Source organism: Alosa sapidissima, chromosome 3 (genome assembly GCF_018492685.1).
Source record: "Alosa sapidissima isolate fAloSap1 chromosome 3, fAloSap1.pri, whole genome shotgun sequence".
NCBI classification, from domain to species: Eukaryota; Metazoa; Chordata; class Actinopteri; order Clupeiformes; family Clupeidae; genus Alosa; species Alosa sapidissima.
This window is the reverse complement of record NC_055959.1, coordinates 31905827-32036622: the sequence shown is the minus strand read 5'-3', so window position 1 is coordinate 32036622 and position 130796 is coordinate 31905827. Positions and strand designations below refer to the sequence as shown.

The following is a 130796-nucleotide window of genomic DNA, read 5'->3' as shown; positions in this document are numbered from 1 at the left end:
ACTTACTTACTGTACATACTTGCTTTCTTACTTTATGAGGCTCTTGTAGGGGGAAAAATGCTTCTGTGATTTAAGGACTGCAAGCACATCTTGCCAGGCCTCCCTCCACTAGATCGAAGGCATATGGGAAACATGCTCATGTTTTTGCTCAAGGGATTTATGAATTTAACATTCAATTAGAGGACTGGAAATAGGTCCAGTGCATGTTTTAACTGAGTTTACTCACAGCAGACCTCAGGCCCCTGGTGCTGACAGCGTCCAGTCGAGTCCCAGCAGCCGGGTGTGCTGGAGCCAGTGGCCTGGACCAGATGAACACTCAAACAGACACACACACACACACACACACACACACACACACACACACACACGCACACACACACACATACACGCACACACACACTGAGAACTGTGTCAGACCTCCTCCACCATCTACTGCCACCTGCAGGTGAGTTCTGTGAGAGCATTGAAAGCTGAGTAAAATGTCTCTGGTGATCTGGCAGTGTGCTGGTTGATCAGATGGTGCCACCTCTTGGCAGAAAAGGAACAGGTGGCAACAGTAATGGTTCTCTCAGGCTGTGTGTGCGTTCGTCTGTGTGTCTAGAGCGTGTCTGTGCGCATGTGTGTGTGTGTCTGTCTCTCTTTTTTTTCTTGTACAGTGATAGGGATCTGCTCACATGATGTTGATTTAGCTTTTTAATCAAGAAGCTGTGTCATTTATGTATTTAAAATAGCCCTCTAGCCTACAGTATTTCATGAGTCTGTATAAATGCATTGGGTTCCTCAAAATTCCACGGCACACCAGTATTGAGAACCACTGCTCGATGCAGCACAAATTATTCATGTATATCCCTTGTGTGATGACGTGACACGTGAATGTAGAGTATATTATGTCAAATATTTGTCCGTTGGATTTGTGGACTTTAGATTTAATGTGCAACAACCAAAGAGGATCAATATGACAAATCTAGGTTTCACACAGATCTGTCGCTTATACTGTACATGTGCAAATCTTATTTGCCAAATGAACTTGGCCACGATGTAAAAATTTTCATTTAACCTTTAGCTGGAGGGGACCTCTTACAGTAAGATGGTTAAGTGTTTATTATTCTGGAGTTTTAGCCAAGATAATAATGGTAGGACTAGTCATCAAAATGTGGCATTGAACAGAGTACAGATGTTCTGGAAATGTGCCTTATACAGTAAGAGTATATAAATTCCATTTACAATGAGCCGTCTCCTGATATGTTAGTCTTTTATAACATTCAGATATGTAAAGTAACTAAGTAGGAATACTTAAGTACAGTTCTTAAGTATGAATGGGGAGTATTTGTACTTTACATGAGTTTATTTTTCCTGATATGTTAGTCTTTTATAACATTCAGATATGTAAAGTAACTAAGTAGGAATACTTAAGTACAGTTCTTAAGTATGAATGGGGAGTATTTGTACTTTACATGAGTTTATTTTTCCTGATATGTTAGTCTTTTATAACATTCAGATATGTAAAGTAACTAAGTAGGAATACTTAAGTACAGTTCTTAAGTATGAATGGGGAGTATTTGTACTTTACATGAGTTTATTTTTCCTGATATGTTAGTCTTTTATAACATTCAGATATGTAAAGTAACTAAGTAGGAATACTTAAGTACAGTTCTTAAGTATGAATGGGGAGTATTTGTACTTTACATGAGTTTATTTTTCCTGATATGTTAGTCTTTTATAACATTCAGATATGTAAAGTAACTAAGTAGGAATACGTAAGTACAGTTCTTAAGTATGAATGGGGAGTATTTGTACTTTACATGAGTTTATATTTCCTGATATGTTAGTCTTTTATAACATTCAGATATGTAAAGTAACTAAGTAGGAATACGTAAGTACAGTTCTTAAGTATGAATGGGGAGTATTTGTACTTTACATGAGTTTATTTCCTCCTACTTTCACTTCACTATAGCCTGGCGTAGCCATACTCAATTCTAGTCAGAATATGAGTCTGATACTGCTCCATTGGGACGTAATTATGGGGCGTGTTTCAACCGATACAGGGGGGGGGAATGCCTCTGCACTCAGCTGGATAGACCGAACCAATCAGAGCAACGAAAAAACTTACTGTGAGATGTAGGAAGAATACACAAACCATCCTTCTTCTCCACAAATGCCTTAAAGCAAAATTCCGGTTTTTAGCACTTTGAGTCCCTTTTCTGGTTTGTTTTGGATGAACTAGAGTGGTGGACACCGACATTTTGACGATTGGTCCTGTCTCGACTTTTCTGACTCGTTTTGAATCGCCTTTGACTGCTCAGAGTGGCTGCCAACAGGCATACTGTAGTAGGCTACTCAAACATGTCCTAAAACAACCCTTAACATTCGTTTTCAAAACTGTGCAACTCAGCGAGTGGTTAGTGGTGTTCGTTGATTATTAAAAGCAAATATATCGGCGCAATGTATGATTTCCAGCCATCTTATTTGCTAGGCCTATTGTGGAACTATTTATTCAGACACCTCACACAGAGCCGCCAACTCTCACGCATTGGCCGTGAGACACACACATTTGATTAGTTTCACTCGCTCACGCGCCACACCCCCGATTTCTCACGCTGAAGTGTCAACCCGGTCGGTCAGATGCCTGAAAAATGAGTTTAGCCTATCTATAGATCTACCTGTTGAGCCACTGATTGACTAGTTATGCTTTCAGAGATGGTGAGAGGGTTCAAGAGCTGTGTCTGTGGAATTTTCAAAAAATTTTCTCATTTGCGATGCTACTTCAGAAGCCATCCCAGGCGCATTTCCCCCGCATTTCCCTGGCTTCAGGTATGCTGTGAGTGTTATTGAGTATTTTTCACGCTGAAGTGTCAACCTGGTAGGTCAAATACCTGGCAGATGAGGTTCAACTAAACTAAACCTATACATATCACACATCATGTGAACGAGCGGAATCTAAGCTTTCCAATGATATTAGCGCCAAGTGATAAATGGTTCGGGAGAAAATTAACATTGAACCGACATGCAATTTAGGCTAATCATATTTGCATTTTGCACACAGTGCACACCCATTACTCTCGGTTAAATATCTCACTAACCCTTCACACAACACGTGGCAAACCCAATATCACAATAAACAGCAAACCGTAGCCTACCGAATACGAGGATATAAAGCATGCCTCTGTGCAGTAAGTGGTTCCTGAGTAATCCGGTTTTGAAATTGCAACACATTTCTACATAGCCTCATTGCGGCGAAATTATAATGTATTCTAATGTAAACTATTTGTCAGTACATACATTTTTGTAAATTGCTCAGCCATAGATTATCCCACTATCATGGTTCTTATATTCTCAGGTTCCAGCCAATCCCACTTACACAGATACATGAATATATTTCTATTGCCATGTTTCCTAGTGACATTAATGCAAAAATATGATGAAATTCAAATAATGAGACACAAATATTGATATAAAGCCTGACATCATATGCAAACATTCACATCATACGTTCCCAGATATGGGTACATCCTGAAAAAGGAAGAGCATGTAGGCTATAGGGTTTGGCCATTACAATGACCAATATATTATCTTAAATGAACTAGCTGAATGACACAGGTGACCACTGCTGCATAATTTCATGGAGTGCTGAAATGTACACACATTTTTGAACATTTCTGAACTGTGAAATGTAGCATATATGTTTTGTGGTTGTGAACTTATTGCAATATCACCATAACTATTCCACCTGTGTGTGCATGGTTATAATTCTGAAGTGCAAAATAGCTTAGGCTACAGCACAAATACACAAATAAGCAAGTCTGACTTCTGAATTTATTTTGAAAGTGCACCTGATTGATAACTTGACTCTCGCCAGATGAATTTCGTTCCGCTTAGCTCCGCCTAGCTTCACTCACATCCATCTGGGACCTCTTCCATTGAGAGTGATTTCAGCACGAGATTGTATGGTAGAGCCAATCAGGACGCAGGGCGGGAGTTTCATAGATGTGACATAGCGTAGCGACTGTGAGACTGTTATCAGCGTCACGGGTTGGCTTCGATGTGAGTGGTTGAAGAAGCGCGTCAATAGATGACGGACAAGTGGCTTATTCAATCATATGCAAGCATTTTTTGATTAGGCCCAGCCTTCTGAAGCAACACTCCAATGGATTGGTCCCAGATGGATGAGTGGAGCTAGGCAGAACGAAATTCATCTGGCGAGAGTCCGGTTACCTGATTGATGCATTTAAAAGTTAAAATATACAAACATTTCTTAAATTCTTACTAAACACCCTTAGGACGACACAGCATCAGATGAACGCAGGTTTAGGCCGAGGTCCTAGTAGTAGATCCCTTTGACACCAATGTTAATTAACCTCTGGGACCCTGGTCCCTACACCTGAGAACCACTGATGTACGTTTTTTTACTGTACTGTAATGATGCTGAATGAGCCAAACAAAAATGTCCGCAGCAAAATTTTGGTTGGCCCCACTAAATCTCACTCCAAGGTTTTTCGAAAAGTTGGCAGCCCTGCTCACAACCGCTCAATATTTCAACCTGAAGTGTAGACGGTGGCGCAGTAATATCAACGTGCAATGAGTCTTCCAACAGAAATCAATGGGTTTTTACAAAATGCCAAATAAAACATGACAGAAACTGTATTTCGCTACGCTACAGTGTACTTGTTTTGGAACATCAACAAACACCACTAACCACTCGGTGAGTTGCACAGTTTTGAAAACGAACATGTTTGAGTAGCCTACTACAGTATGCCTGTTGGCAACCACTCTGAGTAGTTAAAGGCAATTCAAAACGAGTCAGAAAGGTCGAGACAGGACCAATCGTCAAAATTTCGGTGTCCACCACTCTAGTTCATCGAAAACAAACCAGAAAAGGGACTCAAAGCGCTAAATACCGGAATTTTCCTTTAACATTGTTTTCTGGTCTTTTGTAAAAGTTATTGTGCCGTCAATATCTCCTACAACACTCATTAGCGAAATCTAAGAGATACGTAGTAGGGTAGGCTATTAGGAAAAAACTGATAGCCTATATCCACTCTGTTTTTAAAAATAACTCTGTTGAACACTGATATGCTACAAACATGTTATAAACAGCTGGGAAAGGCTGTCGCAATCCCTCGAACAGGTGGTCAATCAGAGATTTAAAACGAACGAGGGAACAACATGTCACAATGCAACATGCTGTTTTCCCTTGAGGAAAGTGAAACCATAAGTTTTCCCACATCTCAACTTTGGCTTTCAGTTTTAAGTTTTCAGAAATAATCGTTTTCAGTGATAAAACCTCATTGAAATAATATGCATTTTCCATATGGGGTCTTAGAAGCCATCTGTCTCCTACTAGCCACAGAGTTTTTGTTGCAAACATAATCAACCTAAGCATGCTCAGATGACGTGACAGACAAGGCGCTGTTGCTCACCTGTCCATCATCGTAAAAGGCCCGATTTGATTGGTCCGCTAGATTTGGGGCGAGCATAGTTTCTCCACAACGGAGCAATGCCAGACCGAACTTCCCGACCTCAAATGTTGTGGGGGGTACTAAGTTCGGCTAACACTACATTTTTAAAATTAAATGTATATATAAGTATAAGTAAGTATATATACTCTTTTGATACCGTGAGGGAAATTTGGCCTCTGCATTTATCCCAATCCATACTTTTACTCCACTACATTTTCATTAGCAGCATTAAGTAGAAAGTACTTTGCAACCCCAAGATATTCTGACCTGATGTCATTACAGGATACAGCAATGAATGAAGACATGGTGACAGAGTTGAGGCCTAGCATATATAGCTAAGATATAGCGCACCAAGGCCTAGATAGGCTGTTGTAAGGAGCTGAATTAAATTAAAATTCTAACAGCATGCTTTTCATTAATAGCATTATCTAAGCTTTTAAAGTGTGTTTATGGAGTGTGATAGCTGCCCTTCTAAACATGTTGGATTGGATAAACATCATTATAGGCTTATAAAAGGAAGCAGCTGTGAAAAATGAATGGTAGCTATACCTTTGTTTAGGCTTCGAAGACATTGTGTATGAAGTGTAGGCACCAAGTTTTAAGGTGTTCCATGAACCTAACAGCCTATCCAAAGTTCTGCATGCTTTCTTTTTCATTAAAAGCATAGCTATGAGAGGGGGTTGTCACCCCACCTGGCCTCTAAAGCTTTTACTAGTACTTTGTACTTCTACTTTAGTACTTACATGTAAGTATGTTTTATAATGGGCTACTTGTCACACTGAAGTACTAGATACTTTAAGACTTTTACTTAAGTGGTAAGTAATTTTCTGATGAAATATCTGTACTTCTGCTCAAGTGTGGGTATCAGATACTTTATACAACTCTGATAACATTACATAAATTACAACCTAGGTCTAAAGTAAATTATATATGTATACAGTATATTTTATATAATATATGTCCTAATAGTCAGAGTCTCCGCACTGAATGACAAAATGTAGTCCAAATCCCTTTAATTGTGTAAAATGTACATTCCCCTGAAACATTGTTTAATATGGAAAGTATGACCATCTACCAAAAGATCAGGGAGCACACAGCCGGCCTGGCCTTGGTCTCACTCCCCTATCACTGGGAAGATTTCATAGGTCTCCCCTGGCCTGTTACGGAAACCACGTCCTTTCCTCTGCACTTCTGCTGTTTTATCATTCTCCTTGTCCATGTTAAAATGATGAAACCTGGCCCAACTGGAGTCCTGACATACTTTTTAAGAAATAACACAGGCCCAGCCATTCTATATGCATTTAGAATTAGAGTTTCATAAAATATTATGAGACATTGGAGCAGTGAAGTTCAAATAATAAAAAAAATAAGAACCATGTTTTGCATTTTGTGAAATATGTAAGGCAGAAAATTGTTAAATACAGATTGTCTAATGCATTTAAAGAGGACCCTTTCAGGCAGCATTGCCAGTAAAATAACAAAAATGATCAAATAGGGTCTGAATTAATTTAGCTAATAGCAACCTTCAATAACTGTAAAAAAAAAAAAACACAAAAAGTATTCATCATAAACACATCATTACATCTTCAGGTACATCATGAATATTTAACACATCAACTGGACGTTCATAGCACTGTCTCAAATGTTGCCAGAAGACTATATATCAACTGTCTTGAGTTGCAGGCCAAGGGGTCACAACTGTAATACCACTTTATGATTCAGTACATCGCAATGGTGACTGTGATATAGAATTATCAATATGTTTGTTTACTGTAATAGATGAAATACCGTCCAACGTTTATAAGAACACTTGATGGAACATTTAAAACATATAACACATATAAGAACTCTTAAAAGCATGCATTTAAAACATGACAATTCTATTCATTGTTGGCCACATGGTAGTTTGTAAATGTTAAAATGGCTGACGTGGCCTGGACAGCTCAGCACAGCCCAGCACAGCCCAGCCCTAACTGAATCCGTTCCACATGGGCGCAATCCCTTTTCAAGCAATGGCAGCGAGCAGGGCTTCTTCCAAAGTAATTAAGATTCTTTTTAAATCCTGCTTTCATGACTTGCTAATCAGACACATATGTGGGTGTCCCTTTTCGAGCGTACTGGGCCCATGAGCTATTTTTCCTGTAACGGCAGGAGCTCGATTTAGAATGCAGGTCTCTGCCTCTCTGGCGTTGCCTCCTGGTATTATATTAGTGACTGAGCTCAGGCCAGGCTTCCACAGATTCCACTGGGCTTATGTCATGGGCTAGCCCTGATCTCTGACCACAGATTCATGAGAAGAAAAAAAAACCCTGCAAGACTGGCATAGTGGTATGGTTAGTGGAATTAGGACATGGTCAAATTCCTTGTGTTCTTTTTGTTTGTTGTATTGTTGTTGATTCTTTGTGTGTGAGTGTGTGTGTGTGTGTGTGGGGGGGGGGGTGTCAGTGTTTCAAGTATTTACAACAGCAGATGTTAAGTGCTTGCTTCTCATTTAAAAATTCAAATAAGTTTAACTTTGTTCTCCTAGAACACACCAACTTTCAGCTAGTTTGAACACAGTGAATAGTCATAGTCAAAAGAAGACTAAAAATGTTTACATGGACATTAATATTCTGACTATTGATCTTATTCAGAATAAGACAATATTGCGATTATGGGGTTTATACTGTATGAGTTGTTGATATAGAATATTCCATTCATATTCCCGTAAAACAGCATATTATTCCGATTATTACTAGCAAAGATGGTTGATTCTGTAAAAGTTTCTACACCGAAAGTTCTAACAGGACATTATAATGCGATTAAGATGTATACATGCGTACAACGCACCTCGATACTGTAACTAAGATCGGAATACTCCATGTCTTGATTCGATTATTGCTTATTCCGACTATGACTTTATTTGGGTTAAGGCAATCAGAAAATGCTGTTTACATGTCAGCGTCTTATTCTGAAAATGATCTTAATCGGGTTAATATCAGAATATCAATATCAATTGTAAACATACTCAGTCTCACACTATGGAGCTCAGAAACAGGGTTGACATCATTTGTGCTATGGCAATCCTGATGTCAGTCTCGTGTCAAACATCCATCTACCATCAATGGGTCAGAAGTGCCTCGAGCAAATGAAATATAACGTCAGATAGCTTTCTTTTGTAACCTGAAAATTAGCATTAAGGTCAGTTAACATTTCCCCTTGGGGATCAGTAAAGTATCTATCTATCTATCTATCTATCTATCTATCTATCTATCTAACATGTCACACTTGTTTTCAATATCAAAATGAACATATGTGTGTGTGTGTGTGTGTGTGTGGGTATGGCAGTTTAACCTCCATCTACCATCCATCAGACAAAAGTGCATGTACATGTAGGACAACTCTGTGTTCACGCAATAAGCTTGTCAGAGAGCTTTCCTTTGTAGACTGAAAATGTTCTTTAAACTGCCTTGTCAAAACTGGATAAGGTCAGTTTTATTTATCCCACTTGTTTTCAATCACAACATTAGAAGATAAAAACACAACAACAGCATGATTATTAACATAAATGTTTTATGATATAATAATGTTTCAACAATGGAAAATATTTTAAGTGGTTTGTTTAAAGGGTTTGTGTATCTGAGCTGCTTTTATAAACTCTGCTTCAATACATCTGGAATCTTGTAAGCATGTTTTTTATTTGTCATGGATGTCATGGATTCATAAAATGGTGTTCACTGATTTATTTATAGCCTGTTAAAAGAAATTGATATTCATCATTGTTTACAAGAGGACTCAAATGCATAAATAATCTTCATGACAGTGACGTGTAGACATTCTGGGGTCTGAATGAGTCACTGAGATCATCATGTTTGTCTTTGAGACTCGGGTGGATTTATTTCAAAGGGCTATTCCACAATATGCTCTGGCATAGGACAACACACCACTCCCTGACAGTGATTTTGTGCTTTTTATCTGATTGTATTTGTATGTATGATACATAATCCTGTTATTGCATTAAGTTTTTTTTAGTGTTCATTTATGTAATTTTAATATCATTATGAATGGAGAACACAGTGGTATATTGACACACTGAACAGGGATATTACCTACAGTGACGAGCCAGATTTAGCATGCAGGGGTGACACATTTGACTGTAGACAAAAGCATCTATGGACATCACCAGTATGCCAGGCGGACACAATACACCACATCAACTGTTAGCCGCTAACACAAAATCGTATTTCTTTGTGGGTAAACTTTGGGAAGTGACTTCATAAAGTTTGACCCCGTTCACGAGAGCCCTTTTTTTGTCAGCAGACCCCCAAAATACCACAGCTAAGATGAGAACACATGTGTGGCACACAAATCATAAAATTAGCGGACGGGTGTCCAGCCCAAGCTGAATGACTAAGAGACCCAGAAACCTGACCCTCGGCATCTGCCACGTCCTCGCACACAGACCAGTATAGACACTAAGGACACTAAGGAAATGGATGAGACTGACCACTCATAAACATAAACAGCATACAGACATGTGGCCTAATTTAGCCCGCTGCGCTCTTGCAGGCATGTAGCTAAGTGTCATGAAGCTTCTCCTTTTACAGGGTGACTTCAGCAGCGCAAATGTAGCAACAAGAGGGAGGGACCAGGCTCTCCCAGGAGGTGTATATAAACCTGGGAGCCCCACAGTCCACAAGTACAAATCCAAGAGGCCAGCAAGACTAGAAAGGAGAAGCCGAGAACTTTTTAAGTCTTCCTACTGGAGAAGCACAACGATACTATCAAGCCTGTACTGAAGAATAGCCTCGCAAGAGACCCTGAGTGATTTTTGACATAATTATCAGCGAGGAAAGGAGATCAGAAAAGGCAACGATGGCAATGTCCACATCTGAGAGCATTTTTAAGGATGACCCCTTCTTCAACGAGGCCAGGTTTCTGTTGCCAATGCAGCGCAGCAGCCCACTGTCCAGCAGGCTGATGCCGGACATGACGAGCCTGAGGGAGGACTTCTTCAGCCGGCGTGCCCAGCTGGTGCAGAGTCTGCGGAGCGACATGAGAAGCACCCTCCTGAACGAGCTGTGCGACGGCCTCCCCGCTGGACTCTTCCAGACCTTGGATGCCCTGCGCTCCTCCTCTTCCTCCCCATCCTCCTCTTCGTCCTCGCCCGCCTCTCTTGCTCCCTCCACCTCCTCTCCCTCACCCTCTCCAACCAGGGTGGTCTCCACCGCCGTCCAGCCAATGGCCAAACAGGACTCGCCGCTGGTCATCAACACCCGGGGCTTCTCGCCGGAGGACATCCGAGTGACCGTTTCCGGGCGCCAGCTGGAGGTGATGGCCACCAAGCGGGCGGAGGCCGCGGATTCCTCATCCACGTCGTCCCCGACCGGCCGCTGCTTGGCCTCGGCCGCTAGTGCCCGGCAACAGGGCTTCATCCAGCGGGTGCAGCTGCCTGAGGGCGTCGAGCCGTCCGATGTCACTTGCTCCATGGGGGAGGACGGCCTGCTCCGCATCGAGACCCACCAGAGCAGGAAGGAGGTTCTGGAGGAGCCCAAGGAGCCGGAGGAGAAGAGAGAGGAGGTGAAGGACGCGATGGTGGCATCAGTGGAGGAAGCCGCACCAGTCCGCTACAGGACCTCCCTGGACTTTCCCATCACCAGGAGCGCAGGCCCAGAGGTCACTTTCAACAAGTCACTCTAGGCAACGGGACATTGATCTGATGTTGTTGATGCACAATGAATTGATGTTTCTGTTGTAATTTTTGCCTGGACATTTGTATTTTGTAATAAATAATTATTGAAGAATAAAACGTCTGAAGGTCTGAATATCTCACTGAAATCTTCACTGAGACCGCTGAGATGGAGCGGCATGAGCAATTTCAATTTTAGAATAACTTTGACAGACAAATCCCTGAGTGACACACTGAAAAATAATTATTTTTGTTAAATTCAACTACTTAATGTCACAGAAGACTGCATTTGCTAAATGTGACCAACTCTGTGTAACTATTCAGTCAGAACACTATCCCCTCTAGGAGTTCCCCACAGCAGACAGATGATGGCGCTGTCGTCTCATGTGTCGACGTCACATGCCCCTCTCCCTTCTGAACCCAGACTGGAGAGGTTATGTCTGTGGTGGTAGTATCAATATATTGCTATCATAGAGGGGACAGACATAGTGGCAATTCTAATGTCCAAGCTGCTCATGTTGAAGAAGATAGGAATGTCATATGCGGAACTATCTAAGTCTGGCGAGTGAGGCTGAGCAACCTCTCCAATAGATCATAACTAAGATATCAGAAGGTGGAACTTGTAGCTTCTAGCCTCAGCATAAACACACAATTTAACTGGAATCTCAGCTGAACTGTCTGAGAAGGAACTCCTGGGAAAGTTACAACAGAGATGGAGGAAATTATATCAGTAAATGGATGCTTGTAAACTTGAACTTGTTTTGCTAGTGACTTGAGGCACTGTCTCTCTCCAATATGGATCATCTATCTTATGTCTAGATGGAATAACCGCTGAAGAACCTTTAAGCTTCTTCGGTGACTGGGGGTGGACGATACTTCTTCAAACACTTTCGCATGAGGTGCTATGTGGACCCACACGAGCGCATCACAGTCATGAACTTTACACATCATGAGCTCACAGACAGACAACTCAGTTTGTTTAAAGAAAACAACATAGACGTCGACGAACTACAAACAAACAATTTTGACGTGTTGCAGGCACCTGTCGCCGCCGCTGTGCAGCACTGTAAGTTAGTACTTCCAAATATATTTACTCATCATGAACCCACAGTAGGTACTTCCAAATATATTTGCATCATGAACCCACAGTAGGTACTTCCAAATATATTTACACATCATGAACCCACAGTAGGTACTTCCAAATATATTTACTCATCATGAACCCACAGTATGTACTTCCAAATACATTTACTCTTCATAAACACACAGTAGGTACTTCCAAAATATATTTACACATCATGAACCCACTATAGGTACTTTCATATGTCACAGAACTCTCTTTGCCTCTGCAGATTTTTTTCCCAGAATGCTTTGCTGTGCACGGATGACAGTGAATCTTTGGGAGGTGAGGGAGGTGAGAGGACAGAGTCAGAGGAAAACAGTATTTTTAGTCCGTCATCAGGGGGATTGGCCACAAAGGAAGTGGAGAGAGGAGATGAAGAGTGTTAAATGCTACCATTACATTCAATTCCCCAAAGGGCCTCAATTGGAGCCTACAAAGGTTTCTCTGACATTTTCCGCCAGAGGGCCGCCATTTGTTGTTGCTGTGAAACAGGTACAAAACACAGCAGTTAATATTTTATGAGCACAACCCCAGGCAACAAGATAGGCAAAGTGCACATGGGAAGCCACAAATGGCTCTTGCCTTATTTAAATGTCACTGAAGCGGCTATTTTAGTTATCACACACTGCCCACTACTCAGTACAGAAGAGGAATGTCAATGTTAACCTGAAATCCTGAAAAGTTCTTGAAATATAGTGACATTCATTTTTATTTGTTCCTGAAATCATGCAAGACTGCCTAATGCTTTTAGCAGAATTTAATGCAATTGTCTAAGCCTTAGTTATCCCTCAATGTGGTCAACCTCTTAAAACCTCTTTTTCAGCCATGAAAAAATCTACTTAATTTCTACACTGAAAAATAAGGGCTATTTGGGTATAAAAATAGGATGTTCTGTTTTGTGTGTATAATTAAGCAATAAGCCCGTAGGTTACACTGATTCTACAACAGCTAAGGGGCGTTGTTTGGCATGACGTGCTAGCGGAGTGCCTAAAACCCCCCTTTTCTGTTGTAGAATCAGTGTAACCTACGGACTCGAGTGGCTTATTGCTTTTCTAAAACTGTTACTATATATACACCTGGCAAAGTTTCATAAAGTAAAGGCACAGCAACTAAAAATACGAGTTATTCCTAGATAATCATTCTTCCGCCAAGAAATATATTTCCTCTATCTGAATGGTTGCCAAGCAACGTCGAGACGCAGCTACTTTAACTTTTGTATCAAGCTATGGTAGTGCAGTAATATAGAACGGAATGCGGTCAAGGTGTATGTTTGTGCTGGATTTTACAACGGCATCAAACGTGATTCAGACAATCAAAATCAAGGACCAGAACTATCAGTTTCAGAAACGGGGTTAGGGGCAATCATTGCTTTTGTAATACACATAACCACCACTGCAATATTATAACTGTTTACACCATTGAGTCCAATTTATACAGATAAGGCTTGAAAAGGCCTGAAAACTAAGCAAACGTTTGTTGATTTTTTAAAGATCTTTGTTGAAGATCTTGTTTTGACTTGCTTATCATAATCAATCAAGGCGTTCGACCAAATAATCCTGCAGGAGAAGAAGGAAACCATGGACACAATTTAGCATCACAAAGCGCTTTCAGACATACGTGTAAGACCGGAGGTTCTGCCGATGTTAAACGGTGGGGCCGTATATCTGAACGACATAACCGGTCATATGGAAGTCCGAATTTAGCCGGTTGTTCTACTACTCCCCCCCCTAGTATTTCCTCCGGACATTATGTAAATGTGCTGTGTCTGAATGAGGCGTAGAACATGCGGTTAAAATTCACACCTAGTGAGAGGGCGTGTTGGTGACGTTTATTTTGTGCGTCAATGTGGTTAGATCTGACTTAAATGCCAGTGTTATGATGGAGTGGAATAGTGCTGTCCAGAAAATCTCCGACCTGGAAAGATGCAGACATCACTGAGCTACTGTCCATGAGGGCATACAACATTTTGATAGAACACATAAAGGGAACGGCACGTTGTAGCCTACAACTGCATGGCAAGGCCAAACGAATTCAAAAGACTGCGAGTTAAGCAGAAGGCGCTGAAAAGGCAGTAGCCTACAGTGACGTCGTTGACGACAATATAGGAGTATTTAATAAATTGTTAGCCAACACGGTTTTCTGTTCATTGATAGCCTTCTCATGACCTGCTGAGCTCGCAGATATTTGTTGAGCATATATGCCTAGAGAAAATGAAAACGAAGAAAACCCAACTTTGTTCCAAGCTCCTTAGACACATGGGGAGAGGATGCTTTTGGAAAAAATATACCATGAAAAAACGAACAACTTCACTGTTATGTTAGTATTTTGTTTGTTGCTTAAAAACGTTGTATGATGGCCTTGAAGACTTGAGTTAGCCTGCTGAATTGGCTGGTAGCCTACCATAAAGTTTGTGCATGCTCTCTCTCTCCAACGCAAACCAGATTTGGGGTTCTATAGCCAAGTAATTCTGGTACATAACGTTGAAAACAGATAAATGTGTTTATTCAAAGCACACATACAAATACTGTAGGTCAATTTCAAGTGCGCACTTACGTGACTAGCCTACTCCAAGTATTAGCCTACGCACAATAGATTTCTCTTCTTTAGCCTGTAATGCATAGGCTACACTACACTACACAAAAAGCAGCTGTGACAGGCAGCGGCCGCATATATTCTGCGTCAAGCCCCCACCCCTCACTGGACAACCACACGGAGACTCAGTAATGTGCGTGTATGTCGTTCACACATACGTCCGTATAAGGTCAGTATAAGGCCCGCACGTTAGCATCATATTTGAATCATCCGAAGGGTAAGACCTCCGTTTGACAAACCCCCCCATGTACTCCGGAGGTTGTTGCTGATACAGCTTCTGACCTGGTATATAATGTTGTTCAGGTCATTTTTACCCATGAAGGAGCATAGGGCTTGTAGTTCAACCCTCCTGTGCTGATAAAAGACTGAACACAACCAGCATTAATTCCTGTAAGCAGCCCTTGTCTCACTCCATAAATAATGTAGACGCTCTGACAGAGTCTTGACCAAAGCCTTTGTTAAACAGCCTGTGGCAATTAGCTCTGTTACAGAAATGGCAGAAAGGGCTGAGAAGCCTCAAAACCAATTTGGCCAGAGCCGTCATTCATTTGGAAGAGGAAAGTCCTAAAAGACTCAATCCCATTCTGTCAGGATTGGTTCTAGGCCAATCCAGCTCTAATAAGGATTAACTGGTTGGACTGGCAGCGGAGTGGGGTAGTGGGGTAATGGGGTGCGGTGGGGTAGTGGGGTAATGGGGTAGAGGGGTAGTGGGGTAATGGGGTGCGGTGGGGTAGAGGGGTAGTGGTGCGGTGGGGTAATGGGGTGCGGTGGGGTAGAGGGGTAGTGGGGTAATGGGGTGCGGTGGGGTAGTGGGGTGCGGTGGGGTAGAGGGGTAGTGGGGTGCGGTGGGGTAGAGGGGTAGTGGGGTGCGGTGCGGTGGACTGGGGGTAAAACCACTATTGATTATAGGGGCCCAAGGGGAGAGAGGGCCCTTGAAAAGTCTGGAATATATTTTATTTTACCTGGGTTGAGGAACATGGGGGCCCATCAGGACTGCCTATGCAGGGGCCCAGGATCTTGTGCTACGCCCCTGGTGGGGTGCGGTGGGGTAGAGGGGTAGTGGGGTGTGCTGGGGTAGAGGGGTAGTGGGGTGCGGTGGGGTAGTGGGGTGCGGTGGGGTAGAGGGGTAATGGGGTGCGGTGGGGTAGAGGGGTAGTGGGGTGCGGTGGGGTAGTGGGGTGTGCTGGGGATTAGGATGGGGAAGCGGGGGGGGGGGGGGGGGGGGGGGATTCAGGGGTTTGAGTGTGTCACAGATCATGCCTGACTTCACTGTTGTGTATGCCATTGGTCTCACTCTGCCTGATTCTATACTGACCAGCAGACACACACACACACACACGCACACACACACACACACAGACACACAGAAGGGTTAGGATTATGGTTAGGGTTAGGGTTTGGATTAGGGTTAGAGGTTAGCATTCATGTGTCATGTAAGTATAAGTATATATACTCTTTTGATCCCGTGAGGGAAATTTGGTCTCTGCATTTATCCCAATCCGTGAATTAGTGAAACACACTCTCAAACACACAGTGAGGTGAAGCACACACTATGTCATGACAGTGTCTCTTATGTCGATACCGTCAAGTTAAGTGTTTGTTGCAAAGAATGTCAGTTGATTACTGCAGAAACTCTACTTTTGATTTTCACAGAAGACTGAGGCCGAGAAAATGGTAATAAAAATAGAAACACAAAGACTGCAGTGTTTTACATAAAGCACATCAGTGTGTTGCTGTTGATTTGAATGAGTAATTCAAATAGTGAATGCGTGTCTGGTTTTGTTGCAGTAATTACATTTTTAGAAAGGATTGTTGAGTTTTGATTGGAGTGTTTCATTTTGGCATAGATGTGAGCTGTTTATCTCTAAGTGCTATGTCTTATTTGGCTGTGTGTAGAGTTTTGACATAATGGGCCAAGTGTGTAAGCAATAGACAAATACTGTATTGATAATGATGCTGCTTGCTACTGCTAAGCTGGCTGCTGCCAGAAGCTGCTATTGCTGCTGTTGCTACTCTCACTGCCATAGACTGACACAAAGAATGATTAAGCTATTCTCATGCTATTATGTCCAACAGACATTGAAAAGCCCATTTTCAATATCCCCCAATTAACTTATACAAAACTACCATACTGAAACATACTCTTTCTGAAACATACTTCTTTCTCTTTCTATTTCTCTTTCACTCTCTCTAGCAAACACACACACGCACAGACACACACACACACACACACACACACACACACACACACAGAGAGAGAGCAAATGGGCTTTTGTCTGAATGACAATTCTGTCAGCCCACATTTCCCCTCCAGCCTTGTGGTGAGACACAGCAGGAGAGTAGGCAGCGTTGTCGACACAGGAAAGCCAAAGTTGACAGGCAAAGGTGACTTCCTTTATCACGCTGTCATCCCTAAGACAGCGTTATTGAGGAAAAGCAGTGATGTTGCCTCAAAGGGCGACTCCTCTTCTTGCTCCTCAAGTGTATTGTCAAGTTCCTCTTTCTTGAACAGCGTGTCTATGGCTCTGAGTTGGTAAGGGTTGAATCATCCGTTCACCGATTCATTCATTCAATTATTCATTCATTAATTTGTCCATTCATTTATTCACTCATTGATGCATGTTTATTGATCGACCCAAATGTGTATAAGATCTCAAGCAAGTGTCTAAGGCCAAACCCCAGCCATATAACAGTAAAAAAGATTTTTAAATTTAAAGTATTACATATTATAGAGTTGCCCCATATCTTTATAGATTTCAGTTGTTGTGTTGGTGTTTTTTACAACATAATGAGCAGATTACATTAGTAAATTACCTTTTCTATGAGTAAATATAATAACAAACATTACATGATTTGTCCATTAAGGGCTCTCATAAAATCCCTGATCCTTTTTAACCTGGGCAACAACCTGGGAGAATTATGCAGTGCGTTGTGGCATCTGCACTGCTCTGCTCGTGTGCACAGAGGCACTGAGGGAGAACCTAACCATGATTGGCTCGATATGCCCTGCTAGAGGGAGGTCGTCGTGAATTGGATCATTTAGCTATTTAGCTTTTATGAGAGCGGGCTGTATTGCAGTGCTATAGGTGTCATCGGGCAACATAGTGACATGTGGCCTCCGCTGTGTCAGAAACAATGAGATCGCCATGGTGACGCTTATGAACTCGCAATAAAGATACATTCCGCAGACAGGGCAAGGCGAGGTGGGGTGGGGTGGGGGGGGGGGCTGCTGCTAGGCTGATGTGATTTCACTGCCTCTTGCAGATGCCACGGGGCTGGTACCATCCCTGTGTACCTGCCCTTCATGGCCCATTGTTGATGATGGCAATAGACCAAGGACGTGTGGCAGATTGCTATCCACTGTGCTGTGTGACAATGGCTTCAATAAGCAGGTTTCTCTGATCTCTTCATTTTCCAAAAACAACGCACAAATAACTGTTCCACAATTATGATGAACAGTTGACATGTCTGAGTTGTCGGAACAGGTTATTGTTTTACTGTTTATCATCCTTAGTAGCAGGCTAATCTGGAAGCTTCAGACACTAGCCTATATGGCCTACAGAAGATGAGTTGAATGACAAACGAGAGTCCAGGGAAAGGAATTTCCCAACATTCGGGGCAAAATTTGAATTACTTACATTTCATGAGGAATCCCATCAATGAATTGCCAATTACTATTAACATTGTATGGTTATTAGTACACTGTAAACCCCAACAGGTTCAATGAACTCAAAATATTTGATGAAACTGATTACCTCAAAATATTTAGCTATGTTAAAAAATATTTTAAGTAATTTCTACTTAAAATTAGACTTTTTTTAATGCTCAAAATCTTTAAGGACAAGGATAAAATTAAAAAGAATAATGTGAGAAATAGATGTTTTACGTTATTGTTACATTAGTCAGACAAGCTTTTAAGACTCCAAATCTTTGAGAAAATGAACATTAAAACAAATAATTTCAACAAACATTTTAAGTAATTACTACTCTAAACTAGAAGTTATTTACACTCATTTTTTTAGGAAGTTGATGAACTGAAACATAATAATTTGACAAACAAACATTTTAAGTAATCACTAATAAGTTCAATGAACTTTTAAATCATTTTTTTTTTTAAAACCCATTGTTAAAACTAACAAAATTTACACTGGAAATGGAGTTGAAAAACTACTCAAGACAATTTCAATGCAGATTCCATTTATTTAAGAATTCCATTAGAATTCTAACAGAACAACATCCCCAACAATGCGGTTAATACAGAAAATTAAAGAAATAACAACCTTTTACCACTTCAACAAAAGGTAATAATACTCAAATAACAAAATAATAGGCCAACATAAATAAAAGCAAAAAGCTCCATTGCTTGCTTGAGTAACATGCTGGCAGTACCAACCATGAGATTTGGAAAACAGACTGCTTACTCATCCATCATCAGCAATTTATTTTCAAGGCTAAGCAGCAGTCTAGGAGGTAACTGCTTCAGGTCTTCCAAACCCATTATAATTTTTTGAATGAAATTAAATGTGTAGGACAATTGCTTTGGATAATCGAGATGAAGCGCATAAATTAAGCCAAATAGCAAAATTAATGTCTCTGTCAACTCTGCTATATCACACACAACAATATCTCCGTCAAGAACTATAGAATGGATAGCAGGACCAAACTTCACAAGCAGAGTATCTGCACATTTTTCAAGTGCAAATTTAAAGACTCGTAAGACCTTTTCAAGACATCTAAATGGAAAAAAATAAGACTATACCACGCCAAAAAAGATAAACATGACAACACTGTTTTATGCAATGTTTTTTTTACTAACTTTAACACCCATCCCATTTTGGATGTCTACAGAAGTTACCAAATATAGATTTTTGGGGAAAGAAAATGAAGTGTGAATCACCTTCACAGCTATAAATGGCCAATTGTAGGGTCTGGACTTGCTGCTTTTGAAGCTGGCTGTACATATCTGGTTGTGCTACTGGCTGAGGCTGACTGTTCCTCACCTGTGTCTGTAGTAGCCTAGGCTACTTGCCAAAGATCTAAACCAACCAAAGCTTGACTGAAACATTGTAAAACCATTGACTTGTTTTAAAAAAAATGCATGGGAAAAGTGAAATCCCCTATTAATTAAGAGACAGGTCCTCCTCGCATATTATTTTTATTAGAATATTATTTCTGCTGAAAAAACTGCTATGCGGTTTGCAAAGTGCTGGGAAAGGCTGACAAGCAAGCCTATTCACTTCCCTGTTGGGTAGGCTAGGCCAGCAACACACGCTGGAGAGATGTAAACAGATGAACTTTACGTGTATTTCCTCCTGATTGCGAAAACTTTCTTTTTCTGTCAGTCCGTGGTTCCTTCATAAATTGCGCAGCAGATCAGACGAGTGAAAGAAGCACCGGGCATAATTTGACCAGCAGTCTCCACTTCCATGGTTTATGAAACGCTATGCTGCTAAGGGATTGACATCATTTTCATTAAAGCAGTTATTTTAGAGTGCATCACACACACCACCATATCAACCAGTAAGCCAATTGTTTTTTTCCCCACGAAACAACTTCCAGTCAACATCTTCAACACCAAAGCATCCTCAAGCCCAAGCTTGCGGACCAAAGGCGTAATGCACTCGGCTTTAATGAAAATGTCAATCCCTTAGGTTTAGGGATATAGTGGAGGCTAAATGCAAATAAACTCAGTTTGTCCACCTTTGAAATTTGGATAAGAGACAGGCATATTTTTTCTTGCCGTTTTCACACCTTTAGTGATACACACATTAAAAACATCTTCACTCTGCAACCACTACACTTCCTCCAGTAGCCTTCTACTTCTTGATCTACAGAATGCATATGACACCCGCACAGAACAAATGCTTCCCCCAAAATGTAATTGCGGATAAACAAAATACACGAAACCGGATGGAGACATTTCACTCGCTCGGCGGTCCCATACGAAAATGTAATACCTCCCTTTTGAAAATTCAAGACATTTCAGACAATTTAAGACTTTTTTAGGTCATAAAAGCCAAAAGTTGTATTTAAGACATTTAAGAGAGTGAAAGAGGACAAACAACTTACATTCCAGGTCTTAAAAAAATCCATCTTCCCACAGGAAGATGGGAAGGGCCTGCAGAGTAATTTTCCTTCTGCTGTTGACATTGACGTCTTCCTAGAAAGAGGGATTGTGGGGTAATGGGAAGACAAATCAGCAGAATATTAATCCTATGCATATATTAAACAAGACTATAGTACAGGTGATATAAATACAAGATTAACTCCTTCATGCTCCTGATATGCAACCTTCTGCTCTGTCTTTCTATGAAATCGTAAGAGATGAATGTTCAGTGCATTAATAAACTGAAATGAGCAAATGCGTGAGTGGTGTATGCATGGTAATGGGCTGACCCTTGAAAACTGACTGATTTAACTAATAATGGCAAAGTAACTGAGCCTGTGTCTCGGAAGAGGCGTCACATGACCTGCATAGCCAACACATTTTGAAAATGCCACATAAAATAAGTCTTAAGGCGTCATCCCTTCTTTGATACAAAAACATCACTCAACCCTAGCCTTTGTGTATCCCTGTGGAGAGATGCAAAGGGATAACATTAGGCTAGGCTATTCTCATTGGTAAATAAATGCTTACAAAATATCACTATAACTTATAATAATATAGGCTACACGTTGGCTACATTGTGACACTAGTAAATGGAGGACAAGTAAGTTATCACTTACCATGGTGTGATGGTGGTTCCTTGCACAGAACTGAAAACATGTCACACAGCCATCTGGTCCTGAGGGGAAAAATATTATGAACAGTATTATTTCACTTTTTTGAACAAAAGTCAGTCAGATAGGCCTGCCTATACAGAGAGATGAAGAGACTATCAGAGTCAGACGTTGCCATTGATCATGCTTAGGCTATTGTCAGTAAGTTCAGAGCTACAACTTGGCTTCCTATCCGTGTTAACAAAACTGGAATTGACGTTAATATAAGACATATGCTATTGCTGCAGGGTTATTCTTCAACTATGGTACTCTTTGACCTGGTGACTTTTAGAAAATGTAACATCTTTCAGTAAAAATCTTTTTGCATGTTAATTATCTACTCTTTCTAGAAACTTGCCCTAATACACACTCAGTACACAGTGAACACACAGTGAGGTGAAGCACAAACTAATCCTGATGCAGTGAGCTGCCTGCTACAGCCACGCTCGGGGAGCAGTGAGGGGTTAGGTGCCTTGCTCAAGGGCGCTTCAGCCGTTCCTACTGGTCGGGGTTCGAACCAGCAACCCTCCGGTTACAAGTCCGAAGCCCTAACCAGTAGGCCACGACTGCCCAATCACACGTTTCCAAACAACAAAACGTGTGTTTTCAAGCAAAAATAACATCTACTGTTCCAAATGTATTTTATTAAATATTACACATATCAGCCAAATTATTAAATGTATTAATTTTCCAGAAATGTTGTATGTTGTATTATTTTTACACGTTTAACTTCAGAGAGAGGAGTAGTTCGCACACTGAAATAATTGACTCAAACAAAGTCTACAGAAAGAGTTTGTCCATTTAATTTTGGGAGCAAGAGCAGACTTTTCAGCCGTCCGGCTATTCTCAATGCTCACAGTGAAATCAACTGCAGACATGCAATTAACCAGTACCCAGTTGGGTTAAGGGCAATCAAGAGACAGGTGTAGTGGGAGGGGCTTTAGGCCAAACCCAGACAACAAGTATAAATGCATTTGTCTACAATTGTTGTAACAAAAACATTCATTTTAAAGAGTTAATGACAAGTTTTACAAAAAGCATGATAGATTTAAGTCTTCGTTCATCCCTTTTGGACAGAGGCTACCAAGTTCAGAAATCCAGAAACATTCTCTCTGAAGCAGTGTTTTATCCAAGTCCCCGGCTCTCCTTTTAGGCAGGATCCTTTCCACACCCAGAAATCTCAGGTCAGCAATGGAGTGTCCTGCAGACTGAAAATGTCGGGCAACAGATGACATTTCATCAGCTCTCATAATTGCACTCATATGTTCAATTACTCTTGTTCGTAAGGCCCTGGTGGTTTTACCTACATACAGCAATGGGCAAGGACAGATTAAAATATACACAACATGGGTGGATTTGCATGTGATTAACGGTTTGGTTTTATTTTTCATGTGTGTGTGGATGTGTGAAAGACTGAAGTTTCAGGTAGTGTGAACATGAAGTGCAACTTTTGCAGGGGAAAGTACCCTTGGCATTAGAGAGAGCGCTAGGGGGAGGTGGCGTGGCAGTGTCAGCATGGACCAGCCTCTCTCTGAGATTAGGGTTTCTAGAAAAGACACAGAGAGGTAAATTCTGAAAGGGACAATTCAGTTGATCATCGCTTTTAATTATATATTAATTAATTTTTATATATATATATATTTATTAAATGGGAATTAACAATGTTTCTGATGTCACTGCTCAAAGGACTATATGTCAACTTTAGAATAGAGCGGTTCTCATTTTGTTTAAAGGTCAAATTGGGTGGTTGTGTATCAGATGCACATACTTTGTCTAGTGCTCTATCAAGCCAGCTGTTGGGATATCCTCTAGAGCTAAAATTTCTCTAGAATTCTGGCTTGGGCCTCAAAGTAATTTTTGTCGGAGCAAATCCGGTGCAGTCTGATGAACTGACTGAAGGGCAGACCTCGTTTCAGAGATGTAGGTTGGGCACTTGTGGCATGAAGTAAACTATTTTTCTCTGTGTCTTTCCTGTACAAAGAGGAGACAATGTTTCCATCAATAAGTGAAATACAAGTGTCTAAAAAGTTCACACAGGTGGTGCTAGCTGAATAAGTAAACTTGATGGATGGTCTTAGGCACTTCATGTACAAGACAAACAATTAAAATTCAGGTAATGAGCCATGGAAAAACAGTCATCAATGTATCTTTTGAACAACATGATCTTCTCTAAAAAAGCATTGTTATTGAACACATACTGTTCTTCCAAGAAACCAAGATATATATTGGCATAGTCAGGGGCCATAGTGGCACTAACATCCCTCACATTGACGGTTTGACCGCTCTTAAATATTTCCTCGATCTTCGGACTGATGATGGACTAACAACTGAATTCATTGTTGGTTCAATAACAATCCTTTTTTAGAGAAGATCATGTTGTTCAAAAGATACATTGATGACTGTTTTGTGAATTTTTTTTTTTTTTTTTTTTTTCTCATGGCTCATTACCTGAATTTTAATTGTTTGTCTTGTACATGAACTGCCTAAGACCATCCATCAAGTTTACTTATTCAGCTAGCACCACCTGTGTGAACTTTTTAGACACTTGTATTTCACTTACTGATGGAAACATTGTCTCCTCTTTGTACAGGAAAGACACAGAGAAAAATAGTTTACTTCATGCCACAAGTGCCCACCCTACATCTCTGAAACGAAGTCTGCCCTTCAGTCAGTTCATCAGACTGCACCGGATTTGCTCCGACAAAAATGACTGAGGCCCAAGCCAGAATTCTATACAGAAATTTTAGCTCTAGAGGATATCCCAACAGCTAGCTTGATAAGTACGTGCATCTGATACACAACCACCCAATTTGACCTCTAAACAAAATGAGAACCGCTTTATTCTAAAGTTGACATATAGTCCTTTGAGCAGTGACCTCAGAAACATTGTTAATTCCCATTGGCATATAATTAAAAGCGATGATCAATTGAATTGTCTCTTTCAGAATTTACCTCTCTGTGTCTTTTCTAGAAACCCTAATCTCAGAGAGAGGCTGGTCCATGCTGACACTGCCACGCCACCTCCCCCTAGCGCTCTCTCTAATGCCAAGGGTACTTTCCCCTGCAAAAGTTGCACTTCATGTTCACACTACCTGAAACTTCAGTCTTTCACACATCCACACACACATGAAAAATAAAACCAAACCGTTAATCACATGCAAATCCACCCATGTTGTGTATATTTTAATCTGTCCTTGCCCATTGCTGTATGTAGGTAAAACCACCAGGGCCTTACGAACAAGAGTAATTGAACATATGAGTGCAATTATGAGAGCTGATGAAATGTCATCTGTTGCCCGACATTTTCAGTCTGCAGGACACTCCATTGCTGACCTGAGATTTCTGGGTGTGGAAAGGATCCTGCCTAAAAGGAGAGCCGGGGACTTGGATAAAACACTGCTTCAGAGAGAATGTTTCTGGATTTCTGAACTTGGTAGCCTCTGTCCAAAAGGGATGAACGAGGACTTAAGTTTTACAAAAAGCATGATAGATTTAGGTCATTAACTCTTTAAAATGAATGTCTACAATTGTTGTAACAAAAACAAATGCATTTATACTTGTTGTCTGGGTTTGGCCTAAAGCCCCTCCCTCTACACCAGTCTCGTGATTGTCCTTAACCCAACTGGGTACTTGTTAATTGCATGTCTGCAGTTGATTCACTGTGAGCATTGAGAATAGCCGGACGGCTGAAACGTTTGCTCTTGCTCCCAAAATTAAATGGACAAACTCTTTCTGTAGACTTTGTTTAAGTCAATTCTTTCAGTGTGCGAACTACTCCCCTCTCTCTCTCTCTCCTCAACTCTTGGTTTAAACGCACCTGGCTAAAACTCTAGATCATCTGAGCGCAACAATACTCCCCTGCATCTACACGTTTAACTTAAAATATGTGTTGTGATGGAAATGACAAAGTGTGGTGGAGATGACAATGACATACATAGACAAATTTAAAAGCATTACTGTAAGATTTAAAAAAAATAAAATAAAAAAAATAATGCGTCCCTGCCATATGTTATGTAATTATGATGTTTTTTTCTACTATATTTTTTAGTAGGCCTACTATGAAGCAAATAAACTGTTTTTAGGGCAATGTCATTTCCACCACGTCACCATGTCATTTCCACCAAAAACAAAAAAGTAGTAAATATTTTAGTTTTTCTTATGTCTTCCAAGGACAAGAAAAGTATCATAGTTGAAGAATTACCCTGCAGTGTTACTTTGCATTACATCTAGCAGTTAAGGCGAATCATAGCTTATGGCAGCTTATGGTAGGCTACTAATTAGGGCTGGGACAACGCGTCGACGTAATCGATGACGTTGACGCAAAAAATACGTCGACGCAAAATATGAGCGTCGATTCGTCAAGCATAACATGCTGCTAAATATTTTTAAATCGGACACCTTCAGGGTTTTCCATACGTTGACTAATCTATGGCTGGGCACCACGAAATCAAAACCGGCCACCACACATTGATGTTCTATGTTGTAGGCCTACTATTTAAATTAAAGATAAGATAAAATAATTTCATTGAGCTGCACGTTTTACTCACACAGCCTTTTCTCGCCCCGCCCGCTCTCTCTCGTAACGAGCCCGCTGCTCCTCCTCTGCATGTGCATTTAACAAAATATTCACGATTGTTGAAGGATTGTTGTTGCCACATAGAAGCACTGCAAAGAACACAGTGGGCTAAATTGTTATTAAATCCGCTTAGCATCGTGACCATGCTGCGCAAATTTGTTTAATGCTGCTGCATTGAAGTTAAAGTAAACTCTGCTAAGGTCTTATCACAACATAGTTTAGTCTCCTCAATGTACTAAGTCAACTTAAAACTTTGGTCGCCGAGAGGCTGAGTAGGGGAGACTAACGGCTCCCACACACAGCTGCGTTCCGTCAACGCATGCCAGTGGGTGTTCCCGACGGTAGCTATGCAAATGACTTGAAGTAAAACCGTAATGTGATTGGCTGGTGCAGCAACAGCTGAACTCAACGCGAGCGGCGGGAGAAACGCAACGCGACGGACACACAATTCAGTTCGGCAACAGATCACGTGAGCCCATTTAAAGTGAATGGCATGCGTCTCCAGCAACGCGATGCACGCAGCTGTGTGTGGGAGCCGTAACTTGCCCGACGCGCTGTTCAATAACTTCCAGTAGCGATAAAGTTAAGTTCCTTTATTGTAGAAAACAGTCATCTCCAGAATATCCAACACAGCTCAGTATCAGTTCATGAACGTCAATAAATTCAGTTCTTAAAATCCACAAGTTTCATGTATTCCACAACAGCTTATTCCATGGTCATCAAAATGCGGTCAGCAAAAAGTAAGGCTTCCCCCATCACCCCCTCTCTGTTAATTCACAAAAACACCTAGCAGGTAATATAATGAACCTTGCCGCCACCAACACCACGTGACCCAATTATCGTGAGCAACCACAGGTGCATAACACAGACGTCATCTGACCAACATTCCGGCCCCTAATTATTACAGTTATTACACAGTAATAATTACAATACATCACAAATTCTGCATAAGACAATATAAGAAACATTCAAGGTCCATAGTTGGTTCTTCCTTTTGTTTGCATTTTTTAACGTTATTTTTTTTAATTGGCCAGAGGTTACCAGCACATAGCCAATTATCAATGCGTCAGTAATGTCTCGTGAGTCCTGAGGTCATGTCGAATGATGTGCTCTTTGTGCAGATCCTCTGGATGAGGTTATTCATAAAACCAGCGTAATCTTGGTCTTTGGAAACCTTCGTCCCTGGTGATCCTCCTCTTCCGGTTAATTGCACGTTGTTCTGCTGTCTTACTATTATTAGACATTGTCGAATCTCTGTCTAATGGCCCACTCACCGTCCAACCAAGCACAGTCTTGATGGCATATGGACCTTTATTAACACTCTGAATGACCTCCAAAAGGTTCCAAGGCTTGGGGCATGTTCATACCTATCCAAAAGCTCAACCTCTGCTTCTATATCAGGCAGATGAACCTGCTTCAAGTGTGGCCAGTCACTCAGATCCTGCTGTCTTGAGATGTTACATCTGTTAACGGTGTGTGAAAAGATTTGGCATTTCTCAAAACAAGTTGCCATCCAATCCAGACACCTCCAAGTCTGAAACAATACAGCTGTCCACAATCTTTTCTTGTCCCATCGTACGCAAGAGAATCCTCATTATTCTCCCAGAAAGATTCAACCTATCCATGAGACCCACTGTGCAAAAGGATGCTTAACTCCCTTGGTCTAGAAAGGCGTATGTTTCGATTATTTTTTGGCTTATCTTTGACTTATCTTTACTGGGACGATGGCAAGCTTGCAGTCTTGCTCACCGGCCCCAGTAAGACCACTTGTCTGGACTGCAACAAGAGAACGATCTGCATCTTGATTAAGATCATTCCTCTCTCGGTGGATGTGGAGTATACTTGGGTGTCTTAAGTTACAGATTTTACATGAGAGGCGTTTCCTACATTCTTTACTGATGTGCCCAGGACACAAGCAGCCGAAACAGATACTATTCCTTTTAAGAAAGGCAATCTTCTCATCGTGTGGCTTGTCATCCAGTAGAGTACACAACTGAAGTATGTGTGCACCTTTGCCGTAGCGGCATTTCCCTTCAGGTAAGTATCCATTTCTAACATTTTCCTCTGTTTGACGCTCTTTCTCCACTGAGGTGACAGTCGTGGCAAAGCTACTTCCTCTAGCCTTTGGCCGAGGTGAGTGCCTTCTTCTGACACCATCTTTAGCAGTTGCTTGAGTAGGTGGAACTTCACATAAATTCCCAAAGACCGGATCTGTGGCAATTTTCACTTGACGCTCAAGGAAGACAACAAATGTCAACAAATGCAGCTCTGCGGTGATACTTCTCCTGAATATCCCATGCCACTGTTCGCCACTTATCTTTTAACTCATAAGGCAATCGTTTAATCACAGCAAGCATATTGGAGGGAGTATTTAATTCATTAAGACCTTGAACCTCGTCCATTGCATTGCAACACCAACGCAAAAAGAGACTATATGCCTGAAGAGACTTCACATCCTCTGATCTAATTAATCTCCATGAATGTATTATATCCAAGTATGCAGATGCAATGACATGCTCGTTTCCAAAATGTCCATATAACAAAAGTTTTTGCCTTCATGTATCCAGTACCATCGGCCATATGTTGACAGCTTCTAACAAGTTCATTAGGTTGCCCCCTGGTGTACTGTGCTAGGTAATGCAGGCAGTCGTCAGAGTCAGCCTTTGCCTCTATGACCTTTTCAAATAATCGCATAAAAGTATGGAAGTGCAGAGGGTCACCGTCAAATGTTTGAATTTCTCTTTTTGGGAGTTGTGAAAGACTTTGTTGATGCACCAACATACTAGTTATTTCATTTTGTTTCTCCATTAAAGACAATATATACTCATTCCCGTTAAGTGTTTGAGAGGGTCTCGGTTGAATTTCTTGAGATATAGCACTTTGGATTACCTTCCATGACTGATCTGAAGGCCCCTTGTGGAGATGTGTAAACTTACTTGTCATTGTTTGTTGCTTTGTACTTAACTTAGGTGCTGTATTTCCAATGAACATTTTTTTTCTTTCTATTATGTTCATGTGACACAAAGGTATCAGCATTAAGGGTATCAAAGGTTTTTCTTTTGGTTTGAAAATATGATTCCATTCAATTTGATCTCCGTGAAGCGGCACTTTGGACAATGGATCCAGTTCTCAGTACATTCACCTTTGCAACAGACGCAGCTATATCCTCTTCGAGTTGAAGCTGCTCCTTCCTTCTCCTCAGTTGCTCTTCCTGTTCCTCAAGAGCGTGCTTTTCTTTGAGCATGCATTGACGGACATACAAGGCGGCCACTTCAGCCTCTGCTTTGAGCAGTGCAGATGAGGTTGTAGATATGTTTGATTTTAAACCACTACCAATATTTGATATGCTGTCACATGGCAATATTTCATCCTGGATATCATATTGTGGATTTAGAACAGATTGAGGTTCCTTTTTTTATTCCATTTTGAACACCACTTTCTGCCTCTGGTGGAACTTTCTGGGGTAGCTCTACATCCTGGGTTGGTTCCAATGGCCTGCTTGGATGTTTATCTAGTTCTGAAAGCCATATTTTAACATCCTCTGTGAAATCCTGGTTGTATTTAGTGATACTGGAGAACCATGTATTTTGTTAGTCACGTTCATCAGAGGGAATTAAAGGAATCAAAGATTCATGTAATGACCTAGCATTTTCAGACAATTCCATTAATTTGTTGAGCTGTAGTTTGACCTGTGAAGCATTTATCCTTCATATGCTCTTTAAGCAAGGGTATTATACTCTTAATTTTGTCTACTTCCCTTTTACGTTCTTTCTGAATTGCTCCAATTTTTTTGATGCAAAAGAGCATTTTCTGAGAGTGTTTGGCCTTTTATTTTTATCATTTTCATTTTTGTCAACAATTGAACCAGCTGTTGATCCAGTCATTTTATACTCGGGAGACAATGAGCATCGATACCAATTTCAACAGAAAACAACAATGTCAATAGCCACAGCAATAGCTGAGCAGAGGGTTGTTTGATCAACACATGGAAGCAAAAACCCACACACACACACACACACACACACACACCAGATATTCAGTGTTCTTAAGGCAAGCGACCTCACGACACCAAGCAGCAGCAGCAGCCGCCATAGGCCTATTCAAACAGACGTCTTCTCATTGCAGTAACCGATTCAAAGTAGGCTAAACTGCGTTCCAAACCGTAAGCAGTATCCTAGTATAAAACACAGATTACATACCACCGCCTTCCGTAGGCCTGCCGCGATTCTGTCAGACTGGCCGCTTTCGTAGATGAAAGGTAGTAGCCTAATCGTGAGTGGCCTCGTGGTTTCTCAGCGTTTGTAGAAGGCTCCGTTGCCGAGTTTTTTTGCTGACAAATGTGGGCGACTCAAAACTTTGGTCGCCGAGAGGCTGAGTAGGGGAGACTAACTTGCCCGACGCGCTGTTCAATAACTTCCAGTAGCGATAAAGTTAAGTTCCTTTATTGTAGAAAACGGTCATCTCCAGAATATCCAACACAGCTCAGTAGACTATCAGTTCATGAACGTCAATAAATCCAGTTCTTAAAATCCACAAGTTTCATGTATTCCACAACAGCTTAGGCTATTCCATTCAACAGTCATCAAAATGCGGTCAGCAAAAAGTAAGGCTTCCCCCATCACCCCCTCTCTGTTCATTCACAAAAACACCTAGCAGGTAATATTATGAACCTTGCCGCCACCAACACCACGTGACCCAATTATCGTGAGCAACCACAGGTGCATAACACAGACGTCATCTGACCCCAACATACAACATGCAATCAAGCAGTATCTCAAAGCTAACGTTAGAATACTGTTTGGATGTCAAGTTTAGCATCCTTACTTGCAGCTGCTTGTATTCGTTACTCATGCAGGGCTCATTTTATTGACTGAATGTTTGCAAAATCCCGATGTAAATGGAAAAGTGTTTTCCAAGACTCAGAAGTGCTTGTCCAAAGGAGAAGAACAAACCGTTATTTGAACTAACTACGTTATGAATTGCATCCACACATCAGCAGCCTTTTGCATTAACTGTGTTAATGTTAATTGCAAGGATTCCCACACGAACGTCTTAAAATTACAGGCACTCAATTAGACATACACTACTGAACTTTATTGAATGCTACCTCTGACTAAGAATGCATTACTTTGCACTTGTAGTCTTTTATTTTGGAATCTTAAGAGCAATAAACATATATTGCAATGTTAAAGAATTAATGTTTTTTCATTCAGATATGTAAATAAACATGTATAAGTTGCTATTAGTGAATTAATGGGGAGATAATCGATAATCGAATTGAAATCGAATCAGACTGAAAAAATGAATCGTTAGATTAATCGATGCATCGAAAAAATAATCGCTAGATTAATCGTTTAAAAAATAATAGTTTATCCCAGCCCTACTACTAATAAAATGTTTAAAAGTGCGCTGCCTGTTTGTGCGTGTCATGTGTTTGATTTCCAACTTATGAACGTTGCTTTGGTGTCTAACCTGCGCGGCCAAAGTAGGCCACACCAGAAACGGATGATAAAGGATCTTTGGTAATGCTAAACCATACTGTTTGTCACTAAAGTAGTGCAACAACAGGCTGGCTGGCTGGCTGGCTGACAGCTCAGACAACAAACTTTTTAACTCACTAAAACATGCAGCTAGCCCGCAAAAGGTCTCTCTTACATAACCTACACTTTAGCTGAGGTCTGCCCGCTGGAAGACGGTACACAAATAAATAAACAAAGTACACCTACATTAAGGCGCGTTCTTACCTTTGTGTAGAGGCTATAAGGCTTGCAGCCTGATGATGATTGATGGATCATCTCACTGATTGCTTGCAGCTTGCCTGCCTACATCCGGGTGCGCAGCAGTCCTTGCAAACAATTAGTCTTAGGCCTACGATGTCAAAGTGTATCAACTTACAACTGCCACAATCGATTTTAGACTAGTTCATTCACCATTCATTGGGATTTACGATTTGCCATGCTGATATGAACCTAACCAATGAAGTTGCACGTCTTTATTACGTCAGACGTAATTTCAATCCACTCTTGAAAGAAATGAGTTTGGGGGTCAGTTCTACTCATATACTAAGAGCTAATCTTGTCAAAATAATCAATAACTGGGAAACTAGTTGTGTGAACTTGAAACGTTTGTGGTGCCTGAACAATATGGCAGCTTTGAGTACAGCTCTGCAATTTTAGTTTAGAACACTGTTGGGGAATACAGTGTAATAGGTTCCTTAAAACATGTTAAATAATGCATATAAGAATGATATTTTATACATATATCCTAATGTAATAAATGCCCATTTAGTTCCTGTCCCTGTGGTTGAAGCAACAGCATTGTGAGGAATGGGTTTGATATATTTCAGTTACACATTTAGGCCTTGGAGTCATGCCTTTGCCAGCGAGATGAACCACTGTAATTACGGTCAGAGACATTTGGCTTTGGGCTTGTTTATGCTCTTGGCTTTTCCGGCTAAAACCAGGTATGAATAAAATATCTGTGAAATCAGGTCAGAAAAGCTGTAATATATGACTCAAGCGACCATTGTCATTATTTGATTGATGTATCAAATAAACAGCGCTGTCTTCTATGTTGGACTGTAAAGAAGCTGTTGTTGGTTCATTTGCTACGCGCTACAGGGTAGAGACATTGACTTCAGGCTGGAATATATGGAACAATAGTGTTGGCCAGAATGGGAAAAGAAGGACATGGAACCTTTCACTCGTTCCCTTTCCAACAAAGATTTTAGAGCGTAGTGCTCTAGAATTTTTGCTATTTCAACTTATTCTTTTAAGAGTCAATCAGTAGAGTTGCCAATCAGTAGAGTTCTCGACAGACTGCTGAGTTGCCAATCAGTAGAGTGAGAGAGATGCCAATCAGTAGAGTTCTCGACAGACTGCTGTCATATTTGTTGGGGGGGGGCATGTAGGCCTACCTTGCCTGTCTCTTGTTTGAAATTTAATTGTTAGCTGTTTTGCAAGTGAAAATATCTGCTTTTATGATAATCAGAAAGTTGTCTTTGAAACCCATGTATTGCCTTTGTTGTTTTTCTCTCATGTCTCCCACAATCACAGCTCTCTCACTCTGCTCTTGAATCAACACTTAGACGAAACAACATAGGCGATCTCATTCCCAGCCTGAATCAATCTGTGAAATAAGCTCTATTGATCACACACACGCACAGATGCTCAAAGCACTCCCGCATTTCTGCCCAATCAAACAGAAGAGGCGATAAAAATTGATTTGCGCTGCTCTCAGGAGTGTCGTGCCAGTCTTGTCCAACGTGCGCAACAGCCGTGTCCCTCCTCACCGGCTTTCCGATACTCTTAAGCCCCTCTCAGATCTGTCTCCCGTGTGTGCAAGGCACATCATCTTGACTTTACATAAGATTCCCTTACGCAGGGCATCCACAACTCTGTTTCCGAGACACAGGCATGGATGTAAAGTGAAGGCAGAAGTCAGGTCAGGCCCCAAGTGCCCATGTGGACCCAGGCTCGAATCTGACATATATCCGATCCCACATATATCATACATATCCACTAATAAATCTGCTACTGGACAGATGATGACTGGACAACACTAATGAATCTGCTACTGGACAGTATTGAATTGAGTCCCTCTCCAGCTGCTGTGTAGAATTCACAACAAAACAGCAACTTTTAGTCAGAGGTGTAAAGCTGAAAGCCTTTCGCCTCTCTTGGCATGTCCCCCTAACTGCATTCCCGGATTATGTCCCCGTCTCTGGGCTTGGAAGAACCCCAGGGGGACCAGCAGGCACCGCTCAGCATGCAGGCCAGCTGATAACAGCTATTCAGCTCTGTGTGTGTGTGTGTATGTGTGTGTGCGTGTGTATGTGTGTCTGTGTGTGTGTGTGTGTGTGTGTGTGTGTCTGTGTGTGTGTGTGTGTGTGTGTATGTGTGTGTGTGTGTCTGTCTGAGGGAGTGTATGGTGCCCAGCCATCCAGTGGCCCTGCGCTCAGGAGGAGAAAAAGAAACACCCCCTCGCTCACTGAGCGTCTGCCAAACACAGCCTGGTCATGTAAAAAAAAAAAAAAAAGCAAAAAGAAATAAGGCTTAGCGTTATCCAGTGGCATGGAATTCATCATGCACACCATTGTTAATCTCTATCAGGTTTAAATGTCTTTTAATAACTCAGCACTGGCGCTGAGCAGCCATGGTACCTGTCAGCATGCCACTGGCTGTTATGTTGAAGACATGGCGCATTCTGAGACCTTTCATATATTCACACATTCATCATATGAACTGAAAATGGAACATTCAGGTCACTGGTTAATGACAAACACAGTCTCTGGTAATGCTCTTCACACAGTTGTTGAGGAAAATCTAATCATAATAATATTTTTTATTGTGTAGATTAGAACATCAATGTTAGGGGAAATTACATTTCATATTAACAAAGAGAAAATACAGAGCAATAGAAAGCTGGTAAGAGAATAGAATCTATGAACAGATCTAATGTGCAGAGCCCGAAAATGGCAAACACTGATGCTTTTTGATAAAGATGACATTTACTTAAAAGCTGTGGCATCAGGGCCTGTCATTTCACAAGAGTCCAGAAATACCACGGAGGATAATCATATTTCTGAGCGAATGAGTGAACCACATGTCCTAATTTCACAGCAGAATAATATAAACCACAGCCAGGAATACCAAAACTTTATTCTAGTGTAAATTCATCCGAGTGAAGAAATAATGTTATGCTGTACGACACAGAACATTGGTTTAAGAATGACATCTATCCACATAATCCGTACTATTTTTAACATGATCTGTTTATAGAAGAGAAGGAGATTCAATAATGATTAACATCACACTGCTTTGTGCACCATCTTTTAATCCAATAGCACTGCATCGGAAATATATTAATCTAATTTAGCGTTTTATGATCCCATTGGTAATGGATGCTACCAGTTAATGAACTGCGAGCTACACTGATAATAAAGTCAAACTGTATCACATTCTCCGAGGGTTTGATTTCTTATTATGTGTAATGTTTCCTGTTATTTGCTTCAGTTGCTCTTAGTTTATTACTATTGATTTCAAATACCCTCAGCAGGGGCGCTGCTAGAAAATTTGGGCCCTATGACAGACAATAATATATAGTATTATCGGGGGTTCTCTCTGGGGGCCCCCTGTCAGTGCTGGGCCCTTAGAATCGTCCTAACTCCACCCCACCCCCCCCAGCGGCGCCCCTGATCCTTAGCTCCGAACCCAGTGAATTAATCTCAAGACCGCTATCATCCATCTCTGGTGGGAGATATTAATAGGTCATATTAATAGTGGTATATTGTTAAATACAGTAGCAGTACATTATTCAATAATGTGTACTAGATTAAATGCTACTTTGGTAGAAGATCTTCTTCATATGTCCTTAAATTTGATGATGATAATCGGTGATGATTATGAAGAAGAAGAAGAAGAAGAAGAAGAAGAAGAAGAAACAGATATTGTTAGAATGAGGTTGACAAAATGTTTATAATTGTTATATATAAAACAAATGATTCATGGTTGTTGCTTGCTATTGAGAATCATGAAGTCACACGAACTTAATATGATAATGGCTTAATTGCTTTCAACCTGTTACTGCTTTGATTGCACACAGTTGGTGTAATTATATTGTAACTACCAAGGTGAGATTTTGATGTCACTATCAATGAATGTGGCCCTTGTGTAGTGTGTGTAAATATTCCCACCCTGTGCTTGTCACTCTATTACAACCTCGAACACATAAAAATAGCTCTGGGCTAGGTGTGTAATCACACATGGCCTAATACTTTCTGTTTTAATTTGTTTGGCAAAGAAACCTATTTAATCCTTTTTGTGATTGTGGGGCAACCTTTTTTCATATTCTCCCAGAAACCTCAGTCGGTGAAGCTTTTCTTTCTGAATATGTCATTCAAATTTGAATATTTGAAAGAATCGGGACCAGTGGTGACTTTTGTCATTTTATAGTGCTCATACTGATGAATCTTATCATGTACAGGGGTTGATCCTGCACATCCCTGTACATCACATACCTGTGACACAGGTCACATTTCAGGTCAACATGGATTATATGTGGTCCTCAAAACACTGCCCTTTGTGTGACAGCGCTGTAAAGGAGTTTTATTGACCAGGCTTAGTGGCTACGCTGCCGGGGGAAGGTGGCGAGCACACTGACATATCAATTCACAAGTCTAAGCTCAGCGCAAGCAGCCTTTATAGTAGCCTATGACAGGAGAGCTGCATACTTAGAGGACTAAATCTGGACTTGACTAAACTAACTAATTGCATCCTGCTCCACTTTAGTTGATGTACCTTGTGTACACATACTCTGTCTTTGATACATGATTCACCACAGAGTGTACAATATAGTGAATAACTATGGTGGTTATTCACTATAGCAGTGAATAAGCAGATGTTCCGATCAAGTTTTTTTTCTAAGAGCACTGGTGCATAGGACCTGTCATCCAGACAGTAGCTTACTCTAGAGCATGTCTGATCCTGATCCTATAGAAACCTAGCATATCTGCTTTCTTAGAAACATCTGAGTTTCACCACACAGAGACACCATTAGAGAGCCGTTTTATGGTGTGTCAAAGCTGCTTAAGCATTGAGTCAAGTCTGACCATTGGTCAATCTCATAACGGCTGGAAATCTCAAAATGTTCAATGAACTGTTCTTGTCCTGGTATAAACGTAATTTTCTTGTCTAAAGATCATGCATTTTTCAAATGGTAGGGAATTGCCTTGTACAAAGACGTCAATAGAGCAAACAGATTATGATTAGGTTTCAGACCCAGGCTAGAGGATGGTGTCAGCGTTAAAAATGTGTCATTTACATTGAGTCCCAAGGGGCTCTGCTCAACAGCTGCTTTGTTATCCTACAGCAAACACAGAGACTGGAGAGCAAGCTTTGCTGCAGTCCAGTGCACCGCTTAAGATTGGGTCACACGGCAGTGATTGATGGTAGGTACAGTATGTGACATTTTAATTGGATTTTCCAATCAATAATCAATAGTTTGGTTAAATTTAAGAAATTCAATAGTGCACCAGACCTCTGTTAACGCCGTTTTCTGAATAAAGTGTAAGCTTGCAAGATAATAAAGTAGTGCTGTACAGCAAGTCACACAAATGTATAATCTTTTATATATTCAAGTCAAGTCAAGTCAAGTCAGATTTATTTATATAGCACATTTTTGTATGCACAGAGTGCAACCCAAAGCACTCCACACACAGACATCAAGGCATAACCAGACAAAATACTTGACAAAACAGAAACAAATTATTGGACAGAGCAGTGTGATTCACCAGCGTACCCGTACACAGACATAAGACAGGATACCAACAAATGAACAATAATAAAAAGTAAAAAATAAATAAATAAATCCGTAAGTGAAATTCAATCAGTTTGTTGGTTAGGCCTAACTTTACATTGAACTGCAGCATGGTGTTCTTGAACAGTCCAAACAGCAAGCAACATTTGGCTGTAGCGTGGTGCTCCTGAACAGCCGAACCAATGCTAGGCCGTCTGGCGGGCTCCAGAATCACAGGTTAGCTGTCAGCGACTTCTCTGGGATAACAGGCAGAAGCAGACTCTGGAGAGCTAGCCCACAGACCAGCAGCTCCGTGAAGAACAGCAGCAGGTCCCAATAGTGAAACTTCGCGCGACATGCTCCATCCACACAGATGCAAAAATTAACAGCTCAGCAGACAACAGCGAGACAGGTCGCCCACAGGGCCTGTGTCCAAGTCCGACCTCTCTAACTAGGCACTGGCAGCAGAAACTCGGTAGGGTAGCACAAGGAGGTAGTGACGGATCTCACCAACCCACCCAGTCCACGCATGTAGACTGTAATCCAGCCATTAATACCATTGCTTAGGATCTAGTACTTCTACTGCTATCTAATGCTATTATGCCTATAAGCCGAGCTGGCACTTTCACTGCCATTTCAGACCCTGTTGTAGACTGTACAGAAACGTTCTGCTTCCTTTAGTTGGTGACACTTTACTTGACAGTATCAACATAAGAGTTACATGACACTGTCATGAACACATGACACTGTCATAACACATGAACCCTAACCCTAACATGTTATGACAAAAACCAAATGTCACTTAATAACAGAAGCGTTATGTCCTAAATGTTTATGACTTGTTTATGATACAATCATGAGAGTGTCATGTCACTCTTATGTCGATACTGTCAAGTAAAGTGAAACCCTTTAGGGTAATTTAAATGAATCAGAAGCCTCAAAGCCACTGATTCTTTGTTCTTTGACTCAAAGTCACGTTCAGCTCAACCCTGTGTGCTGGCCACTGGGTAGGCTAACTCAACAGACACATACTCATCACTTAGCATCGGGTTTCCCGAGACTTCACAGCTTAGGTGACCTCATCTAACGTCCTCATTAACCTAATCTAGGCCATGGGGAGGTCAGATTCAACACCAGTACATTTAGTACAGTTACAGTGGACACTGAACTTAGACAGCATAGCAGAGTTATGAAAGTGTGGGTATTTTGGGGGCTTTTTTGCCTTTGTTGTATAGGAGAGTGAAGAAGCACACAGAAAGTGAGTGGGAGAGAGAGACGTGGCAGGAGTGGGAAATGACCCGGGTTGAGGATCTCCATGGGCAGGATCTCCATGGGCACCTGGACCCGGATAAGTATACGGGCGATGTAGCTAGTTGTGTCACAGCTCCGCCCAATGTCCCAATATTTTGACTCCCCAAAGTGTTACATTCACTCTCAACAGGAGGGTAAAAGTCTTAAATGGGATCGTTAACCCCCCACAGCCCCCATCAAACCCACAGGCCTGTAATTAGCACTATATACTGTTTCCACAGCCAGACAGATGCTAAGAAGTCCAGAGGTGTGGGGCTCAGGGAGGCTGCCCCCACTCCACTCTCCTTCTCCAGGCACCAGATGAGGCCAAGGACCCAGACTCCGTACGCCTACATAGTCTGAGCGAAGACTTCCTCCTCCATGGGCGAGCTGGAAAGGTTGCGTCTGTGCTGTGCCACCTTACCTGACAGGGGGGCATTGCTCTAACCGAATGCACCGTGTGGTTAAATTCATCCCACCCCAATTCTGCTGAAGAACAATAAGATTTCTGACCTTATCAGAGGCATTTACATGACAAATAATAATAACAGTAACATTTACAAGTCATCTTCTGCACCTGAACGGTGAGAACTGTCCTTTAATATCACTTTTTCATTCAAGCTATTTTTGGTGGTGGAGGTTGAACGTAGGCTGCTGATGCATTTGTTTTGTGTCATAACATGGCAATTTGTGACATTTAAAGACTCTTTCCTTCATTTATTTCTTCAACTTTAAAATGAATGATGCCAAGCTGATCTCACGATAGATTTTTTCATTCAATGCCCTGAAAAAGTGTGCTAACTAAATCAAATCACACGACTAAACACGACTAATGTGTTTAGAAAACTAAATATATTTCCTGTCACCCACAGGGAGGTAAACCATGATTAAGCTTCAGAATCAAAGCTGCATGTAGAGTGGTTGGGGGTAAATTACTTGAGAGACCATGGTTTTAAAAATATTTGGGAGAATGGATTATTTATCAGTCCTGAATATTCCGTGTTAGTCATGTTAGATCTTTACAAGAACGAGGCTACATGCCCATTTCAGATGTTCCAGAGGTTTTCAGACATGTTCTGATGGGTTTTAGTTAAGTTCTGGAGTGTTATTAGTTATGTTCTGGAGTGTTTCAGATAAATTCTGGAGTGTTATTAGTTACGCTCTGGAGTGTTTCAGTTATGTTCTGGAGTGTTATTAGTTATGTTCTGGAGTGTTTCAGATATGTTCTGGAGTGTTTCAGATATCAGATTCACTATATCAGCTGATTTTAATTAGCACGTACAACTCTTTAGCCAGGTAGACCAGCAAATTAGCGAAATCAACTGTGTTACATATTTTCTGATGCCAAGGTGACCCACCTTTGTGTTCATGGTGTTCCTTTAAGATCTAATGTAAACATTCCTATAGTTGTCACTGTCCTCTGAAATCAACAACACTGGCCAAATTAACATAACAATGTGTTGAATTTGGCTGTCTGCCAAATGTGTCAATGTTTCCAGATTTAGAGTGTGATAAATGTGTAGTACTTAGCCATTTGAATGATTGACATACTTATACAATCACTTCCCTGTCCCTGCCTGTACCCTTTTAAGGACGTATCAGCATGAAGCTGTGACTCATCAGGTGTGTGTACACAGATGATGTAGGCTAACATACCACCTCTGTAATGTAAATGCTACTAAATGTTTATTGACTGTCCTATTTTCTTGTTACACAACTGATTTTTATCCCACGTGAGCTGTCAAAGAGGCTCGTCTGAGAGTGTTCCTTGTGTGTGTGTGCACTAGATTCCATCTGGGAGCTATGAGATAGGGAGGGGAGTTAATTAAGAAGTGACGGCGCCTGATTGTCAGTCTTTCAGTCTGTTTGACCTTCTCTCACCACCACACAAGTTTCTGACGAACCACAGCTCAAAATACAGCACATCGCAGAGCAGCACAGCAAGACATATTTCCATGACAGCAAGCAACACAATGTCTCTTGTCATGATCTCTGAATGGAGACAGATGACTGGTCCTGTCAAAATAAAGTTTGCCGACAGGAGATGGAAGGATTATTAAATATCACCTGAGCGCGGCCGATACTTTTTGCCACCGTCATATGCGTCATGTCAAACTGTTTTGACTGGTTCTATTCCGAAGCAGTCAGTCTTTTTGCGTAACTTAATTGGCAGAACATCCCGTCTTCAGGCAATATGCAAAGATTGAACATCTTTCCCAGCTTACAGTTCTAACCACTGGTCATCTCTGGACTGTGTGCTGCTCCGTCTTGTGCGTAGCTTTGGAAAGGGGAAGTGTTTTCATAGCCCAACACCTACCACACAGACCTTTCATGAGTCCTCTGGGATTTGGTTGGGTTCCAGTGTAAGCACTTACAGCAGCTGTGTATGACGTGAAGCATTTCAAATCCCTACTGGTGTTCCCCCTCTAAAGTGATGTGCAGTATCAGATTATGTCCTCACAGTTCTGCCTAAGCAATTTGTCTGCGGTTTTGTTTCTCAGGTTAAACAACCATCCAGGCTGCTTTATGAAGCCTTGTACTTTCATGCAACCATTTCATTTCTACTTGCCATTCATATCTTGGCACTCTCAAATAATCAGTGGACACCTGTGAGACGAGCAATGGTCAAGAAGAAGTAGAAAAAAGAAGGAAAGAAAGAACGCAAGCAAGCAAGAAAGAGACAGAAAGAAAGAAAATGCTGTTTCACTTCGCATTTATGACAGCTTGAGTTACGTCTTTCTTTCTTACATATCTCAATCATTGCAGTAGTTTTTATTTAATACCATGATCCTGCTGTGACACACAAGGCCTGGGTGTGCCATGATTACAACATACAAACAAACTGGTACTTGCAAGTGAAAAGTCTGATCCAAAGGATAGCAAGTCATTTTTTTCAGTGTGCAAATACCACGACCAAGAAATCCAGACAACATATTGGCGCCAGTGCTTATTTCAGACGTGGTCACCATAGGTTTCTGCACTGCCTGGCCATCCGCCACCACTACCCCTCACCCCTGCTGCATGGTTGAGTTCACCCGGCGCACGGGTATAAGAGGAGATGGATAGTGACCTGGGAGGGACCGTGGGAGTAGGTAGCAGGTGCTGGAGGAGGCTGGGGAGCAGTGGCCCTCGGTGGGGCCTGTCAGCTCCGATTAGCCCTCGCTCTGGTGCCAGGCGGGGCTCAGGGGCATCGTGACGCCATTCTCTCGGCCCGGGGGGTGGCCGAAGGGGGCCGTAGCGTGTCGTCGCTATCCGCTTGTGAGGTCTGTACCTGTAGTGAAGTGTTTGGGGGGGGGGGTCTCCAGAGAGATATGAAGTGTTATCGGAAAAACCAGAGGTGTGACACGCCAGACACCACGCTGACATGGTGACATGGAAGAGTTTTTTTCCACCAATACACAGGAAAGTACATGAAAGTATGGCTTTAAACAGCATCGAAAGATTAATGCAACTTTTAACAGCAAATTCAGTACTGCAACTAAATGACCATAAATTGTATTGAATGGCCATTTGAGAAGATAATGAGTGAAAAGTGACTTAATTCACTGCAATGTTCTTGAATGTTTATGTTGTGTGAAATTAACTGACAAGACTTTTATGAAAGGCGAGCAACATAAAGGAGGTTCAAGACGGAAATAGATATATGTTTCATATATGGACAGAATGGTTTTAACATCATAAATGTGCTGTTATAATGAGCTGCAGTGCCCTAAAAAATTGATTGTTGACAAAAAGATTGCAAAAGATTGTTTGTGGAAAAAGATTCTACAACCTCATCTTAGAATTTCTCCTCCAAACCTTTATGCCTCCAATGTATTCTCTGAGGAGAGGAATCCACATTTTCTTTAAAAGCCTGTGGAGCGCTCAACAAAGTGATAACAGAGTATGGCAATAAGCCAACTCAGAGGGGCCCAGGGTGAGCGATGATGGAGACCAGAGATTGGCCAGTGGGTCAGCCAAACGCTAGCGCCCTCCCCCCCTCAATAAACAACTCCGGCGGAAAGTGCCGGAACATTTGATCAGGCGGAATGGAGCGAGCTCCTGTCCAGTCACCCCGGAGTTCTGGTAATTGCCCTTTCAGCGGGCGCATTAGCGCAGCGTGCTGGTGTTTGAACAGAGGTGGGCAAAGAGCACGGAGGCTGATCCAAACACCCCCCCAGCTCCCGTGGCACTCCGCAGTGCTCTGCTGTTTGCTCATATATATATATATATATATATATATACCAAAGGCAGTGTTAACACCACACAGCGCACAACTGCTGCCTCAGTTCCTCTGCTTTGTAGCTGAAGTGCAAATAGATGGGGGTTCAGTTAGTCACAGTATAGGGGGAAGCGGGAGATGCTATATTTATGGCAGGGATGTTTGTTTTTTTGTTTGTTTCAGGGTCGGGGGGGAGGGGTAAATTGATTGAAAGACCATGTTTTTAAAATATTTGGGCGCATGGCTTATTAATCAGTCCTGAATATTCAGTGTTAGTCATGTTAGATCTTTACAAGGACGAGGCTACATGCCCCTGTTTCAGATGTTCCATAACGTCTCGGATATGTTGTGTTGATAGGACAGTGACGTAAATGCTTTCACAGCTAATGCGTGACAGCTGCCCGTGTTCACTGTAGTGTTTATGGCCATGTGTAAGATGGGGCCTTGATGTGATAGCAGTTGGCATTCGAGTATGTTTATCTTACTGTGTGTGTGTGTGTGTGTGTGTGTGTGTGTGTGTGTGTGTCTGCTTGAGAGGGAGAGAGAGGGAGAGGGGGAGAGAGATAAATAAAGGGAAAGCCCACTTACTTGACATTGACCTTCTTTTCTAGATCTATCTGAAAAAGTTGCCACACACTTTGAATTGCAGGTTCAGCTTTTAAGACCTCTCATAGAAACGGCTACCTCCAGAATCCGGTTGGCAAGCGGGGATCGTTTAGTAATGTCTGTGGTTGCAGGCCATGGGGTCCCTCCACTCTCTCTCCTGCGCCCACAGACTGTATCTCACCGGGTGACTGACAAAGTGCGCCTGAGCAGCGAACTCCATGACGCAGAACAAGAAGAAGCCCCCGCATAGACTCAACCCAGACCATCCAGAACACACACACACACACACACACACACACACACACACACACACACAAGAATTTAAGTATCAATCTCTCCCTGTCTCTTCTCTCTCTTCTCTCTCATACACAAACACAAAGGCTAACACAGATACACTTTAAACTGACATTCTGACACTTTAAACTGACATTCTGATCTCTTTTACGGCTGTTTCCCTCAACTATCTGCACTAAACTAATATCTCTCTCCGTCACACACACAAACACACACACACACACACACACACACACACACACACACCACTTAATATACTCAAACACGCACACTAACACTTTTTTTGGTTGATGTATTTATTTGCATTGGGAAGGCACATTTCCTGGGTATTAGACAACCAAGAACCTGTATGAAGCAGTTGGGAACAGACATTACAAAACAACGAAATAGCCCTATAACGGTGCTTTTGAGGTTTAGCGAATTAAGCCAATGTTATAACATTAAGATTATGCTAGATTCTCAAATAAATATTTTTCTTTGTGAGGGTTTTTTGTTAATGCATAAGAGTTTGCATTCTGAAATATTATAAAATTGATGTGTTATTGTAATAATCTCTTAGTGTTTTTAATACAGGAAATACAGGAATTATGGTGATCTGATAAGATCCTATTAATCACTTTCACTCTTCTTTTCAGGATGTGCTTACACCTGAGGATGATTCAATGGATAATTCAGTCAGCATATAATTGGATTTTTCTGCAGGATAATGTTTGTCTGATCATAACATCTTTGAATTTGATGCGCCTTTTTCTTTATAGGTATCATTTACTCAGAACATTTCATTTAATATTCAGTTTTATTGTGTCAGAGACTAGTAGGAAAACATCTACAGTGTCCCTGCTGCTTTGCATTACAAAAAAACTGTCTGTGTCCTGTCTTCTCCATTCCATCTCTGAATAGATGTTAAATTGAACTCAAGGTCTTTAGGTCTGTTTATAAGGCTTATCATTATTGTCAATATTGATGTTTTTTAACACGTCTGTTTCACTATGGCATCAGGTGACAGCTGTATACCATCCATACACTCTGGGCTCTATTTATCCTTCCAAGACTCTTCCTCTCTGTTTATAGGTTGGTTTAAGCATAATTATCTGTATATATGTATGTGCATAGGAACAAGGCCTTGCCAAGTGCCTGAAAGTGCCCTCTGACTGCAGGACTGTATTGTACATCTATCACAAAAGCATCCAGCCCTCTTCCCTCTGTGTCCCTTCTATGAGGCATCACCCTCCTCATTAAGCGCTTACGATAACTGCTGTGGAATCCAGCATAGTGCCAGAGGTGTAAAAAAAAAACATAAAACATCTCTGCCACCGTAATGGGGCTACAATCAGGTTAGTGAGGAGCTGCCTCAGTGGGCCGTCTGCGGAGCTGAAATTACAGAATATTACACGCAGGAATCATCGGCCTCGCCGTCCAGCCTGCTGCTGCCAGCCTGCCTGCCCGAACGCACTCAGAGAGCGAGCGCGGCAAATTGTGTTTCCTCATGGCGCCGATCCCCTGCAGAGATTAGTTAGAGGATCCCAGTGGCTGCGGATGCAATATTCTGGAAGTGACGCGAGAATGTCTGGAGGATAACACAGTCCCCGGCGAACACGCATGCGCAAAAAAGGGGGGGGGAACAGTGTTTCTGCTCCTGGCATCAGCGCCATATGCTGCTGTCACTAAAACACTCTGCAAGCAATCTGTTGAGTTTGCCAGTGGTGAATTGCACATCCTGAATTGCAGCTTATAGATGTTGTGTACTACATGTTGTGCATTCAGGATTTGAAATAGAAAGACTTCACTGTGATGATGACCTCGGCATAATAGAGACAAATGCATCAGTACCACACAAGAAGGCTTTCTTCAGTATGTCACATTGTATTTACAAAGCTGGTTGTGGTGACTGAGGTGACAGAATGTATTTGGTCAATTTACAGCTAAACAACAAGAAGGGGGTTCCGTAAATAGAACATCATATCTATGAGATGAGACCTTCTTGATCCCCCAGTGTCTGAGATTTTCCCGTAAAACCCTACACCACACCTCACGTCTCCCCCATCCATCAATACGTGTTGTGTAGACCTCCTAGGTCAGTTTTCTTTGTAAATCTCCTTTTGTGAACCGATAAGCTCTGACAGCTTTTTATCCAGCTGCATTTTCAGCCTGGCTAGCTTTAGTGCAGGGAAGAAATCTCAACAACATAGGGGGTTTATGATCTCTGCTGGCTCTCTTTGGTGAGGCTTGCTCCTGGGGAGGAGCGGAGACACTGCTTGCTTGAGTGTGCGAGGGAGGTGAGCATCTGTGTCCCTGTGCTATTTCAAAGGGATGGATGAATCAACATCCATAGCTAAACCATCGGAGAGTTTGCCAACAGTGAAGGGCTCCGGGAGTTACACTGTGGAAACATTATCTTGCTATAGAACACTGAGTAGACGATGTAAAAGTAACTAGGCAACAGGTTTTTGTTTTTTTTAAGTCGCATCTGAGGGAAGGCTGCGTAATATGTTGTTAAGTGTTTCTGAGGTCAATAGTCTATCCCTATTAAAACCACAGTGATGTCTACGCTTGTTTAATTATCCTTTAATTACAGGGCACAGCTTTAATGGGATGCTCAATAAAAGAGTGACAAAATATAAACAAATTAATGAAATCTAATCAAAACATTCCATAGTTAATTTCTCAAAGATCCTAGAGTAGCAATAAGGACAATGGCATAATTGTAGGTGTTGTAGGCAGCCGTGGCCTACTGGTTAGCACTTTGGACCTGTAACCGGAGGGTTGCCGGTTCGAACCCCGACCAGTAGGCATGGCCCTTGAGCAAGGCACCTAACCCTTCACTGCTCCCCGAGCGCCGCTGTTGATGCAGGCAGCTCACTGCGCCGGGATTAGTGTGTGCTTAACCTCACTGTGTGACCACTGTGTGCTGTGTGTGTTTCACTAATTCACGGATTGGGATAAATGTAGAGACCAAATTTCCCTCAAGGGATCAAAAGAGTATATATACTATACTTATATACTATATACTAATAAAATCTGGAAAGCAAAGGAAAGGTTAACTCGTGTTCCAAAAAATCTTCAGTTAAAGTCTACCATAGTTTATATTATATATATTATAACATTATTAGCAAATTAGCTGAGACACCATGTCCATAAGCTGTGCAGATGTTTTGTGTTTGTTTGAGGCATTTGTGCCTGGAGGTGTATCAGGCCCAGTGATTCGATCACACCCAGAGGAAGTTGGGGGGGGGGGGGTGTATGGGGGCACACACACTACGCCTCGTCACCCAGCCTGCAGTGTCCTGGGAGGAATGAGTGAGCAAAGCTGGTGACGTCTCCCACAGTACACACACTCTCTCTCTCTCCCTTTCTCTCTCTCTCTCTCTCCTTCTCTCTCTCTCACCATGTTTTTGTTTGGGGGGTCCATGTATGAGAGAGGTGAAGAGACAACGTCAGTGTCACCCTGCAGCTATTTCTAAACGTTTGACGTGGCCATGCTCGTGGGACGGCCTGAAATGGCATCGGCTAAAGCTCGATATGAGGAGAGGCCACTGACAAAAACACACTGATGACTCTGCAGCCTCCGGTGATGTGGGCTGATTGGAGAACGCTGGAACCAGGACAGGTGACAAGAGATGGGGGCTGCTATGAATCGGAAGTGGTTTACACCAATCAAAATGCATCACTCATTAAATGTATTATTGTTGTTGTTGTTGTTGTTGTTCTCGTTGCTGCTGCTGCTGTTGTTGTTAATTTATTACAGTCTGTGATGCATCTCATCTTTTATCATGTAGGCTTTGGACAAAAATCAAAAATGTCTGCCAAGGACCAAAACCATAACTATAACAATATTTTGATTTACAAAGGGACACCACTCTGAGAGTGAGGGGGGGGGGGGTATCTAAAGGAGGCATTGGCCTACTGCACTACTGAACGTCAGTGTATCCGCTCACAAACACCGAGGGTGCCTGGACAAAGGCAGCTGTTGTTTTGACAAGCAAGCACAGCCGTGACCTCTATTGTGAATGGCTATTTCACGTACGGCCGTGACCTCTATTGTGAATGGTTATTCTACGATGTCACAGAAGGTTTTTGATTGCTGACAAAGTGTCTACCCGTCTGCCAGAGTGAAGAGTGCATTGTGTGGCTTTCTTGCTTCGCAGGGGAAACTGTGCGACACACACTTTGGATGTATAAGGATCAGCAAGCACAAAAAAATTAGCACATGGCTTAAGGGTGACAATAACTACATGTTTATCTTAACCCAAATTCAATTGTTCAAGAAGTCTGAGTATTCTCAGCCACTCCTAAACATATGATTCTTTTTCTGAATAATACTGTTCAAAGGACAACATTTTTGTCTACCATGAGGATTCACACTGATACGTGTTTGACTCTAGCTTATACACTTTTCCTACATTTTGACTGACCAAGACAGTGCCTTTGGACACGCAGGTTGGAATGTCCAAATTTGGAGGAGAGTTCCTCCCACTTGTTCCTCACTTAGTATGCAGATCAATATGGCTAATGGCTAATAATAGTCATGTTTACTTTCACTTTCTCACTCACTTCTTATTTGCTTGAAGTTGCTCATTTGTATTATTTCAAATCAGTATATTTCAATCTCACTTTCAAGGACCAGCTTCACTGCCAAGTCTGCAGCTTGTTTGGTGGGCAATTCTGAGAGGTGACTGTCTGAATCGTACTAATGGACTGTCTGAATCACTGTCTGAATCATACATTGGGCTTTTTGGGGCTATTAGTTAACTTGGGTTACATACATCTTTATGCTACAGCAGTATCACGCTGTTTTCCCTTGATGACTGTGAAACCGGAGTCTTCCCACATATCCACTTTGTTTTCAGAACTAATTGTGTAATTGTTTAACTAAAGGTCAAGTCAAGTCAAGTTTATTCATATAGCGCATTTCATACACATCGGTCATTCAATGTGCTTTACATAAACAAAAGCAAACAGTAACTAGATGTACCGCAGAGCGGTACAAAATGTGACCGCTGCCCAGTCCAGCACATTTTTTCCACAAAAAGAAATCACGCTGAAAGGCCTATATGATTCTAACTGTCTCACTAAATTGCATTATCCACACTCAATTCTCACTGGTATCTGCTAGACAACAAGGACCAAAACATGATTAGTTCATAGATTTCACATGTAAAATTCATTTTATACAACCCCACCTCCATCTTGCCTGTTCATAATTCTGAGAAATTCTTGATTGTTTGTGTTATGTTATGTGTGTGTGTGTGTGTGTGTGAGTGTGTGTGTGTGTGTGTGTGTGTGTGTGTGTGTGTGTGTATCTGTTTGTGCACATGTGTGCACATGAAATGGCTTAAGACCAACATACATAAAAAAGGTGGTCCTCCTAAACCCTACGGTTTTCGAGATATTCACAGAAAACTGTGTCTGCCCTACCCTCCTTTTGGGGGGGTCCAGTCCAGCGGGGGGGCTACAGATCAAAACGAAAAACGATGGTTCCATGCTATCCATGTGGGGTTACATGCCCACCAAGTTTCGTGTACCCCGGTCTTTCAGTGTCCCGGGAATCATTGACGGAAATTTGGGCATGCGAATTTGGGCGCAGCTTTGCTGCGCGGCGGTCATAATAACAAACTAGATGTACCGCATAGCGGTACAAAATATGACCGCCGCTCAGTCCTGTACATCCGTTCCGCGAAAATAAATCACACTTCAATTTGTCTCCATATTTTACTCCATCCCCCACTCTTGAAACTTTTGTGTATGCTTGTTTGGCATGCCTGAGTGTGTGTGTGCGGCTGCACAGAAAGTAGCCTACTGGTGCTGAAAAGGTGAATAGATTGTAGAATAGCCAAAGAAGATGTAGCATTGTTATAAAACCTTTAAAATCTCTAAACAATCACAAGTAGGGCAGTTCATCACAGTTCATCCATTGCAACTGGATTGATGAAAGGTCACTTACACCTGTAGGCTACATTGTATTTGGGAAAAGCAAAAGGTATCAGCATAATGTTATTTATTTATTTATTTTTTATGTATTTATAAACAAAAACATCTCTGTCAGTTCCATGCCGTTTTCAACAGCTATCAAAAACAAAGGTCATTTTTGGATGGATGGATTTTTTGTGAATGTTTCTTCTTCTACATAAGATTTTAGTCATCTTTAGTTCATGTAATACTTTATTGTCAATGCACAAATTAAGTAACAGTAGTCTGAAACGTCATTGTTAATGCACAAATTAAGTAACAGTAGTCTGAAACGAAATGCTGTTTTACATCTAACCAGTGGTGCAAATAACTGACATGTCCAAATGGGCCTTGATGAAATGCGTCGCTAGACTGTTCATACACATTTTAACGGGCCAAAGTTGAAGAGCTTTTGTCCGTTATTGTTCGTGCAAATATAGGCTGATTCATGTTCCCTTGCATTGTGTAACTGAGGTCCATGGCTAGTCTGGCTTTCATCAGACCAAGCTCAATCTTTTAAGAAATCAAAAAATAAATAGCGGGCAGATCAGGCTGGGGGGGGGGGGATGAAATGAAATTTTTCCGTAAAAGTCTAGTGGGGCTACATACCCACCAAATTTCAGATATCCTGGTTCGGTGTCCCGGGTATCAATGACCAAAAATTCAGGAAGTAGATGACGGGAAAAATTCTTGAATTGTGTGCATGTGTGCGTGTACAAGTTTATGTTTATGTGTGTGGGTGTGTGTGTGTGTGTGTGTGTGTATGTGCATGCTTGTGTGTTTGCCTGCGTATGTGTGTTTGTGCATGTGCATGCATGCGTACATATGTCTACTGTGTGAGTATGTGTCATACGTATGATTACTGTAAATGTATGTGTGTGCGTGTGTATCTGTTTATGCACATGTGTGCACATGGAATGGGTTAACATGGCCCCTTGAGATCAACATACAAAAAAAAATGGTCCTCCTAAACCCTACGGTTTTCGAGATATTCACAGAAAACTGTGTCTGCCCTACCCTCCTTTCGGGGGGTCCAGTCCAGCGGGGGGGCTACAGATCAAAACGAAAAATGACGGTTCCATGCTATCCATGTGGGGGTACATGCCCACCAAGTTTTGTGTACCCCGGTCTTTCAGTGTCCCGGGAGTCCTTGTTGGTGTACGTCACTAAATGTACACATAAATTATTTTATTGTAAGGCCCCCCAGGAACGAAAGTACACAAAACTTGGCATGCATTCGGAGGGTGTCATAATGATCCTACACTTTTAATTTCGTGCAGTTTTGACCTTGTCAGCCAGAGATATTGTGATGAAAACACCTAATTTTTATTTTTTTTAAATTTTTAACTAGGTGGCGCTATACATGAAATAAGTGGTAATGGGATGGGTTGACATGCCCCCTTAAGACCAACATACATAAAAAAGGTGGACCTCCTAGGCCCTACGGTTCTCGAGATATTCACAGAAAACTGTCTCGGCCACCTACAGGCCAGTTGGTGTATAGTAACATAAATTAATTTATTGTGTGGCCCCCCATGAACGGAATTCCACAAAACTTGGCGTGCATACAGAGGGTGTCATAATGATCCTACACTTCCATTTCGTGCAGTTTTGACTATGTTAGGTCACAGATACCTGCGATTACAACACCTCATTTTTACTTTTTTGTGTTTAACTAGGTGGCGCTATACATGAAATGAGTGGTTATGGAATGGGTTGACATGGCCCCTTGAGATCAACAAACAAAAAAAAATGGTCCTCCTAAACCTTACGGTTCTCAAGATATTCACAGAAAACTGTGTCTGCCCTACCATCCTTTCGGGGGGTGCAGTCCAGCCCACCAAGTTTCGTGTACCCCGGTCTTTCAGTGTCCCGGGAATCATTGACGGAAATTTGGGCATGCGAAAAAGAAAAAAAAGAAAAAAAAAAAAAGAAAAAAAAAATCTGACTAAACCTATATGACCGCGGTCATAATAAAAGCATAGAAGGGCAATATAGTCAAAGAATAGTTCAAAAGGTAAAGATCATAATAAAAAAGAAAACATCAAACGCACAAGGTGAAATCATTTAAAAATAAAGAATAATTAATAAGACAAAAAAGCAAAAGTAGTAAAAAAGTAATAAAAGTAATAAAAGACAAGGTACTGTAGAATATTTTTCAAGGCAGATTCAGAATGTGTAACTCACATGAAGTGAAGTCAATTCTGTGACTTACTGGAAGCCAGTGCAGGGACTTAAGAATTGGAGTAAGAGAGCACTTGTATGAACATTTATGATTCTCCTTTTTACCATCTTAGCTGTGTTTTGAGTGTGTGGGGACATAGACACATCAAAGAACACGCAGAAATTATCAGATAAGGCCAGGTCTTTAACAGCTGTAGAGACATTGAGAACCTTTGTGATAACAAGGTCGAGGTTATGGCCGAGAGAGTGTGTTGGCCCCTGTGCAATTAATTCCTTGGTATAATTGCTTTCATGATTATCCACAAGCAAGTTTAGATCCCCTGATATAATAAGACAGTCAAAGTTTATGCAAATGACTATATGTTTATGCAAAGTTTATGCAAATGACTATATGTTCACCTAGCTCTTCAAGAAAAACGTAATGTGTGCACAGATATTCAAATGAAGTTAAGTCACCGAATGATGACTGATTGCACTGAAATGACATCTTGAAAATAGTGGCTATCCCACCACCTCTTTTATTTGCACTCAAAAAACTGAAATATGGGGGGGCTGATTCGTTGAGACTAGTACTGTAGCACTGTTTGCTAGATATAACCATGTCTCAGTTAAAAGTAAAAAATCGAGGTTGTGAGTGCAAATCAGATCATTAATTAAGAATGATTTGTTGGAAAGAGATTTGATATATAGGAGTGCTAGTTTTGCTGTAAGTGTTGGGGAAATATCTGGGTAGGAGATTTGTCTGGTTTACCCTGTAAGCTTGATGCATTTGTCTTCTTTTACTATGTAATTTCAGTGATACAACCTCCATTTTCGTGTAAATGAAAGGCCAAGCTGCATGGAAATATATGCATTTCTCCTACTGTACGTGTAAACGGGGTCTTAGAAGCCATCTGTCTAGCTTCTAGCCACAGCGATTATTGTTGCAAACAGAATCAACCGAAGCGTGCTCAGATGACGTGATAGACAAGGCACTGTTGCTCATCTGTCCATCATCGTACAAAGCCCAATCTGATTGGTCCAAACAGCTCTGGTTCAGGAATAGTTGCTCCACAACGGAACAAGTACAGACCGAACTTCCCGACTTCGAATGTTGTAGGCGGGGCTACATTCGGCTGGCACCTGGGCTAGGGTGGCAGTGCTGATGCCAGTCGGACACCTTCTATGGCATAGGGTGAGCGAATAAAAGGAGCAACAGTGGACTAGACTATCTACATGTAGATAAAAAGTTGGCATAGGTTACACTGGGGCGCAGTTGTTTTGGTCGGAATATTGTTTACATAATCAAATGGAACCATGGTAATAGCCACACAAAGGCATACCCAGAAAGCAGACCAGACGTGCAAATGTTGCATGTGAATACACAGATTTATAGTTATGGATGTAATTTGCTCAACCCTGGCATAAGATTTGAAAAACAGTATTATTAGACATTATTGTCTTCATTATTGTCAACATTTAACCCTCTATCTATGGTACGCATTATAATATCCTTGTGGAAAAAATATTGACACTATTTTTTCTGCTTAAAAAGAGACACGCTAATAATAATAATTTTTATAATTGTTTTCATTTTTATATATTTTTAAGATTTGTTGCCTCAAGGCAACATTGTACCATAATTGTAAAAGTGAAATAATTCCTATTTTTAAGATTTAAAGCTAATTTATTCATTTAAAACACCTATCTTTATAACTTTATAACACTAGAAACTACAAAAATATGTATCTGGTTTTTTAATGCATTACAAGTCTCATACTACAAAAATCTAATTTTAAATTCAGTTACCATTGCGGAATGAAAATCAATATTTTACAGACATTAACTTATAATGATTAAAACATACAAATTATCATATGAAATCATCAAAATCACTGTTATTTACTGGTTAAAAGCTCCATAAATCTCCCCAAACATTCTCAGGTATACACATACACACACAAGCACCCACACACATCCATGAGTTTGTGCACGTACACCCATGTGTACACATGTATGCGGACTGATGCACACTCATGCACACACCTGACTTTTTGAAAGTTTAGTAAGCAATTTGTCTCCAAAGAGAAACACAGGGGGTACACTGTAGCAAATAGAGGGAGCAGTCAGGCCTCAAACTTGGGGCTACGGGGTAGCAAGTCTGCAGCTTGATGGCAACACCAAAAAGTCATGGATGTTGATATGGTAGTCAGGGCACATACTGTACTCAACCATAGTGCTGGCATTCTGTAAAACTTCATGAAGCACACTAATGCACTTCACACATACAGGTGCCCCTCGTACATTCATCCATCCACTGTACATAACAGGGTGCCTCACTAGTGCATCGCCTTTCCATGGGGGCCCACATACAGGGGTCAACCTGACCTATGGGTCCCTCATACAGCTCTTACTTTGAGCACACTTCCTTTAGCATCACAGCAAGGTCTTTCACTTCTGCCATTATGTAGAAAAAGGAGAAAGCAGTCACCCCACCTGGCCTCAAACCCCAGTACAAATCCTGCACTCTGATCGCAACACAAAAAAAACAGGCTCTTCTTTATTTTTGTTGAGTATTACATATTTATAACTGTTTCTAACAAATACAGACAATACTGTACATGTGCCAGTTTACAGGTATAGGCAATATATTTTATTTTTGCCTTGCCAATTTACTTGCAAATATAATTCACTTGCTTCCCAATTTAGCATAATGGGTATGGTCATATGCGAGTCTGTTATGGTACAATGTTGCCTCACAGGCAACATGCAGTTTTTTGTAATTTCCTATGACACCTACATTGATATATTATGAAAAGTTGTTGATAATACATTTTACTTATCAATAAAGCTTGCTCATATTATGTCTTGATGATTTCCTGGAAGTAAAGTACTGAGAAAAGCAATTTCAAAATTTCAAAAATATGGCGTCGCAAGACACCTGCACAGTCCCTAAATGAGGAAGCAGAATGACTGCCTGTGAGTCATGTGACTTCTTTCTTGCAGTTGCATTGGATAGTACTGTAGTTCCCACCCCTGCTGAAGAATTATCCAATCAAATGGTTGTTTCATTTTGTTTAAACAAGCTAAATTAGGCTACCATATCATAAAGGGATAAACATATCACCCCATGTGTTCATGAATTTGTACATATAATACAATGTTGACTGCATGGCTACCTTAGGTCAGATCAGACTTGACTTTCTTTCAAGTGGTGGTGTCCACTGTAGCATATCTGGTGTAATTCTACCTTGCGTTGCAAACAGTCATGTCTCCGATCATGAATCAAATATGCTCCAGACGTCCAGATATTTCTCAGTGACTTAATTTGCCGTCTTCGGATAATCTTAATTGTATTGTGCACATTTTATTGAATTCAAGCGGTTCCAAATATTCCACGTGGAATTTATAGGATTCGGTACCATGTAACTGAACCTATACTCAATCTTGACTTCCGCCTAATAATTTATTCGCGTGCATGTCACCTGAGACGTGTCCAAATCCAAGCCAAGTAATTAATGATGCAAATGAGAGAAACCTTTAGACTACCTGATATCTCTGCAGTTCTCTTGCCAAACATGCCGGACGACTCAATGAAACGCCCATTTAGGCTTGCCATTTTACTTGTTTTTTCGGTTCACTGAAAATGACATGTGGATTAAAACTTGGTCTACATCCGATGATTGTCATCTGCATGACATTTCAAAATAATTGTCCTCATCTAAAATCTCAGTCTCACATCTGAATCATCGGGGCAATAACATATACCCACCGCTAAGATGTGGTCATCGTGCCAGCTAGCCCAGGCGGCAAGAGAAGAACAATATTTGCATGCGCCTCGGGCCCCCGTCACACAGGCCCTATTTTGTGTTTTTTATGTATCTATATATTTGTCTTGTATTACATTTATGTACGCATATCAATGTCTAATCAGACCATGTTGTGTCGTTGCAAAGTCGCTTAAATTAATCGGATGTTCAAGCTGTTGGCCTGTAATTAGCTGTCACGCTCGATTGTGAGACTTTACATAGTGCATCTAGGCACTAGCAGGTAACCTTCCACAGTAAACACTATAGGCTTCAGGACACGGGACAACCAAAGAGCATCCGTGCATGGGATATCCACCTTCACATAACATGCAATAGTTACAATGATGATCGCATTGAATGCAAACTAGATTTTTTTGGAAGCTTCCGTTACGCACAAGTGCTTGTTTATTGAAGTGTTTTCTTTAATGGGCTCTTTTTGTCTTTGGCGTTGGCTTCAGTTTGGCTTGAAGACTTGAAAGAAGTCGTTTTCATACTTGACAAAAAGGTAGCTGATTACTTCCATTCGACTTCATTGCACAGTGCACACAGGGGAAGAACATCTCCAGTAGCAAATGTGTTTATATGAGCTGAAGTCTCGTTCATTGGCGGAGCAAGGGGGTGGCTTCGGGGGCTCAAGCCCCGAATCTTTTATCAAAAGCCCCGGATCTTTTTTGTAGCCTATGTGTTTTCAATTTCCAACGTTTCTAATTTAACTTCCCCTTGGTTTCTCTATAAATGTTACAAAATGTAGGCTACTATTACTGAGCAAATAGGCTATCCCTTATTTCCAAAGCCCAATAGCCTATTGACAGATAATCTGATTTCCCACACGATGAGTTCAGGCAATCCCAGAGCCGAGATGTAGTGGTTTACGTCATAAACCTGGCAGGAAAGTTCAGAGCGGCGCAGTGAGTTTAAACAGCAAGCTGGTAAGAAAAACTATTGTCAAGACATTAGGCAATTAGGCTACTGTACCCCGGAATACAAAAATAAACTTCAGAAAGACAGAAAGTTTCTTGTAGCCTACTGTATTCATAGAGTCTCAATGACCGACTCAGTAGATTTACCTGTTGTCAGTTGAGTTTGTTCAATTTATTTATTGTAGGCTAGTAGCCTAGGCAAATATGAAATGGAGATGTGGCTACCGGCTACCGGCGGGATTTTGAACTTGCATGTTTCATGCATTTTAGGGCAAACAAGACCATGAGATTGACGTGTTCTCCGTTTGAGGAACGTAATCAATTGCGGACGTGCAGCTCAGACACAGAGCGCATAGGCCTAGGTTAGGCTACTTTCACTTTCTAGAGTGCGCATTAATTACGTAAAAGATGCTTCCTTCATACCAAAACAACGATCAAACATTATCAAATGTATCATGACGTGTTGTCACAAAGACTCACTCCAATTAGAAAATCGAAACCAAAATCAGTGTGTAAGTGTTCAGGGGCGGTGGTAGTGTAGCGGTTAAGGAACTGGGCTAGCGTGCAGTAGCTTGAAAGTTGTCGGTTCAATTCCTGGCTTCCACCGTTGTGCCCTTGAGCAAGGCACTTAACCTCAAGTTGCTCCAGGGACAATGTAATCCCTTGTAATATAGTTGACATTGGCTAAAAATGCGTCAGCCAAATGTAATGTAATGTTCTCTCATTGACGCCTGTAGGCCTATAAGGAAAATGCGATTTCAGTTTGTAAAATGTATCCCCCCCTCCCCAACTGAATTAGTTCACCTATGTGTAGCACTGAAGGGGAGAATCCCCCCCCCCCCCCCCCCATATTTTGAAAAATGAACTTTAAGCCCAGAATTAAACTTAGCTTCATGTGTTCCATTGTACATTACAACAAGTGGGTTCACAATGTGGGGCTGTGCTAAACCTGACCATAAGGCTACTTTTGCCAGAGTTCAAAGTAAAAATGTATTGAGACAAGGTAGCATCCCATCAGGGTTATCTCAGCATAGTATACTAGCCTATAATATACAAACCATAACTTATAAAAAACGCTTAATTAACTAAGTGCCTTCTGATCAGATAGGCTATGCCTATATAGCCCTCTTTAAAGACCAAAAGTACCAGTCAGATATATTACATTACATTACATTTTAGCAGACACTTCTTGACCGAAGTGACTTGAACTTTAAGCCCTCTTAAGATATACCTTGAGTCTCACATTTGTAAAGTCTCAATGTCCATTAGTTTACACAGAATTCACTAGAAGTCATTATTTAAGGGGTTATTTTTCAAAATGTTCTGCTGGGGGTGCATGCCCACGGACCCCCCTAGCCTTCCTGTGTGTGACACTGGGCTAAGCCCCCAATGTTTCAAATGTCTGGCTCCGCCCCTGGTCTCGCTTAACTTACAATGATACGTACTTATATATATATAAAAAAGAAGGAAACAAAGTACAGGCTAACTGACGGAAATCTGCGGGATTTGTGCCCTGCGCAACAAATGTCCGACAGATCGTGAAGCTCATTCTAATTGCGCTAGTGGATGATAATGCGTAAAGTGCACGTACAACCAGTTGCCGAAGTTTTGTTGCACTGTGTTGCCAGCTTCGTCACGACGCAAGAGTGGCTTCACAAAGGAAATCAATCCACAAGAGAGGCAGTGAGTCATCGTGCCGTCCAAAAGTCTGCGAAGTTACAGGTCGTCATAGGCCAAAGTGTCACGGTCCATAAAAGACCCCATCAAATTGGAATGCGATTTACTGTCAGCAAGGAAGGTTTCGTTTGTACCACCACTGACTTAATCATCAGGTGACGTGAAACTCATTTGGAGGCGGAGTTGCGTCGTCTGTGCGCACCTCTGCCACGGATAGTGGTCCCCCCAGACACTTCTGCCTATATATACCTCTTAAGCGGCAGGTGGAAGAAGACATACCAACACTTGGCAAACAAATCCAAGTTGGACAACATCCCTATAGACGAGTGGCAGAGCCGTCAGACAACCTTACCGGGGAGACAACACCTAACGCAACTTTGAACAACAACTTGAGACGCTTCATTTAGAAAAGTAAGTGATGCATGTGTTTAAAATGTGCAAATGTATGGCAACGTTGTTATGGGATTAATAACGTACGTATAATTTAACAGACATCTAGGATGACAGTAATTTACAAATATCTATTTAGCTATTTATGTCGGTTTTGTTGGTGTAATCGGACCCTTGTATCAGACAGCAGTCGGACAATCTAATTCGAGTAAAAACTGATGTCTGAATCTACCCACTGTTTAAATATACCTGACATAAGATGTTCAACTCGCTTTCTCGCTTTTACTCTTTGGAGTAAAAAGTTCAAAGTTGTGGTTGGCTGTGCGCATTCAGATTCAGCACCAAGGAGAGCGACTGTTTGGAAATGCCCCACTTTTGACGCTTTGCTATTAGATATATGTTAAACAATTTCTGTCAGTTTCTGCCTCTTCAGTCTAGTTGGTTCCAGAAAGAGAATGCAAAGTTTTGTAATTTCACAAATGTGAATTGGTATGGATAGCTTTTCCTCATCAAATCTCTTAACAAACCCAAATAGCTAAAAATGTTTAATTTCAGAATGTATGTTATCTGTCGATATGTGTTAACCATAACCTCTGAATTAACTCGCAGATGGCCATAATCCTGAAGCCCTGGACAGTCCTGGTCGCAGTTGTCCTGTGCGTATTAATCTGTCTCGGTACCTTTGTGGACGCGTATCCACCCAAGCCAGAGAACCCCGGCGAGGACGCGCCACCCGAGGAATTGGCCAAGTACTACACGGCACTGAGGCATTACATCAACCTTATCACAAGGCAACGGTAAGCGCCGGCGTTCATAATAGATTGAAGATTTCACTCACTCCATTTTTTGGAAACTGACTGACTTTTTTTGTGAAAACCATAACTTTCTTATGTGTGTCTCGTACTAAATAACTAAATAACTTGGAACTACTGTAGCAACGGCGATTTAACCAAACACTTATAACTGAAGCTTCATTCTTCCTAAAAACAATTTGAACTGTAATTAAATCAGACAAAGAGACTATAAAGACCCTCACTCACAGAATCACAAGCTCTTAAGTTAAATGCGTAAGAGGAGACTCGGACTTGTAGTGATGAAGACTCCAAAATGTGTTCTAGCCGGTGCATCCTGGGGCCCTTAGTGGGTTTGGTGAAATTTGAGTAGGACGCTCATCTTAGTTGAAATTATGTATAGTTATTTTGTGCTCTCTCCGATGTTCAAGTAAAACTACAACGGACTTCCAAATGGTAGACTAGCCTATCCGTGAAACATTTAGAGATCGCCATTTTGATACTTCAAGTGTAGGCTTTCTTGTAATTTGGTGTCTAAAATTACTTTTATAATGGAGTGGCCTCTTCAAAGACTCATATGATGATCTGTAGACATTTTGATGTCGGGTTGAGGATCTGATTCCGTTATTATTTTTAACAGAGTTATATGTCCCGAATAGTCTCGTGTGGCTGCTGAGATACCTTACAGAATGACGCATCTGTCATGAAAGCAAAAAATGAAGCAGTTTTTTTTTACCTAGAAAAGAACACTACAGCTGGGTCACAGCATGAAAGAAACAAATGAACTCATCCAGAAATATGGATTCTAAATTGACATTTACGCTCGCCGTGGAAAGTCATCAGTGAATCATGACCAGAGTAACAAAGTATGATGCTTCTATACGATGTGATACTCCCAGGTAGCAGGTGCAAGCAACGTCTTTCATCGCTATAACCGGTCAGGCGCTCAAGCGCAAACGGAAAGCCGTAAATTGTCTAGCCACTGGGAGCGCCGCATGGACACATGCGGAGTGGCGCGCCGCGCGGCGCCCTATCTAGCAAGGCAATTCCAGTAGGAGATATGGCAATTTAGGAAAGGCTAAAGGACACGAATGGAAATCTGAGTTGGTCTGTAAGTGGAGCCAGTGATCGTTGTCGGAGTGCAATGTTCTGTATTAGTTGCTGCCCCCTTTTATGCAACTACTGGTTGAGTGGTAATCGGGCTGAAAGTCAAGTGCTCACAGCGCGTTAAAGTATTTCTGAACAATTATGCACAATTTGGGTGCTGCATATATGTTCTAATTTCTACCAACCGATTGGATTAGGGGGGTATATTACACAATTACATTCTGTGGTGCTAGCTTGCTGATAGGTGCTCTAAAACCATCCAGTTTTCAAGTATTAACTTTCACTGTAATAAACACTTGTCCAATGTAACCCAAAGCACCCAACGCCTCCTCACAGGGTCCATCTTTTCATATACTAGCTGTGCACTTTTAGCTAAATATGGCTATACTGAGGCAAGAGATTTAAATCAACAGTTCCTAATGTGTTACTTGTTTTTGGGACAGAAAGAAACAGAAAAGATACAGACTACAGCAGACTGTCAGAACAGTTACGCTCATTTTATTCCAGACAGATGCATATGTTAGCAGTTCACCTTTCAAGGCATTTAACTGGCCATTGGGTCAGATAAATTAAACATGAACTTTTCTAGCATTTAAGATGCATGTCATTGACCTGTTTCGAATTTAATGTCGACAAAAAGGCTTTACTTTGCACCAAGCTGTTAAAAAGGTCAGATGTAACCACTAGCGCATTCATAATAATTTGCATTAAAAGATTACAAGAAAGAGTCCAGCGTCTGCATGCTCCACTTCCCAGTCATGGGGTCAGATGTGGCAGTGAGAAAAAGCATTTAAAATACAGAAGTGAATGCCACCCACCCAGTTAATTACACAGAATAGAGGAGAGGATTGCAAGGCTCTACAAGGCTCTGTTGACAGATGCAGCGGTATCCCACCAGGAATTATTTCTTTCAGACAAGGGTTAAGTGGAGTATGGAGCTGGCAGTTACACTTGGGGTTAATTGCAAACCCTGTGACACTAATATGTTCCTCTGGCTACAGAAATTGCCCTGGTGTTTCTTATTAATGCTGCTTAGTGAGAGTTTGCGTCCTCATTACTAACAAAACCTCTACCTGAACTAACTGTGGCACTCCACTGCAGGTCTTTTATCTGATATTATGAAACTTTTCAATCTCAACAGTAAAACTGAATTTTAGTTTTCTCTCCCTACCAGAGTTGTAATGAATTTGCCGTTGTGTGGAACAAACAGGTTTAGTATAAGTATAAGTATATACACTCTTTTGATCCCGTGAGGGAAATTTGGTCTCTGCATTTATCCCAATCCGTCAATTAGTGAAACACACATATATACACAGAGTATCTGATTTTGTAAGATATCTATTTATCTCCCAGCATCATGTGTCAGTGTCAGGGATATGTCTGTGTATTATAAAACAAAAATGTTGTGTTTGTGTGTGTGTGTGTGTGTGTGTGTGTGTGTGTGTGTGTGTGTGTGTGTGTGTGTGTGTGTGTGTGTCTTTGTCCGACACTACCCAACAAAGACATTCTGTAATAATGAAAATAATGGCATATGATTGATTGAAAGGGGGGAAATTAGTTCTAATGGGCGATTTGGCACACCCCTCTCCATGACTCATTTCCATGACAAAGCTACCTTATAGTGGCACAGGCCCCTTCCAAATTAAAGACTCTTGTATTTACCCGACTTTGAAGTTAGGAATGGCAGAACAAGCATATGAAAGACATGTGTTCCTCAGCTAAGCGAGCAGAGCAGAGGAGTGTTGTGGATCTGGTGTTGTTAGATTACCATCTATGAAGATCAGAGAACAGCCTGAGAACTGATGGGGGGGGTCTAATTTCCTTTATCCATGGCATCTGCAAGAAAAACGTGATCTGTCAAATACAAGTTACTGGATAAATAGATAATGCATATCAATAGGAGACACACACACTCTTACACACACACATACACACCCGCGCAAACACGCGCACACACGCACACACACACACACACTCAAGAAGAAGAAGGAAGGCACTCGATTAGTAAACATTTTCCTTTGAAAAACATTTTTGACCCTCTTGTGTGTTATAAGCAAAACAATCAGAAAATCACACAGCAAATGTCATGAGAGAGACATGAGTTATGTGTACAAGAAGCGTGTAATTCCTTTCCTTATCGCCCTGGTGTGCTGTGCGGCCTGCAGGTTATCTTCCCTGTCAAAGGATCCCATGTTGTCTATTTGGCATTCAAAAGCACACATAAAGGATGAAGAGAAGACTGGCAGGGTGGGGATTCTGAGAAGCCTACCAGATGGCTCGATGTGCTGCCGTTGACTTGTCAGTGAGACATGTTTATCAAAGACAGCACAGGGACGGGAAAGGAAGGGCAGGGAAGCTGGGCAAAGTCTCAGCGTGGGAATCAAACCCCATTGTTTGTCACAGTGTTGCTCACAACTTGATCTACAGATAGAGTCGCTTCAAAGAATCACAGCGCATTCCTTTGGTGTCTCCTTCTCCAGGTATGGCAAGCGGTCGACACCAGCTGAGGGCGTGCTCTCAGAGCTTCTGTTTGGAGACAGCACGGAGCACAACCAGAGATCAAGGTGAGCGGAGAAAAACTCAAACTTTAAGATGAAAACTCAAAATTGCATTTTCCTTTCAAAAATTGGTTTACATAAAAAGCAAAAAGTGTTTTGCAATAAAAATGCGGGTGTCGATGAAAATGTGTGATTGAGTTTAGACTCAGATTGTGAATGTGTTGGAGCACCCTGCTGTAATTCGTTTTGGAGAGCCAATATTTCATTATGTTGTTTATGGAAGAGGGGACAGAATAAGTGCTTAAGCATCACAATGGTAAAAACAACAACAAAGAAGTGTTGATGGAGGTTCGGTGAGAACGCAGAACTCAGAGTAACTTATTGGGAAAATCAGACACTCAAACACCCTCAAATGTCTCTTCATCGTGACATTTAAAATAATCCCACTTTTTCGACCTCCCAGCTCCCGTATTCCAAAAAAGGCACACCTACGCCTCCCACTATTTTTCCGTGCACGATTCGAGCTGGTAGGAGAACATGTCAAGTTTGCTCATTGCCAGGGGATCTGCCATACCGCTCCCTCTGTTAATGGGAAAACCAGAGTAGCTCATGAATGTTTCACACTTTCGGAGGATGCTGGGGATAGACAGCATCCCAACCTTGCTCACTTCCTGTCTGGGGAGAGATGTGTGCAGCTGGCACATGATTCATTCAGAATATCTAAACGTGCACAACATTCCACCGTCTACCTGTCCTCAGAGAGGCAGGCATATAGCCTTTTAAAAAGTTTGAGTGAAGGCATAAATAGACACCTACATTTCCATAAATCACTTGGAACTGACTTGGAGAACATGTTGAAGAAAGCATTGAAGAAAATGAAAGCACTCTAGGTGGATCTGCAAGCTAAAGGCTTACGTTCTCATTCAGCTAGAACGACAACCTTTGAACTCTACCCTCAGATCTTGTAAGATATATACAGTAGGAGAGAATCCTTAATGAGCATTCACATGGTGGAGGTTGGCCACATCCCTTGGCCATAACCCAGCTACACCTGAATGACCCATGCAAAACAGTCCAGACATTGTCCAAATCTGACTATACAGTCCCTTACTTAATTCATTCGACTGACGCTTTTACCCAAAGCGACGGACATATGTCGATCATTACCAGGGCCAGTCTCTCCAGAGCAACTCTGGGTTAAAGGTGCTCTAAACGATGCTGGGTAACGTCACTTCTGTTGACTTTCAAACAAAACAGAGACCCGTTCTGCTCCCGTGCAATTGAAACTCTCAAACACATTGTCTGTGATTTGCTGGAACAGTTTGTTATGTTTTTTATGGGCTAGGTTTGCCCAGGTTGTTTTTGTTGCCGTTTTTGGAGCCTGGGCTGTCCACAGAGATCACGTTTTTTTACAGTGTCAGGACACAGAAAGCCAGCGTTTGGTTAGGTGATGTTTGCAGTAGGTGACTTTAAGTGCCTTGCTCAAGGGCTCAATTATAGCAGCCCTGAATCGAACCTACAACTTCTCTGACTACTGTACACTCGTCCAGCTCCTTAGCCACTACCACCTGCCAAGTATAGAGCCTTTCAACAATAAAAACAAAAACAATGCTTGAACATTCTATTTGGTTCCCAATCTACTTCCTCTGCATTAAGATAACATAGGAATGTTAAAAAGGAAGTATTGTGGGGCCAACTATGATGCTGATAATGGAACTCTCTTGAAAGGGTCTATAGAGCCAGTTGATACGGCTTCTTTTTTTCAACACCTGGTTGGATGTTTGTTGTCTGTGTTCCAGATACGAAGACTCCAACATGTGGTGACTCCCCCATTCCATCGTTCTGTCGACTGATCTTCACCATGACGATGAGTGAAGTCCACCTGTGCCTCACACCGCAACCCTCCACTGCTGTCCAACAACACATGGCTGTCTGAGAACATTCGTCCTGGAGTTTTACAACAAAAACCTCTCTCTCTCTTCTCTCTCTCTCTATCTCCCTCTCCTCCTGCCCTTCCTCCTCCTTTTGTCTTTTCTATCTCTCTTGGTATCATATTCTTTAAATATCTTCATGCCATTCCATTTCATTTCTTTCACATAGAAAATTGTACATAATTTATTATTGAATATAGAGAATTAAAACAAATAATGTAACTGTATCTGTCAACATCTCTATGTCTGACATGTAATCTTTTTTGTTTGTACTGTACAAAATTACTATATTGTATGTGAATTAAAGTTTATTGGATGAGTCGAACTGGCTTAAGTTTGTACATTAGTGTTCTTTTAACACAACACCATAGCATAACATATACATATAAAATCCAACATTTTTAAAGAGAATTCTCTGTGGCTGCTAACAGTAATGGACTATTAGGGACGGTGACGGTGTTGTCTGTGACAAATGACAGAACTATACAACAAAACTAATGGGAAACACTAATAGATTGATTGCACAGTCAGATTAAAGTAATATAATATTATTGGTGTGGTGTGACAGACTAAACGGATATCACAGAGAGTGTGTCCACAGACACAAACACATTCTGCATTCCACATGTGTGCTGTATCACAATCCATACACATCTGAAAGCAAATAATTTGGACTGAAATTAAATGATGATTAAATGGATGGTTGCTGTTTCTTCTCCATTGTAATGGCCATTTTAATAGCTGAGCTTTTTATCCTGTTCTTCACACTGCAGCACTCTGCAACCCACGAGGTGTAAAGAGGTGCTATTGAACAGAAATGTAGGCTGGAGAACTGGCAATTACAGGGTCGTGATTTTATGGTTCGGGGATTGGCTTTTGCCAGATTGAGAGCTGGCTTGCTGAGGCACTCAAATATGAAAACATAACCACCTCTGTTTCTCATCTATATCTCTCTGCCTTTGAATACTTAAGAGAGATGCAACAACATTATCACATCGAACATAGGTATGGTCTTTTTCAACAACAACAAAAAAAAACATACCAAAAACAATCTTAGATCGGATCTAGCAAGAATGGAACCCCCCTGGCTCTCTTGATGCTTGTGTTGTCCTGCCTTCCCTCATCTATTCATTCTCACCTCCCCTCTTCTCCACTCTGGCTTTGCCTCCCCTGATGGGCTCATCATATTAAGTTTGTTTGAGCCTCTATTTCCTCTCATCGCCAGAAGATGGCAGTCTTGTTGCATTTGATGTCGGATGCCCATTTTAGTGTCGTAGTAGAATATCTTAATGTATGACCTAGTTGCTGTGGTCATGAAATAGAAAGAGAGGAGACAATGACTCATAGAGCCAATTAATATCTATCTATCTATCTATCTATCTATCTATCTACTTGATTGATAGAGGGCCAGTTGTTACTACGTGAGAAGTAGTCAGCAGGTACCTAAAAAACAATTCTGACTAATTGAACTAACCTAACACAGAAGCCACAGATCAAAGCAGTGCTACTAATATCTCCATAGAGTCATAACCCTAGTATTAGCATTTTATACATTCTACAAAGCATGAAGAGAGACACTGGCTTTGACTATATATACTGAAAAAAGAGCACATCCAGATAAGTATGGACGCTAAAGCCTGATGAATGTGGAGATAGCAGCCAAGATTTCATACACCATATTAACGCTTCACAGACCTTGGGAAACCTTTCCACTACTTTAAATCACATTTGGGTTACACCAATACTAGGGAAATATTCACAGAATATCTCTGAACTACAGGTTGATCTCTCTAAAGATTATTTTTAGTTTATGAGGTTCTTATCTCTGAATGAGTGAGTTGCGAGTTTGTGACTTCTTATTATAATCTGCTCCATACAAAAGTGTCTGTAAGAGTCTCATTGCACTGAAACATCTCTGTTGTCTAGGAGAACTGCACAGATATTGCTTAATATCTTGCTCAAGAAATATTTAACAAACTGAAAATCCTCCTAGTCATTTGGTTTAATTATGCTGGGAGTCTGCATCATGGCATTGGACAATGCCACACTAACTTCTCAATGGGTCCATGGTGATAGTCCTATTATTAATGATAAGGGACTGTTCGTTATTTATTTAAGGGGCTACCGGAGGAATTTTGGGAGCGTTAGTCAAAAAAGACGTGACCCTCCCTCGCCAGCAAGAATTTTTTATATGACCCTCCAAAGTGATTGAGAAAAAACGCATGACCCTCCCCAACAATTTATTGATGCCTTCTGTACTGGGTCAATTTGGGAGCTTGCATGCTACCACTACTTCCTTCAAATGTCTTGAAAAGGCTGTCGTTTGCACAATTTCACAAATAATCACCGGGACCTAAACATACCTTTTTCCGGGTTTATCACATATTTTTAACTTTTTCACCCGCTGTCTTAGGAGATGCTGCAGGGCCGTCGCAAGGGGAGGCCCTGTGCGAAGCCCTGTGCGAACTTGACAGGTGCGAGGCCCTTTTCACGTACATGCATAAAATCATACTTTACACGTAGCCTACTGTCGGTGAATTTTAAGTAGGCTAATAGGCTACACCAGCTTGTCTTTAAGAGGGGAAATTGTATAGCCTATAACATTAGCAAATATTTGGCAGCCGGATAAGCCGTTTATCAGGCCTACATCACGAAACCAAATAGTGTAACAAAGGCGAACACTGTGCTGAACGCTATTTGTCAATGAGCAGAAACACACACGACATTCAAACTATTGATAAGATGTGCACTATGGTCTGAGGCTAACATTGGACAAATAAATGACATTGACTCGCCATATCCTGACTCAGAAAAAAAAAAACATTTTCTTGCTTACCTTGCCGCAAACTCAGCAATGAAGTCATAGGCCAGCTTGCAGGTAGCCTATAATGGTCTTTTTCAATTCATAGAAGGGCGAGCCCACTAGTCTCTCTTGTGACATGGAGGTGCGCAAATAGTTTTTAATAGCCTATTCAACTTCGAAAAGCTTCGTTCACCCGATGCCAGTCACTGATTGCAATTTCAAAGATCGAGAAGGTTTGTTCACTCTTTTTAAGTTTTAAATGCAGTAGCCTATCTGTCCCCTTTGGAATTGTATCTCGAGCCTATTATGAGGTCCAATGCGTTATGTCCTGGGATTCGGACGTGCCTGGTGGTAATGAGGAGCAATATGAGAGATGATTTTGATGATCATTGATCGTTGTTTTGGGACGTTAAGCTTAAGGCTACAATAGGCGTTAATGAAGAATAAACGCTTATGTCATCTTTGGCCAGGTGCCAGGGCCAGACGCGAGCCCACATTTTGCTGTTTTCATGAATACAAAAGTTGGGTAACCCTCCCTCCTAGACTAAAAAAAGTTGGGTGACCCTCCCCTCAACAAAGAATAAAAATACATGACCCTCCCCTATTTTCCTCCGGTGGTCCATTCCATAAATACCGAACGGTCCCTAATCAGCTATTCTTGTTTACTATGATTAAGCTATAGTTAGCCTACGAGGGAATTCATATCATTTTAAAAACCATCCTGACTTTACAAAATACAAACCAATACAAACGTGCAAGAAACGTTTGTACAGCGCCTTAGTGTGGCTTGTCTGATATGTTGATAGCCTAAACCATGATGCCATGGACGCTGCCTATGGGCCTACAGTGAACTTAATTTTGATAGCCTGGAGTAGTCTGGTCACAGATCTTACACGTGATTTCCAGACAGACTGTCACTTACCCTGAAAACAACCTTTGATAGATTAGGATACCAATGAATTAATCTGTGAAATGAAACATATAGAAACGTGGAAACCTAATGAAGACTTCATCATCTTAAGATCAAAGGTTTGACAAGTTATGTAGCCTACTGAAAAACGAGCCTACATTTTCCTCACGTAAATCTACACTTGGACAAAGTAGGCCTAGCTTAGAAGAAAAGAACACATCAATCGAATAAATTAAGATCAATGAGTAAACAATAAAAAGCATCCGAGCACGGACGTGGTGCCTCTTAAAGTAACACGTTTCGTGACTGAAAATGGCATCAGAGATCAGTGCCGCGAGATTGGTGAGGCCCACATCAATGCGTTTCCCCTTTAAGGGTACGCGTCGGCTGGACTGTGATTTGATGATTGGTGGCGGACCAGGGAGGCTACATCAAATTAAACACAGACAACGACGCGACCACGAGAGCACAGGTTAGTGTTGATAATAGAAATGTGCTATAATAACGTCTTCGTTACCTGTAAATAGAGCATTTGGTTGATTTGCTGACGTTATATGCTCACGTGTTATTTCATGTTCCTCATCCTAGTCAACGCAGCCATATGTTTTCCTCCCAGTCAGTCAGACAGACAGACCTACTACCAGGACGAAACATTGCCATTGTGCATGCATCGCATTGTTTATCTTAGTGCGGAGCGGTTCGTAAATGAGAATCATAATGTTTAGAGAACCAAAATGCCGTGCTACGTAGAAGTTTCCATTGAAAAACATATTCAATGTTCGTTCTTTAGTGTAGGGTGCAAATTAATAATGTATGCTTGGTGGCCCGGCAATGTGTCTACTCTTTATTGCTGCTCCTGCTGCCACAAGGCCAAAATCAGAGCATGATCTAATAAACGTGTAGACCTTGTTGGCTTATTATGCATGGATGCACAACAGCACAGGATTCTTACTGTAGTTAATCAACATATAATAACAAACCTATGACAATTTCTGATGACAGTGGCATAATTTAGGCCTGAACATTTGACTGGATAGGGTAAAGAAATGTGGTTGGGCAACAAAGACATGAATATTGAGATAACATGAAATAACTGTATTTGACATGAAATTGACTAGAAGTTTAAACTATTAACATTTACTATTTACATTTGATTAATTTCAAACCCTTTTTTGTTACTCCATCCTGTGTGTCTGTCAAGTCTATCCTACAGCTGATCTCTGTGTATGGATCTTCTTGTCCAGTTTATAGCCACTATGAACCTCTGCACATTCACACACACACACACACACACACACACACACACACACACACACACACAAATACTTCTATGTAACATCGTTCTGTACCAACACTATCTAGTCATATGTAAACAACAGACAACCTTTCTGACAGCGAAGAGGCATTTCCTCCCTGTTAGTCCATTTGACTGACTCCAAGCCACTGGAGCAAACTCACGTCAGGTGTATAAATAGTAGTATGTTTTCTAGAAAATTCTTAACCTACTTTGCTTTATTCTCCCAACATCTCCATTAATCTCCTGAAAACACTGCGCTCAAAAACAGCTGAGATGCCTCTGAGTTGGAATATTTGGCGTATGACCACTGAAGCCAAGTATGAAAGTAGTGGTATTGTACAACATGCTTTCCAATTGGCATTCTATTTGTGAGATCCCAAAACTGTCAGTGAAGTGGTTGTGCATTAGTTCATCAAAATACAGCAGGAAACTGAAACAGAGATTGCTGTGATGTAATGTCTTTGGCTGATGTGACTTGTGGCAAGATAGTAGGCTATTGAATGGTAGGCTGCTATTTTCATATCATCGTTTACATTTAAATTTATTCACTTACCCGACACTTTTATTGAAAGCGAGCGACTTAAAAAAGAGGAATATCATTCATGTTACAATGCTTTAGGAGGAGACCTTGTGCAAACTTTATACCCAGGATGAAATGTTGTGTTATAGCCAAGTTTACAGTCTATAGGCTATTGCCCATCCCTGTTGGTCCCTTATTTTTCCATGTCAGAGAGTAATGTGCTGTTGTGTAGCGTGATTAGCATGCTGTTCTCAGACAGTAGGGCAGGGGTGCCCAACCTTTTTTGAACCACAATCTACTTTTAAAGTTGACAGTGTCCCGAGATTTGCCAAGCCAAATAGAAAGCCATAGTCATCACTGGAACCTACATGTACCGGTATGTAGGCCTCCTACATTCTGCAATTTCAATTCTACTCTTCCTCAGTTTTTCCGCAATTCTATAATCTCAATGCCCAAACATCCAGTAGGCCTATCCCCATGCTCTAAAAAATGATTGGACCCTGTTCATTGTCGCTAGCAGCAATATTTATTAATATTTATTATTATTTTATAATAATTATTGCATATATTATTATTAGTAGCCGTGTTATGAGTAGTAGTAGTAATAGTAGGCCACTATTATTATTGACATCATTCTGTTGGCTACGTGAATGGTAAGACTCAGCTCAATGTGAAACAAAATGTTAAGTATTTTTTCAAAGCTGTTAATTTTTCAGCTCAGTGTTGAATATAAACACACAACCTTGTATTGCATTGTTTTACCCAGCGTCAGTTTGGAAAAGCAATTGCTGCGCAAGTGACTGATCTAGCCTACTGAAATTATATGTTTTAATGCGCATTCCGAGAGTTTGGGGATATTCTAGAATGCTACACAGGGAGTTGTGGTTTTTCACCCTGTTGTCACTCTTCAGGTCAACAAGCTGTTCCTTTCTACAGAGAGATGTTTTGTTGTAGTTGCAGACAAATGGATTCCATAGCACTGTAGACGTCAATTCTGATGTAGCCCAAATAGTGGAAATAACTCTATTTATCTATCTAATCTATCTATCTATCTAATAACTCGTTACTGTATGTGTGAAGGTTTCTTTATTTGGAAAGTCAAATCAGCACTTTCCCCTCGAGTTAAAATTATGCTTGTCTGTGTCAAGGCTATGTAGCCTATTGGTGTGATAGGCTGTAAAGTGAAATTAATAAATATATGAACGAGAGGCAACAAGTAATTGCATCTTAATAGCATTGCCAAGACCAAAACAAGAGTGGGAGATGACTGGTTCAAAAATTAAAGATTGAGTAACTGAGTTACTGAGTTTTTATATTTATAAATAGACAATTGGCAATCTCTGGACTGAACAGAATAGGGGAGAAAGAAGCTAGAATGACATGTTTATGCGCCTTTTATGAGGAAAATAGTGTTTAAAAATGTCCATTTAAATTGATCTCTTGCATGTTTTACATCCGAAATAAGGAGGATGCAGTTTGATACATCATCTGCAACCGGAACCTCTCTATCCATCCTGCTCTCTGCCATGGTGTTGTGGACACCCCTCATTCAGACACAGCCTGGAGAGTGAGGAGGCTGGGCAGTTGGCTGGCCATTGACAATGAGTGTTAACTGTGATATGAAGATGACAGGAGCGTGGCTCCGATATGCTGTGAAGATGTCCGTGTTAGGTCCCTGGCGAGGCAAGAGGCATAAGGCAGGAGGCAGACTCTGCACTGACACACACACACACACACACACATATATACACACACATAGACACACACACATGCACGAATATGCATATACACACACACACACACATATATACACACACATAGACACACACACATGCACGAATATGCATATACACACACACAGACACACACACCACTCACATGCACACAAATACACACACACACACACACACACCATACAACACGCATACACACACACACACACACACACACACACACACACTGGCACACATACCACGCATATACATACCACACACATACACACACACACACACACATTGGGCTGGTCTCGGCCTCAGTCCACACCATGGGGGTTGATACAGCAGATGGTGAGTCAGGGGTGTGTGTGTGATGTCGTAGGAGGAGTGGCCTGTCGTTAGCACAATGTCATAAAATGACCACAAGGAAGGACCCGTATATGTGCACAAGGGACGGTTGAAACCAGGAAGCAGACTAGGCTTGAGTGATGGGAAACAGGAGTGGTTGTTTGAGACCAGAGAATAGTTTGGAATGAAATGTTGAAATGAAGGAGAGGAGGAATAAGGAAGAAATGGATGTTTATTGGAGGAATGAAGTGATAGTACGCAGGTGAGGGAAATGAGGAAGGAGCTAGTCATTTGGGAGATGGCTGGTGTTCAGATAGCCAGCCAGCCTAATTACACGTCCTCAGCTGCCACTTTAGGGAGGCGTGTGGGTAGGTAGAGGGGCCGGGGGGGTAGGAGCCCCCCCCCCCATATCCAGTCCCAGAGGGGGATGCCACTGATGCTGAGCTTGCAGTCTGTGTGTGTATGCCACCACTGGAGCGAGTCTAGTCTACCTAATGGTGAGAGCCAGCCCATGACAGGACCTGACTGGAACCACGTTGTGTCAGAGAACAATAACAACAATAACAACTCCTCACACTGATACAGCTGCATAAGACATTTGTTTTTGTTTGTTTCCGCAAATGATGAGCAATTACGGTGTGCATAATTATGTTTTCTTTGTGGAGTTTGGGAGGTTGTATATTCATATCTTGTTTGTTCTTTTTCATTGGATATTTTTTAAAAGGTACTTTAGTGTCTAATGAGGTTGTTTTGTCATCGCTGACAGACCAAATTAGCAGTGATTTCTTACTTAATTTCTTAAGTGTTTGTTCCCCTTTTCTCCAAGATCCAGAGAAGCCCTTTGTCTTTAGCTTTGGGGATGTGTTGGCTAGAGCTGTGTAAATAAATAAATCAACTCTTGGGTAGAAATGCTAATCAGCACTGACCTCAAATCCACTAAACTCCTGGATACTCAAGCCTTTATTTCATACATATTTATATAAACTGAGGCTTCACCAAAGGGCTAGGGACTAAAATCCTCTTCTGTTAGATGAATCATCACCACGGCAATGCCTCAGCAGTCTTAATAATCTCTGAACTGTGAATATAAGTCATGTAGGATCTATTCATAATCTACCCATAACCACTAAGAGAAAAGTGGGTGCAGATTTTGTGTTCAGACATTCTGTTCTAACCCTATCCAAGTTCCAATTCAAGTTGTAAGTTAAGGTTCTGGCACGTCATTGAGTAGCCTCCTCCATGCTGTCTGAATATAGAGCTGGGATTTCCCATCCATCAAAGTCCACTTGCCCTCTTCATCCCAGGAGGGTTGTTTGGGGGATTCTGTGTGCTGACTGAATGAGATAATGAGTGACTGAGAGGCATCCCTGCTCCTGAATGCATAATATTTATTGTTCAGGCTATTCATTTGTTTGTTTGTTTTTGCTTCAAATGTTTTCTTAGATGTGGAGGACTGTAAAGACAATGAAAAAAAAAAAATACAAATCACTTACTTTTGAGAGTAGGCCCAAAGCCATGATGTCTGCACACAGTATCTTCCTCAAATCAGAAAACGTGTGCTGTCTCACTCTCACTGACAAACAAGCATAAATATTCATGTATGTTTGACTAAGAGAGAGCAAAGCCAAGTCAAGCCAAGCCAGCCTGTCATTCCAGAGGCTCTCTGTGTGATTCACCTGTGCATCAAACAAGCAATTACATTTCCTAATTGACATTGTCCCTATCCTCCTCTCATCAACATTCCGCACGCGCAGAGGCAAATGTCAGGTTGTTAACACGCACGAGAAGGTGAGGAGCGAGAGATGACCTTCTGGGCCTCTTAACACATCCTAATGGATGAGATTCACTTCCTCAGAGACCAGGAAACCGGGAATCCATAGTGACCCAGAGTGGTTATTGGTATGCATTACCTAAAGTCCCTCAAGGAAGTAGGGCATCCAGAAAGGTGTAGTAGCCTTTCTAGTAGAGCCCTCTGATAAGTAGGTGGAGATCTGGTAATGTATTATCCTACCATGCATATCTATAGTCCTATCATATTCAGATGATATCCTTAACTAGTTGAAGTGTACAAGTAGTTGAGTGGTAAAATTCCATTGAAAGTTTTAGGAGTTTCTTTGGTCAGGAATGTTAGTTTTAGGCGGTTTGGACGAAACATTAACGGTAATCTTTACCGGATAGTCATTGGGTCTGAATGAAACAGCATCAATCCGCTGTTCAGATGATTCCGATGTTTTCTATCACAATGAGTGGTGTGTACATCGCACTGGATGTGCAGTGCTTCTAACAGCACGGCTAACATCAGTGTCACCATAGCAACAGACTTGGTCATTAAAAAAAATGTGTGTATCTGTGTCAGCATCATGAGTGTGTCCAGGGTAATCGATGTGTTATTTACTTGGGGATTTCTGTTTAAATGGATTTCATTGCTGTAAATGTTGGAATCCATTTGAGCTGATTTCATTATGAAACTGACAAGGCTGAAGAGTTAATTAAAGGCCTCCGTAGTGTAAAAATCAACTGCTAAAAAAATTGTCTTTTAGATCTTATGTCAGAATCAATGGGCCCACTAAGTGAGAATATTTGACAGCCTGGAGATATTGGAGGATTGTGGCTTGGCTTGGCTGCTTGGTATGTGAGAGACTGTGTTAATGTTGGCCTAGTGAGCCGAGACTTCCTCTGTCATCTCTCCACTCTCTCAAGCTCTCTAGCTGTCTCACTATTTATACTCTTAATTCCAATACCTAGTGCATGTACACTCTCTGTGGTGTGCCATTTATTCAAACACAGGAACTATTAGAGTGGGAAGGGGGTGTGTCTGTGTGTGTGTGTGTGTGTGTGTGTGTGTGTGTGTGTGTGTGTGTTATTTTGCCGTCCTCCACCTCCTCTCCAGTCTGCACCTGCCACTGTTTCTGAGGCTCCTTTGGTCTTATTGTGCACATCTACCATTAGAATGGTTGGGGCATGTTGTGGCCTTTTGTTTTCTCAACGCCCCCTCAAGCCCTGCACCCCAACACAACACAACACACACACACACACACACATACACACACACCATTTCTCATGTATAGACCAGGCTATATGTAGTCATAGCAACCACAGATTAACATGCCCAGATGCTCCCTCCTGCTCGTTTCACCCCCCCCCCCCCCCTCTCTCTCTCCCCCTCTCCCTTTCTCTCTCTATCTACCCCCCTCCTCTCTCTCTCTTTTTCTCTCCCCCTCTCCCTTTCTCTCTCTATCTACCCCCTCCTCTCTCTCTCTTTTTCTCTCCCCTCTCCCTTTCTCTCTCTATATACCCCCCTCCTCTCTCTCCCTTTCTCTCTCTATCTACCCCCCATCCTCCCTCTCTCTCTCTCCTTCTCTTTCCCTCTCTCCCTTTCTCTCTATCTACTCTCTCCCTCTCCCTTTCTCTCTCTATCTACCCCCCATCCTCCCTCTCTCTCTCTCCCTCTCTTTCCCTCTCTCCCTTTCTCTCTATCTACCCCCTCCTCTCTCCCTCTCCCTTTCTCTCTCTATCTTCCCCCCATCCTCCCTCTCTCTCTCTCCCTCTCTTTCCCTCTCTCCCTTTCTCTCTATCTACCCCCTCCTCTCTCCCTCTCCCTTTCTCTCTCTATCTACCCAATCCTCCCTCTCTCTCTCCCTCTTTCCCTCTCTCCTTCTCCCTTTCTCTATCTACCCCTCCCCTCTCTCTCTCTCTCTCTGCATAGATTATGTGCCCTTTTCTTGTGTGTACCCCGCTAGTGCATCTGTGGCAGAATCTTATGATCCTACATACAGCAAGAACTCAAAAATGTTGTTGAAACAAGCCCTTGATCAGTTGTCTCTGTCTCCCTCCTCTCTCTCTCTTCCTGCTTCCCTCAACCTGTCCAGTCCAGGGATTCAGTCAACATGCCTGTGGCATCAACCGGCACGGAGCCTGGTGAGTTGGATTCAGTCGTGACTCAACATCTAACCATTACTGTCTTGCTCTCTCTCTCTCTCTCTCAATTCCCTTATATTCAGTAGGCTTTATTGACAAGCAGTTTAAAGGGAAATAGTGTTACCAAAGCATAGAACATACAGAAATATAGTAAACCCAATACAGAAATATGATAAGCATAATGTCTCTCTCTCTCTCTCCTTTAAAAGCTCCTTCAACTAATCTACCATGACAACTACACTGGGTATGAATGGGCTATGTCAGTATTAATTAATTCATTCAGATTCAACGTTATTTAAATGTAGAGTAAGATATTTTGGTTGTCAAAATATAAAATGTCTCTAAATATTTTATAGGTCTAGAAGAATGATAAAAGATTAATGTATTAGTTAATGTTTAAGGTCCCATTAAATTGTCTACACACAAGCATGAAAATACCATACAATATAAGAATAACGACAGAAGAAACAGGAACTCTTTTTCAGAACTACATTATTGTTGCACTAGACCCAAACCGGACTTTAAAGCATGTCAAGAGTCAAGAGACTGACAGGAGGCAAGTGGGAGAGAGAGATGGGGTGGGATTGGAAAAAGACTCAGGTTTAACTTGAACCCGGGTCCCCATGGCCACTTGGACCTGAGTGTGGTACGGGTGTGCCAGTTGCACCACAGCGCCCCCAGCATGTCTTTTACAACGAGATCACTACTGCTCCTTTAAAGGAAAGTTCCGGAGCAAAAACAACCTAGGGTCTATTTTCAGAAGCTAGCAAGTTCAAAATGTTGTTTGAGACAATAATTATAATGATTGGTGAAGTTTTGAGCAAGAATGTCATTTGCATTAACACGAAATTGGCTTACAGTAAAAGCGAACCGGGCATATGCTCACGTCACAAACAAAATATTTTACACCACTGACAATGTTCAAAATAGAATGACACTTCTGTGGTAGTGTGGTAAGGTTTGTCTACAGACAAATTTAAGTATTGTAAATGTTGTAAGTGTTTCAAAATGTTATAAAAATGTTATTTTATAAAGGGTGTGTTTTAGGCTACCTTAGCTGTCTTCTTATCACGGCCACTTTTAAGGAAGGCATAACAAGTCGATTAAGGAATGCAGCGTTCATTGTTCTTGCTCAAAACTCTACCAATTAATGTAATTATGCTCTCAAACAACATTTTGAACCTGTTAGCTTCTGAAAATAGACTAGGTTGTTTTTGCTCCGGAACATTCTTTTAATCCTTTACAATATTAACACAACATATATTTAACTGTATTAGTTAGCCTAGCGGTTAGCTGTTGCTTTAATCATTTACAGTATTAACAAAACGTATATCTTACTGTATTAGTTAGCCTAGCGGTTAGCTGTCACTTGATTGCATGCACTAAAGGCACGTCATGACCGTAATGTCCTAATTATAGCTGATCCTGAAGCAGAACCCAAACATCAGCTCTATTAATATACTGTACATATTATTAACCACTTTATTTCACTATATTTCTTGTATAGAGTGAAGGTAAAGGTGGCAGAGTAACAGACCTGTTGGTACTTTACCATTAAAATAAGCCATTTGTTACTACCATGATTTCCCAGGTGAGCAAAAGTAGCATGTACTGTAGCTTCCCCTTTATGAATCTGTAGATTATATCGTCTCTAGGCTGTCCTTAAGGACGGTGTTTTAGTTATTTAGCTATATCACGACCCGGCTGAGGAAGCTTTTGTATTGGATTTAATCCTCTCCTGATAGTTGCTGAAGTGCTGCTACTTAGAGCTCCCAGTGGCTCAGTGTTATCAGTCCACACAAAGATTAGAGGACAGGGGATGAGAGTAAAAGCCACAGCGTGGTCGTTTGTGTTATCACACCGCTGGTGGCATGGGTCACGTGGCAGGCAGACCCCAGAGGCTCAATCACCAGCACTCTGATCTGACCCGTCCCTGGCCCCAGAACCTGGAGTGTGTGTATTAGAGGCACACACACAAACACACACACACACACAGAGTATACACAGAGTATACACAAAGTACACACACACACACACATACACACACACAAACACACACAGAGTATACACAAAGTACACACACTGAAAATTAACTGCTACATGGACTCCTAACTTTATAAAGCTTAGCATAGTAGCTTAGCATAGTAGGCTCTTAGGACACTATCATCTCCCTTCAACCATCAACAGCCCTGGGGTATCATTTTCCTTTCTTTCACATCTGAAAATGAATAGATATTTCATATGAGCGTCCCTTAACCATTTCACATCTGAAAATGAATAGATATTTCATCTGAGCGTCCCTTAACCATTTCACATCTGAAAATGAATAGATATTTCATATGAGCGTCCCTTAACCATTTCACATCTGAAAATGAATAGATATTTCATATGAGCGCCCCTTAACCATTTCACATCTGAAAATGAATAGATATTTCATATGAGCGCCCCTTAACCATTTCACATCTGTAAATGAATAGATATTTCATATGAGCGTCCCTTAACCATTTCACATCTGTAAATGAATAGATATTTCATATGAGCGTCCCTTAACCATTTCTAAGTCACAGAGAGCCGTCTAAAACCCTCGGTTCACTTCAGCGGTCCTTGATGATCCTCTGGTCATCATTTTTTCATGCCGACTCGAGATCATTTATGCTTGGGGCAGAATATTGACTTTTCTCATGTATGGTTCTTGGTATTCATTCTAATGAACCTGCTGGAAGCTCAGTCAAAGGGAATTATACACTGATAAAATGGTAGACGGAAGAACTGAGTTGCTGCTTTATAAATGAGGGTTCTACTTTCCACTTTGGAGAAAAAAAACACATTAAATGCTGATTCAATGACACTAGACTAGATGTTTTAAAACACAGAACTGATACTAAAGGAAGTCACAGCTGGGAGGCATAAGTGTGTTTTATGTGAATCTCACAGTCTATGGTGGACTAGTGGAACAGGTGCAAAATGATGATAAAGAATGATTTATCGGTTTCATTGCATCCCACAGCGCGGCAGCAGTACCCAGTAAAACATGGTGGGCTTGGGCTTGCTTACAGGAGTGGAACAGTGTCTGTGGTTCTGTCAGAGCCTGCCTGTTTGTGGCTTTTTGGGTTTTGCCTAATGAATGTTATTTTGAATGCACTCAACTCAGCATAAAAAACAGTGCAAGTGTGTTAGATTATTCTGCAGTTGTAGCGTTTTACTTTGCAGTGTCTAAAGTTAGTGTTGGGTTTCATGCGTCACTGTTTTTAAAACTACAGTATGTGAACTCTGCCACCTTTTTAGATAGTATGTTATAGGTAATTACATTTTGTATCATCTTTGTCATACTGTAGACATTTGAAACACTTGCATTGATTTGCAAGCTAGCTAACTTTTTATCATTGCCAACTCTGCTGTTTTTTGTAATTGCAAGACATTTCCATTACAGCAGGTAAATGGCATGTAGTAGTATTTTTACTTTTTAGTGTAATAGCATTGTGAGATTTTCAGCACAATATATAATATCCACGTGGCACCAAATATTGCAATATGTACAGTACTGTATTTAATATCCTGATTTGATAGTCCTCTGCAGTCTACAATATGGTACAAGACCTTATTCTTCTCTTGTGTCAGAGCGGAAAATGGTAAGAAAGTCCGTAAAGGACAATTTTACTGGGCCAAGATGGCTGCAGAGACTCCATACAAAAATGTAACCATGTATCGCAGAATCGATTGAATACCCTATGAATTCTAAAATGTAAAAATTGCAATAATATGGCATCATACCCCAAATATCATAATTATATGTCATATTGTCACCTCTGTTGCTATGCCCTAAATTCCATAAGCCTGTCAATGCCATCATGGAAGCTCAAAGAACGAGACATATTGCATTATTATACTTCATGCTTCACTTTCTCACTCTCTGTCTCTTACTTTATCTCTCTCTCTCTTTCTCTTTCTCTCTGACTCTCTGTGTTCTCTCTCTCAGCGGCTGTGCCTCAGGTTCTAGACACCCTGAGCGATAGCAACAGCTCCACCACTGCCAATGACCTCGACCTCATCTTCCTCAAGGGCATCATGGAGAGCCCCGTGGTGAGTTTATCCTTCCCAGGGCCCCCCATCCACACACAGCTCCATTACCCACACACACACACACACACACACACACACACACACACACACACACACACACACACACACACACAGCCCCATTTCCCACACAAACAAAAGACACCCCATCCACACACACCCCTTCACCCACACAAACACAAGACACCCCACCCACACACACACACATACACAGCCCTATTACCCACACAAACACAAGACACCCCATCCCCACACACACACACCCCTTCACCCACTCAAACACAAGACACCCCATCCCCCCACACATACACCCCATCACCCACACAAACACAAGACACCCCATCCCCCCACACATACACCCCATCACCCACACAAACACAAGACACCCCATCCCCCCACACATACACCCCATCACCCACACAAACACAAGACACCCCATCCCCCCACACATACACCCCATCACCCACACAAACACAAGACACCCCATCCCCCCACACATACACCCCATCACCCACACAAACACTAGACACCCCATCCCCCCACACATACACCCCATCACCCACACAAACACTAGACACCCCATCCCCCCACACATACACCCCATCACCCACACAAACACTAGACACCCCATCCCCCCACACATACACCCCATCACCCACTCAAACACAAGACACCCCATCCACACACACACACAGCCCCATTACCCACACAAACACAAGACACCACATCCACACACACACACCCCTTCACCCACACAAACACAATCTACCCCCATCTACACCAAACTGGTCACGTCAGCCACACTAACACAAGTATGCCCCATTCACACCAAACTGGTCATGTCAGCCACACTAACACAAGTATGCCCCATTCACACCAAACTGGTCATGTCAGCCACACTAACACAAGTATGCCCCATCTACACCAAACTGGTCACATCAGCCACACTAACACAAGTATGCCCCATTCACACCAAACTGGTCACATCAGCCACACTAACACAAGTATGCCCCATTCACACCAAACTGGTCATGTCAGCCACACTAACACAAGTATGCCCCATTCACACCAAACTGGTCACGTCAGCCACACTAACACAAGTATGCCCCATTCACACCAAACTGGTCATGTCAGCCACACTAATCGTGCGTTCCGATTGTACGTGCTGCCAACTTGTGACAACTCGTAACTATTGAAATGATGTCAGTTCCTTGTGGGACCGAGCTGTATGCATTCTGGTTTATGTTAATGAAGACGAAGGAGTGAAGGCAGCCAAGAGGAGGGCAAGGTAATTGCAAAGCAAAAAATTCACTGAAAGAAAATGCAATGTGGTACACCAAAATGTATTTAAAATGTGGAGAATACATGCAATCAAGTATTTTGGGCAATGTGGAGTCACAAGCTGGCAGCAGATTAAATGCTCATGAGAGAGAAAAAGATGCAGTTTTAGACGTGACTGAAGCAAGCCAGGCATAGGCCTAGGCCCGATGGTAATTGTAAAGCAATTTACAAAAGATTCACTGAACAAAAATGCTGATATGATACATGAAAATTTAGCTAAAAATGTGGAGAATGCAATGCAATCAAGCATTTTGGGCGACATGGAGTCACAAGCTGGCAGCAGATTAAATACTCATAATAGAGAAAAAGACGGTTTTAAAAGGACGTGACCGAAGCTAAGGCAAGCCAGGCAATAGGCCTATAGGCCCGACGGTAATTGTAAAGCAATTTACAAAAGATTCACTGAACAAAAATGCTGATGTGGTACATGAAAATTTAGCTAAAAATGTGGAGAATGCAATGCAATCAAGCATTTTGGACGACGTGGAGATACAAGCCGGCAGCAGAATAAATGCTTGAGAGAGAAAAATGCGTTTTAAAAGGACGTGCAGCAAGCAGGTGATATTTAGAAATCCAAGACTAAGAACAGACAGACTATGTAACTGGACACATTGAGGCCAAAATATTGAGAATTCTACAGGGAATGTTGAAGATGAAGGAGTGAATAGTGGCAAGAGGCAAGCCGAAGGCTGCTGATGTGAAAATGCTGATGTGGTACATGAAAATGCAATGCAATCAAGCATGTTGGACGATATTTTGGCACAAGCTGGCAACAGAACGAATACTCGCTGGCCACCTCCGAGGGGGCGTGAAAAAAAAAAGATGCGCATTTAAAACCAGGGCCTAAATTTCAGCGCGGGATTGCAGGGTATTGCGCATAAATTATTACTAAGTATTGAGCATACTAATAAAAGTCCCGCAACTCTAGCCACGAGAAATTAACCACACATTTTACAGCGCTGTCTGATGTTAATCTAATAATGGAGCGGCCTGAATGCGGGACTATTGACTGGACGGAACAACTCTGACTTCAATTGAACCCCATACAGAGACACACACACGCGCGCGCGCGCAGGACCACTTTGGAGGTGCCTATCTCTCTCTCTCTCTCTCTCAGCAGGATTTGTCACCGCTAAAGTCAAATTATAGCCTATAGGTGCTTCTACACCAACCGCTATCGACAGGAAAGGAAAACAAACGTTTAGCGATCAGGAACCGTCAGGAATTTTGCAAACACAGATGCATGACCGCATATAATATAACGCGAGAGAACATGGATGTGTTCTCCATTTGAGGAACGTTATAATCGATTGTGGACGTGAACAGACAGCTACAGACACGGAGAGCATAGTAGGCCTACTTTCACTTTCTGTGCATATTCACGTGAAAGATAATTGGTAGCAAAACAGCGATCAAATATTACATGGCAGTGAGTTTAGTTTTCAAATGTTTTCATGCATGTCTAGATAACGGGTGAGGAATGTTTAGGGGACAGACTATCGTAAATCCTCAAATTATGTCTGGGCAAAGCACAGCACCTTTATTTGGACCATGGCTTGTAGGCTATTCGAGTCAGCTATAGGCCTTTATTTCTTGCGTTTTACTGTGCGACATATGCCTATACTTTTCGTTATAGGAGCGGCATACCAGGCTATCAATGGCAATGGTTCATTAAGTTTCATGTATGAAAGAGTGTCGGGATTTCCATCCGCTTATTGCGAGATAAGGCATCCGCTTTCATTCATTCATGGAACGTGTGCTGTGCTGCAAGGGAAACCTTATTCCATATAGCCAAAGAGGTCTTAGACTAAATTTAATTATTTTATAAATTATGCATGATTTACTTTTTTATATATAAAATTCGTAGGCTGATACCTGGCAGCAACAATTGTGTTTAAATGTAGGTTAATGCTTCAGCCTCTAGCTCAGAAAGGGGCTGCGTGCGTGACTGCTAGCTTTTCATTGGCAACAATATTAAACCAACCAACAATATACATTATTAAGAAGAGCTCTTTTATGAGTTAAATTGAAGCAAAATTATACTGGCTTTTATTTGTCCGAATCTGAGGCCCGGCTATGAATAGAATCCCGGCCATAATTTGAGCATTTAAGTATGCACGTGTGTTTCAGGCATAGCGCAAGCACTAATCTCTGACTGAAAGTGCACAGGACTTGTGCATTTGAGAGCGCTCTCTCTAATGTTTCATGTAGGGTTCATGTCAGTTCATATAAATTAACATTTAAAAACATGTTCAATTATATAATTTTTTTCATATATAAGTCGCACCTGACTATAAGTCGCAGGACCAGCCAAACTATGAAAAAAAGTGCGACTTATAGTCCGGAAAATACGGTAGCCACAATTCTTTTTTCAATTCAAGGCACTTAGGGCGTCTCTGCAAAAACAGATCTCATTGCAAAAACTAAGTCCTGTCTGATCGCAGCCAGTAAGTGACATATTTCCTAATATTTAGGCATTCGATATAGGTTTCAGATATGTCCACTGTGTTTGTATGTATAAGGAAATACGTTTCAGATATTAGCCAAAACAAATACACCTATATTCACAAAAGTTTTAAAGTGTGTTGTGTTTCCAAAGGGGAAATGTTAAAAATTACTGGGAAAAAAAGCTTGAAACAGACAGAAGCAATCAATGTTATTTAGCAACCAGCTTTTGAACTCACATACACACGCACAACCAATTACTCGCTCATCAGCACACAAACATTCAAGCTTGGCCACTCTCCATCCTGCAGCAAGTGTCTCCATGTCAGATCCACTTCCCTCTGGGCAGATCAGAAGTGACAGTTGGAGTTAAATATAGCCTCTAAAAATGAGGAACAGAAGATCGGTTTGCATGCAGGACTCCAAAACTTCTATCAAACAGCATCTACAGGAGCAACAGTTACATGGCCCCATGAATGACACAGTAGTCTGCAGCTCTCTGTGCTTCAAATTTAAATAAGCGATTAGCGAGTATCTATCACAGAACATTTTACTAATGCCTTGTGACTAAATTATTTCTATTTTGTTGATTGCTGGATGGAAGGACCTATCACAGTATAAAGTCTGATGATCACCTTAGATGAAGTTAGTCTTAAGCTGAAATTGTGACACATTTGACAACACCTGATGACACGTGATGTCTTGTGATGAGGTTAATCTGAACTTCAGCCTCAATGCTGTGTAGCAAAAACAAAAACAGTAGCGCAAACCATTAGCATAACAAAATGTGTATTGACTTCCCTGGAATTCACATAACCGTTCCCACACCACAGACTCCCTGCACCGTACGCCACATTGAGTAAAGTTTACAAAGCTAAACGTAAGCATACCGTACTCTCGGTCACTTAGAACAGTCATCCGTTTAATGAAAACAGTAAGCGCAGCTCAGCAGCTCTGAAAGCGTAGCTCTGTTTAGCGTCTCTCTTCTGTGCGTCGCTCCTGATGTTTTGCATCAGGCCCTTAGAGTCCGTTAATTGTCTGAGAGTGCACTTCAGAGTGTTGGCGCTCCGCCATAATCACATAGAGGAAACAAGGCCCAGACTGTGATCTGGCACATCAGTGTGTCTCCGTCAGTGTGAAGACCCATCTGTTCCAAAGGGTCCCGTGCCCCAGTTGCTCAATTAGAACATCAAACGCTGTCACAGCACAGAACTGGACTGGCAAAGTACTGCATGGTGGAGTGGAGATATAACAGGGACCCGTTTTTAAATAAGCACATATTTGTGTGTGTGTGTGTGTGTGTGTGTTTGTGTCTGTGTGTGTGTCTGTGTGTATATGTTGGGTGTGTGTCTGTGCGTGTGTGTTTGTGTCTGTGTGTATATTGTGTGTGTGTGTGTGTGTGTGTGTGTGTGTGTTTGTGTCTGTGTGTGTGTCTGTGTCTGTGTGTAAATGTTGGGTGTGTGTGTGTGTGTCTATGTCTGTGTGTATATGTTGGGTGTGTGTGTGTGTCTGTGTGTGTGTTTGTGTCTGTGTCTGTGTGTATATGTTGGGGGTGTGTGTGTGTGTGTGTCTATGTCTGTGTGTGTATGTTGGGTGTGTGTGTGCGTGTGTGTTTGGACACACACACTAGGAGCCGGAGAATCCGGGCGAGCCTCGTCTGGAGGCGGTGCGGGACAACAACGTGGAGCTGGTGCAGGACATCCTGCGGGACCTGAGCCCCTTCACCCACCGCAGCAACACAGTGGCCGAGCTCGCCAGCATCCTCAACGAGCCACACTTCCAGGTACCACCGCACCGCACGCACAGACACGATTGCACACACGCACGGACGCACACACACACACGCGCACACACACGCACGCACGTACACACACACAAACACACACACACACACACACACACACACACACTCCTAGCAACTGATGCCCAGGTACCAAACAACACACACACACCAAGCAGCTGATGCCCAAGTACTACACAGTGCGCGCGTGTGCACACACGTACACATTCACACACACACACACACACACACACACACACACACACACAGTGAGTGTGAGGACATGAATGTAGAGAGCTTGAGTTGAAGCTTGAATACTTTGTTGTGGATAAAAGCATCTTCAAAATCTTTTCAGATGTGGTCAGCTGCTCTACATAGGACATAGTCCACACAGATATGCCACATGCTATATTTAGCTCACTTTGCTAACAGATATGCCACATGCTATATTTAGCTCACTTTGCTAACAGATATGCCACATGCTATATTTAGCTCACTTTGCTATAGTCCACACAGATATGCCACATGCTATATTTAGCTCACGTTTTAGCTTACTCTGCTATTTGTAGTTATTAAATTCATTCAAAACCTAGTGTCCTCGTTTAAGTACAGACATTGGACATACAATATGGAAAAGATCTCAAGTCTTTATACTCGTGTAGTCACCAGCTCCCCCCTCTAGACCTTATTCTTGCACTGTTGCACACTTGGACTACTTTTTGCACCTTCACCATGACACTCACTCTCTTGAGCACCTTACCATGCACACAGAACTATAGGCCAGTCCCAGCCCTGTCACTGCAAGGGTCTCATGCTTGATCATCCTCAAAGCACACTGTGGATTTTTTTGATTTCATTTATATAGTATTTGATTTTGTTAGTTTTTCTTATCTTCTACTGTCTCTATTGTACAGTGGAGTCTTGTTATATGTATATACTTATATTTACCCTTTCTGCTGTAAGTGCATGTTGTGTGTGATGTCTGTATGCTACTGAGACCTTGAATTTCCCCTTGGGGATCAATAAAGTATCTATCTATCTATCTATCTATCTATCTATCTATCAGGGGCGCAGCTACCCATTTTTGAGGGGTATGCAACAACAAATTGGCGCGCCCCCCCCCCCCCCCCCCCCCCCAAAAAAAAAAAAAAAAACACAACACTTCAACTTGAAGTATTGTTAAATGGTGCATTGTCACTTTAAGAGAGTCTAAACGGTTCTCCTAACATCCTTTTGCCAGCTGTTCACAAATAAAAGGATAAGGCTGATCCAACTCTAGCCTTTGTTTGCCACATTATCAGCACAATATTAAGCTATTAATATTAGATTTGTTAGGAAATGGAAACATGTAATGAGTTGTTGCTAGCGTGACATTTCCGTTTGCAGTTTGCCATTAAAAGTTCAGTATGAGCTTTTTTGCTGTATCCATTTTTTTCCATAGACGAAAACTCACTACTCGTATCTGCTCACTCAGCGCTCACGGCGCCCCCACTCCCTTTCCTATAAATTCTATGATGGAATCTTATGAGATAGGGCGCCTACTCTAGCCTGTTAGTCCTCTAAAATGTTATTTAACATTGAGGAAATGCAGAAATCATTTAGAAACGTACAACAGTAGCTACATATAGAATATACCAAATATATTATTATTATTATTATTATTATTATTATTTTTCATCGCTTTGGCGCCCCCACGGTGCTGCGCCGCATATAGCGCATACTTTTTGCGCCACTGCTATCTATCTATATCTAGTAGTGCACTTCCCTGCCTTGTGCTTGCTGCCTGTGGCCAGTTAGTAGTGTACTTCCCCATGTTGGCCACTTGGCCTTGTCCTTGCTGACTGTGTGTGGTGTGGTGTTTGATTGGCAGTCCCTGCTGGAGACTCACGACTCGGTGGCAGCCCAGACGTGTGAGACGCCGCCGTCCAGCCCGTGTGCCTTCATCGAGGCACCCGTCACCACGTTGCCCCTGGTGCCCGCCGACGCCATCAGGATGGTGGGCATCCGCAAGGTGGCAGGAGAACACCTGGTGAGGCTGGGATCTATTTTATTTAAAGAGTGCTTTGCCTGAGGTGTGTGTCAGTTTCTCTACGATTGTCTCTTTGTGTGTGTGCGAGTGTGTGTGTGTGTGTCTGTGTGTGTGTGTGTGTGTGTGTCTGTGTGTATGTGTGTCTGTGTGTGTGTGTGTGTCTGTGTGTGTGTGTTTATGTCTTAGGGCTGCAACTATCGATTGTTTTCATTTTTGGTTATTTTCTTAATTAATTGATTACGGTAGTTGTTTGATCTATACAATGCTAGAAAATGGTGAAAAAACGTTGGTCGAACAAACCCAAGATTATGTCCTCAAACGCCTTGTTTTGTCCACACCCCAAACATATTTAGTTCACTGTCATAGAAGAGCAAGTAAAGCTGAAAATATTCAATGCAGCAATCAGAGAATTTTGAGATATTACCCAATTACCAAAATAGTTTGTGATTAATTTATTAGTTGACAATGAGTCAAGTCTAGTGTGTGTGTGTGTGTGTGTGTGTGTGTGTGTGTGGCACATCTATACATTTGGCTTGAAAATGAAAATAATACTCCTGCTGTAAGGTAGAACTTTTACCATGTAGGAGTAGGTCATGCTGTCCCAAATCAAGTGCAACCCAAGTCACCCAAGAACCCATCTGATGATGTAGTAGTTAAGAAACAGAGGAGAGTCTGACCCCCCACTAAGTTGCTCTAGGCAGGGGACTGTCTCTGCAACTGATCTCTCTGAGTCGCTTTGCATAAAGCCATCAGCTAAATAAATATAAAATACTTTAGTAAAACATAAAGTAATTTTCTCTAAGTAAAGTCACACTTACTGAATCGGAAGTGAAATGTCATCATCACAAAAAAGTAGAGACTGCTCTGTCATTATATCTTTATACTGTACCTAATATACCTAACTGTGCATCAGACCATCTGTTTTATACCTAATCTACCTAACTGTGCATCAGATCATCTGTTATTTGATGGCTCATTTTCAGTGTTGTAATATTTTGTCAGTAACCCACATTCTTCTGGTCTATGTGGAATGTCTGGAGATCAATATCTCTAGTCAGTGTGTGATCATTACATCAACAGCTAACAGGGCCGTTATGCAAGATATGTTTATGCGTAGAAAATAAATAATGATGCAATTATCTTGAATTTGTGATATCCAAAGACTCAAAGGGGACATTGCTTTAAAACTTAACTTAAGCTGGGACAGGCACCTGCACACCTAGCTTCACTGACAGGTAAGGTGGTTATAAAGCAGAAGTCTGGTCTAGTCTAGTCATCCGTTGTTATTGCAGGTGAGGTGATTGCAGGTGGGTACTTCAGTGGCTGCTGGTGTGTCAAATGCCATGTGTGTTCATGAGGAACCAGGCTTTTGTTTGGAGAAATTAGCCCTGATGAAAACCACAAAGGCTCTAACACCAGGCTTCGTTCATTAGAGTTAGGCATTATGCCCACACGCATCAGGCGGCACCAGAGGCCGGTACCTGCCAATTTATTTGGCTCCCCACTTGACTCGCTCGGATAAATAATGATTGTTGAATGATAACTTTAATGGGTACCATTGTGACTTTCAGCAATTTCAAAATAAACTCTCTTTATTCTAAACAGTAGGAAAACTTTCAGAAAAACTCACAGGAGGTATCTTTCCATTTTTTTTAAACACCCTCAAACTATACTTGAATAGAATCTTTCTTACATTCTATATCCACAAAACTGTCACGACCTGGAGAGCATGTTGAGAGCCTGCAGAGTTTGGAGTGCAAGTCAAACTTGCCTTGAAAGTGAGACAGGCCATTTTACCCTGGGGATTCAGTGAAGTCCTTTAAGGATGCACACAAACAGGCATCTCACACAGGTATCCCATCATGCATTGTGCTGTCAGGCATCGTTATCCAACTGATCTGCCACTCATGTGCGTTATTTTCCTCACTTCCTGCTGAGTGTGACGTGTGTGTGTGTGTCTGTGTGTGTTCTTTATATTTGTGTACAGTATGTGTGTGTATTATGTGTTCTTCATATTTGTATATGTGTTTGTGTGTGTGTGTGTTTTGTGTGTGTACATATAATCTCTGTATCGGCTGACTCCCACGTAGAGACCAGCAGGATGGTGGCCCGTGTGTGTTGATGTGTTTGTTTATTTGTTTGTTTGTTTACCTCCTCCTCAGGGCGTGACGTTCCGCGTGGAGAAGGGTGAGCTGGTGATCGCGCGGATCCTCCACGGGGGCATGATCGACCAGCAGGGCCTGCTGCACACGGGCGACATCATCAAGGAGGTGAACGGGCGCGAGGTGGACAACGATCCACGTGTGCTGCAGGAGATGCTGCAGGAGGCCAGTGGCAGCGTGGTGCTCAAGATCCTGCCCAGCTACCAGGAGGCCCACCCGCCGCGCCAGGTGACCCGAACACACACACACACACACACAAACACACACACCAGCGTGATGCTCAAGATCCTGCCCAGCTACCAGGAAACCACATTGTGCAAATAAATTAGTACTACACACACACACACACACACATGCACACACAAATGCACTTAACAGGTGATCCTACAGGAGATTGTGGTCCCACCTGGCCACTCAGGAGTGAAGTTCTAAACTTTTTGTGTTTAATGTTTAATGTAAGGATGCTGTGAGCACTTCACACAGGCTTCCATGTGTTATGTTGTCCCCTGGCCATTTAACCCTTAGAACCCGATTGACGCAAAACCCGTGATCGCATAGATATGGCAAGCATATCAGATGAAAGAGGAGACTACCGGCTATCCATTGGTACCATTTATATCGATCCTTCTGGCTTATGAAAACAGACGAAGTGACTGCAAAATAATAACGTCAGGTACACGAACCAACGCTGCACATCCATTACTCTCGTTTGAATTACTCACGGACCCGTGATCGGATAGATATGCTACGCATGTCAAATGAAAGAGGAGACACAGAGCTATCATTTGATACCAAGTACATTCTTCTGGGTTATAAAACAGACGAAGTGACAGCAAAATAATAACTTCATATAGCTGGACTTACCCCACGTTTTTGTCTGTTTTTGTGGCAAAACATGTTTATAATCCAGCGCTATCGTGTGTTTCTCTATGGCAAAGCATGTTCATTATCCGGTTTTGAGATCCTAGCAAATTCCTGCATGGCATTCAATTCAAGGCTCACATTGCATCCCAATTTGTTTAACAAAGAAACACCTTTTTTCCTTTACTTTGTTCATGGCAATCCAGTAAAAAGTTGAGAATCCTTATGAGTGCATACACATAGGCACGCAGGCTAACACGCAACCTCAGGTCAAGTCAGGTCAGATCAGTTCGTGTCACAGATATGGAGCGCAGAAAAGTCATTTTTCATCACTAAATAAAAAATGGCATTTATTTCCTTAAATCACACACCACATATTTCTGTAAATTGCTCAGCCCCAGAGTATCCCTCCAACATGGCAATTATATTGCCCAATTCAGGACAGTCAGCCCTACACAAACATGAAATGCATTTAGAGCTATGAGCTTGCTGTGGTGAGATACATGTCGAAATATAAGAATTTTTATAATACACTTTTTATATTTTAATTCTTTAAAAATCAAAATAAAATCAATGCTAGTACTAATACATAACATGATGGCAGATCTGGATAGCCTAGACTCTGCTGAAAAAAACAATATATAATATGTGTGTGTGGCACTCACAATGACCAGAATAAATCTTTATGAATAAGGTAGTGAAAATGCCCTAAAAACAGCTTAGGGTTCTAAGGGTTAAAGAGAGGTATTCTCTCTGAGAACAGGATGCCCGTGATTCACATCCAACCTAAATGAAACGCTCTTGTTTACTGTAGTTTTTGGCACAGTCCTTAATGATTTAACAGTCTGAAGACCTTGAGAATCGTGAGGTTAAAGCCAAGAGCTCCCAGCTCTTATCCCCACGGATACGGTTTGTGATGTCACTGAACGCATCAGCGCACTTCTCCGTCTCACTCCATTTCACTTTCTCTCCTCTGTTGTCATGGATACCAGTTCTGGGAGCTGAGCAATCCCAGTTTTCCTTTTTTGGGCTTTCCGTTTGCTCTTCGGGCGGATATCTGCACATAGGAAGGGGAGAGAGAGAGAGAGAGAGAGGGAGAGAGAGAGAGAGGGAGAGAGAGAGAGAGAGAAAAAAGGAGGGAAAGAGAGAAAGATGAAGACGTCAGAAGATGTGCGTGAGCTCCGTGCCTCCAGAGGTGGTGTGGTCCAGAGGGATTATGTTAAATCAGAACGTGAGGAGAAAAAATGCTCACCCTTCCCTGCCATGATGCCTCTCTCAAAATATCCCCATTTCATTTCATGACGTTATAATCTGCGTTCCATTTCTGTTTCTTTATGATTCTGTGAATGGAAGCTGTTGCTATTCAGGAGAAAATAAAAACCTTCAATGCTCATATGTTGTTTGTTATTTGTAAGGTGTTTTCAGTATCAACATCCAGTGCTTTCATGAGTACGACCCGTCAGGAAATATGCAGTTGTGTTTAACATGACCTGGTCCACTGTGCTTATCCCCCCAGGTCTTTGTGAAGTGCCACTATGACTATGACCCGGCCAATGACAACCTGATCCCCTGTAAGGAGGCCGGCCTCAAGTTTGACTGCGGTGAAATCCTCCTGATCGTCAATCAAGAAGATGTGAACTGGTGGCAGGTGGGGAGTTTGTTTTCATCTTTTTTTCGTTCCTCTCAGAGTCCTCTCAGGTTCAAATCCAACCTGTGGCCATTTCCCGATCCCACCCTATCTATCTCTCTCCCACTCACTTCCTGTCAATCTTCACTGTCCTATACAAATAAAGCCAAAAAGCCCAAAAACTATACTTAAAAAAGTACATTCACACACAAAACTCTTCCCTCCTGTTTCCCTCACATGTGTCTGCTTCATCCTCTCAGCACGGTTCTCACCCCTCTTTGAGCTCATTTGAAAATGAGAGCACATATCCATTTGGAGCAAGTGAGAGCAGAATCATCACCATCACCATTATAACTCTCCCGAGGTTAAGTGTTTGAGTGGGTCAAGAGCTCTCGGACGTCCCACGCTGTGCTCATGTCAGTGTTTGCTGTATCCGATTCAGGCACGGCGTGTGGAGGGAGGATGCACAGGGCTGATCCCTAGTCAGCTCCTGGAGGAGAAGAGAAAGGCCTTCGTCAAGACGGACGTGGCGCTCTCAGCAGGTAAGTGTGCTCTCCTTACACAGGATACAAGGATACAAGGAAGTTTATTGTCACATGCATATAGTTACTGGAAGTAAGAAATGCAGTGAAATTATGTCTGGTGTCAGCCTATTTGTGCATTTATGGGGGGGGGGGGGTTAGTAGAGGGCTGCACAGGTACAGTACTCCAAAGGCTAATGAGCATTTTATAGTTTTAGTTTTATAAAGAGTGTTGGTAAACGTCTGGCTTGTACATACTGCCATCTAGTGGAGAATAAAGTGAAATTATTTTTTATATTGAGAAAAATCCTGTTAAATAGTTAGTTGAAGTAGGCAAGCATTCTGTGTTGGCGCTAAAGTTATGTTGTCAAAACAACAAATGAAGAAACAACCAGCATTAGTTTCATAAAAAGTTTCACAAAGGCTGACAGTCAAAAAGTTTAAATAGAATGACGGCAAACAAGCAATAGTTTTTTTTGTTTGCGGATAATGCTTGCAACAACCACATGGATTAGGTGATGTAACAGGCCACTGGTGGGGTCAGGTGTGCATGTGGATGCTGACGAAGTCCCTTTAGGCAAGTCCCTCCACTCGGCGGCCATATTGCAATGCTTTTTGGGCACTTATCTGGCATCTATTTTGGGTAGAACTGCGCGTGCGCAATGCTTCATGAATCACGACACACCAACCTCGCTCCAGCTGCGAGATCACATGATTGGCACGATGTATTCACAACATACCGCATGATTGACACAACATATTCACATGTCAACTTTTGTCGGCGGAAGGTGCGGAATACGTGTAGACGACAAACACGTTCGCGTTATGAACTAACCCCACACATTTCTATGGGAGATTCTTTGACTGCTGTGTCTCCTCATTAGAAAGTCTCTGACGGAGCTCACCTGTCTCCCTCAGGTGCGCTGTGCCATGGGATAGGGGGGAAGAAGAAGAAGAAGATGATGTATGTGACCACCAGGAACGCAGGTAGACTTTAGTGCTGTTTTATTCTCTTTGAATGCCTCACTTCACTCTAATCTCTTTAATCTTCTAGATCTCTCAAATCTTTATGTCTGTCTGTCAATCTGCTGTGATCTCTCTCTCTCTCTCTCTCTCCACTTCTGTGCTCTCTATGATTTCCTATTAATCTTTAAAACTTTTCTGACATTTCTCCATTCCCTAAACTCTTTCTCTCTCCCCTCATCTCACTCTCTCTCTCTCCTCATCTCCATCTCCCCCCCCCCCCCCCCCCCCGCCTCCCCCTCTCTCAGAGTTTGACAGGCATGAGTTGCTGATTTATGAGGAGGTGGCGAAGGTGCCTCCGTTCCGCAGGAAGACGCTGGTTCTGATTGGAGCACAGGGGGTGGGTCGCCGCAGCCTCAAGAACAAGCTGCTGGTGTCCGACCCACAGCACTATGGCACCACCATCCCTCGTGAGTCACACACATGCCACCAGCCTCACTCATAACATCTCACACACAACTGTGTGTCAATGCACACGTCATCACCGGTGTGTGTGTGTGTGTGACAGCTGTCAGAATACACAACGTCACAGCCATCAGACTGTACATATAGCAGAGCTGCCAGCTTTTTTGGTATTTTTACTGAATTGCCATGTATGGCTGGACTTAACAAAATGACAATCAACAGACAATCAACACACACACACACACACACACACACACACACACACACACAAAGACATGCACATTGTGCATGACTTAATACTGTATGTTTTCTGCGTGTCTCTGTCCACAGACACGTCCAGGAAACCCAAGGCTGGCGAGAAGGAGAGCCTGATGTACGCTTTCACCACACGCAGCAAGATGGAGGCCGACATCAAGAATGGACGCTACCTGGAGTACGGCGAGTACGACGGCAACCTCTACGGCACCAAGATCGACTCCATCCACGAGGTGGTGGAGGCCGGCCGCATCTGCATCCTGGACGTCAACCCACAGGTGAGCAGGATGCCCTCTGGTGGATTGCACGAGTACTGTAGGAAGCTTTGAAGTGGATTGCGAAACAATGTGAAAATGTGAATGACAAAAACAATACAATGCTGAAGAACAGAGATATACTCTAGTTATTTGTTCACATTAGACTCAGAAATTACATTTTGTATTATACATTCAGGCCAATAGCTTGGATATTTTGAATTGTAATATTGGGACCAAGCTGACCTATTCATTAAGAGATGACCTTCTGCATGCCTCTGTGTGCTGCAGGCTTTAAAGGCTCTGAGGACGTCAGAGTTTCTGCCGTATGTCGTGTTCTTCGAAGCCCCAGATTTCGAGGTCCTCAAGGCCATGAACAAGTCAGCCCTTGAGGCCGGTGTGGTGACCAAGCAGCTGACGGTAAGAGAGCACATGTCTTTATATATATATATATATATATATGTATATGTATATATATATAATTTTATATTTGTATATATGTGTACACATCTATTTTTTATGTGCGTTTGACATGGGCTAGCTAAGTGGTTGTTTCTGATGGTTGTTTGTGTGTTTTCTGCAGGATCTGGAGCTGAAGAGGACTGTGGAGGAGAGTGCCCGGCTCAAGCAGGCATACGGACACCTCTTCGATGTCACCATTGTCAACGAGAACCTGGACGAAACCTACCGCACTCTCAAATCCTCGCTGCAGAAGCTGAATGGAACTCAACAGTGGGTTCCGGTGGGATGGGTCTTTTAAGGGGTGTGTGTGAGTGAGAGTGAGAGAGAGAGAGTAAGTGTGTGTTATTTATTTGGTATTTTCATTATTATTTTTGGTGACCAAATATTTAACATTCCCAGCCCTGATATTTGTGTATATGAGAGAGAGAGAGGAGGAGAGGAGGGAGGGATAAAGAAAGTGAGAGAAAGGAAACAATGTAACAAATTGTTTGTATTTTCTCTCATGTTCTATCTCTCTCTCCCCTTTTCTCTCTGTATGCATGTGTGTATTTTAGAAAGTGTGTGTGTGTGTGTGTGTTTGTCAGTAAGAAAGAGCGAGAGAGCGCGCAAGAGAGATATGATGTGTGTACATGACAGACTTGTATTATTTATGCTGGCAATATTTTGACTGTCATATTTTTGGAAAATTGTTTAGATTGAAACATATAGGTTTTTGACAAGAAGGATATGATCACTTAGTGCCATACTTGATGTTCTCCCACACACAAAACAAAAATGCCAACTCTTGCACGCACCTGTGAAGACACAAACCACATATGAAATGTGTTCATGACGTATAGGAATGATTGTATTTATTTGGCTCTAACAAAGGATGGTACACCAATGTTTGCCTGAATATTGCCTGATACATCCCCCATCGAAACAATCTCATCCTCCCTTCCATCTTCTCCTCACAGTCACACTTGCACCTGTGACAGATGAAGTGGTGATGTGTGTTGTCACACAGATGATAATGAGAAAGTGGAGTGGTGTGAAGACACACACCCTTACTGCAGTCTACATTGACGATTGATGGCTGGTGTTTGAGCATTTGAGTCACAGTGAGCCATTGAGTCATGTTGGCATAGCAAAGTGCAGCCTGGCCAACCTAAAACAGTGCAGAGGAGTTTGAGATGATTGTCTCGGCCTGAAATGTTTTTCAGTGTCTGTGAGAAGCATAGGCAGCACAGCAGGGAAATGTGAAATTACATCACAAAGGAACGAGGCCAAATTTTCCAAACGGGCATATTACTATATTCAAATGGGAGTTGCAATAGTTTTACAGTTCTTGGGATGAGAGTAGATGAGATGCCATAAAATATGCACAAAAATAGAATAGGCTACTCCTTATATGGTTTCCCTCACACACAGACAGGCAAACACACACACACACACACACACACACACACACTCCTTTTTGCAAATCCGCTGATCAATAAAATACTATTAGTAACAGGGAGCACAAAACTTTTCAGTAGCATTCGACCTTCCCTGAAGCGACAAAAGTCATCCTATATGTCCACAGGCTGCTGTCATCATCACGATATTGCTGTGATTGGACGCCTTTGTGCTCCCGTCTGTCGTCTTTGGACAAAACTCAGATTCTCAGAAAACACATCATTATTTCTCTCAAAACACTTACGTCTCTCACTGAGCCAGAATACACACACTCTCTCTCTCTCTCTCTATCACTCCCTCTCTCTCTCTCACCTTTCATGTCCTGCAAATGGGACACAGTGGATGCACATAACCACCTCATCTAACGGGTCCCTAAGTGTCGCACAGGGAGTCTGGCCCAAATGGCGACCGAACCAGCTCAATCATGGGGGTGATGCATCAGTGAATGTTCTGGCAAATGGCTGAAACGTCCGCGCTGGTTAGAACCTGACTAACACAGCCAGTCTCACGACTTTCTGAGCACTGGCCAATGTAAACACACACATTTCCTGGGTTTGTAAACTCTGATGTATTCTCTCGGCCTAAACGGTTCTGCTACGTAGTAACACGTACACTGCCACTTTTCTTTTTCAGTCACCTTCGTTTTTAAACAGTGCTGTGAAACCAGATAGGAATTCAGTCTTATGGGGCTGTAGCTTGTATCCACTCAATGTAGGCATGTAATATAATACTACAACACTGTACTATACTATTCAATACAATCGAGGATTTCTGCAGTCGATAATAGGGAATGGCCACATACAGTAACAGTGCTATATTATATGCAATACACAATAACTCTTACATTTTGTTATCGTGATACGTTCATAGAAACAGCATCTGGGGATTGGATGATTTAAGCAGTGCATTTGAAATTGCTTGAACTGAGACTTTGTTGGCTTGCTGAGGGGAAAAGAACATACGTTACGCTAACTGTTAATCAGATTCTATTTTTACAATGGTGTTTTTGTGTGGGTTATATCAGCTCAAGGGCAGTTCAGCCACCAGATAGAATATTTTATGGTTATTATTCAGGAGGGGTTGGAAAACCTTAGCTCACCACATGCTTGGTGCCATAAGACAGGGGACAGTACTGTAGGTTTTTGGATTAGATGCTTAGAGTTGACACCATTTGTGTAGATAGGCATAGTTATATGGACACATGTTTAAATTAGTTGAATCTTGCGCTTGGTATATACAAAGGTTGTACAGTATGTCTGAAGTTGAACGCTCAAGTACTCTTCATTTGGTGTCTGGAAACAGAACATTGAAATGTCTTGTCAGTGTATCACACGTGGCTGTTTTTCTGTCACATATGGTTTTCCTAGCAGTAATCTCTGTGTATCCCCACAATTTGAATGTATGGCATTAGCTTAAAATCTGCATGCTGTGAAAGATCATTCAGTATTCATTTTGGCCATTGCTGATATGCGACACTCCCGCTGAATTGCTCTACAAGATGAAGAAGAGAAGGCATGAGACTGAATGTTCATGGTGACATGATATCTGGCATGTTTAAGATCGGCCTCATTTAACTTGGATGAGAGGTTCTATATATGTAGAGTGCCATAGAGAAAGTGCCATATGTCTGTGCTAATATGGGTTCCAGTGGGCCGCTTGTCGGCTCCCTATATACTGTAGCCTACGTTGGTGTCTTTTGGTGCATTTGCACGTGTCTGAAGCATTTCATCTTTTTTAATGCAGCACGGGTCTCATTATCTACTTCTCTTTGTGTCATCCACCGACTGTTCTCACAGAAGTCGTTATACCGTCACACGGTTTAATATTCTTCTGGGACTTTGTTGATCATTCCGCATTCGCTTAGAGTAGAGTTAGTCCAAACCTTTTGATAGAAATAACTAGAGAAGTGTTATTGTGAGCTTCTCGTTCCATCCACAACATTTCAACACCTTGGTTGCCTACAATTACAATGGACATACCTTAACATCTGAGGCTATTCACCGTACGCGAGTTACTACTGATTACCATATTTTTTGAATATTGGCAGCTATTGATTGAATGAGGTCATTTCTAGAAACACATTGCCTTTATTTAAGTCATTCACATTTTGTATACCTAAAGTGAAGGTAACATACGTGTGTAGTCTACGATTTTGCTCTGATATATTGTCAGTGTGTGATTTTAAGCGATCAAGCTGTACAGATCATGATGTCTAAAAAATAAACTGTTTCAACATACTTACTCTTGAATCCTCATTTCTGATATAATTTCCAGCTCTGTACAGTCCTGATGTGGCGTGACTGAATGAATGAATAAATGATTATAGGCTACTTATTTAGTTAAGTTATTATTAATCTGTTATTAATTTAATAATAAGATATGACATTTTCTAATGAAACACATTTTTAAAGAAATTATCACATGACCCTTCAGTAGACCATACTGCGTTATTCTCACACCAGAGAAATGATAGGCTTAAGCAGGACTTTCAAAATTGAGCAGCTTTATTTATAACTCTACAAAATAACATCAGCTTGTTTGTCATTTGTCAGAAAATAGTAGGATTGGCTCATAGGATTGACTAAATCCTAAAGCCTGGGCCTACTGCACACATGTTGGGGGATTAGCATCATTACTGTCTTACTCCTTAGCCCTTACTCCTACAACTGAGGTATCAGGTATAGGCTAGTGACAATGGCCCCACATTTTTGAGATACCCCTACCGGAGGTAGAACTAAACCCAACAATGTTTTTCCTCATCTCTAAGGTCTCCCATATATGAAATGGATTCTTGGCTAAAAATATTTTACTGCTAAGATTGTTAAATTAACAGATATTGTTATACACCCCAAAACCAAAAAAGGACTAAAATATAGCCTGTCCGTATGGGAGTTAAGGCATATAAACTAGTGAAGATCAATCACACAAGCTCTGAGAACTTTGAAACTTGGCATGTGTATAGTCAGGAAGTTGCTTTACCTACTAGAAAAGACTGGATGTGAATATCTTGATGTATGGAATGAATAGAGACATGTAAACATACACCTACAGTAAAATAAGCGGACATGCAAAAAATGAATATCTATGCAGAATGTTTTCATTTACTTTAGCTGCTTTACCAGGGATTATCATAGAAACACATATGATGGCTTGTTGGAAAGGTGGGGTTGTACTGAATCCTACAATACCAAATATGTACATATAGTATGACAAGTTAGGGTGTTCTGTCACTCAATGTATGAGGTGTCCAAAATGAAACACTGGCAAAATACTGCAAAAGTCTCAAGTCCAAATCACATTATCAGTGGTGAGAAGAATGTTGACAAATTCATTGTTACTGCAAGGTGCTGCTCTATATTTACATTTAATAATGATACATTTGATATGAAACACAGATCTAATTGAATCAGGTTAAAATTAGAATGGAACGCCTTTATTAAAATATTTACATTCACTTGCATTTTGTTTTGGTCAGGTCATTACTGAATAATGGAAAATAATATTGTTAGCTTTCGTCTGTCCAGACCAGCAGTGGACATTACAGCCTACACTGCATACTTCACACCTAAGTAGCTAAACGTTAGTTGTAGAAACTACTTTCTCTAGCTAAGAAAGTACTTAGCCCTCTGACCAATGTTGCATGTGTAATTGAACTTAATTTGCCTTTCAATGACAATTCTGAAATTTTTACTTTTCACTAGTCTCTTGAATTGTAGAGAATGTCTTACAGACATTGGATCCAAAGCTTGTGGGAAACATTTTGAAAAGGGCAAGAAAAAAGATCCCTATGTATGTCCAAAACCCCACAGTAGAAGGCCTCCAACGCATACTTACCCTTGCTCAGCAGAGAGAGAGATGGTGATGTCCATAAAAGCTCTATATACAGATGATATTTCCTCCAAAATCAAAGTTTCATATCATGTATCATATATAGCGAACTACTGCAGTAAGACAAAAATCAGTGAGCAGCAGCAAGTTGCAAATGTTGAGAGTGAGAGCACATCTGCACCAAGAAGGCTGAGTAGTGCTGATACAACATCATTTCCAATACAGAGAGATTGTTTCATCTGTGGGAAGGCCAGCTCTAAACCAGAACCTCTGACAGCAATTTCAACTGGAACAGTCGCAAGTACCAGAGACAAGGTCCTTCGGGCAGCTTCTGAAAGGCTTGATGAAGATCTCTTTGCATGATACCAAATACCATAAAATGCCTTGCACACTACATCTCTAAATGAAATATAGCAGAAGCCATAGAAAAGAATGAAAAAGCAGACCAATGTCTATAGCAAAGCCAAAGCTCACTGAAGACATTGATAAAACAGTATTGTCCAAAGGTAGGAAAGTGAGGACTCTCAACTCTCAACTCCTTGACTGATAGCTATGAGAACATACTAAAGACCATTGCTGAGCATGAAGGTGAGTCAACACAAGAAATATAGATCAAGGACAGTGGTGTCTACATCCCAACTGTTCTCACTTGAGTTGCTGAACATGGAATTGTTGATGCAGCCATCGACAACTTTTACCAAAATGAAGACACCCTGGATGGGAAGTGTACAACTCATGCTATGATGTCTGTTGTGTTCCGAAGAGGCCAAGTCTCCACAGCAGATAAATGCCTAGCACAGGTTCCCTCATGTTCAGAGGTCCCTCATCACCTTAAACACGATTGATATGAATGGATGGAGATAAACTTGTATACAGGTACATTTTGTCCATTCTTTTACGCTTCACATCCAGGGTGTCTTTATTTTGGTCAAAGTTGCTGATGGCTGCATCACAAATTCCATGTTCAGCAACTCCAGTGGGGCCAGTTGGGATGTAGACACCACCCTCTGTCCTTGATATCTGGTCTGCTGCAAAAGATGTGAGAAGTGCCTAACTTCTGTATAGGAAACACAGTGTCCCATTGCACTGAGCTCATTGATGACTGTCTTACTACCAAACTTATGATGTATCAAAATGGGAAGTCCCAGTGTGATTGGCGTATGGATGTGACAGATCTGTTCAATGAGATCATGACAAATTGCGATAACACACAGATTCTCCTTTGAAGCTGGGTCATCATCACATGTTTAGTAATTTCTGTGGGCATGTTAATCAACACAACAGTTCACAAAGTCATACAGGATGTTGGGTACATACTTGCTGCATTGGAAACAGTCATGCTGACATATTACTCACTGTCATGCTCTACCTGATCCATGCTTTTCCTCAATATGTCTGCAGCCCTGTGTAATATTTGGATTTTAGAAAGACTCTGACTTGTCTGTGGGAGTGTAGTCTCAGTCTACTGTTATTTCTGTGAGTTTAGCAGCTTCCCTCAGTGCACAATATGGTCATACTATCTGAGCAGATCAGATCTGACTGTCTTGGACGTAGACCAAATGCAAGCCTGTCTTTGTAATGCTGTATCAGCTTTCCTTTAGTTTCCAGGATCTATATTTCTTGTGTTGAACTATAGACACACCTTCTTGCTCAGCAATGGTCTTTAGTATGTTGTCATAGCTATCAGTCAAAGAATTGAGTCCTCACTTTTATATCTTTGGACAATACTGTTTTATCAATGTATTCAGTGAGCTTAATAAAGGCTTTGTTATAGACATTGGTCTGCTTTTTTGATTCTTTTCTATTGCTGCTGTTATATTTTGTTTAGAGATGTAGTGTGCAAGGCACATTTTATGGTATTTGCCATCATATGCAAAGAGATCATGGGCATGAAAGAATTTGAATGTACATTCAGAAGCTGCCCAAAGGACCTTTTCTCTGGTACTGGGGAAAGCCGTGGACTACTGGTTAGGGGTTCGGGCTAACCGAAGAGTTACCGGTTCGATCCCCGACCCAGAAGGGGAAAAAGGCGGGGGAAGTGGTTGAGCACTGCTCTCCCATGCCCACATCCACGGTGCCCTTGAGCAAGGCACCTAACCCATCACTGCTCTCCCATGCCCACATCCATGGTGCCCTTGAGCAAGGCACCTAACCCCTCACTGCTCTCCCATGCCCACATCCATGGTGCCCTTGAGCAAGGCACCTAACCCCTCACTGCTCTCCCATGCCCACATCCACGGTGCCCTTGAGCAAGGCCCCTAACCCCTCACTGCTCCCCGAGCGCCGCTGTAGTAAGGCAGCTCACTGCTCCAGGTTAGTGTGTGCTCCACCTCATTGTGTTCACTGTGTGCTGTGTTCACTAATTCACGGATGGGATAAATGCAGAGACCAAATTCCTTGTATACGCAAGTATACTTGGCCTATAATTTACATTGCCCCTGTACCAGTCGAATTGGCTGTCAGAGGTTCTGATCTAGAGCTGGCCTTCCCACAAATGAAAGAATCTCTCAGTATTTGAAATTATGTTGTTTCAACCCTACTCAGCCTTCTTGGTGCAGATGTGCTCTCACTCTCAACATTTCCAACTTGCTGCTGCTCACTTATTTTTGTCTTACTGCAGTAGTTCACTCTACATGATATGAAACTTTGATTTTGGAGGAAATATCATCTGTATATGGAGCCAAAGTTTTATGGACATCACCATCTGTCTCTCTGCTGAGCAAGGGTAAGTATGCGTTGGAGGCCTTCTACTGTAGAGTTTTGGACATAGGGATCTTTTTTCTTGCCCTTTTCAAAATGTTTCCCACAAATGATACAAAGCTTTGGATCCAATGCCTGTAAGACATTCTCCATAATTCAAAAGACTAGTGAAAAGGAAAAATGATATACATTTCAGAATTTTCATTGAAATGCAAATCAAGTTGAATTACACGTGCAACATTGGTCAGAGGGCTAAGTACTTTCATAGCTAGGGAAAGTAGTTTCTACAACTAACTGTTTAGCTACTTAGGGGTGAAGTAAGCATTGTAGGCCACTGTGTCCACTGCTGGTCTGGACAGACAAAAGCTAACAATATTATTTTCCATTATTCAGTAATGACTTGACCAAAACAAAGTGAATATAAATATTTTAATAAAGGTGTTCCATTCCAATGTTAACCTGATTCAGTTGGATCTGTGTTTCATATGAATTGTTTAATACTGAGACATATGAAATGTATCATTATTAAATGTAAATATAGAGCAGCACTTACCTTGCAGTAACAATGAATTTGTCAACATTTTCTTTCATTTTGGACACCTCATACATTGAGTGACAGAACACCCTGATTTGTCATACTATATTTACATATTTGGTATTGTTGGATTCAGAACAACCCCACCTTTCCAACAAGCCATCATATGTGTTTCTATGATAATCCCTGGTAAAGCAGCTACAAAGTAAATGAAAACATTCTGCATAGATATTCATTTTTTGCATGTCCGCTTATTTTAGGTGTATGTTTACATGTCTCTATTCATTCCATACATCAAGATATTCACATCCAGTCTTTTCTAGTAGGTAAAGCAACTTCCTGACTATGAACTTGCCAAGTTTCAAAGCTCTCAGAGCTTGTGTGATTGATCTGCACTAATTTATATGCCTTAACTCCAATACGGACAGGCTATATTTTAGTCCTTTTTTGGTTTTGGGGTGTATAACAATATCTGTTAATTTAACAATCTTAGCAGTAAAATATTTTTAGCCAAGAATCCATTTCATATATGGAAGACCTTAGAGATGGGTTTAGTTCTACCTCCGGTAGGGGTATCTCAAAAACTAAAGCCCTTTCTGACCATTTGTCACTAGCCTAGTATCAGATTCCCCAACCTGCCCTGAGGCCCCAGGTGACATTCCATAAAACCATAGACATAGGGCCTAGGCTATATGAATCATACAATCAATGCATACAACCACAGTAAAATAAATATAGTAGGGGGGTGTCCATTCTGATGCCTGAATGTGTTAAAATACCATGAAAAATGTCATCATAGAAAGGCATAATATAGCCTTCATGTTGAGGCAATGAGTTTCTCATTTATGCTACACTTCCAAGTTTAAATTAGGTCTTTTTGGACGTGCTACGCATGATTCAGATTTTGCTCGGTATAATGGCCTAGGCTACTGGGCTAACGACAGACTCAACATTGATTTTTTTTTTTTATTATTCACATCTAACCAAAAAGCCCCTCTGTCCCCCCCCACCATGACTTCCAATACGTTAAGCCAGTCGGCCGGAAACCACTGTGTCGAGAAGGAATTGGATTCGTGACGTCTCTCCCGCCAATGTGATCATTACAATTCCCTCAGTGTTGTAAGACGAGCCTTTCATCCGTGTTCGTGGATGGGACATAAAAGGACCCCATGCATATTCTCTCATTCCCTTTCTACTCAACACGTTCACCCGAGCCTCTGGGAAAACGTATGAATTTAGAAAATCAATTCGCAAACTAGTCTACGTCTTGCATACAAAGTGCAATTTTCACTTCAAATTCACTCTTTATCGGGGGTGTATCTAGTTAATACATTTAATTAGTCTTACAGCTGCTGTTCATCTGGCCTCACCAAAGACCGGTCTGGAGAAGTGAGCGTGCTGACTCTTACATCACCGATTCCTGCCGCGCGTGGAGAATGTGGTTGTTCTTCTTTGCCGCGTTCACCGCTGTGGTAGCTGTTGGCGCGGCCCTTATCATTTACAGGTTATTCAAAAAGCCCCCCATCTTCACTCAGGAGTGTCTTCGGCCGCCTGCCCCTCTTGTGATGGACCAGAAACAGAGAGACCAGGTGCTGAAGAAAGGTATGACTAGGAGAGCACTGTAGGATGTCTGCTGTTTCTGATTGTGGCATGTAGCCTAATGTGGTATACCCAATTTATAAGCCTAACACCACTACAAAATTGGAGAGGCACTAGGAGCAAAATCTGTAGCCTACCGTAGGGGAGACCGAGGTTGGTTGTCACACTCATCAGATCTCACTTACTAAAGGGTGCTGTTACAAACCATACAGAAATGTTCAGTAGGCTATTGGGGTCACAGTTCATCCACATAGACAGGAGATATTTTTGAGATATGTGCTTCCTAGAGGCATTTTTTAGTAAAAGTTGGGAACAGGACTTTTTAACATAATTAAGGTGTGCTGAATCCAACTAGCCCTGTTCCCAAGCTGAATTTTGAGTTTATGACCATCTAATTAGCATAAACAAAATGGTTGCCAAAATGGTGATTTTGGGCACTTTCTTTGGGGGGGATGTCATTATACCATGTAAATTAATTCATATTGTTCACAGAAATCTCCCTTGGCCAATAGATCAAGGATACAGGCTGTGAAAAAAAGAAAAACAATCTATATTATGCCTATGTTAATTACCTGAAAAAAACTTTGAAAAATGTAATTGTTAAAATTGTGTAACTGAGCAGGCACACGGTATTTGACGAATGAGACTTATGTTTTTTGAGGGTTTCGGGCTTGAAACCAAAGGGTTGCCGGTTCGATCCCCGACCAGTAGGGAAAAAAGTGCCCTTGAGCAAGGCACCTAACCCCTCACTGCTCCCCGAGCATCACTGTAGCAAGGCATCTCACTGCTCCAGGTTAATATGTGCTTCAATGTGTGACCTGTGTGTTCACTAATTCACGGATGGGATACATGCAGAGACCAAATTTCTTGTATACGCAAGTATACTTGGCCATAAAACCTGATTTACATTACATTTTACATAATTGAAGTGAATTAGGTTGGTAATGTATGTAGTCTTGGAGTACATAGGCCTTTACCCAATTTTGGTAACACTTTACGGTAAGGGTACATGAATTATCATAAATTCATGCATGAATTAATTCATGATTTATGTATTACTTCATTCATTAATATCTAATTAATCATCAGGACTTTACTGAGTTCATAGTTTGTCATTTGTGAGTGTGACCTCATACATGAACACATTACTAAAGTATTAGGTACGGTGGGCACATCATTATAAATTATGATGTATTAAGCATGATCATAACTATTTATTTTTCTGCCAAAAATGTGGTCATCGCTCAAATTCTGATTTGAACATAACTTTGGAGTTCTCTAAACACATGCCATTATTCGCTACTTTAGTTGAGGGGCCACAGACATGATGAATGCATGACCAATTGACTTAAAATTCATGTAATCATGATGATCATGCTTAAGAAATCATAAATCATAATGATATACCCATCACACCTAATGCTTTAGTTGATGTGTTGTTCATACATGAGGTCATCATGAATGAGAGTATATGAATTCCTGTCAATTCCTGATGATTCGTAGGATATAAAGGAATGAAGTAATGCATAAATCATGAATTAATTAATGCATGAATTCATGATGATTCATGTACCTTTACCATAAAGTGTTACCCATATTTCTTCATAACCTTTGTGTTAGTAAAATGATTGAATGTCCTGTGAATTAATAGCTAGATGAATAACTTCATAACTAGTGCAAGTTCAAGTTACTTTATTTGTACCCAGAGGTAGATTTTGTTTGCAGTTTAGAATGCTTCAAGAGAATTTGCCAGAACAGGAGCACAGAGGATGCCATCTTTACGGCAATTCACTCCGCCCTGTCCCTCCTTGACAATAGCAACACCTACGTATGTGAGAATGCTGTTCATTGACTTCAGTTCAGCACCATTATCCCCTCCAAACTGATCACCAAACTCGGTGAACTGGGCATCAATACCTCCCTCTGAAACTAGATTCTGGACTTCCTAACCAACAGACCGCAGTCTGTTAGATTAGATAACATCACCTATTCAACCCTCACCCTGAACACCGGCGTGTGCTGAGCCCTCCTTTACTCCCTCTTCACCTACAACTGCATACCTGTATATGGCTCTAACACCATTGTCAAGTTTGCAGACAACACTACTGTGATTGCTCTCATCAGCAACACTAATGAAACAGCCTGCAGGGAGGAGGTCCAGCACATAACAACTTGGCTCTCAACAACAAGAGGGCCAAAGACCTCATTGTGGACTTCAGGAAGTCAAATAGCACACAAAGCCCCATCCTCATCAACAGGACTGAGGTGGAGCATGTCACCAGATAATCTAAGATAATCTAATCAAATGAAACATGTGACTGCTGCCCATCTTTCCCATTTGGAATCAAGGATATGATGCTAGCTTGTTAGTTAACAGTTGTTCGTGATTAGTTAAGGAACTCTTTGCCAAAGAGGAGCGTAAACATAGTCAAGAGTATGGTTCATAAGGTGATAATAAGGCTAATTAGCATAATCATAGTTTTTTTGCATTATTATTTTTTTCATAGCCTTTACTTTTTATTTATTGCCCACGGGAGATTTCTGAGATGCACAGATGTGAACAATATTAATTTATTTACATGGTATAATGATGCCCGTCTGAAGAAAGTGCCCAAAATCGCCATTTTGGCAGCCATTTTGTTGATGCTAATTAGATGGTCAAAAACTCAAAATTCTGCTTGGGAACAGGGCTAGTTGGATTCAGCACATGTTAAATATGATAAAAAGTCCTGTTGAAATGCCTCTAGAGCCATATACAAGGACCTTTTCTTGAAATAGCACTTGTCTAACAAGGATATTTCAGGAGTAAGAAGAGGCATAACATTGAGATGAGAGGATCTGAATTTTCTTCATATGAATATGTAAATGTGAAGCACTTTGGGGTGTCTCTTCTAGTTTTTTTTTACACAGTGGGTATAGACCCTTTCAACAATAAAAACAAAAACAATGCTTGAACGTTCTATTTGGGCCCCAATCTACTTCCTCTGCTCTATGATAACATATGGAATGTTAAAAAGGAAGTCTTGTGGGGCCAACTATGATGCTGATAATGGAACTCTCTTGAAAGGGTCCATATAACAAAACCATTCTTAACATAAAAGTATGAAGGGAGACCTACCATTTAGATTGGTATTTTCTTAGCTACACTACAACGTGTGTTTGTTATTCTCAACTCAAAAACATCTCAGTTAGGGTTGCTTGTCACACTGCCTAAGGGGTTAGTTGTCACATGTAATATTATGTATTACAATGGTCAAGATGTATTTGATGGTCCACATCTTTTGAACAGAATAAGCTTGAGCTGAGTGAGGTGACTCCATTCCTGCCTGACACTTTAGACTTCTATTGCACATTGAAAGGGAATCTATTAAGGCAGTGGTTCTCAAACTGGGGGGGGGTGGGGTGGGGGGGGGACGACAACACATCGCAGGTGGGGGGAGTGACCGCTCACTCGCAAAATTAAGTAATATTTCTGTGGCATGTGCCATGCCATGGACCTCACCGCAAAATGCAAGGGGAATGATTTTCACAAACAATCGGGAGTATCTGAGTTTTTGACCATCAGTTAGCTTCGAAACGGGCCCCTTACTTTGGATAGACAATAGCAAATATCATAGGAGTGATTAAAGTCAAAACATCTAGACTGTCTGGAGTAACTCAGCATTAGGCACTTCCGATCTGTTTAGTGTTCTAAAGACGTCAAATAGCTTACAAGGGATACAAGGAAGTTTATTGTCACATGCATATAGTTACTGGATGTAAGAAATGCAGTGAAATTATGTCTGGTGTCAGCCTATTTGTGCATTTATGGGGGGTAAAAAGTGCAGTAGAAGAGGGGGTTTAGTAGATTAAGTGGCAAGAGCTGCATAAGAAAGGTGGGGGAGGATGGGATTGGGTGGGGGGGCACCAAGAAGGAGCACCCAAGAGCAACAGGGGCAAGGAAAAACTCCCTTACTAAGGAAGAAACCTTAGGCAGATCCACGGCTCAAGGGGCTAACCCAACTGCCAGGGGTCTTGGTGTGTGTGTTGGGGGGATGACAATGGAGATGGGATAGTGTGCTGTGTATGTGGGGAGAGGGCAGTGTGCAATATGTGTGTTGGAGAAGCTTCCTCATGAGACAATGTGCTGTGTTTTTTTTTTTTTTTTTTTGGGGGGGGGGGGGGGGGTGCAGTGTGCTGTAAGTATGTTGGGGATGTGTGTTGGAGAAGCTTCCTGATGAAATAATGTGCTGTATATGTAGGGGAGAGGGGGGGGGGGGGGGGCGGGGGCGTGTACTACAAGTATGGTGAAGGGACTTACTATTGCAAGCAGAGGACTGTGTGTATGATGTATGCGAGTGAAGATGTGTGTGTGTGTGTGTGTGTGGGCGGGAGGGAGTGGAGCAGTGACTGTGTGGGTAGGTGGGGGCAGTGTGCTGTAAGTATGTAGAGGATGTGTGTTGGAGAAGATCCTGAAGACAATGTGCTGTGTATGTAGGGGGGGGGGGGGCAGTGTGCAGCAAGTATGTAGAGGAGGCTTACTGTAGCAAGCGGTGTGCTGTATGTATGTGAGGTGATGACAGTGATGATGTAAGTGTGTGTGTTTTTTTTAGCTTGTTATAGTTATAGCAAAATGATAGCTAAGGAGCCAGAAATTAACAGACATGGATAGCCGTAAAAACTGTGCTCTCGTTATACAACACATCAAAATACTTTTATAACCCTTGAGCCAGCTCCTTTCTATGTGATCTCAATGGCGATACAGCTTTTGTTTACACCTCCAACAACATGGCACGTTACTATTACCGCCCACAAATATCCACAAATGGTCATATGTTTGTGTGAAAGAATAATAAAAAAACATAACAGTTAACAGTGTTAAAAAGTTGACTACATTAAGGAAAACAGCAGTAATAATAATGTCAATGCAATCAACAATCAGTAATGAAAAGAAACAATATACCATATAAATAAACAAACCATAACTCATAAGAACCACTTATTTACTCAGACACAGGCATACACACATTTTCAAAGAACTTGTCACCCAGGTTATTATGGGTGCACCAGTATGCTATATGAATGTTTATGTCTGCCAAGTAAACAGACCCCTGCATTATTGCAGTATTGAACCTGACCTTTTTGGATTTCTTGCCAATTAGAGTCAGTCATGTGTCAAAAAGTTTGTGCTTGCCCCAAGGACTATTTCAGTATTGCTAGGCTCAGCTACTAGGTTTGCTTGTCATAACTCATCTGTCACACTTTTCTTATGATCCTCATGCTCCTGCTACATCTTCATTTCAAAACCTAATACGGGGAGTTGTAAGGCCTCGGGCCCGTCACATTTTCAGAGGTTAACATAACTGCCACCTTCCACTGTCACCATCCTGCTAATGGATTGTATGTGCCCCAACGCGCCCCTGAGCAAGTTTCTCGGCCCCACTCAATCTAATCGGCTATTCCACGGAGCCCCAAACCAGAGGAGAAGGAAGAAGAGAAGGATTCATTTTTGAAGAGCGTGACTCTGGGGGAAAAGGAAAGGGAGTATTATTGACCCAAACAGAAAAATAAAAAGAAAATGGGTCACTCACTGAATGTGTGTGTGTGTGGGCTGATTCATAACACTGTTAAACCCCCCCCCCCCCCCTCTAAGCCAAGCACACCATCGGTTAAAAGAGCTCATCTCGGCATCGCATTGTTTCCCAAAAGGTTTCCATAGAGATCGCATTCCGGACCACTTGGATGCAGTTGTCATTGGCAGCGGTATCGGAGGCCTGTCGGCAGCAGCTGTGCTGGCTAAAGCTGGGAAGAGGGTTCTAGTGCTGGAGCAGCATGACCAGGCTGGTGGATGCTGCCACACCTTTGAGAACCAGGGCTTTGAGTTTGATGTGGGTAAGACACTAAATGTGAACATGCGTGTTCGCTCCATTTCCTTGGTCAGCTTAATTGTATTAAAACCCCCAGTGATCCTAGAGACATACTACAGTGCAATCAAATGTTGTTATTCAACAGCCTTAACACCATAATTGCCCTACAGTGCTTTGGCATTTAGTACATATTTCATGCATAGTGACTTGGTCACAGTGTTTAGTTCATGTTCTGTAGAAAACCTAAACCACAGTGATGCTGATCTACATAAAGCAGAACTACAAAGTATGCAACAGAATAAAATATAATCATACAGTTGTGCTCATAAGTTTACACACCCATGCTAAAGTTGACTAAAAAGAGGAATTCAAAAATAATCTTATGGAAATGTATCTTAATGCCTTAATTAAAAGCATGAGGAAAAATCCAACCTCTAAGGACACCAATTTTCTTTGTGAATGAATAATGTATCGTAAATAAATAAATAAATGTTCTTCCTTAAAATACAGGGGGCAAGTATACACACCCCTATGTTAAATTCCCATAGAGGCAGGCAAATTTTTATTTTTAAAGGCCAGTTATTTCATGAATCCAGGATAATATGCATCCTGATAAAGTTCCCTTGGCCTATGAAATTAAAATAGCCCTACATCATCACATACCCTTCACCATACCTAGAGATTGGCATAGATTTTTTTCAGTTAGCCTAATAGCTGGTTTGATTTGCATTGAGAGATGATCTTATGGAAAGTACCCCATGCCAATCTCTTTCATGTCAATCTCTGATCCTTATGGAGATCAATTTCTAAAAGATTATTTTTTTTTATTCCTCTTTTTAGCCAACCTCAGCATGGGTGTGTAAACTTATGAGCACCACTGTATCAAGCATTATATGTATAATGTCATTATATATGGTAGGTGGGGAAAAAGTTATGATGCTTGCGGTTTGAAAGGTTGGGGTCAGAAAGGTATTATTAGTAATAGTATAGTGACTGCATTACCAATCACCTCCTTTAAACAAGATGTAGTATCTGAGAACATCTACTATCAAGCAGAACTCATATTTTATCTTTTGCCCTCTACCCTTGCCTTCTACCCCCTCTCTCCTGCCCCACCCCACGACAGGCATCCACTACCTGGGGCAACTGCATGAGAACAGCCTGCTGAGTGTGGCGCTGGACCAGATCACTGAGGGCCAGTTGCAGTTCGCCCGCCTGGAGCAGCACTTCGACACGGTGGTCATCGGACAGGGCGAGGGCCGCAGGGAGTACCACGTCGTCTCGGGGAAGACGGAGATGCACGAGTGCCTGAGCAAACAGTTCCCAGAAGACACGAAGGCCGTGGACGAGTTTATGAAACTCATGAAGGTATTTCCACTGTGTGTGTGTGTGTGTGTGTCTAATCTGATTTCTCTAGAGGGGCATTAGAAGGCTGGTGTTGGGGTTGTCATGGAGGAGTTGTGCGTCATCGTGTGTAATTGTGGTTATTGTGCTCAGTGACCTTGACTACAAGCACATGCACAGGCAGGTGACAACAGTCAACAATAGAGCAGCACATTACAGCCATACTAAGACATTCCTCTAATTAAATCTAATTAAATGCAGTGCCCTGATCTAATCGATCAGTGATCTGTGTGTGTTGTGCACACTTGAGTTCGCAAACCTTTGAGAATTTTACACATATATTTTATTTATTTTTTTGCTTAATTTAAATGGTAAACACACACAAACACACACACACACACATACACCCTGCCTCTCTCCCCAGCTGTCGGCCCGTCACACCCCTCTCTTCGCCATGCTGAAACTGCTGCCCCTGTGGCTGACGCGACTGGTCATCCGCTGCGGGCTGCTGGGCCTCCTCTCCCCCGTCTTCGGCCTCTCCTCCACCAGCCACTCTCTGCTCATGTCCAGCCTGACCCACAACAAGGACCTGCACGTCCTCTCGGCATACCTCTTCTATGGTGGGTGGTCAAACAGAAGCTGTTTTCAGACATGACCTCTGGACAATGTCCATGCAATTAGGTCTGGATCTCATGGACGGACTCGAGTGTTTAAACATGATCCACCCGTGCGGACATTGCATGGGTGAGACTTGTTTATACCTGGAGTTAGGGCTGCAACTAATGACTATTTTCATTTCCGGTTAATCTGCCGACTATTTTCTTGATTAATCGATTAGTTGTTGGATCAATAAAATGCCAGAAAATGGTAAAGAAATATTGATCATTGTTTTCCAAAGCCCAAGATTATGTCTTCAAATACCTTGTTTTGTCCACACACCAAAGATATTAGTTCAGTCATAGAGGAGTAAGTACAGCTTAAAATACTCAAGTTTTGAAGCTATTATCAGAATTTTTAAGTATTTTCCTCAAAACCATTACACAAACTGATTAATCGATAATCAAAATAGTTGCCGATTAATTTAATAGTCGACAACTAAGCGATTAGTCATTTAATCATTGCAGCCCTACCTGGATTAATGTTCTGGGTGGTTTAATGAAGGAACAAGCCAGAGTTGACGCACAATATGTCAGGGTAGGATGCACAATATACAGTATCAGTCAGTAATGATGATAAGCAGTGGCATCTGGCCATACAGTAATAGCCTAGGCCTACAGTTAAATCGCTATGCAGTGGTTGTTATCTTGGCTTTCTTTTCACTGTGTTCACGTAGTGGATGTGCATAAAACTTGTAACAAACTCAAATGGTTGTCAACAAATTAACGTCATGGGTACATTAAAACACGCATTCAAGATGATCTCTATAATGCTTGGCTTTATTTAGAGCACTCTCGTGAGGGTGAGGAAAAGAAAGCGAGTGAGTGAGAGAGAGAGAGAGAGATAGAGAGAGGGAGAGATATCGTCCAAACGGCGCAGATGCGGCACAACAACAAAAAAAAAAAGCATCCAGCGATGCGCATTAAACAAAAGTAACGTCAAAAAACTCCGTATCTTCTTTCAGTCCCAAAATTATAGTATTCCATGAGTCCAAGGTTGTCGCAAGACAGTCTTTTAAACTCAGTCAAAGTCAAAGTCAGCTTTATTGTCAATTTCTTCACATGTTCCAGACATACAAAGAGATCGAAATTACGTTTCTCACTATCCCACGGTGAAGACAAGACATATTTTGCCAATTTAGGTCCACAGACAAACATAACATTCAAGTAAACAAAAAAGTAAGTAAATAAGTAAATAAGAGGGCACATATAATAGTGAAAAAATAAGAGCAGCAAAATTTGGTTGAAATTGTGCATAGACAGTCAATAAAATACTAGTGCAAAGTCAGGCCAATAAAAGGCTTGGGTAGTTCTGTTTGACCTAAGTAAGAAAGAAAGTGGGATAGTGGTGTGAAGTGTTGTGTTTTCAGGACAACAACACCAAGTTGTAAAGTGTACAAGTGTGCAAGTGTGCAAGTGGAGTAGTGCAGGCGGCCATTTTGGGTCCAATGTCCAGGATGTTATGTAGCTGAGGGTGGAGGGGGGAGAGGAGGGAGAGAGTTCAGCATCCTTACAGCTTGGTGTATGAAGCTGTTGGTGAGTCTGGTAGTGCGGGAGCGCAGGCTTCTGTACCTCTTCCCAGAGGGCAGTAGATCAAACAGATTGTGAGCGGGGTGACTTGCATCACTCACAATTTTGGTCGCCTTGCAGGTGAGGTGGGTGGTGTAAATGTCCTTCAGGGAGGGGAGTGAAGCACCAATAATCCTTCCAGCTGTGTTCACTATGCGCTGCAGGGCTTTCCTGTTGTATTCAGTGCAGCTTCCGCCCCACACAGCGATACAGCTGGAGAGGATGCTCTCAATGGTGCCTCGGTAGAATGTGGTCATGATGGCTGGTGGAGCACTTGCACGCCTGAGTTTCCGCAGGAAGTACAGGCGGCGCTGAGCTCTCTTCGCCAGTGATGCAGTGTTGGTGGTCCAGGAGAGGTCTTCACTGATGTGCACCCCCAGGAATTTGGTGCTGCTCGCTCTCTCCACCACAGCACCGTCGATGGTCAGTGGCAGGTGTTGGGTGTGACCTCTCCGGAAGTCAACAACAATCTCTTTGGTCTTGCTGACGTTCAGCAGGAGGTTGTTGTCCCTGCACCACGTGGTCAGATGGTCGACCTCCAACCTGTATTGAGTCTCGTCGCCCTTAGTGATGAGACCCACCAGAGTTGTGTCGTCAGCAAATTTCACTATGTGATTGTTGCTGTAGGTTGCAGTGCAGTCATGCGTCAGCAGGGTGAAGAGCAGCGGACTGAGCACGCAGCCTTGGGGGGCCCCTGTGCTCAGTGTGATGCTGCTTGAGGTATTGTTGCCAACACGTACTACTTGGGGCCTCTGACAGAGGAAGTCCAGTAGCCAGTTGCAGAGGTAGGTACTGAGTCCCAGTTTGTCAAGTTTGCAGATGAGTTGTTGTGGTATTATGGTGTTGAATGCAGAACTGAAGTCTATAAACAGCAATCTCACATATGAGTCTCTTTTTTCCAGTTGGGTGAGGGCTGGGTGGAGGGCAGAGCAGATTGCATCCTCTGTAGACCGCTTGGCTCGGTATGCAAACTGGAAGGGGTCCAGGGTGGGGGGGAGAATGGCTTTGATATGTGACATGACAAGCCGCTCGAAGCACTTCATGATGATGGGTGTCAGTGCCACAGGGCGGTAGTCATTGAAGCAGGATGGAGCAGTTTTCTTCGGCACAGGTATGATGGTGGCAGCTTTGAAACATGATGGGACGATGGCTTGCTTCAGGGAAGTGTTAAAGATGTCTGTGAAGACATCCTTAAGCTCCCCTGCGCAGTCCTTCAGCGCACGACCTGGGATGTTGTCTGGACCTGTTGCCTTACGGGTGTTGATAGCAGCAAGTGTCCTCTTCACGCTGTCGGCAGAGAGGCACAGGGGCTGCTCATGTAGAGGGGGATGTGTCTTCTGTGGGCAGGTGCTGTTTTGTGCTTCAAAGCGAGCAAAGAAGCGGTTCAGGTTGTTGAGCAGAGGGATGTTGCTCTCACAGCTCTGTGGCGCGGGCTTGTAGTCCGTGAGGGCCTGAATGCCCTGCCATAGGCTTTGTGCGTTCCTGCTGTCTTTGAAGTGGGTGGTTATCTTGTGAGTGTATTCCTTTTTTGCTTCCTTGATGCCACGGGACAGGTTGGCTCTCGCTGTTTTCATGCCAGCTTCATCCCCAGCTCTGTAGGCTTGAAAAGCGAAAAAAAGGGAAAAAAGGATCAATCTCACCTCCTTGAGCTGTAGAGTCAGATATTCCATGTATCGGGTGTATACGAGCCAGACAATTCATTATTAATTCCATGAAGCGATTAGAGGATATCAGAACGCCATTAGACTTCTACCCCTTCCTTCCTTCATTCATTTCCCCCCTAGCTTTCTCCCGCGTCCTGTTTAAACACATAACGTGACTCTCTGTGAGCGCAGCCATAGGGCAAGAAGAGGAGAAGTGGGTGCGAGTGAGTGAAAAGGTGAGTGACAGTTCTGGGCCCTATCGTCTGCTAAATGCTTACTTGTCCTGGATCACTGATGCCCATAATCAAGATGGCAAGAGATTTACAAAGGTATAGAAATAGAGATAAAAAGTACCTGGCCAGGTTTTAAACAGTATAAAGAGAGATGACCTACTAAATATTTAGTAACACATCTGATATGTAACAATAAATAAGATCTGTCTTAATAAAATCATATGCCCATTTATGTGGCTGATGCTACAAACTCAGGGAGAACAGTACAATGGTTGTTTCAAGGGAACTTCCCATCTTTGCAAATTAGTGCCAGTCTGTCATGAACGAGAATTAATGGATGTACTTGATCATGAGGGTCATAAACTTATAAACTGCCAAGGGGACACCATCGGTTTCGCATGCAACATTATCAACACGCCCCCTCACCCGTGCTCTAGATGTTTAGTGTGTTCAGATATATGCTCACCCGAGTGACCTCAGGACTTTGTATAAGGGGGCTGGTAGTGTCAGACCCAGGTGATTTCGATACACACACACACGCACACACACATATATACTATACACTACCAAAGTTTGGAGACACTTAGAAATTTCCATTCCACTCCATAATAGACAGAATATCAGCTGAGATCATCTCAGTTAGCCTTTTAAAATATCAGATTAGTAAACAGAATGTGCCTTTGCAACATTGGCTGAATGGTTGCTGATAATGGGCAATGTAGATATTGCAATATTGCATTATAGATCAGCCATTTCTTTCTACACAGTCGAGAACCCTTTTGCAATTATGTAAGCACACATAATGTAATCTGAAAACAGCTGGTATTCTGTCTGTAATGGAGTGGAATGGAAATTTCTAAGTGCCTCCAAATATTTGACTGGTTTAATTCCCGGATCATGTCAGGAGTTTAGTGCATGTCTGAGAGGGGATAGAGACAGATGGTACAAGCTGGCATTCAGACTGTGTGTAACTTAGGACATTTAGACTCTGACATTCACTGTAAGTGTGAATGTGTGTTCGTGCGTGCGTGTGCGCCTTCCGACTGTGTGTAACTGTATGGCTGCTGTGTGCTGTGAACTTTCTAGAAGGAGATGGATATCAGATCATAGGTTACTGAGACAGGTTTGTTACACACAGTATGGTTAAGTGTCCTGGGAAAGTTTTGTTTAGCCTGCAGCAGTGATCAGGGTGTGTTAGTATATTCATTTTACTCTCTCAATGGAAATTCTTAATAAAATGGATGGCACAGCATTTTCTCATTTCATACCACAGTATTTGCTGATAAACTATTAGCAATGTAGATCTTGCAGCTTTTGTCTTTTTCAATTTCTATGTACATTCCATATACTCTAATTGGTCTGACCACCATCATATACCTCCATGTCTGTTGCTATGGTGATCACAGGTGTGCCGCCAAAAAATTCCAGTTTCCTCATGAATGCACTACTCCTGCATCACTATAAGCGAGGGGCTTACTATCCACAAGGTGGCGCCAGCGAGTTTGCCTTCCACATCACCCCAGTGATCCAGCGAGCTGGAGGATCCGTACTGGTTAGAGCTCCAGTCCAACGCATCCTGGTCAGCCAGGAGGGCTCTGCATATGGTGGGAGAGGCCTTTGGCCACAGTATTCCTTGCATTATCAAATACATGATTCTAAGAACAGATTGTCCATGAGTGATGAAATGAGTTTTCAATGATAGTTAAATGTTCTTCTTACACACATATATATATATATATATATATATATATATATATATATATTATTTTACAAAAGTTGGAATACTTCTTTGCATGTATGATATTGTAAAGGCACTTAATGTTTTTTTGACCTTCAATGCCAGGAATACTTTTATACGTATGTCACGATTAAGTAAGCCGCAGGTTTCTCTCTGTGATGACCTTTGACCTTCGTTGCTCTCCAGGGGTGACCGTACGAAAAGGTGAAGAGGAAGTTGAGGTGTTAGCCCCAGTAATCATCTCAGATGCTGGCATGTTCAACACTTTTCAGAAATTCCTTCCTTCAGACGTGCATGCCAAACCAGGCAAGTGTTTGTTTTTGTTTTCCTTATAGTCAACAATGACCAATAGCATCCATTCTCTCCTATACTAGCAGAATGGCCACTGGAAAGGAGAAAAGTATTAAAGGCCTACATCAACCAGAAAAAAAATATTTCATATTTGTCATCAACCCCATGTTTGGCTGAACAGAAGTGCGGAGGCTGCTAAGCATGGTTCAGCATGGAATGGGCTCCTTTCTGGTGTTTGTGGGTCTGGATGGTACAAAGGAAGAGCTCGGTATCGTCTCCACTAGTTTCTGGATGTACAAGCACAATGACCTGGACCAGCTGTAAGGAACATACTATTTTATGTCAACATCCATTGATCAATTGTTTACCTTTCAATGTAGTTGTACATTCTTATTTTATTGTGCCTAGAATTTGTTGTTCATTTTACAGATGGTGGAGTATAATAAACCAAAAAGTTTGCTTGTCTTGGGCGAAGACAGATGGATTTCTTTGTTGCTCTCATGTTTTCCAGAATGGAGAATTACAGTTCTTTTAGTAGAGAGGAAGTACTGGGAAACATCCCAATGATGTTCATAACTTTCCCATCTGCCAAAGACCCAACGTCCAGCATTCGCCATCCAGGTATGGGATGTTCTGATGTTCTGACATGTAAAACTCATAACAATCAGCTTAAATTGCAACAATGTTTATGAGTGGATACAAGTGGATGCATTTTTTAGAATTGTTTTGCCAAAAATAACCATTCCTTGTCATATTTGCATATTTGCTTCCTTGTCATATTTCCTTGTCAACCTTGTCATATTTGGTGAACCAAAACCTGGTCTCAGGGCGACAGCAGGACGAACTATAACTGAAGCTTTTGTGCCCCCCGCTTCCCAGTCTTTCCTGGTGTCTCAGTGGAAATAAAAGGATGTTGTCTGTGATCTTCCATTCCCTCTTAATGGCGGAAAGCTTTTGTAAATAGCTTTGCTGTGTATGATATAGTGTATGAACACACACAAAGTTGTTAAAAAACCTTATTTTACGAGCGTTACACTGACGTGGGTGTATCAAAGTGACTCTACTTTTGTTGAGATTAGAAGGTCTCATTCAAGGGGAATTACACCAACGTGAAACAGTTTATTAGAGAAACTAAACATTCAGGATTGAGTAGGCATGTCTTTATGTTTCAAGTAGAGTTGACTTTTCTAAGCCAGTGCAGTAACAGCAAATTTAATGCAGTCCTTTAGCTGTCCTTTTAGTAAGTCTGCCCTGGAAAAAAAAAATCACACACCGACCGGACTCTGTAAATGGGAAAATAAACATAGTGGCTCAGACCAAGTCATAAACATTTCCAGCAATTCAACACCTTGCGTCTGTGATGTGATTTAATTGGCTCTTTATTCAAATCAACAACCTTTCACTAGGCTGGCAGACTCTGCATTCAAATCCGTTGCTGGAGCATTGATCAGAGTTGTCCTTGTCACTCCGCAGTCACCCTCCCTGGGCACCTGAGGGAAACCTTTCCTCCATTAACTCCCATGCTAAAGCTGTCTCCACAAGCCAAGCCTTCAGCTTCAGGATGTCCATAATGTTGGGGCAGAGGGCATCGTAATCTGGTTCTGTCTATGTGTGTTTGGGTTCAGTCAACTTATCTGAAAAACGAATGGTCCGATTCACTTCAGATTTTCATACAAGGGAGAGTGTCGCATGTAACTTATATAGCTTAATATCTCATGGCTGAGTTGTGGTGATTGGTGACATGATGCCTGACAGGATTGTCTAGTTCTGAATCTGGATGTGGGATGCTGAAATGTTGTCATTATCTTTAAAAATTACGAGATTGGTCTGCTGGAAGCCTTCTGGTGCACCTCGTTGAGTATGTCACATGAGAGTCATTAGAGTCATATGCTTTTCTCTCCCGCTCCCATCCCCTCTCCCTCTCTTTCTTTCTTTCTTTCTTTCTTTCTTTCTTTCTTTCTTTCCTCCCCTCCCTCTCCAACCCCCTCTCCCTCCCTCTCTCTTTCCCCACCCCCCCTCTCTTTCTTTCTTTCTTTCTTTCTTTCTTTCTTTCTTTCTTTCTGCCCCCCCCCCCCCCTCCCTCTCCATTCTGAAAGGGAAGTCCTGTATGACACTGCTGACCATGGCCAAGTATGAGTGGTTTGAGGAGTGGGAGGACACCAAGCTGGGCCGGAGAGGCTTGGACTACGAGGACTTTAAAACGTGCATGGCCAAGGAGCTGCTGGAGTGGGCTCTTCAGATGTTCCCCCAGCTCAGGGACAAGGTATTTCCCCCAGCTCAGGGACAAGGTATTTCTTTTCAGCTCAGGGACAAGGTATTTCCCCCAGCTCAGGGACGAGGTATTTCCCCCAGCTCAGGGACGAGGTATTTCCCCCAGCTCAGGGACGAGGTATTTCCCCCAGCTCAGGGACGAGGTATTTCCCCCAGCTCAGGGACAAGGTATTTCTTCCCCCCCCCCAGCTCAGGGACGAGGTATTTCTTTTCAGCTCAGGGACAAGGTATTTCTTTTCAGCTCAGGGACGAGGTATTTCCCCCAGCTCAGGGACAAGGTATTTCTTTTCAGCTCAGGGACAAGGTATTTCTTTTCAGCTCAGGGACGAGGTATTTCTTTCCTTTTTCTTGTTTTCCCCATCACAAGTCGTGCTACAACTACAACCAGGTCTTCATTTGACCCCCCCCCCCACCCTGTGAGCCAGAACTCGGATAATATCCACTTGCTCTACCACTAGCATAGGTAGAATGTAACAGTAACAACAAACTGAACTAAATACAGTTCCGTAGCCTCCCTACTGTACAATGTAGTGTACAGTACAATTACAGGGGGCGGTTGGCTTCTCAGTGAAAGGCATGTAATTATGGTCAGAGGCACAGCGGATCGTTTAGAATAGATGCTCTTAGCACTGCAAAGGCACAGAGCTATAGCGCTCGTTGTGTGCCTGGGAGATCCAGTAATTAAGGCATCAGGTGTGCTGGGTAGGAAGTGTCACATTTCATAATTGCAGACTGTAACAGCGATGTAATTAACTTGTCATTTGATGAATCAATATGTGTGAGATTCTAACGGAATTGAGTTGTGTTTACCTTCCACTGAGCAGAGCTGTGAGACATTACCCACTGAGAGGAGAGATATCGTATTCATCCCAGGGGACATTTAGGAACAGCAATTTTAAAATGGGTCCTGCTTACCTGTAGATGTGGCTACCCTTGTTTTGTTTTGCTGTGCTCTTCCTCCATCATGACGTGCTGTGTTTCTCCCTTACTGAGGTGGTGTTCATGGACGCTGCTACCCCACTGACCAACGTCCACTACCTGGGAGCCCCGCGCGGAGAGATGTACGGAGCGGAACACAATCTCGGCCGCTTCAGCCCTGAGGTCGTGGCCAGCATACGAGCCCAGACGCCGGTCAGAGGGCTCTTCTTAACAGGTGAGACCCACCACCAAACATCAAATGAGTGACAATAGGGCACGGACACATATCTAATCATTTCAAGTCAAGTTATTTCATCCATACAATGGAATCACAGTGCTTACTTCCACATCCTTTTTACAATAGCAAAATTACATTGGTCGTTACAGTATAATATATATATATATATATATATATATATATATATATATAATCTCAAGATGTACATCTAACTGCAAAGGGTCATCATAATGTCATTTTTTGGTCTGCATTGCAGTCATAATAGTAACAGACCAGTGTGTCTATGTGGTAGGCTACAGTAGGCTGCTGGAGTGGCTTTGATCTGTACAAATGAACAGATAAGTCTCCAAAGGGAGATAGATAGGGCTTTATCTCTCTCTCTCTCTCTCACTGAGGATTCCACTTTGTAAAGGAAGACATGTCGTCAGATAACCAGCTCACAGTGAGACGACTGTGTGGCTCGGACAGCACAAAGTCAGAGACTTCTTCAACTTCAACTGACCTTTTCCTATTACACTCATCCCCAGTAGGGGGAAAGAGGATATTATAATCAGGGGTGTCTGTCCATTTCTTTCTTTCTTTCTTTCTTTCTCTCTCTCTCTCTCTCTCTCTCTCTCTCTCTCTCTCTCTCTCTCTCTCTCTCTCTCTCTCTCTCTCTCTCTCTCTCTCTCTCTCTCTCTCTCTCTCTCTGTGTGTGTCCGTGTCCGTGCCCGCACTCACATAACATCAAAAGGATGCAGATGCTGGAATTCAGCTCCTCTGTGGTTAATATTGCATCAGCGATGAGCGTCTGCAGTCGCCTGACGGCTCTTTGCTATAATCTGTTCTAAACGCGTCATGGAAGGACTGTTCAAGCTGTTCTGTATTTATTTATTTGTTTATCTGTGGTGTTGTGGTGCCCTGCAGGTCAGGATGGGCTGTTACAGGTCATGAAAGGACTCTCCCAAGCTGGGTTTTTATATGTATTTGTGGTGTTGTGTGGCCCTTTAGGTCATCACGAAAGCACTCTCCAAACTGTTTTTTATATTTGCAAATTGTATTTGTGGTGCCCTGCAGGCCAGGATGTGTTCTGTAACGGGATGGCCGGCGCACTGCACGGCGGCCTCATGTGTGCCTCGGCTGTTCTGGACCGCATCCTCTACATCGACCTGCTAATGCTGAAGAAAAAGCTGAAGAAGCAGCGAGCCCTGAAGAGGAGGACATAGAGCTTAGCCTTTACACACCCATTTCTAACATGGCAAGAGCCTGACCAGGGCTGACTGGATCGGCTAGTTTTTCCCCTGAAAAAAGAAAACCTTCTCCATTAATGGCTACTCGTCAGCCTGTCTTGCTCCCCATTTAAGGTCCAGTTTGAGATTTGTGTCGTTTGAATGGTATGAAATCAATGGATATTAAATAACCACACTTTCACAAGCACAACTTCAACTTCCTCCTCAGTATTTTAGAACGTGCCATGGAGTGAAATGAATTACACCATTACATTAACATTTACATTCCTTCATTCAGTTAGCAGACACTTTTATGCAAAGTGACTTACAGCAAGAGAATACCATTCAAGCTATCGTAAAAAGCATCAATTTCCGCCCCTTTCTTTTGAAAATTCTAAAACAAAGATAATAAATATTGCAAAATAACACTTGATAAAATAACCCTACATTTTTCATTAGCTATACGTGTTTAGATTTAAACAAAATCTGGTTTGGTTCTTAACGGGAGCATTTACTGCCTTAAAAATCTGATTTTGTTTACAGTGCTCAGAGTTTGGTGCTGGGCTGGTGGGTGCCCTATGTTCGCCCACTCACTCGGCACATAAGTGGTTAGACCGAGAATTCTTGTTGCGAAATCAAAATTCCACTGTAGCTCCAAGCGGATTTGTACACGCAGTCTTACAACACTGAATTACAGCTCTTTGAGTCACGGTAAAATGTAATTTTTGGTACATAGCTAATTATTTAGATACTTATGGGGTGGGTGCTTGTGTTTCTTTAGGAGCCGTCTTGGTTTGTATAGAAATGAATATTAAGTGACGTACACATAAATGGGTGGAAATAGGGCACAGGCACAAATAGGTGACCCCTCTCACTCACACACACAATTACACACACACACACACACACACACACACACACACACACACACACACACACACACACCATTACTTACACACACACGCGCGCGCGCGCACACACACACACCATTACTTACACACACACACACACACCATTACTTACACACACACACACAGACCATTACAATACCTCCCAAACACACACACCATACCCACAAACCCTATTACTCCTCTCCACATACACACACCATTCCCCCCCAACCAAACACACAACATACCACCCCCCCCACCCACACACACACACACACACACACACATACATACATAGGTACACCCTCCTCCCTCCTCCCCCCCACCACCCCCCACAAACACACACACACACCATTTCATCATCCCCTTTTCGTTAAGTAACCAAATTCCTGCATATTAATGGGTCACAACTATTTGATTCAGTTGTGTTCCTGAAGTTTTCCCATGTGCCAAGGCCAGACACATGTAGCCTACAAACATGCAGTGACCTGTAACAGATAAACAAACTATGCACACAGGAATGTTGTGTTTCTAATACCTTTCTAATATGAAGAAAGTCAGATTACAACATAACTGTCATATCAGTGCCCAGTTATCAGTACTTACTGGACATGGGTGTGTTTTATAAGCCGTTTCCACTCGGCTCTCTTTTCCATTGCATTTCATATTTTATTGTTCCATGTTCCAGTGCATTCCATATTCCATTCTGTTCCATATTTTTTACAGTCTATGGTTCCATTGCAGAGTTTTCCTTAGGTGTGACATCATCTGTGGTGTCTACTAGGTTTATTACATACTAAAGTGTGAATCCTAGTAGTTGTCTGAACGCTTTATCATTGCTGAGTCATGCTGGTTTGGATGGTTGCATTTCGGAGTTTTTTTTTTTAATCTACTGTACACTATCTGTATCTTTTCTCAATGAATGGAAAGTGGTCAATATCTTTACCAAACAAATAGATTGGGCAGTTTTTAAGATGCCTAAAGATAAAAAAAAAAATTAAAGCTATGCATATGACAAAAGTGACTCATTCACAACAATGTATTACCGACATAACAATGATTACTGACCTACATAGAGGTTGTGATAAAGTTCATTTGTTCTGTACAGTCTGGCGCACTGTCAAACATGTGTTTTTTAGTCTTTAGGAAGCTAGTCCACAGACAGACATGTTTGGATGGTGAATTTCTTTTATACCATATATAAAGGATGCCTCCTCTCCTAACATACGGCTCTTCACAATGCTAGTAGAACGCTCCATTGACTTGAATGGGATTTCCCAACATTCTACGGTAAAATATTTTCATGTAATTACAGCTGCAAACATATAATTACCACTGTCAATGGCAACGGCTTTTGTGCTGCTGATTTAAGTTTTTCATATCACTCCGCAAGTAGTCCGGTCACTTCTTGCATTGGAACTTCATTCAAAAGTGAAAGCAGACGGTTGATCAGCTGTGTTCTAAAGAATGTTTGATTCAAGTTCAGCGTGTGTTGCGAACTATTTGTTTCTCAGCAAAAGCCACGATGAAACGGTAACAAATAATTGTAAAGAGACATACAGTATCATGGAGTTTATTTTTTCGTTTTGGCAAGTAGCCGTATAATAAGCGGGATAATGTATAGAACGCCGGTTTCTTATTGGTAAAATAAGTCCCTTCAGGACGAAGCAAGAGTCTGGTTCGCCCTGTCGGGACTTATTTTACCAATAATGACCGGCGTTCTATACATTATCCCTTACACACACACACACACACACACACACACATATATATATATATATATATATATATAGTTAAAAAAAATTAAGGGAACGCTTACAGGTTTCAACAATTGTTAAAACACATTTTTTGAAACCTTCATCGAAACCGTCATTACTGGGAAAATAAGTCCTGACAGGGCGAACCGGACCCCGACGCGCAGCGGAGGGGTCTTGTTCCGCCCTGAAGGGACTTATTCACAGTAATGACCGGCGTTCTATACATTATCCCGCTTATTATACGGCTACTTGCCAAAACGAAATAATAAACTCCCCACGATATGACTTTAGCCTACATAACCTAGCCTGTTTGTTACCGTTCATCGTGGCATTTGCTGAGAAACAAATAGTTCGCAACACACGCTGCTGAACTTAAATCAAACATTCTTTAGAACACAGCTGATCAACCGTCTGCTTTCACGTTTGAATGAAGTTCCAGTCCTTGCGTATTGATATGAAAGACATTAATCAGAAGCACAAAACCCGTTGCCATTGACAGCGGTCATTAAATGCTTTGCCGGTGATTTATGTAGATTTAACATTGGGCCTTCCCAACGTTCGGGCCTTTCATGTGATTGGAACGTTCCGCAGCACTCTGAAGAGCCGTGTAATAAATATATATATATATATATATATATATATATATATATATATATATATATACTGTATATATATAATCATAATATAATTACCCCCCCCCCCCCCCCAGAAGAAAAAAATGAAAAGTAAGCCCTTACATGATGCACAGATTGAGATTTACATATATGACATAACCATCAACAGATTTAGGTTATCTTGCTGTGAAAAAAGATGCAGCATGACCTGTTTTATTAGATTAGATTAGATTAGATTCAACTTTATTGTCATTGTGCAGAGTACAAGTACAAAGACAACAAAATGCAGTTTCCGTCTAACCAGAAGTGCAATGTGATATACAAAGTATAGACAGGTGGTTGCATAGACAGTTCAATATATATAATGCAGTATAGTATATGGTTGGTTTACAGAAGGTGGTTTACAGCAATATTAATTCAATATAAATATGTGCAGTGTATTAGAAGTAACCTTATAAGAGCAGAATAAATATGGTTATGCAGTATGAACAATATATGAACAACATGTACAGATATGTGCAGTGTAGTAACAGTAACATTAGAAGAGTAAGAATAACATGCAGTGTATTAACAGAATATATTATAAAACAGAATAAAGTATATTTAGTAGGAACCGTATAGGCAGATATGTACATTATGTACAGCTCTGTGCAGTGTGGTAACCGTACCAGTGCAGAAACAGTAACATTTATAGTAAGAATAAGTGTATGTGCAGGATGAATAATATGAAGAGCAGTAGAATATGGCTATGTGGGGGCGGGGGGGTTCAGATGTGGAGAGACCTGTAACGCCTCCCGGAGGGGAGTGGGGTGTACAGTCTGGTTGGGGTGAGAACAGTCTTTGATGATGCTGCGCGCCTTATGCAAGCATCACTTGCCCTAGATGGCCTCGATGGAGAGTGAGGAACCAGAGATGCGTTGGGCAGTTTTCACCACCCTCTGCAGTGCTTTCTGGTCGGAGGCAAAGCAGTTGCCATACCAAACTGTGACACAATTGGTGAGGATGCTCTCAATGGTGCAGAGGTAGAAGTTCACCAGGATCTGAGGAGACCGGTGGACCTTCTTTAGTCTCCTCAGGAAGAAGAGATGCTGGTGAGCCTTCTTGATCAGGGTAGAGGTGTTGAGGGTCCAAGAGAGGTCCTCAGAGATATGGACAGCCAGAAACTTGAAGCTGCAATATAAATGATACTGACAGTAGTTTTGAGAACAGGCCGGGACCCAGTAAGCCCATGACATTCTCTATTCCTGTATTGACAAGAAATAGAACACAAATGCATCGAGCTTATAGGGTAAACCAGTCCAATCTCCTACCCGTACCACATCAACCTCAGATTTCCCATGGACCATATTTCCCCTACCCTGGAAATCCAGAGTTCTCACGAGAGCACAATTTGAATTGTGCCCACAAGATACTCTGGCCACGAGCAATGATCCAAATAGACCTCTCCAGAATAAGTCCCGCCTCCTAACTTCCGTATCCATCCAACCTTGGGTAGTCAAATGTCTATGGGAAATAACATGGTGTTTTGAAAGATCGTACCTGTCAAACTCTGTAGGTGACAAAGTAGAAAAAGCTGCTGGGCAGATTGGCCTACACACTTCTGCCATCTAGTTTCCACTGGATTTTTTTATTTTCTGTGCCGTTTAAGTAGTATAGTCTATAGTATACTACTTGAACGGCACCGACAATAAAAAAAAAATCCAGTGGAAACTAGATGGCAGAAGTGTGTAGGCCAATCTGCCCACTATCTTTTTCAACTTCGCTACCTACAGATGTTTTACCGGTATTATATTTCGAAACGCCATGTTATTTCCTATACATGGATTTCTATGGAACGTCACGAAAACATGCGTGTGAAATATAGTCTGAAATGAGATGTTAATATAATTGAGACAACAGCTGTATAAAAAAAAAAAAAAAAAAATCCGATTGTAGCTTACAGCAGCCAACTATTTAGGTTAAGTTTCTAACGTTGTGGACGGCCACCAAGCGTCTTCTGCCTCACGGCTGCGCGCGCATCTAGTTTTGTTGGTAAACGGGAAACCCGTGTATAGACAATCCACGCCCGGAAGTTGGATGGATACGGAAGTTACGGAGGCGGGACTTATTCTGGAGAGGTCAATTTCTTCTATCTCTCGAGCGAGAGGGACCAATCAAATCGGTGTAGGCGGGACAAAGGCGAGCTACACTGATGACTGACACTGATGAATTGTTGTGATTGGTCGTAGCGTTATCCAGCTGCGTGCAGTGAGAGTTTCAAATGCATGCTTGGTGCCGCCCCTCGAATTGGGCCATTTTCATTACTCGTGGCCAGACCCTTAATCTGAAAGATTCCAGGGTCTGGTTTACCAGGCTATATTTCCCCAACACTTACAGCAAAACTAGCACTCCTAAATATCAGATGTCTTTCAAACAAATCATTCTTATCTAATTTGCTCACTTCCGGCTAACAATGTCTTGAGAAACTAACGTTATCAGAGCTATCTACAAGTTTACAAGGAATTTGCGGCATCTGCCAAATATTAATCTGTCACAGGTGGCAGATATTGTGGAACATCACACGAAAACTAAACGATCCAAACTGGATGGGGGATGTAAATTGTTCCATGAACAATTCATATATGAAGGTAAAGTCAGTCAGCTAGCTTGATGGCTAATACCAGATAACTAGATGGATAATACTAGATAAGACACAAAGTGTGCTGTAAGTATGTTGGGGATGTGTGTTGGAGAAGCTTCCTGATGAAATAATGTGCTGTGTATGTAGGGGGGGGGGGGGGGGGCAGGGACTTACTATTGCAAGCAGAGTACTGTATGTAATGTATGTGAGTGATGACAGTGAAGATGTGTGTGTGGGCGGGAGGGGAGTGGAGCAGTGACTGTGTGTGTGTGGGTAGGTGGGGGCAGTGTGCTGTAAGTATGTAGAGGATGTGTGTTGGAGAAGATCCTGAAGACAATGTGCTGTGTATGTGGGCGGGGGGGCAGTGTGCAGCAAGTCAGATATGGCCTCAGGCCCTTTGCTTAAACAATTGAAGTCACCCTTAATGTGTATTGCATGTATCAGAGCTAATTCATCCTGGGCTAAAGTATGTCGGTACGGGGCCCACGCAGCACTCTTGCACCTGGGCCCACCATCGCTTTGTTACGCCACTGGGCGAATTGGAAGGGGTCCATTGAGGGTGGTATTTGACAGAGGGGTCCCAGATAGCAGGATTTAATAACATAACCTGTGGTATATGATTGAGGGGTCTAATAAGACACATCACATAGATTAACATAATCCGTGTTGATTGAAGGGCCCTTTTCAGATATCAGGGATGGAGAACACAGTAACAGAAGTTTGGGCTTCAGGGCCCCCTGAACCCTTGGGCCCCTGGGCCTGGTAGGCCTATAATCCATCCCTGCATGGGACACACTGGATCCGACCTTGATGCACCCATGCAGTGAAACACCATAATATTACCCCTTTTCTCTTTTAATCAAAGTCTTTTTTATTGTGTTTTCACATATAACAACACATAACAACCCACAACTCACAACATACAGATTAACACATTATATAACAGAAAATAGACACATAACTAAAGAAACATGAATAAAGAAAATTTAAAAAAGGGGATGAGGACAATAATACTC

At 41.9% G+C, this 130796-nt stretch overlaps 4 protein-coding genes and 2 long non-coding RNA genes across 7 annotated transcripts; 5 read left to right on the top strand and 1 right to left on the bottom strand.

Moving 5' to 3' along the window:
* The first annotated feature begins 10119 nt into the window (after nucleotides 1–10119).
* Nucleotides 10120–11256, top strand: hspb9 (heat shock protein, alpha-crystallin-related, 9). The gene has a single exon (XM_042085333.1). It carries the CDS (start codon nucleotides 10311–10313, stop codon nucleotides 11133–11135), a length of 825 nt encoding a protein of 274 aa, XP_041941267.1. The 5' UTR covers nucleotides 10120–10310; the 3' UTR covers nucleotides 11136–11256.
* Nucleotides 11257–12397: 1141 nt separating this feature from the next.
* On the bottom strand, nucleotides 12398–21678 carry LOC121704827. Its single transcript, XR_006030657.1, has 3 exons — nucleotides 21566–21678; nucleotides 20909–20999; nucleotides 12398–12728 (listed from the first exon to the last, which is right to left on the bottom strand). It is a non-coding gene; the product is annotated as an uncharacterized LOC121704827 (long non-coding RNA).
* Nucleotides 15009–33845, top strand: LOC121704828. Its single transcript, XR_006030658.1, has 3 exons — nucleotides 15009–15100; nucleotides 29484–29487; nucleotides 33833–33845. It is a non-coding gene; the product is annotated as an uncharacterized LOC121704828 (long non-coding RNA).
* A 24775-nt stretch (nucleotides 33846–58620) lies between these two features.
* pyya (peptide YYa) lies at nucleotides 58621–65421 on the top strand. Its single transcript, XM_042085343.1, has 4 exons — nucleotides 58621–58786; nucleotides 59375–59562; nucleotides 63144–63227; nucleotides 64961–65421. Exons 2-4 carry the CDS (start codon nucleotides 59375–59377, stop codon nucleotides 64983–64985), a joined length of 297 nt encoding a protein of 98 aa, XP_041941277.1. The 5' UTR covers nucleotides 58621–58786; the 3' UTR covers nucleotides 64986–65421.
* Nucleotides 65422–69229: 3808 nt separating this feature from the next.
* Nucleotides 69230–101138, top strand: mpp2a (membrane palmitoylated protein 2a). 2 transcript variants are annotated; one of them, XM_042085305.1, is made up of 14 exons: nucleotides 69230–69277; nucleotides 76555–76603; nucleotides 80580–80683; nucleotides 86097–86249; nucleotides 88117–88275; nucleotides 90438–90665; nucleotides 92815–92946; nucleotides 93368–93467; nucleotides 94365–94433; nucleotides 94718–94879; nucleotides 95205–95407; nucleotides 95675–95803; nucleotides 95967–96176; nucleotides 101127–101138. In XM_042085305.1, exons 2-13 carry the CDS (start codon nucleotides 76573–76575, stop codon nucleotides 96141–96143), a joined length of 1647 nt encoding a protein of 548 aa, XP_041941239.1. In that variant the 5' UTR covers nucleotides 69230–69277; nucleotides 76555–76572; the 3' UTR covers nucleotides 96144–96176; nucleotides 101127–101138. The 2 variants fall into 2 exon arrangements, with proteins under 2 accessions (XP_041941239.1, XP_041941238.1); XM_042085304.1 differs by lacking the exon at nucleotides 101127–101138 and having other exon boundaries at nucleotides 95967–99519.
* A 4300-nt stretch (nucleotides 101139–105438) lies between these two features.
* On the top strand, nucleotides 105439–124104 carry LOC121704804 (inactive all-trans-retinol 13,14-reductase-like). Its single transcript, XM_042085303.1, has 11 exons — nucleotides 105439–105947; nucleotides 111633–111815; nucleotides 112917–113158; nucleotides 113559–113754; nucleotides 118642–118839; nucleotides 119160–119279; nucleotides 119446–119584; nucleotides 119776–119885; nucleotides 121361–121527; nucleotides 122529–122688; nucleotides 123748–124104. Exons 1-11 carry the CDS (start codon nucleotides 105782–105784, stop codon nucleotides 123894–123896), a joined length of 1830 nt encoding a protein of 609 aa, XP_041941237.1. The 5' UTR covers nucleotides 105439–105781; the 3' UTR covers nucleotides 123897–124104.
* Nucleotides 124105–130796: the final 6692 nt, after the last annotated feature.

Bases quoted from the DNA above. Each gene is read 5' to 3' on its own strand.
- hspb9 (XM_042085333.1), top strand. From the start codon at position 10,311: ATGGCAATGTCCACATCTGAGAGCATTTTTAAGGATGACCCCTTCTTC.
- pyya (XM_042085343.1), top strand. From the start codon at position 59,375: ATGGCCATAATCCTGAAGCCCTGGACAGTCCTGGTCGCAGTTGTCCTG. The intron at 59,563-63,143 runs GTAAGCGCCGGC...CTCCTTCTCCAG, and splicing joins AACCTTATCACAAGGCAACG to GTATGGCAAGCGGTCGACAC. The intron at 63,228-64,960 runs GTGAGCGGAGAA...TCTGTGTTCCAG, and splicing joins GAGCACAACCAGAGATCAAG to ATACGAAGACTCCAACATGT.
- mpp2a (XM_042085305.1), top strand. From the start codon at position 76,573: ATGCCTGTGGCATCAACCGGCACGGAGCCTG. The intron at 90,666-92,814 runs GTGACCCGAACA...TTATCCCCCCAG, and splicing joins AGGCCCACCCGCCGCGCCAG to GTCTTTGTGAAGTGCCACTA. The intron at 92,947-93,367 runs GTGGGGAGTTTG...TATCCGATTCAG, and splicing joins AAGATGTGAACTGGTGGCAG to GCACGGCGTGTGGAGGGAGG.
- LOC121704804 (XM_042085303.1), top strand. From the start codon at position 105,782: ATGTGGTTGTTCTTCTTTGCCGCGTTCACCGCTGTGGTAGCTGTTGGC. The intron at 113,159-113,558 runs GTATTTCCACTG...CTCTCTCCCCAG, and splicing joins AGTTTATGAAACTCATGAAG to CTGTCGGCCCGTCACACCCC. The intron at 119,886-121,360 runs GTATGGGATGTT...CCATTCTGAAAG, and splicing joins GTCCAGCATTCGCCATCCAG to GGAAGTCCTGTATGACACTG.